At 46.4% G+C, this 144,179-nt stretch overlaps 1 long non-coding RNA gene across 1 annotated transcript; it reads left to right on the top strand.

The window, feature by feature from the left end:
• The first annotated feature begins 31,838 nt into the window (after positions 1-31,838).
• On the top strand, positions 31,839-104,592 carry LOC144172523 (uncharacterized). The gene is made up of 3 exons (XR_013323030.1): positions 31,839-31,965; positions 90,119-90,315; positions 104,516-104,592. It is a non-coding gene; the product is annotated as an uncharacterized LOC144172523 (long non-coding RNA).
• The last annotated feature ends 39,587 nt before the right edge of the window (positions 104,593-144,179 follow it).

The raw sequence follows: 144,179 nt of genomic DNA, 5'->3' as shown, positions 1-144,179 counted from the left end.
GCTAACTGTATTTCCTCAGTTCGGCATGCCTTCACTTTCATTTGCATATCAGAGACTTCTTTCCGATGCCGACCACAGCATTACCGGTTTCCCTTATTAGCTGAATATTGCCATCACCACACTGCCTGGATTTTTCTTTCACAAGATGTCGCTTACACGAGCAGATGTGACCTTGAATTCAATGTGAATCATTGCTAGTCAGTGTGATAGAGGTTAACCACTCATTCCTTAATAATGAAAAGGCCCTAATTCTAGATTGCATTTATCACTCGCTATTGTCTTCCCTTAGTGACTTCTCGCGTCGTCGCCGTGAACTCTTATCTAAGCTAACTTTTGAAAATAAGAACGTAGCAGACGTAGCGGTTGTAGTTGATGCTAATATTACCTTTCTTGTCACGGATAAAACTTCTTATGCAAATACACTGATTTTTTTACTGGAATTGATTTCTAATCGCTTGGTCAAAATAAATACAAGTAAAAATAAAAACAGGTAAAAATAAATACAATTATCCGCACAACCCATGGATGACAAATGGTCTTTTAATAAGTTTGAGGAAGAAAGAAAACATGTATAAAAAAGAAGCGTCGGCCCTTTAGTATGAGTCGGGCTAAACCATACAAGTCATTCTGTCGTCCTATAGATACCTTGCTCAAGCAAACAAAAAAAGGCACTACCAGAATGAATTCCGCAAGAATTATACTAACTCCAAATATCAGGGGCAGCTCCTCAGCTCCTTCATTAACAAGGCATATGATCATGTCTCTCTAACCAAAATGGACTACAATAGATCCACCTTCGAAGAACCCAAAGAAATTTCCAATGCTTTCTCCGAATAATTTTCTTCCGTGTATACTAACCACCACCCACATGCGCAGCCAAACACTTCTCTGGGCCGTAGCGCGCAGTCATTCTTTCCTTTCCCAACCACACCTCATGAAGTCTTTCCCACGATTGCTTATCTTAAAAATACAGGGCCTGAGTTATGACATTTGTGAAAGGCATTTAGAACTGATTTCACATTTAGTTTCCGACAAGCTCTGTCATATTATCACCGTTGTGTTTAAACACTGTTTATTTCCTCCATTCTTAAAAAAAAGCTAAAGTAATTGCAGTTTTTAAAAGCGGCGACAAACAAGCAGGTTAGAAGTGCTATTCCTAAAATGAAAAATACTAGCAGTGGTCTTGATGGTATCAACGCCTTTCACATGAAAGAAGTTGTTGACTATATAGTAAAACCTTTCGCTTATATTGTAAATCTGATTTTCAAAACTGGTGTTTTTCCTGACCAACTAAAGCAAAGTAAAGTGATTCCAATACATAAAAAGGTGACAAGACAGAAATAACAAACTATAGACCAATATCTATACTTCCTTTTTTTAGTAAAGTGGTTGAAAAATTAATCCACCAGCGGCTTTCTAACTATCTCGAGAAATACAGTATTCTGACCCCAAGATAATTCGGTTTTCGCCCTGGATATTCGACCACCCTAGCGCTCATAGCACTTACTGATAAATTCAAACGAGAAATAGACGACGGTAAACTTGTTGGATCAGTTTTCGTTGACCTTACTAAGGCTTTTGATTCCATCGATCATCGCATCCTATTCGGAAAACTCGCTTCATATGGCATAGTAGGACCTCCTTTACAGCTTCTTAGTAATTACCTGTTAAATAGAGTATTAGTAGTTAGTGTTTTTTTTGCGATCTCAGCCAAATAAACAATTAACGTCGGCGTACCGCAAGGGTTAATATTGGGGCCTTTACTATTTCTAATCTTCATAAACGACCTTCCTACCTGTCTTTCCACCTCCACAGAATGTCTAATGTACGCTGATGATACCACTATCTATACTTCGCATAAATCTATACAGACACTAACGACCCGATTAACTCGCGATCTCTCTTGTGTAAACAACTGGTGTCATAAAAACAAATTAGTAATCAATCCGTCGAAAACAAAATATATGGTCTTCAGTTCTCGGAACCAAACAAATAACCTGCAACCGTTACACATTCACATGACCCTATCTATCCTTGCAATGAATGCACATTAGTTGGAGTCCAGCTTGACAACCTCCTAAAATTCAATGTCCATACCACCGCACTAAAAAGAAAGATGGCATGTGGCATAAGAGTACTTGTTAAAGCCCGCTACTACTTTCGCCAGCATACCCTGCTTACACTCTACAATGCTTTCATTCACAGCCATCTCAGATATTGCATCGAAGCTTGGGGCCAGACATACCAAGTTCATTTAGATCCAATAAGACATATCCAGAACCAAGCACTTCGTGTTATCACTCGTAGCCCATATAATGCCCATGTCACACCTCTGTACAAAGAACTTGGAATTTTCCCTCTAGACAGGCTGATAACTTATACGATAAGTATTACGGTATACCGCGTGTTCAATAACCAAAACCTATTGTATATAATAGGTAGACAATATCTGTCTAACCCTTATAACACCCGATTTTTGGAACAAAATAATTTCATACCCCCAAAAATAAGGACCAACTAAGGAAAGTACATTTTCGAATTTGCCGCGATTAAGCAGTGGAACAACTTGGCGTTCCCTATCAAAACTTCCAGATCTCTCAACTTATTTAAGCGCTTGCTGTGTTCTTCACTTCACCCATCATAAAACGTCATGTTCCTCACACCTTACGATATTCTCGACCTTACAAATTTGTGTGTATGTTTATGTGGCCATGTAATTGAAAACGTTTCTATTACCTGACTAAAATACATAATATCCGATTCTATAGATAGTACACTATACATGGGTACATATAGATAAGTACATTTTTTGTATGTGTGCATAACTAATTGTGTGCTTACATGTGTTTTTGGGTTCTCACAAATATTAAGCTGTTAGATTCCATTACATGTTTTTCGCCCACTCTTAGCATTTCTTCACTCCTGTTTGTTTCTAGCATATCACCATTGCCTCAACATCCATGGCTTAGTATTTTTTTTGTCAATTGTATAATCCTTATGAATTTATTTTTGTTCAGAGACTGTACCTATTGTTCATCTTGTTATTAATCATCAGGGGTCCCGACTGCAGTGTTCTTCACTATGGGACCCCTGCCTGTATACTGACGTTATGTTATTTAGTATGTTTGTCTAATAAAATGAAACAGAAACTGAAACCAACTACCGTCCAGTTTCAATTCTTTCCTGCCTCAGCAAACAAAAAAAGTCGGAAAATTTTTAGTTGAACGTCTAAATGGCTATTATCCAAAATAAGTTGCATAAAGACAGCCAATTTGCTTTGTGCCAAGGTAGGTCTACTGATCTAGCTGTTCTGTCTCTAACTGGGTAGATAAAAGAATAAATCGATTCGGGAAATTTAGGGGACCTGTTTTTTTAGATCTCACTAAAACATTTGACACACCTAAATCAACGAGTGATGTTTCATAAACTTTAGTCCTACGGCATAACTGGCCCTGCGCTGACATTCTAAGAAAATACATAGTTGACCGACGTTACACAATATACGCGGCAAATACCTTTTCTGCAATAAAATATGTTAACCAAGGAGTATCGCAGGGCGTGGTATTAGGTCCTTTGCTTTTTATTGTATATATCAATGATCTTCCAGATGCTCTTGTCTCTTACAGCTATATGGTCACTGTGTTTTATACGCCGACGACACAACCATATCTTCATCTGATAAAACCATTGGGGCTCTTATCTCAAAGTTAAATCTTGCATTAGGTATCATCATGAATTGGTGCAGCAGTAACCACTTAGTTATTATTCTCACAAAAGCTAAATGTATGCTCAAAAGTTTCTATCTATTATTCCCATAATGCAACGCGGTATTCATACAATTTCTGCATGTACTGATGTTGTCTCTCTTGGCATACATCTCTACCCAAGCCTTATCTTTCGCAGTCATTTCAACCATATTGGTCAAAGCTCGCCCTTTCGTTTCCCGCGCAGAACTACTGGCGTTGTATTTTGCTTTCATTCAAAATCGTATTATTTACGGTATAGACACATGGGGCAACACGTACACTTGACACCTATAATAATACAGGACATTCAAAAACAGTCAATACACATTGTCACTTCTGGTTCTTCGCAGTTGAATGCCTACTCATTACTCCGCTCTTTTAATATCTTGCCCGTAAATGTTTTGTTCCAGTTAAATCTCGTCACCTTATTCCACAAATTGCTTTATAATCACATCGTATTCGCAATTATTGCATCGGGCGTTTTGCAGAATAACAATACAACCAGATTTGCAGCTAATAAAAATCTTCTGTTACCTCCTACTCATACCAAGTACGGAGAAAAACTTCCGAATTCAGTGCAATTTTCTTCTTAAATGAGTTACCTTCAAGTATAACGTCCTGCACTTCATTTCCATTGTTCAAAAAGTCTCTAAAAATCATTTTCTAGAAAAACTGTACTTCTTATCTGATAACTGTTTTACGAGTTTCTTCTTCGATTCCTTTGTTAAAGTATTGAGTGTTTTTGCAGGATTAGTGATGTCAAAGTTCACTTGCATGACCATATTTTGATATAGTGTTTCAGTTGGTGCGTACAAATTTTAATGTCATTTTGTATCTACGAACAGAGGGTCCCACTACAGTCTTTGGCCCTGTGGCCCTAGCATGTGTACACTAAATTTTGTAACTACGTCTTCTGGGAAGTACTAAAAACTTTAAACTTTAAACTTAAAAAAAATCGTATAGCGTCTAGGTCATCGTTGTGAATTGCTATTCCCGAAAACCCCATCTGGAATTCGCACTCAAGAGTTTTCTTTTCCTTCCGGAATGCATGAATAACGAAACCATATTTTTATAACTATTACTACTTGCTTCCAGATTACCATTTAATGACTTTCATTTTGTTCAGCTCGATGACGCATTAATTAAAAAGGAATAACACGTTGTCGTTTTGCGGTTTCCACGTGTGACAACGTGGTGTGGCATCTCACAGTATAAATTTGGCTCCCGCATAAATTTTTGCAGTTTTCATCAGCAACTCCTGAACGGCAGTACTGAGAGATTTATATGTAATTTATGTTTTGAGCAGAGTTGTTCTTAGTTAGCATGAGTGTCAGCTGGATCAGTCGTTCTACTGCAGCGTTCTTTGTGGTTCGCAAGTGAAATATTTCTGCCAGAGGAAGTTTACCTTACCACGACTATTTTTTTCAAAAACCTTTTTTGTTGAAATAATCTGCAATCATGCTACCTTTACACATCTCGCATGCCTTCAATTCGACTCCAATAGCTTCTGAGCTCCTAAAAAATTTTTGAAGTTTTGTGTTCCCTTTCAATTTAGTTGCCTCAACCTTCTCTATAGTCACCGCTTCCATCATTTTTCGTGTGATCCTATCCTCACTCACTGATCCATGCACTACCCAGGCAGCACAGTACTGTTCGGCCTAAAACAGGCCGGTGTACTTTGGCCGGTGATTTTCTGTCCGGCCGTTTTCCGGCAGCCATGTTCGGCCCAGGTCCAAATGTGGGCCTTTTTGCCGTATATGGCCGTACTCCCATGGCTGTCCACCGGCCAGTGTCCGTCGGCCAGTCGACCGGCTTACGGTCATACGGCCAGGTTCCAGCCGTAGGGCTCCGGCCATTCCAAAGCCACCCGTGTACGGCCGAACTACGGCCGGCGAAGGACAGCCGAGATGCGGTGGTCGGGCTCCAGCCGGACTAAAGCTACCGGAAATACGGCCGTGCTACGGGCATTGGAGTTCAGCCACAGTACGTTAACTGTACTGAGGCCGGTCACTGCATGTCGCGCAAGCAGATGACTCATTCGCGCAGTGCAGAAGCAGCACAAACCCAGCATTTTGGGTCCAATGCAGCCACATCAAAGTGAGCTCGCGCGCAACCACCAGCCGTCAAGCTTTCAGCGCAGCCTTGCTTAATTACCAGCCTCAGTTGGCAGCAAAATTCATTTATTAAACAGTGGTCACAAATTGTCGTTCCTTTATTTCTGTGCCTCTTTCACTGCCGAACACAGAAAATATTCAGTTCTTTGTAGAGCTTGAATAGATGTATTGTCCAGGTCCTGATATCCTCTGTGGGGCAGCTTACCTGTAGTAAACGGGGAAAGACGAGCGGTGGGGGCAGCGGAGGGCTCATACTTTAGTGGGTTGAATTTCAGAGAGGTAAATTGCGCCGCTTTTAGCCAATTTCTTTTAGGGCAATATTCCGGAACACTTTCATGCTATGATTACATAAACTATTTTTATAACAGTTGCTTGACTAATTTTGATGTATATAAAACCGGCGTGCATGCCTTTACGAAGCGTTTTGGTTGCCAACAAAACACTCAGGAGCATTTATTATAACTCCTTCACAAAAATGTATGTCCAGTTTTTGCCCATGTTTCTTGCAAAGACATTTTCTACTCGATCAACTTTTCTGATCTTGCGCAGGGCTGATCCTAAGAAGGAGCGAAAAGGTACTTTCATTTTCAATTTATTTTAATGTTGTTTTCATGAGTATACGTCCACACCACTTGATAGTCCAAAAGAACTTAATTTTCTTCTAATGTTATACTACGTTCAAAAAATTCTAGACGCGTTGCGAATGACGCCCTGCTTCAGGTGGCTGCAGTTGTATCCCTCTGTGTTCACGCTAGGAAAGGCGTAAAATTAGAGTTATATAATTTGTTTCAAACCAATAACATAGCAATGGTAGCATGCATACAGGAAACCTTGCATACTGCAACGAATAGGGCAATAAATATTTTATTGGTCAAGGTTGAATGCGTAGGGTTCTCAACCCGTCGGAGGCAAACTTGCGCCTCTGGAAGTTTATTTATTTTATTTATTTATTTGTTTATTTATTTATTTTTATTAATTTATTTATTCATTGTTTTATTTTATTTATTTGATGCCTGATTGCCTTTGCATGCATTAGAGAAGGGAGATACATAACACTAAGCATTAAATATGAGACAAAATAACAAAATAATTCTACAAAGCGCGCTGAAAATCGTAAATATAAAACGTTAATGCAATCATACGCGGAAGATAATTACACAGCAGTATTGATGTAATATAAAATGGGTCGCGAAAGGCGTCACCTTTAAAGGAAAGTTAATAATTTGCTTTAAGCTAGCGGTCCCACTTTGCGATATGTAGAATGGCGCTTGGACTTACTTCTCCCCTTCTACCCCAGTTTTCGAATGATAGATATTACGAAAAAAGTTCAACCTGTGGTTTCGTCTGTGATCTTTCACGTCCTGCCATTTCAGTTTACTTTTACTTTCTCTCATGCTAAGTTGAGCCTGCCAATTAACTAATACGAACCGCACTGACATATTCTGTATGTTTTCGAGCGTATCAACCAGCTCTTTTGTGTAGGGATCCACGAAAACACATGCGTACTCCAAGATTCAGCGCACATGAGTGAAATACGGTTGTTCTTTTCAGTTAGATGGACGTTCATTGAAATTTCGTCTCAGAAAGCCAAAAACATATGCTGCCGTAACTTTTATGGTGTGAACCTGCCTATTAACCCTCTAACCACTCCCTAAATAAACTCCTAGGTTCCTCGGCCGTTGTCACAGCAGCATAATTTACGGTATACGTATTCAATTGGAATGAAGGTTTTCTTGTAAATGTGCCGTTAACACACTGTTTAACATCCAAAAACATTTCTGAATCAGCAGGATGTTAATAAATTCGAATAAAGCTCCAGGTATACGGAATCACGTTCATTCGCTATAGTCCGGTAAACTACACAGGACTTTGGAACAAAGCTATAGGGCCAGTAAAAATAACAACGCAAAAACCGATTCATTCATTTCATAGAATAAAATGTACTACGCAGAAAGTGATATGGAACACCATCATTTGCTTTTTTGCAGTCCAAGAATATACTGTCAACCACGTTAAGCTTGTCTATTGCAAGAGCCAAATCGTGCGTGAAATAAAATCTGCGTTGAGCAAGAAAATCCTGACAAAATTCGTGTTTGCTGGGATGCTGGCGATTATGTTTAACCAAATGAGTCATATCCCAAGAGTAGCTAAGCTCACCTTCAAACGTCGGAACTACATTAATAGGTAGGCTTCGCCAGTGACAAGGCTCTGTTGTTATCGCAAATTTAAAATAATGTTTTTTTTTTCTAAATAGGCAGTCGTAAAATCCCATGAAGTAACATAGTGCAGGGCATGAAGTTGATTTTACCAATGCACGAGCGACTCTCTTCTACGTTTATCACGAACAACATAGTGCAATATTGCTTGTCGCAGTTTAATTGTAAGCAGAATAACTTGCGCTTTTGCTCGCACTTGCTTTTCTTTGGTGGGGAGTCTTTGACATGGTGGCGGTTTAGCTCCTGCGTGGTTGCCGCTTGCTCGACGCCCTTGAAGGCCAGTTATTTTGGTGAACCATCTCCATCTCGGATCAGACACCTCTGCCGGGTCGATGTCTCCAATGCTCTCCATTTCTTGAGGGGGCGAATACCTCGAGCTGATGCGTCGACGAAGCCGGCGGCAGACGCGTGGAGCGGCGATGACTGGCGAGGCTTAGCTCTCCCGTCGGTGTGGCGCAGTCTTTTTGTGGCAATAAATGACATTTCGATGGACTAAAAGGTTCCCTGCTAATGTACAGTGAGTCCTTGCACCTTGCCCGTTCACCGAGAACACTTATGACTGTTTGACCAACAATGTTCCTTCATTTAAAACGTAGAAACACGGACCGGATGAAAAACGCGTCCCCGACGTTTGGCTCCCTAACGGCTTTTTCTCCCCCCAGGAAAAATCCGGTCGGTCTCCTTCCAAACAGGTCTGTGCATGAATTCTCGGCGCCCAGGCGCGTGCCGTTGTTCGGCTGTATGCCGTTTGCCGAAAAAATGACGTATAACCAGATACCTTACGTAGGCTGGTCTCCTCTTGAACACCGGTTGCCAAATATTCTGTTGCCATTCGCTTGCCGTAATTCGGCCGAGGACAGCTAACCGAATGAAAAACGTATGTTCTGGGGCCGTACGTTACGTCGGCCGGTATCCTTCATAACACTGGTTGCCCGAAGAAAACGAGTATTCTACCGCCGGACGCGCGGTTCACTGTTGAAACAACGAATGCATGGCAGCCGCGCTCCGGCCGGTCTCCTTTCGAACACCAACTGCCGCAAGCATACGCATATTCTGTGGCCGGTCGCTTGCCGTGCTTCGGCCGATTACCGCTTCCCTAAGAAAAAACGGATGCCCTAAGGCCGTACATCCGCCGTTCTCTTTCTCAACATCGGCAGCCGTAAGAGAACTAAATATCTGACAGCCGGTTAGCTGCCGTTGTGCGTCCGGACACGGGCGGACGGAAAAATACCGAAGCGCTGGTTGCCGAATGTGTGCCGTTCAACGCATGATCAGTGGCTGCCAGAACCTGGATGTTTGCCGGACAATCCAGAAAGCGGCCATAGACGGGCCGGTCTTGGGGCACACTTTCTGTGCCGCCTGGGTATCCAGGCAAGCGTGGTGTCGGCTGCGACTAGTCGGTTCTCGGTACCTCGTTTTTGTCCCGTCCCATGACGTAGTCTCAGTAGTAATCTGACTCATTAGGTCCGCTGATCCGAACGAACTTTCTTACACACCCTTGGTCAAATTTAGCCCGAGTACTCGCATGTTGTCTCTCAAGACTATGTGGGGTGCTGCAGATTGTTCCGTGATATGTTACATTACCAGCTTCGACAGCTATAGCTACTAATTTTACAGCTAAGCTATTTAGCTAATCGTTGTTTTATGTCCGTAGTAAAAATACGAGAAGGTGATGAGCGCACGTGAACGCGTTCCACACGGCCCGCTCCCGGCCGTTAGAAAAATAAAAAAAATACTGAGTGCTCGTATCTCCTTGCGTTGCCCGGCCCCGCAAGTGTTTCCGGCGCACGTTTGTTGATCCAAGCTTACCTACCTAGGGATATTGGCGAGGATTGGCAAAAACAAACTCATCTTCTGCCGTAATCGGGGCAACAGTTTCTCCGAACTACGAAGACTCGATTGTTTCCCGTTACTGTGGCAACACTTGCTCGGAAGGAGAAAAAAAAGTCACAACGTACGTCCCGCCAATGTGATATCCGATGATTATCCCCTCAAAAAAATGGAGCAAGCTCACACTTATAGCAACAATAATGGAGTTAAGTTGGTTGCGACAGGGAAGAAGAAAATTTGCTGCATTCGTGGCCATAAACATTAGTGATGGTGCTGTAGCTTCACTACCTTCAAGTGTTACGCGTTAGTGTGAACTTCTTTTATTTTTCACCGACTAGTTACAATATATTTCCTGGCGTCCATGGGTTGCAACTTTCCGTTTTTTCTAAATATTCCAATTTTTAGCTTTTCTTACAGGAGCGTTTCTGCTCTGATGTTTCTGCTATCGTTGTGGTGATGAAGGTTGTTTGACTGCCGCTATTGAACAGTAACCGACAGATGTCTTCTGATGCGTGTTCGTTGTGTCCGTGCCACTGCTGTCGGAAGCAGCGGGCAATTTCTAGCCTTGTTTCTCACTGATTGAATCAGGGACATTGCTGTTTGCTGTACTCCTGCAGGTGGCTGTTCTACGTTCATCTTTAAAATGCTAAGCATGTCTTGCTCGGGGGGATGTCTCGCGTCCGTGCCCCATCCGCAGCACCTCTGATGATGATTGTGGCAGGATGCCCCTAGGGATTGGCCGACCAAAGAATCCATCATGAGATAGCTCCCCGTTCAAGCACCGTCGTCATCTTCCGTAGGGGAACCGCTGAAGAAGAAGGAGAAGAAGGCAAAGCTGCGAAGAGGAGGGCGTGTACGTTGCTCTCAGCCAGTGCACCAACGTCAACAACCTTTACCTCACCAACGCTGACGGACACTACTAATTCTACCGTAGACACGAATGCCCCTAGGAAGTGGCCAACCAAAGAATCCATCACGAGATAGCTTCGCGTTCAACCACCGTCGTCATCTTCCCGTAGGGGAACCACTCAAGAAGAAGACAAAGCTGCGAAGAGTAGGACGTTCGCGGTGCTCTGGCAGCGTCCGCAACGCCTCTGATGATGATTGTGGCAGCATGCCCCTAGTGATTGACCAACCAAAGAATCTGTTTTTATTCGAGGTCAGAAAACTGTTTTTCGACCTCGAGAATGCGTACGGCACTGCTTGGCGTTATCGGATCCTTAGTGACCTCAAGTCATTCGGTGTTTCTCGTAACATGTTCAGCACTCTTGTTAGTTACTTGTCAGAGAGAACGTTTCGAGTAAGACTTGGTTGTGCGCTCTCAAAGGTTCACGGTCAAGAAAATGGCGTGCCGCAAGGTGGCGTGTAGAGCTACACTTTCTTAATAGAAAACATGAAATCTCTTGGAAAGGCACTGCCACCTACGATCTGTTATTCTCTATACTAGGACAACGTGCAGATATCTTTTAAATTATGTAATATGTGAATATGCGAACGTCCAGTCCAGGTTTAACTTGAATAATACCTTTAACATGAATCCTGCAAAAAGCTCCTGCATTGCACGTGTTCTCCAGGAAGCGCGGCGTCCACCCAGACCCAGACATTACTCTTAATGGCGTGCCACTTCCTGTGAGCAAGGAGCACAAGTTTTTAGGTGTTGTGTTTGACCACAAACTCACATTCATTCCACACATCAAAACACTTAAGCATAAATGTCTGAACACACTGAATATCCTTAAGCTTCTCTCCAACAAATCCTACGGGGCTGACAAAGAACTCCTGCTGCGTTTGTATACTGCTTTGGTTGGGTGTCGTTTAGAGTATGGAAGTGTGGTGTATGGGTCGGCGACTAAAACAGCGTTGCGAATAATTGACCCAATGCTACACTTGGGGCTACGTCTTGCGTCGAGTGCTTTTTGCACTAGCCCTGTCGAGAGACTGTATGTCGAGTGTAGCAACTGGTCCCTTCAAAACCAACGGACGTACATGGGCTTGCTTTATGCTTTTAAAATGTCATCGCTGAACAACCATTCTTTTTATCCTGTCTAACAATAGATCCTCATCTGTGCTCTTTGTAAATCGCCCATCCGGTACTCTGCCCTTTTCGCCTAGAGTGAGAGAGCGTGCCTCGGATTTCAACGCTTCGTTTTTACATGTGTACAGGTCATCCTTTTCACACATTTTACCGCCTTGGCAAGTTCGCCCTGTGTCCTGTAATCTTCCTTATATGAAACTTGAAAAAAATCGGGTACCGCGAGCTGCAACACTGCAGCACTTTCTGTCTCTGCAGTTTAAATACCCACGTGCAGAATTTTACGGTCGCGCTTCTAAAATCTCTACTATGGTATCCAGCGCTGCTCATGGTCCGAATTTCAATGCAGCCAGAACCTTGAGCGTGCACACAACAATTTTTTTCAGCAGAAGCGTATGAAATTTTACTGATTGTGCGACACATTCTTGAAAATAAAATTCCCCATTCCATCATCTATACAGATTCGTTGAGTGTTGTTCGCGCACTATCATCACACAAGCCCCACAAAAACCACATAGTTAATCTGGTAGTCAACACTATCAGGTCTGTTTATGCACAAAAGCATGAGCTGTTCCTCTGCTGGGCCCCAGGACACGTTGGGATCACTGGGAACAAGTTGGCAGACGAGAGTGCCGCTGCTTCTGCATTCGGGAGCACTGCAGACATTAAAACGGTACCGTTTACAGACCTCAAGGCATACATAACACAACACCTGCATATAACATGGCACACACACTGGAATGAGCACACAGACAACAAACTACAGGTAATAAAAGCACACATGGGACGGTACTCAGCTGATTTACACAACAGGTACACGGAAGTCGCCTTTGCTAGGCTACGGAGAGGGCACACCTATGCAACGCACTTGTATGTGCTCACGGGATCTTCAAGACCCCACTGCAGCAGAGGCGGAGAGGCCCTATCCGTAGTTCCCATACTCATTCAATGCAAAGCGCTCGACACCACATGACGCAAACATTTTCCTGAACTGTACAGACAACACATTCCGCTACAGCTATCACACTTCATGGCCGACAACCCAATGTTTTCTAAAAGGCGTTTTTTTTTAGTTTTCATTAGACGTCAAATTTTTCACAGCTTCTTTCATATTGCCGCAAACCATGCATTGGGTATATTTATGTTTTGCGTTTACCGCACGGCAACGCTGGTCCGTGTTATCTGTGTGCAACGGGAAGCGCGTGTTCCATTCGTTCTTTCTATGCCACATGTGTTATCTCTTTTGATAGGGAGAGCGTTCGGAACTAACGTGAACAGCCTACAATATTCTTCTTTTTTCTGGATGTAAATCGGCGGTTCGAGAAACAGTCACGCCTAAAGATAAAAAGCCTGCAGAACAGACGCCACGGGAATCCATTCCACCCTCCGACGCTCGCCGACGCACGTCGAATTGTTGACTGCTGCTTCGCCGCCTGTGTACTTTTTGAGTTGTTAGGGGAGCACATGTTCATTCCATTACACGTGCTTTTCCTTCAAGATGACTGCCTCATGTTTGGCTTCGTGACATATGGGGGAGGTTCTGGGTACATGCACCCTAAGTCCTCGTCAAGCCGACACGCGAACCCAGCTCGTGTCAGCCGCCGACAGCAAGGTCTTCACCCAGGGTTTGGACTGCTTCCGGATAACGTGAAGGACGAAGACGACGTGAATACCACAATGATCGACCCAGGCACCATGACCAGCGCTTCTAATCCTGCCCTCGTCCTGCAACGGCCCCGGAAACCACCATCGTTCCGCGGATCCCCCGAAAAGACCCTGAGGACTGGTTGGAGAAAGTGGAGTGCATCCGCATCTTTAACAGGTGGGATGACAAAGAAAAATTCCGCCATGCTTTCTTCCATTTAGAAGATACGGCCCGAACGTGGTTTGAGAACCATGAAAGCTCCCTAACCGACTGGACTCTCTTTAGGCGCGAGTTCTTCAAAACATTTGCTACCATCGTGCGGAAAGAACGAGCGGCCCTTTTGTTGGAAACGCGCGCGTAAACCCCGAACGAAGGGGTCGTGATCTTTGTTGTGGAGATGGAGCAGCTATTTCGACGCGCGGACCCCGAAATCAGAGAAGAAAAGAAGCTACGCTTCTTATTGCGCGGTGTGAAGGAGAAGTGTTTTTTAGACGTGTCGGCAACCCACCCAAAACTGTCGCCAAATTCATGACCTAAGCCACTGCAATTGAGAAGGCCCTCGAAATGTGTGCTTAGCAGTATGACCGCAACTTTGTTGGCACGGCCAAAGCGAACAACATCGACAACATGAGTATTCTGGCTGATAGCCTACACTAGACTATCCGCGCAGTTGTGAGAGAGGAGCTGCGGAAACTTCCCCAGACACTGCCGCAGCCCGCATTGCTACCCTTACTGACGTGATTAGGAAGAAGTGCAACACGCGTTGGGAACTTCTACGGCGCCCGAAGCACCACGCGTGCCACAAGCTATGACATAATCCTGGCTGGTTCGTCGACTCCAACCTGCTCCAACACGTCGTCAAGAGGCCCTGCAGTACCGCCGCCCACTGTCGCCCGCCCGACCCCCCGGAGTTCGAAACGAGACACCGAGAAAGACGGAAGTATGGCGAACTCCAGGTAATCGTTCTTTGTGCTATCATTGCGGAGAGGCCGACCACATCTACCATCGCTGCCCATACAGGAGACTCGAACTGCGTGGTTTCTCCGTCGACGCACCTCACCCTCTCATTGGCCAACGACCACGTAAGATCGACGACTACCTATCCTAAACCAGCCGTGGCCCAGCCCGTCTCAACCGTCCGCCATCTCCCTACGCATACGAGTAGCCGAACCGCCTTAGCAATGCTGACTTCGCCCGTGGAAGGTCCCCAAGCCCACAAGGGGAAACTAAAGGCAGCAAATTCTCGAGGTGAAGGTGCACAATGGCGGAAAAAAGAAAACCCTGCAACGACGCAAAAGCGGGCCGGAGACCGTGATTCACGACATGCCCTCATCCCGACGCCCCGACGGAACCCTGACGAGACTCCCGAACACGAGACTCCCACACGGCGCGACGCGTACCCAACATGACAGAGACGGCCGCAGAGAAGATGACGAGGTGGACGACGCACAGTGCCCGACCGTCAACACGCACAAGCAGTGATGCGACGCTCCGACGCACCCGGAACTCGACGAAGGTGCCGTCTGACCTCCACTTGTCCATCGACGGCTTTGACGTAGTCACCCTCATCGACACGGGAGCCGAATACTCGGTAATGAGCGAGTCATTCGCGTTAAAGCTCAAGAAAGTTACGACAAGATGGGACGGTCCGCATATACGCTCAGAAGGATGACATCACGTACCCCAAGTGGAACGTGCACATCACGCGTCACCATCGACGGAACCACGTACCCTGCTGAGTTCGTCATTTTGTCTAACTGCTGCCATGACGCAATTCTCGGAATGGATTTTTTGACGGACAACGGCACTATAGTTCATCTAACTTTTTACTCCGATCAATCCACGACGCCGCAACCAAACCCCGACCACCGTGCTCCAGTAAGGATCGCCGATGATCATGTCACCCTGCCACCCCGCGCAAGCTTGATGATCAGCGTCTACTGTGAGGATTCTGCTCCTGATATCGACGCTATCGTAGAGTTACCAAAGGTTGCTTCTCAACCGCGGTATCTTCGTCGCAAGAGGCATTGCACGTTTTATGCAATGCCAGTTCCACGTTTTGGCCACCAATTTTACTGAGGAGTACCAGCATCTAAACAACGGCGCTGCAATTGCATTCCTTGAAGAAACGCCATAAGAAAGTCAAGTGATCGCGGTCGCCAACTTTGAACACGCACGCGCAGATGCTTCCAAGCTGCCGCATCCTTTCGACGTGAACCTGGCGCTGCCGCAAGAAAATCGGGAGAGCCTACTGGAATTCTGTGTCGCTACAGCGAGTTTTTTTTGTCAAACTCAAAATTACGTCAGACCCCCCTAGCGATGCACCAAATTATAACCGAAGATGGAGCCCGACCTAATCTACCGTCATCGTACCGCGTCTCTTCCCACATGCGGCAAGCCATTAGGACTCAACTAGGTCGACGACATGCCCAGAGACGACATTATAGAGCCATCGAAAAGCCCGTCGGCTGCGCCGGTCGTACTCGTAAAGTAAAAAGACGGCCCATTAATGTCCTTCGTTGACTACTGGTGATTCAACAAAATCACCAAAAAGGACGTCTACCCCCTGCCACGATGCCCCTCGGATGTGGCCTTTGTATTTGGGGCAGTAGGGGCGTTGCCCGAACGCGCGCCTAAGGGAGCATGCGTACTCTTTTAAAACCGGCACAGGAAGCAACGTGGCAACGCACTGCAAGGCCTGCAAGGCCTGTAAGTGCTCCCCTCCTTTGGAAGACACTAAGGTACTCAAGAGGTTTCCCGACACCCGCGCACGCAAATTCTACGAGGCGTGGCAGATCGCCCAGCGTGGCGAACAGTACGTGAGCACCCCTTCCGCAGCTCTGTATCAGCATGCACTTGTCTACTCTAACATGTAATTTCGAGTTTTCTTGGCATAGCAGATGCGCCTGTAGTTTGTTTGTGTTTCTCTTTCTGTTTCTTTTTTTCTTTTTCCCGCGTGTTTGTGACGTCATTGTATTCTTCCTTTCTATTTCCGAAAGCAATAAAATATCGCTCAGTTGATGGTCAGTGCTAGTGTCTGTGTCTTCTCTCGCTCTCCTCGTTTAAAGCGCTGTTTCCCAGTTTAAGACCGTTTAAGGTTGTGACAGACCACCATGCGCTGTGTTGGCTCTCAAATTTGAAAGACCACTCTGGCCGCCTTGGGTGATGGGCTTGCACCTGCAGGAATTTGACGTTACAGTCGTCTACAAATCCGGCAGGAAACACTCCGACGCCGACTGCCTGTCCCGCGCCCCCGTCGACCCACCTCTACCAGAATCCCATGAGGACAGCGCGTTCTTCGGAGTCGTTACGGAGAGCGACCTTGCCGCCCAGCAGCGTGCCGACCCCGACTTCCACGTCATAATCGACTACCTCGAAGGACGGAACGTCTACGCGCCTAGGGCGTTCAAACGAAACTTCCCAGCATTCAGCCTCAAAAACTTCGTAATCGTGAAGGACAATTTCAGCCCCGGAACGATAACGAATTACCTCCTTGTCATCCCGGCAGAGCTTCATGACAAATTCTGGAAACGTGTCATGACCACCGGTCTTGCGGAAATCTCTGTACAGCTCGCACAATTGGAAAAATCAAGGAGAGGTACTACTCGCCCCGCCTTAAATCCGACGTCGCCCACTACATCCGGAACTGCCGTGACTTCCAGCGATGAAAAACGCCGCGACGAGACCCGGCGGACTTCTGCAGCCAATCACCGTCCCATAGAGGCCTTTCCAGCAGATTGGAAAGAACTTTTTGGGCCCCTTCCTTACGCCAAGATCCGAGAACAAGTGCATTGTCGTAGCGACAGACTGCATGACGCGCTGCGCAGAGACCGCTGCTCTTCCGGGGGAAACTGCCCAAGATGTTGCAAAGATCTTCATAAGTCAAGTTGTGTTGCGGCATGGAGCGCCTGATGTTCTAATTACGGACCGCGGCACGGCCTTTACTGTCGTGCTGATGGAAGAAAACTTATCCTACAGCAACAAGGATCACCGAAGAACGACGGCCTACCACCCGTAAACGAACGGACTAACGGAACGTGCGAAGAAGAGGATTGCGGATATGCTGTCCATGTACGTCGATGTTGAACATAAGACCTGGGACGAAGTGCTCCCGTATGTCACGTTTGCCTACAACACGGCTATCCAAGAAACTGCGCAAATGACACCGTTCGAGATTGTCTACGGAAGGCGGCCGACTACGATGCTTGACGCCATGCTTCCGCACGTAAAAGAAGACGAGCTCAACGCCGACGTCAAAGGATACCTTCAGCGTGCGGAGGAGGCTCGCCAGCTCCCTCGAGTTCGTACAACGTAGTAGTAACTGGTACATGGCGGCCGCTACAACCTCCGACGCCGAGACGCCGAGTGCCACCCAGGGGATCGCATGTGGGGTTTGACTCCCATCCGACGACGCAGACTGAGTGAGGAGCTTCTACGACGATATTTCGGACGCTACCAGATTCTACGCCGTGTTGGCCAACTTACCTACGAAGTGATCCCCGATGGTGATTCCGGCACATCACGACGACGCATGCGACCCGAAGTCGTCCACGTGGTTCGCTTAAAACCTTTCTACGCACGATGACGGACTTTTATTTTTCTTTGTTCGGACACTCGCTCGTGTTAGCATCGGGTCGATACCCTCTTAGAGGGGGGTAATGCCGCGAACCATGGATTGGGTTTATTTATGTTTTGGTTTTACCGCCGGGATGCGCTGGTCTGTATTATCTGTGTGCCAAGAGAAGCGCGTGTTCTATTCTTTCTTTCTATACGGCTGGTGTTATCTCTTCTGATATGGAGAGTGTTCCGAACTTACGTGAACAGCCCAGAATAATCTTCTTTCTTCTGGATGTAAATCGATGGTTCCAGGAACAGTCGGGCCTAAAGATAAAAAAATTCCCCGCATTTCCCCGAGGGGAAGAATGTGAAAGTCGAATGCACGAGTTGAATTTGCGCGGTTCGGTAATGTTCGCGAAAGAGAGATCACACACACACACACAACTACAAAGAAAGAAAGATGCATTTATTCACAGACACCTATTTGTGTTGTCGTTGTACTTGATTGCTAGAGCGGATCTCAGCTTTGAAATTTCGTGTCAGTACTCCTTTAAGCGGGTGCATTAGCCCTTCTCACGCCCGATTCCTGGCCAATCCCCCACGGGGGTATGTGCCATGTCAGCAGGAACAACAACAAGAATGAGCCATGGGGACGCGGCCAGGCAGCGCGCGAGGAGCGTGCGCACCCGCAGCTGTTGCTATGCGGACAACGGCGGCGGACGATTCAGGCTCGCTTAAGAAGTGCATTCGCACTTAAAAGCCTGCAGAGCAGAGGCCGTGGCATTCTATTCCACTATCCGACGCTCGCCAACGCACGTCAAATTGTTGACTGCTGCTTAGCCGCCTGTATACTTTTTAAGTTGTTAGGGGAGCACAAGTTCGCTCCAGTAAACGTGCTTTTCCTTCAAGACAACTGCCTCATCTTGGGCTTCGTGACAATATCATGCATAATCACCCTGACCCTATACAACAGCCATCTTCATGCATTCCCTTCACTTATGCATTTACTCGGCAATTGAGTATTGATTTGCACATCCGTCCTCATCAAAAAACGGTATTTCTTGCGCTCTTTGCCCTTGTCGGCCTTGCGCCGTTAAACGAAAACCATCATCATCAACATAACGTACCCTCATCTTATTTAGAAACGTTAGCTTTACAACAGCTGTCCGACTTTCATTCCCTTCCTAAAGGCAGACATGGAATATATTTTTAACGATTACGTACTATGCCGTAATGCGCCACGGCTGTGTACGATAAACGGAAACCTGCAAACCCCTGTGTTTGGCAGCCCGGACTGTCATACACCTCGGCAATAAAGATAGACCTTAATTGCTTTATTCACGTCACTGTGCTGACATATTTGGATCTTTACAAATCCTTCAAACCGCATTCAATCTGTAGCTGAGTGCTAGCTTACTTGGTTCCATTTGATACTTGTGGCAAGGCAGAGATTGATTCCATTCTCCGAATGCAAGTGCTGCTTGAATGCAAAGCTGTATAGTGTTATTCGCAAATAACATATCAGAAATGACACCTTTACTGGGGCCTACTTTTTAAGTCTTCAGAATTTTGGTTGAGTTCTTCATTTGTGAGAAATATTTTTTTCCTAGTAGCCATATGCTGCTGCGAAAAACACTTTGAAGATAAAGCAACGCTTTGAAGTTTTCACACTCACTAAACTGTTTACACGTGTCGTAAACGAACGCGAAGAGCCAAGTAGCTATAAAAAACTCCTAATTGGACCAAATGAATCTCACGAATTGTGGCAGCGGGGAATAACCACAACATCTGCCCTTTGCAGTTAATGACAAGTCATTTGTGGCAAACACATTTTAGAAACTGAATTCGCGAAATAGGTGCATTAGGAGCCCCCCTAAAAACTCTATGCGTAACCGGCCTGACGGCAATTTCAAATCTAACTGCTTACTACTATTAGTAAACTGTTTCAGGTGCCTAACCCCTGTGCTACACGGCTCTTTCAAAGGCCTTCCGAAGCCCGTTGAATCAATTGTCTATCGAGTGTCCCAATGTAAATGCACAGGGCGCATTTTCATGCGAGTGTTCAATTGTCAATTTAAAGTCGCCTTGTAGCACAGGCATAAGTCATGTATTAGAAGTGTATTAGGCTGAAACATCAAAATAGAGATTAATGACGCAACGCTTTCTGAGAATCTGTATCGTTTTTTTATTCGTAATTTGTGAGCTTCTGCTTTCGAAAGACGTGGCTCCTCCTTGAAGATAAATTTGCCTAAAATCAAGGGACTATTTTGAGGCTTCTTTGTATGAGACTTTTTTGAACCATGTCACCAATTTACAACTGCTACGCCTTCAACTATAAGGAGCAACCGCTTGAAAGTATAGCTTCTTTGTACGGGAAACAAATGCCTGTGTTTACAGCGCGTAACTTTATTTCTTCCTGGTTATAGTAGATATGATACTATGACCACTGACAGAGTCGCTAACGCCAGCAACGCCAATAAGAAATACGTTCGTCACCACATCTGCAAAAGTGTATTAGCAACGTTTTTTGCCAACACATTTACATGGCTTCGAAATCTTTTAAATGTCACATTTGAGTGACTGGCTCCTTGTAACTTCGGAGAACCTTCTGCATCTTGGCCTTTGTTGTACACGTCAACGCATAAGGCAAAATATTCTCGCTCTCCAGTGTTCCTGACTTCAGCATTATTGCGTTTCCTCCTTATTACTGGGTAAGCTCATACATTTAGTACAATACTGTTATCTGCATAATTAATCATCATACTCAGAGTACATAGGCAGTGTTTGGTGTTTAGGGGCCTAAAGTGAGGAGGTACCTACAGAAGAACAGCAAAAATGCTAAAATATAATCAACTTGCCTTTAGGTATGCCGACAAATCGAAGTGGTGTATGCGTAGGCAGATTCACAAAAACAACATACTTTGGTAAGAGCGTACGTGCTAAACTGTCTACTCCAGTTTGCAAAATGAGGCATTTGGAAATGAACAATTGCTGCGGTTATGAAGGAGCCAAGTAGAACGGCGGAGAAAATATTATTTTTTAAGGAAGTGACCGCTTCTTTGATCGAGGATGAAAGCTTACAACCGGCTTTCAAGTTAGAGATTCCTCAACACTCAAAACATTACGGTTACGCTACAATAATCGCGGTTAATGAATAGATACTCTTTCTACTAGAATGAGCTGCCAACAGATTCCCGCGCAATGGCTTCAATTCAGGACCCCTGGAATCCTTTTGATATACAGTAGGGCTGCCCCCCAGCAAGCAGACGTTAGCCCTGTTCGTCCCTCTGGCTGCCCTAAAAAGGGGCCCTCTTTTGTAATCGTTTCTGCAGCCACAAAGCTTGTGTCATTTTTTCTCGTCACCACCTACCTCATACCACCACTGCGACTTGCTAACATTGTGTTTTTCGTTTTACAAATTATACGTTGTATCGGGAATTCTGGTCTTAGTTATATAACACCGGAAGAGTAGAGCATCTGGTAAACATTTTCCACCTTGCCTACTGTACCATAAAATTCAGATACAGAAGCATAAAAATTAAAGATATTGTAGTCGACGAGAAACCATTAACTAACCTTTTAGGGCCTTCGGATGAGCTAAAGAGGTTTGTGCATTTCGGGAGTCTAGAATCGGACACTCAAACCACTTCTGACATCACTTGATGATGTGCAGCCAACTAAGGACCTATCTGTATAGTTATGTGGTCGGTCAACTCCGGTTAGACCGGTCAGTATAAAAAGGAGCACGCGTCCATAAACACCAGTCTTGCCGTGTCACCCGCCCGTGGTCTGTCGTCAATCAAAACATGGTGTCGGAATTGGCTTGCCGCAGATAAGCTGCGCATGTACAGTGCGCTCGTCGTCGTGTGCTCGCCATTTCAAAGAAGTCAAATCTGGGAGAGCCGGTGACCGGAGAATTTCCGGAGTTGTTCGAAAGTCTCGGCTCCGTGAAGCGTCGTTACAGGATGACCATGAAAGACGGAGCCAAGCCGGTAGCAGTGCCAGCACGACGTGTGCCAAACGCGAGACAGGCCCCTTTGCGCGAGGAACTGGAGCGTGTGGAGGACGAGGGCATCAGCGTGAACGTGGAGGAACAAGCAGAGTGGGTGAGTCCACTGGTCATTGTTGAATAGAAGTAGGGAGAAGTGAAAATTTACATGGATCTGCGGCAGATAAACGAAAGCATCAAACGAGAGCGATACTAGCTTCCCAGAAGGGATGACATCGAGGCAGAGCTAGCTGGGGCCAGGTGGTTCGGCAAGCTTAACGCAAATCGGGGGTCTTATCAAACAAGTACTGTCGAACGACGCATCACCAAGAATTTGCACGTTCAGTACCCCGTACGGACAACATGGATTCCTGAGACTACCGTCTGGCCTGGGTTCTCCTTCCGAAATATTTCAGAGAAAAATAAGGATATCAGTAGACAGGACACCTGCCGTGCGTGTATACATAGATAATGTGCTGTTGTGGGGAAGGACAAAAGCAGAGCCTGACGAGCGCTTAAGGGCAGCACAGACTTCAGCTGGTTTCACGCTTAACGCGGAAAAATCTGTTTGGCTCGCAAGGAATCAAACATCTACGAGACATAATCTTCCGTAAAGGAATCAACCTGGATGAAGAACTTGTGCACTGTATAGCCAGCGCGCCAACCTCAGCATCCAAGCAGGAAGTGACGAGAATGCTGTGAGCAGTAAATTATTTTGGGAAGTACATTTCGTTCTTCTCTGAAAAAATTACGCCCACCTCCCCTCGCGGGAACCCTCTGTAGATGCGACGCATCGTGGGTTTCCCTCGGCGTTTCCGTTGGGTTGATTCTCCCATCGCGTGAAACATGCCATGAACGCGTATGATGCATTTCCGTCTACTACGGGGTTCCCGCATCCCGTGCACGTCGCTTTGCAACCTTATTGTCGGTGGTGCTAGCAGTTCTGATATTGGGCTGGCCGGTGCTCGTTGCGGTTGCGCCGACCATCGCGATAGCAGGCTTGTTAGCCTCTATTCAAAGCAGCGTTGGACATCGGAGCACCGGCGCTGGAACGACGGAGCGGAGCGGCACAGGTACCGCGTTGTATACCGCCACATAACGGTCAGGGGAATGAGAGAGAGCAGCGCATGCGCATGCGTTAACCAAGCGCTAGCGCGCGCCGACGCACAGATGGCATTGCAAGAAGCGAGCGCTAACCCGCAGATAACGCTGCGGTGAGAGCGGCGGACAGCGCATCCACAGCTGGCGCGGAAGACGACGACGACGCCGGATGGGTGGAGGGATGCATGCATGCATGGACAAGGCGAGTGAATGAGAGGCAGTCGCATCTAAAAAAACTGCGGCACTGCGCAGTTTATTGCGGGAAAGTGCGTGTTTTGAGTGGAGCAACATTCACGAGAAAGAATTGGAAGGTATTCGCACTTGGCTAAAATCAGCACCATCCTGGCAGTCTTTCACCCGAAAAACGAAATCAAGATTAGCACTCATGCTTCCTGGGGCCGAATTCTCTAAAAAACGGGCGTCGCTTTGAAACGACGGGGTAGCGCCATGCAAATGCATGTGTTCTGGGGTTGGGGCCGTCGCTTTGGGGCTACCGGCAAGGGTAATGACCGCCGAAAAGCGCTGTGGCAAGGGCGCGAAGCGACAAGTAAAGCGACGGGGGGGCAGTTGGTGTCACTTCGAGCCCTTGCCACAGCGCTTTTCTGCGGTGATTACCCTTGCCGGTAGCCCCGAAGCGACGGCCCCAACCCCAGAACACATGCATTTGCATGGCGCTACCCCGTCGTTTCAAAGCGACGCCTCGTCGTTTTAGAGAATTCGGCCCCTGGAATACACTCCGGGCCGCGCTGATGCAGCTTCACGATAAGGGCTGGTGGCCAGTAGCCTATGGGTAGCGTGCAGTTATCTAAACCGAAAGCAGATAAGCGCGGATAGAAAAAGAGGCGCATGGAATCACGTTCGGTTGCGAAATGTTGGGCGAGTTTATTATTGGTACCGAGACTGCAGTAGAAACTGATCATGAGCTTCTGTTGGCGACAGCTAAAAAAATCGGTAAAATTCCCCCTCGCCTGCAACAATTTTAAAGCAAAGCTTTCTACCTCTACCCCCCAAGGGTTCTTTCGCGACCGTTGGTGTCACCAGAAAACTCCAGCGAACAAATAAAAGAAATTACTGGCACCGCCGGGAATCGAACGTGGAACTGATAGCCTAACAAAGCGAGAGCCCGTTGTCTTACCGATTTAGCTACGAGCCCACGTGAACTCGGGAAGACAAATGGTGTACTGACCAAGCACATCTATGGGTTTACCCCCTGCCTTCTCGCTGAATGCCACGTGAAAGCGTCACACGACCACTCACGCCCGTCTAGCGGCCCTGTGCGCACCTTGCTCATGTGCTAAGAGTTACAAAAATTAAAGGAAGCTCACACCAATCCATGGAATCTCACTTTTAGTACGCCAATGTGCTAAAGCCTGTGGCATCCAGTGTTCACGTAAAAAATCACAGCTCCTTGTCGTCCGCCCTCACGCCAAATCAAGGAATACATTCAAATACTCCTTGACGACCAGGCCATCACTCCAAACCCCAGCATCAAGATCCTGGGCCTACATTTCCAGGCCAACACCAAGAGTGACGTCTCCTTGCAGCGCCCCAAAAACAGCATTAATGTAATCATACACATGATCAGGCGAGTTGCCACCAAGAAGCGAGGCCTAAAAGAATCCGGTACCTTTCGATTAAATGAAGCTTTTGTCCTCTCGAGAGTTACTTACGACAAACCCCTATCTTCTTCTCGACGAGGAAGACATAGAGAGGCTTTATATAATGATTAGAAAGGCGGTTGAGCAAGCCATTGGTCTTCTCATGAGTGCGTCCACACTGAGGCTGCTTAGCACGGGCTCCACAACATGGTGGAAGAGCTGATAGAAGGCCATCTTTCTAACCAGAAGGTCCGACTCAGAACTGCGGTGGGTAACCGCATGCTTCACCAGATTGGCTGGGCAGCCCAGAATGTCACTCCGCTTGACGTACTCCGAGACTCTTGGCGACTAAAACTAAACATGCTCCCTTTGCTTAGAAATATGAACCCCTCACATGACGAGGGTCAACGAAAAGCACGGACTCAAGCGCTAAACACCACCCTCGGTGGGGCTCATGCAGTTATCTACACAGACTTCTCCAAACATCGAGGGCAGCAACACGCCATCATCGTGGCTACCTCCAGAACCAACCTCCTTGCGTGTACCTCGCTTAGGACCCAACAAATGACGGCAGCAGAAGAGGCAGCCATCACCTTGGCTCTCACTCAACCAGGGGTTCGGAGGGTAGTCACCGATTCCCAGCAAGCCTACTGGAATTACCAGCCGGGTTGGGTGTCCTGACCTGCACTGGGCGTGCTAAAAAACCACTCCCCAAACGGTTCCATTCAGCTCATCTGGACACCGTCTCACGCTTCAATGGAGGGCAACAAATACGCCCACCCAACAAGCCTGCGCTTTTACCTCCCGTGCTATGGAGCTGCACGAGGACAGTCACCCGCTTGTCACGTCCAGGGAGATAATCCAGCATTATCGCCTTCTGAGACAGACCGTACCTTCGCCTTACCCTGACCTTTCCAGAGAACAACAAACTACCCTACGGCTCATACAATCCGGGCTCCTTCCCACAGCCTACGCGTCTTCACGTAATGCATCCGAATCGCTACGACGCTGAATGTAAATTTTTCTCAGAAGTAGGAATACTCCGCCCCGTAATCGGGGTGTGCGACTTTAGCCCTGGGCACCCTCCTCTCTTTCCGTCAACTACCCAACAAGAGCAATGGGAGATGCTGCTGTCCAAGCCCTCTCTACCTACCCAGCTTCAGCGGGTGGACAGAACACAGGCCGCGCGGACTGCATATGGGCCCCACAGAAGAAGGAATCACTCCCCAGGGCTGCACTCTGGGCCGTTCAGAAATCTGAACAGAAGTATTTCTTCCTCCTCCTTCTCAGCCGCAAGTCTCGTCGCCTCCGTCCGCGGCGCAGAGACGGAGAAGTCAGATCGTCTAATACCGGGTTGGAGCTTACTTTGATTTTATAAAAAAAAGTTTCCACTCTTGTGCTACACCAATAAAACTCAACCAAACACTGTTCATGCATCATGCATTGATTTAACCTTACCAAGAATATCTCTTTGAAGTAATAAATGGTGTGGTTAAGTGCATTTCACTTCTCTCTGGTTTTACTATTTGTAGAGCGATGCGAGTGATTTTAAGTGACGTCGCATGAGTAATCGTTATGGGTGCCGTTTACAGCTTTGCTTTCCAACCACATTCACGGGGTGGATTGGCGCGATTTTTTTTTCTTACGTCTGACGCGTTTCGATGTTACCTTGCAGTTCGTTCCTGGAAAGAAACTGCTACTAGCCGATGCGCATTCCCGGATTCCATCTGGAGATAATACTCGGCCAATTAAGAATGAGGACGTTAGCGTACGTGCTGCTCAAGTCCTGGCACGCCTCGTAAGATAAACATGAAACGAAAGCTGCAGACCGTGACGCAACAAGACGACGAGCAACGGAAACCTATAACATGCCTTCAACAGGCGATATAACGCGTCCACTCGCCGCCGTGAAATCCGACTTGTCATGTGTTATGGACTACTAATAAACGGGTGAAAGATGGTTATTCCAAGGCAACGCAGCAAGGAAATATTTTAACGGTTGCATGAGGGACGTCTCGGGCTTCACAAAGTGAAACCGAGAGCACGGGTGCAAATGGGCTGGCCTGGCATGCAAAAAGAGGTTAAAGATTTAAGTGGGAAGTGCAGCACGTGTTGCCAGTTCGCTTATCGGCAACCTGCTGAGCCTGCCATCACCAGCCCTCCTCCAGACTTTCCTTGGGAAAGAGTTGGAATAGATCTCTGTGAATACTCGGGCGTGTCATACCTGGTAGCGTATAATGCATATTCAAACAATCCAGAAGTAGAGCTCCTATCGCAGACGTCAAGTGAAAGCGTCATTTAAACTTGAAATGATGTTTGCATAGCATGGCATTCCGCTGGAGGTACACACCGATGGGGGTCCGCAATTCACCTCCACTGCGTTTCGTAACTTTAGGCGGCTATGTGACTGACGGCTCACATGTGATTTTCAATCCCAGGTTCCGAAGAGCGAATTGTCTGGAAGAAAAAGGAATACTGATCATCCAACGTCTCCTCAAGAAAACTAAGCACACCAGGGAGCCCTTCTGGGTGGCTCTGATGAATTAACGTCTGTCTCCTCTGGAGGATGGCCAGGGCCCGGCTGAGCTGCTAATGGGGAGGTGGCTACGAGGACGCCTACTGGCACTCGCTGTTCAACCTTCCACAGAAGTAAAGAAACATGTACGTAAGCACAAGGACTATGCCTCACTTCAAGGTTTGGCCAATGAAGACACCGTGCGAATTCTAGACGACTTCGGGTGGACGACCAGAGCCACTGTTTAGGACCATGTCGGGCCCCGTTCTATGTTACTCAGAACACAAATGGACGCAGCCTAAGAAGAAACAGGCAGCGCATCATCAAAACAAAGGAAACCTTCAGGCTGCGAGACATGGACGAGGAGTATGAAGCCAATGCGCGGGAGGTTTCTTCGGCAAGACATCCACCGTCAGCACAAGAGTGTCGTCCGCCAATCACCGTTTACCAGCCAGATTCAGCCATAGCAAGTGGGGCAGACCATCCAGAGGCGAAGCCCATGACGACAATGTTCCGGCGTCAGCTACTGTTCAGCGGCCGAGTGTGATGCCATTCCAAACACCCGAGCCAGATGCCGACCACGCAAACGGCCAAGCAGCTGGGACGAGTAACTACACGGGAGAGTGGGTTCGGAAATCTAATCATATTAATCGCCAGCAAACGAAGCTTTCGCACACAGAAGACGCAACAAATTGTGTAGTTTAGTTTCTCCTTTTTATTGTTTGCATTTTTTGTTGCAATTTCTGCGTTGTGTACTACAGCCTTTTACCTTAAGAGAGATGATGTATCGTTATGTGGTCTGGAAACGCCGGCCAAGCCGGTTGGTATAAAGAGGAGCACGCGCCAATAAACAGCATTATTGCCGTGTCACCCACCCGTGGTCTATTGTCAATCGAAACACCGATCACGCGGTTGCAGAAGTATGACTTGGTGATTAGTTTTAGATGCGAAGCATCTTATGGTCAGGGCTATGTCCCTCTCTTGTCGTTGTCGTTGTTGCGCCGTGCACACCCCCTTGCGCATGCTAGGCTTGCTGAACCCTCGGTGGTGGCTTACCCTTCTATGGCTCCTGGAGCGACAGTGCGGCCGGTGTCTTCCTGGGCGTGCACAAGACGAGCACGCTTCCCCTTTATAGGCTCTTGGAGCGACCGTGTTCCCGGTGTCTTCCTGAGCCGGCACGAGACGAGCACGCTTCATGTGCCTTCGACGTTTCGTCGTCGTCGGCGGCGGCGTACGTCGCCGAGTCTTGGCGGTCTGTGATTACAAGCAGCCCAAAACCATCCGGAGAACGTGCATAGACCTCATCTTCAGCAACTTTAGGGTTCATCCACTACAACAGCTCTTGACTTTACATTTAACAGACCATAAGGCGATCATAATCAAAGCGGAACGCCAACCACAGCTCGACGACCCCTACGTTGAACATAATGTTGATAATGCCAAAATAATGACAAACTCATACCACGTACAACGTCTCTCTCTCTCTTTATTGCCTCTCCACTCTAACGCCCCCAACCCCCTCCACTAACATTAAACCATCTTCCCGTAGGGGAACCCTGAGTAGTAGGCGAAACAGCCATGGGGTCAATGCAATTTCCCATTTCGTAGTTCCGGTAAGTGAAAAGTGTGGCAGGTACCAGGGAAACCAAACAGTAAATATAACGGTAGCTACGTACCTCAACCTCACAGAAACGACGAACTCAAAACTAATCGAAACTTGAATCGACCCCATGCCTGCTTCGAATACTACCCAGGGTTCCCCTACAAGGAGATGGTGTAATTGTTTGGCTGACGGTTAGCTAGGGCTTTGTTCACTAAGTTTTGAAAAACTAAAGCCGGTTCCTTCATGCATATGCCATATTTTAACGGTTCCGCTGAGGGCATAATAACAATTATAATCTTAACGGAGACCCATTTTTTCTCGTCACCCTATTTTTGGACGTGTCATTCCACTGCAATCCTTAGGATGAAAAAGCTCGCAATGTATTACCGATTTCCATGCCTCACGTGAAGATTCCCGCGAGGCAGTGTCTCCAACATCAAGGAGTCCTGCCTGACCCAACAAAAACTCTAGCCATCGCTTGCTTGACGATGGTAAAGGATAAGAAAGGAATGCGAACGCTACTCGCACTGTCCGCGTACTAACAGTCGTGCGTAGAAAATTTCGAAAAAGTCGCTCAATTCCCACTCGCCTGATTACAGTGAGTTGTAGGTTATCTGCGAATGAAGAGCAGTAGAGTAATTTTTTTAGCTTCAAATTCGCCTACAGCGCCCGCCTGCGGTTTTGCATTTACACGAGTACGCCAAGATGTAAATAGAGACAGACGCCGGTGACGTAGGCTTGGGTGGTATTGCCCTCAAAAACGGAACGGCTACGAAAACGTAATCGGTTATGGTAGCCGCAGTATTTTAAAATATATCCCCAGGCAGTCAAAATTAATCCGGAGTCCTCTACTACGGCGCGCCTCATCGCCTGCATTGCGTCGGCGCGTTAAACTCTACAATCAATTCAATCAAACCAATTTTGCAAGATAATGTGAACTATTCAGCATCTCAAAAAGATTGTCTCGCCAAGTTATGGGTCATTTCTATGTTTCGCCCGCATGTGTACGGCACGCCGTTCAAAGGAAACACCATGCGCCATCTTGGCTCAAACATTTAAAGGACGCAACCTTCCGCCTTTGGTGACGGAGCCTGCACCCTCAAGAATTCGACGTTTTTATCGTTTATAAATACAGCAGGAAACATTCATTCGCCAGCTGCTTGTCACGTGCCGCTGTCTACCCGCCGCCACAGGACTCCGACGAATACGCAACGTTCCTCAGCATTGTTCTGAGAGTGACCTATAGCCACACAGCAGCAAGGAGACCCTGAGTTGGGCGTCATGATCGATGACATAGAATGACGCCGCGTCGCCGGGACAAGGGGTTTTAAGCGCAACTTAGTTGCAATCATCCTGAAAAATTTGGTGCTAGTGAAGAACTTCGACTTCACAACGAGAACGAAGTGTCTTCTCGGCATCCACGCCGACATCTGCGAATAAATCTTGGAAGCGTGCCCCGATGAATCAACATAAGTGCACCTCCGTTTGGCGCGCACGTTCGCCATACTATGGGCGCCGTCCAACATCCTAACATCTATTACATTGGAGCTGCCTTGATGGCCAGCGAGGGAAACGCTGCCGACGAGGCGTGTCAAACTTTTTCAGCCAACCACCATACCATCGCGGCCGTTCCAACAGATCGCTATAGAAATTACAGGCCCGGTCCCTGTTCCACAAACCGCCAAAACGTAAATTGCCATAGCCATAGACTATACGACGCGCTCTCCGCTGGGGCCACCTTGTATTCGAGATGACGCAAGTGGCGACATTGCGGAGCCAGACCCCCACTATTAAGCTGTAACCAACTGCGACAGTGAATTTTGCGGCGACGTGGAGAAGGTTCACAATGGCGGTCGTAGGAGCCCTGGTCATGCGGCAGGCAATGGACTCCCCGACTGCCTTCCAGGCAGGAAGGCAGTCCGTTCCAAGCGTAACGGAAATTCGAAGGTACTCACCAGATTATGTCACGTTTTTATCCTGCACAATAGAAACTAAATGAAGTAACTGACACCTTGTGCCACAAAATAATGTAGTGCATTGCAGTGTATTGCAGAGTTTTTTTGTGGCGAAGTTTTGCGGAATAAAAAACAAGTGCCCCTCGTTTGCAGGTTTGCAGACGTTAAGATTATTGTAAGCGTAAATATCCGGACAACAGGGCCGACAACCATTTAACAGGGCCGACAACCGGTTAACCGATGCTTGCGAAACATGCGCCACTGGGCGAACCGCGCACTTGAGCCTCTCCCTTCATTTATTTTACCCCAGTACTCCTACACGCGATGCTAGGCTTGCGGATCCCCAAGGTACTTGCCGCTGTCTGCTCTTCGTAACGAGGAGTACACAGATGTTTTCGACTTTACAAACGTGTTGTTGTATCTGCAACTCGGCCCGTTCCTTGTTTCCGGGACGACTTCTCGGTGTCGTTTGGAGACACAAATAGTTTAACTTGAAGAAAAGTGTATTCACGGTAGTACATCACACTTTACGTTTATGCAGTAATAAAAGGTGCAAAACAACAAACTCGCGTTCAATATATCCGAACAAAGAGACTTCGGGAACATTTGCAGTTAGTGCATCTCGAAGTAACAAGTGAAGATTACCCCTATACTGACTCGGAAAAGCGTGCCGTTTTTAAATATAGTGTGGGTCTCGCTTTCGTTAGCTTTTTACAATAAGGTATAGCACCTTGGCATCAATTAAAAGTGAAAGTGTATTTCGAGCATGGGCAAGGCTGTTTACGGTGGACTGGCTGAAAAGGCGTGCCGGTTTGTATTGTTTGGTCTTTATTTAAGATGTCAGTATAAGTAATTTGTCTCGAAATCCCAGCGCAGTTTTTTACACGAATATACACCGAAACTTTTTGCACGTGTATGCCTTTTTATAACACAGGCGACGTAACCACGAAAGCGATGCCTAAAAAGTCATTTCCAGCGAAACTGCTTCTGTGTGCGGCCATAGTGGATATATTTACCCTGTGCAAAAATGAACAAAACTTCACAAGCTCCATTGACGGATTCAGTGTAAGTTCATTTTCATTTAGAAACCCCTGTCTTATGTGCATAATTTTCGCCACAATTTAATCAGTATATAGGCATCTTCTGTTTAAAGTCACTTATAATACCTCTCCCTTTGCTTTCCCCCCAGCTTCTTTATATTAGTGGATTAACAGGGGAAATTCTACATTTACACATTTTATACGATATTCCGAAGAGCACATGCAACAAAACAGAACCAATACTTTTCTCACAGCCCAAAACGCCGAATTTTAACAATGTTTATGCTTAACCGATATAAGCACGTTAGTTCCTGCAATTTGAGCAAACCTATATTGCGTGTATGCCTCTAAACCGTTGGCGAACAAGTCATTAGGACGCTTACTGCGGGTAGCGTTGCATCTTCAGCAATTTAGTTCGAACAATTAAGGGTCCTTGTGCATCAAAAAGAAGCGCTTCACTTCTTCAGTACACCGGACGAGATTAAGTTTATCTGCAAATGATTTTTGTTTAAAATATCGCAATGAGCAACACATTTAGGCTTCCCGGTGAAAAAGAACTTGTTTTAAAAAATAATTATGTGGCTGAGTTAGTCGCTGGCCAGTATAGGACCAAAACAGCTTCCATAACACCTTGTAGACATTGACCCACCAGGTGACTTGTTATTCCAGTTTCTTGAACTCGTATATAAGGACCCAACTATGTTTCGTAAAGTGCTCTTGATTGCCTGTTTTCTCCTATTTGTATGTAGCAGTTGTAACGTTTTGTCTCTATGTTTTGAATCGAAGTGTCAATAATTAAACCAGTTAACCTTTGAACATCTGAAACCTTCGAGTGCTTCATCGCCGGACTCATCCTTCAATAGTAGCGGTGCTGAACAAAAGTGGTTGTTACAAATCAATCAATCAATCAATTAATCAATCAATCAATCAATCAATCAATCAATCAATCAATCAATCAATCAATCGATCGATCAATCAATCAATCAATCACCGTCGTTCATAAAAAAAGCCGCCTTAGATTCTGTTCAGATGACGGAAGCAAGGAACAACGATTTATAGACTCCGGGAACGTATTCCAATCTACGATGGCATGACGGAAGTAACTGAACTTAAAGCAGTCGTTACGTAGGGCTAGGGGTGCTATGTACAGGTCCGCGCAGAAGTAAACGGAGCACGGGCATAGAGAAAGGAATACTAGTAAGATAGGACACTCGCTTAGAGTCCCACGGCCAAATTGACTGTAGTGTTGCGTATCGCGCCGAGCGGACAGACAAACTTCTAACAGTTAACTTTCAGTTTCGGTTGCGCGGACACCAATTTTAGCAGGTAGTTTGAATGGCTGAAAAGCGCTGCTTACGGCGACGGGCATCCGTATGGTATTCATGCACTTTCATTCATTAATTATTGTTTATTTGAATATATCATTCTCAGGCTTGCTGCCCGCATACGTTTAACAGAACAAAAAATTTGAAACGTGAAATTGCAATGTAGAGTACCATTTACAGATGGCTAGGAATTCTGTCGTGTATTCACATATTCTCAAGCCACATACAAGACCTCATAAATGAAAAAAATGTTGCATGGCACTAAACAGACCAATAAGTTCAAATTCTCATCATTCTTTACAACACCCGTAAATAACAAACGGTGGGTAATACAGCATAACAAAGACAATACACCGTAGTGAGAGGAAAACAAGTTTCCAGGAATATAAAAAAATGCATAAGTAAAGGTACCACAACGACACAAAGAATTTATTTTGCATGGTAATTGAAAACGCAGAAAACGCTGAAGAATCAGATATCCACACTTTTACTTGTATCTACTACAGCCTCAGAATATGTGCGCTGTTCAGTCACGCAAAAATATCAACAATAAAAATATCTAGACACTGGGATACTTGACAGCTTTACGATAACAATCTCCGGAGATAATTTTTTTAGTCTGGCAATTTCTCCAGTTTCAATGTGAAAGAAGAGAAACACTTGCGCCCTGTTTAACGAAAAGATTTTGATGGCATTGCTTATTTGCTGAAGTTCAATGAGGTCTATTGCCTCTGGGCAATTTCAAAGCAATAGCAGCTAGTAATTGAACAGAAATGACATTTGTGTAAACATGCACACATAAAAACGTTAAGAGGAAAAAAAACCAACTTCCCATTCGTTCCTTGCAAGGGCGTATTTTCCCAAGAAGCCGGGTTACTTTCCGAAAACGTCGCCTTCCTAGTAGAGGCAGAGGGCCAGGCGGGGACATTTTAGGTACGTGCACGTAGTCACACCATGGGTTCCTGGCTCGATTAAGGCCCACAAATTCACGTCTTCTGCTGCCAATACGAACAGTCTAAAAGAAGAAACAGGGAAGCAGTATATGCTTCTTGTGTATGAGACAATGGTGACACATAACAGAGCCCCATAAGGTAACGCGACAGCATTTGTGGGACCGCGTGTCACATTTTTGCCATTTCGAACACGTAGTAGAGCACAATTTCAACAGTGCCGCGCACAAATGCACAACTGAACTTGACGTTACTATGCTTTGCATCTCCAAACAGGCACCAGGCAGTAAGGAATGCTACTAGAGTACACTTTACATCAGGCATGTTTTGCAATCCACTATGTACCTATGACAGAGTTTAAAAATGTATTTGCCGCCTATATGCTCACAGATTACACCGTATATGTGCATTCAGCCTGGCATTATACATTTTATCTGCCTGATTGCAACAAGAAGAATTACAGTGATATTTGATTTACGAGGCACATTATGGAAGCACTGCGTATACTGGCAAGCTGTGCTTCACATGAAAACAGTTTCCGGAAAGGGACCACCACACTACACAGTCAGCGTACACTGCACTTACAAGGGGGGCATCTATTTACTGTGATTCGAGTACACAATTAGCCAGAAAAGAACACCTTACTAAAGTTTTCCATGTTCAAGGGCTACACTAAGTATCGACGAACTTCTAAGGCGCAGTAAGACAGCCATCATTTGGAGAGCAAAAAATATATGGGCAAAGAAACAGAGTAGGCGACACAGGCGCTGGAAACTATTCACCAACAAGTACATGAAGAAGTTATTCTCAGCTAAGACAGGCGTTTTCGCTGAGGACGTTATGAGCGCATTTGACAAGGTAGGTCCAAACATGGTTCTCTTCATCTAGGTCACTCCAACAACACACAGCACGTACGGTGACAAACAAAACCATTTAGCATGACCTATTACCCTGGCAGTCTTCATATTGTAAAACGATTTTCGGTGATTTACTGTTTCACAATAATTAGTGCAAGCTGCAGCAATAGTTTTCGAGTGGAGTCTGGAGACTGGATGCTGTTGTGGGTGGTTTTGATGAGATGAGGCACGCCAGAGTTAAGAAACAGTTTGTTCCTTGTGTCAACAATAGGCTTTTCAATTGTCCCGCCTTATTGATTGCCGAGACTTGCTTTCGATTTCCGGGTGCTAATGGCAAGATTCAGAAGTCGGAATATAGTTGAGGTACCGATCAGAATCATCAATAAGGCAGCAAGACGCATTGCAGGCAGTCATTAATAAAACTGAATAACTCTGGAAGAAGAGTTGGCACGGCCATTTTTGTAAGTCGTGTGAGGGCAGGACCATGAAGTCCTGTTCCATGGAGCGCTTACATCATGGGCACGGTTACACCGCAACGGACATGTCATTGACGAACCACATCGTATTTTTCCTTCAGGTCTTCGGTTTTTGCCGGTTTGGCCAAGGTGGTTGCGACTGCGCATGGATCCTTCACGAGGCAGCATCGTCAAGCGTTGCTCACACCGAGCAATGTGACGCGTCGGAAGCCTATCTGCGCTACGGCCCCACCCCCTTCAAGCTGGACGAACCATGCTACATGTTCCTCGGGTTTACCTCGACAACCGGAGCGTCATCGGCATCTGATGGCTATATAGCAAGCATCCCTCCGGTCGCGGGCAATGAGCACGGTGACCCCGCAACGGACATGTCATTGACGAACCACTTCGTATTTTTCGCTCAGGTCCTCGGTTTTTGCCGGTTTGGCCAAGGTGGTTGCGACTGCGCATGGATCCTTCACGAGGCAGCATCGTCAGGCGTTGCTCACACCGAGCAATGTGACGCGTCGGAAGCCTATCTGCGCTACGGCCCCACCCCCTTCAAGCTGGACGAACCATGCTACATGTTCCTCGGGTTTACCTCGACAACCGGAGCGTCATCGGCATCTAATGGCTATATAGCAAGCATCCCTCCGGGCGCGGGCAATGGGCATGGTGGCACCGCAACGGACATGTCATTGACGAACCACTTCGTATTTTTGTTTCAGGTGAGAAAACGCTTCGGTAAATGTTACAAAAGCAATGACGTGTTTCTGTTGGTCTGCCGTGCCCACGGCAGATGTGTGCGCTTGTTGGTGATTGCATTGTTTCAATGAAATGGCTATTGTTGTTAGCTGGTGATATTGAAAGCAACCCCGGTCCCACTCTGCAGCAGCTTGCCACGGAAATTCCAAAAATGGCCGCGGACGTAACTAGTTCAATAAAATTGACAGTTGGGCTAGTTGGTTTTGATTCATCGTAAGTAGCGCTAGAGACGGGACTCAGAAGAGGAGACACACACGACGGCACTAACTCGCAACTGACTTTATTAGGCGAAAACACAAATATATACCCAAAAAGAAAGAACACGTGCCCAGGTCAAACCCGAAAATGCAGTTTGATAAACACAAAGGTCATAGGATTACGATTCGAAAAAAACACACAAGATTACACGGCACATAGTCAACAACCAACCAGCGAAACATCTAAGTTAATGCATTTGACATTAACTTAGATGTTTCGCTGGTTGGTTGTTGACTATGTGCCGTGTAATCTTGTGTGTTTTTTTTCGAATCGTAATCCTATGACCTTTGTGTTTATCAAACTGCATTTTCGGGTTTGACCTGGGCACGTGTTCTTTCTTTTTTGGGTATATATTTGTGTTTTCGCCTAATAAAGTCAGTTGTGAGTTAGCGCCGTCGTGTGTGTCTCCTCTTCTGTGTCCCGTCTCTAGCGCTACTTACGATGGATGGACGTAACTAGTATCAAGGAAAACAACAAAACAGCGCATGATTCACTCGCCGCGATTCACAAGAAGTTGGATGTGCGGACACACCTAGAAAGTAGAATAACTGATGTTGAAGAGAGAGTGGATGGAATCGAAGATACCCTGTCAAGGTTCGGAATACAGATAGATGACATGGAAAATCATAGTCGGCGCTCCAATCTTATCTTCTACGGCATTCCAGAAACAGAAAATGAAACAACTGAAGACCTTGAGTAAGAGGTGGTAAACAAGCTAATCCAGGATAAACTTAGGGTAACCATCTCTGGGATCGAAAGAATACACCGTCTAGGAGCGAAAAGGGGGGAAAAAGTGCGCCCTGTTTTCTTTAAGCTACTCGATTTCAGGGACAGAATAAAAATACTTAAGAACTGCCCAAACTCAAAGGTACCAAGATATCTGTCGGCGAAGATTTTTCTGTCAGAGTACGTAACATCAGAAAGCAGCTTTGGGAGAGTTGCAAAATTAACCGGGATAACCGTGAGAAAGTCTAGGTGGTATATGACAAGATCAAGTTAAATGATACACTCTACATGTGGGACGAAGAAAGGGGCGTCAAAGTAAAAGTGCCAAAAAACCGCTCAAGCCAAATAAAAGAGTAAATCAACGTGAATTACCAAAACGCATCTCTGTGATTAATGTAAACGCGAGAAGTGTGGTGAACAAGACAGTTGAACTGGAAGCGTTTTTACTGAAACATTCCCCCGACATTGTTACCATTAGTGAAACGTGGCTTTCTTGTGATGTCTGCAGCAGCCATACCTTTCCGCCGGGCTATGTTGTTCTCCGAAAGGACACGTGCACCCGTGGGGGTGGCGTTGCAATCCTAGTCAGGGATAATGTACCCGCTACACCAATGCCTGACGTTGACGGTATAGAAGCCCTGTGGTGTAAAGTTACGATAGGCAAGTTTTCGACTTACGCGGGAACAATGTATCGTCCGCCGGGAGCAGGCTCTGATGCGATACATGTCCCGAATGAATATATGCAACGGTACCTTCATGACTAAAAAAAATTATTCTGACCGGTGACTATAACCTTCCTGGCCTTGAGTGGGAATACCTTCAAAGTACAACCGCCGCAAAGGCCAGCGCTGAAGCACTGCTTGATTTAACCTATAACTTCGGACTAAAGCAGATAATTTTGCAACCCACACGTGTCACTGCTTCTTCGCAGAATATTCTGGATCTAACATTTGTGAGTGATACCATTTTAACAGATGGGCTTTCTTTGGACGTTACCGAGGCCATATCTGATCTCAAGGCAACAAAATGTTGGTTATCGTTTCCGAGTGTGCGTAACGGGAGAGTGAAAAACGTACATATGACTGGGATAACGCTGATGACGTCCGTGTGCTTGACTACATGGAAATTTCATACCCAGCTTTCGAACTTCCTTCAAACGACCCAATGGTATCAGTTTACTGCTTGTGGATACGTTTTAAGACAAATGTGAAAGACTGTTTATCTAAATACATTCCAACTAAAATGAAAACAGCGAAAAAAACTAACCCTTGGATAACCACAGAGATTATACATCTCAAGCGCAAGCTATCAAGACTTCGAAAGCTCAAAAACAAATATTGCTCACAAAGGTATACCAACGACATTGGCGTAAAATCTCGAACTCTTAAAACTTTATTTCGAAATGCTAGAGATAAGTACATGAATGTTACGTTAGGCAACTTTATAAAAGCTTCCCCGGATAAGTTCTGGCGATACTTAAATTCGGGAAAACGCAAACATAGTAACTTGCCGCCTGCAGACGCATTGCTTAAAGCTGAGCAGTTTATTAATTATTTCCAGTCTCTATTTACTGTCGATAACGGCATTACGCCCCCCTCTAACCCCCCAAGTTCCGATAAGAGCACGCTTGAAGAACTACATTTAAGTGAAGGCGGAATTCTGACCTTGTTACTCGCCCTAGATATTAAAAATCATGTGGTCCTGACAACATACCGAATCCTTTCCTTAGAAGATACGCGGAGTGGTTGAGCAAATACCTGCTGCTTATTTATAAAAAATCCTTGTATACATGTGACGTACCCAGAGATATGAAAATCGCTTAGGTAGTTCCGATCCATAAGTCAGGAAATGAGACCTATCTTTCAAATTTTCGGCCTATTTCACTCACTTGCACTGCCTGTAAAATAATGGAACATATAGTACTGAAACACATATTAACCTTTGTTGAGGCAAATAACGTGATCAATAAAAATCTACACGGATTTCAAAAAGGGCGCTCAGCTACTTCTCAATTGCTAGAAACTTATCACGACCTTGCACGAACAGTAGACAAGCGTGGGCAGGCGGATATCGTATTTCTTGACCTATCAAAGGCTTTCGATCGCGTTTCACATCCAAAATTGCTATTTAAACTACTTAACTTTATCGGATCTGGAAAAATTACAGATTGGTTATCCGCTTATTTGTCCCATCTTTTGCAGTACGTAGAACTTGAAGGACAATGCTCAGGTACAGTGCAAGTTACGTCGGGTGTCCCACAGGGAACAGTATTAAGCCCGATCTTGTTTCTTTTGTTTATAAATGATATCTCAAATAGATAGATGCAACAGTACGGTTGTTCGCAGATGATTGCATTATCTACAGAGAAATAAACACTCAGAACGATTAAATATTGCTAAGGAACGCCCTAAAAAACATTTCTAAATGGTGCCACGACTGGCGAATTTTACGTAACTTCGACAAGTCTGTATGTATGACTGTTACTAGAAAAAAAGTGCCATTCATGTACCAGTATATGATTGATGGACACATTCTTAAAATAGTGGATGAATACAAATATTTGGGAGGTATTATCTCAGCTGACCTGAAGTTTAATAAACACGTATCGTATATTACTGCTAAGGCCCTTTCTGCGCTCTACTCTCAAACGCTCCCTGAAATCACCTTCATCTGAGACCAAACTAATTGTCTACATTTCCTTATTACGCTCTATACTAGAATACGGGATAATAAGCTCGTTCCCACACACTAAAACGTGCGTAGAAAAATTAGAAAGTGTTCAGAGAAAAGCCGCCAGGTTTATTTTCAACAAGTACCGACGCCACGACTCTCCCACAGAGCTTCTCGCCCGTGCTGGCCTCCCAACTATCGGCAGTCGTGCTAGAATCCTGCGCCTAAAATTTCTATTTGTTTTTAAATGATGGACTGAGGATTGAAAATAAAATCGCGCCAATCCACCCGGTGAATGTGGTTCGAAAGCAAAGCAGTAAACGGCACCCAAAACGATTTCCCATGCGACGTCACTTAAATTCACTCACATCGCTCTACAAACAGTAAAACCAGAGAAAAGTGAATTGCACTTAAGCACACCATTGATTACTTCAAAAAGATATTCTTGGTAAGGTTAAATCAATGCATGATGCATGAACGGTGTTTGGTTGAGTTGTATTGGTGTAGCACAAGAGTGGAAACTTTTTTTATAAAATTAAAGCCCCAACCCGGTGTTAGGCGATCTGACTTCTCTGTCTCTGCGACGCGGAACGAGGCGACGAGATTTGCGGCAGAGAAGGAGCAGAAGGAGGAAGAAATGCTTCTCTTATTTTTTCTGAACGGCCCAGAGTGCAGCCCTGGGGAGTGATTCCTTCTGTGGGGCCCATATGCAGACCGCGCGGCCTTTGTTCTGTCCACCCGCAGAAGCTGGGTAGGTTGAGAGGGCCTGGACAGCAGCATCTCCCATTGCTCTTGGTGGGTAGTTGACGGAAAGAGAGGAGCGTGCTCAGGGCTAAAGTCGCACACGCCGATTACGGGGTGGAGTGTTCCTTCTTCTGAGCAAAATTTACATTCAGCGTCGTAGCGATTCGGATGCATTAAGTGAAGACACGTAGGCTGTGGGAAGGAGCCCGGATTGTATGAGCCGTAGGGTAGTTTGTTGTTCTCTGGAAACGTCAGGGTAAGGCGAAGGTACGGTCTGTCTCAGAAGGCGATAATGCTGGATTATCTCCCTGAACGTGACAAGCGGGTGACTGTCCTCGTGCAGCTCCATAACACGGGAGGTAAAAGCGCAGGCTTGTTGGGTGGGCGTATTTGTTGCCCTACATTGAAGCGTGAGGGGGGGTCCAGATGAGCTGAATGGAAACGTTCGGGGAGGTGTTTTCTAGCACGCGCAGTGCAGGTGAAGACACCCAACCCGACTGTTATTTCCAGTAGGCTTACTGGGAATCGGTGACTACCCTCCGAACTCCAGGTTGAGTGATAGCAAGGGTGACGGGTGCCTCTTCTGCTGCCGTCATTTCTTGGGTCCTAAGCGAGGTAGACGCAAGGAGGTTGGTTCTGGAGGTAGCCACGATGAATTGCTGCCCTTGATATCTGGAGGCGTCATTGTAGATAACTGCATGATCCCCACCGAGGGTGGTGTTTAGCGCTTGAGCCCGTGCTTTTCGGTGACTCTCGTCATGTGAGGGGTTCATATTTCTAAGTGAAGGGAGCATCTTTAGTTTTAGTCGCCAAGAGTCTGGGAGTACGTCAAGCGGTGTGACATTCTGGGCTGCCCAGCCAATCTGGTGAAGCATGCGGTTATCCCCCGCAGTTCTGAGTCGGACCTTCTGGTTAGAAAGATGGCCTTCTATCAGCTCTTTCACCATGTTGTGGAGCCCCGTGATAAGCAGCCTCTGTGTGGACGCACTCATGAGAATACCAATGGCCTGCTCGAGCGCCTTCCTAATCATTGTATAAAGCATCTCTATGTCTTTCTTGTTGAGAAGAAGACAGGGGGTTGACGTAAGTGACTCTCGAGAGGACAAAAGCTTGAGTTAATCGAAAGGTGCCGGATTATTTTAGGCCTCGCTTCTTGGTGGCGACTCGCCTTATCATGTGTATGGTTTGATTAATGCTGTTTTTGAGGTGCTGCAAGGAGACGTCACTCTTGGTGTTAGCCTGGAGATGTAGGCACAGGATATTGACGCTGGTGCTTGGAGTGATGGCCTGGCCATCAAGGAGTATTTTAAATGTATTCCTTGATTTGGCGCGAGGGCGGACGACAAGGAGCTGTGACTTTTTACGTGAACACTGGAGGCCACAGGCTCTAGCACATTTAGTACAGGCTTTACCAGATGCTATGCACTGGTGTGAGCTTGCTTTAATTTTTGTAACTCTTAGCATATGAGCAAGGTGCGCACAGGGCCGCTGGATGGGCGTGAGTGGTCGCGTGACACTTTCACGTGGCATCCAGCGAGAACGCAGGGGGGTAAACCCGTAGATGTGCTTGGTGAGTACCCCACCTGTTTTCCCGTCTTCGCTTGGGCTCGTAGCTAAATTGGTAAGGCAACGGGCCCTCGCTTTGTTAGTCTATTAGTTCCAGGTTCGATTCGCGGTGGTGCCAGTAAATTATTTTAGTTGTTCGCTGAAGTTTTCGGGTGACACCAACGGTCGCGAAAGAACCCTTGGGGGGTAGAGGTAAAAAGCTTTGCTTTAAAACTCATTTCTTAACACCGTCTAATACCAGAAGCTCTAGAGCGAAACACAGCCGACATTTAACCGAATATAGATTCCACACAGACACTCAGTTTTTTCCCCCAAGCAATCAGAAATTGGAACGCGTTACCAGATAACGTGGTTGCATGCAGAACCCTTGATGCTTTTATGTCGGCAGTATCAAGCCTGGACCATGTCTGAGCAGTGCCCGTATAACTTATCTATTGTGGTTTTCAGACTCATTTTTGTGCGCATGTGCATGTTCTTTTGTTTCACAAAAATGGTATATTGTGGAATCTTGAATAGTGTACTGCCGCAGCTTTCCTACATGGTTCTTATTTTTCATGTTTTACGTTTCCCTTCTACAAATAGATGATTGTAAACGCGAAGTGTGCTTTGAATTTCTTTTTGGTATGTGCTTTGTCATTGCTCTGTTTTAAACGCGAAGTGTGCTACGAAAGTTTAATTGACGTGTGCTATGTCATTGTTGTGAATGTATCACCCAATTCCGGCAAAAGCCTCCACTAAGAGGCTAGCAGTATGTTCTAAATAAATAAATAAAATAAGTATGAAAAGGGAGCTGGCCGGTTGGCTCTGTCTTGATGGCACCTGTAGACCTGCACAGGTGATAGGGGATATAGTACAAAAACTGTTTGCAATGACAGATGACCGGCGAACACTGTAAATTTCGCGGCAACTAGTACTCAAGTATTGCCTCCAGCGCATGTCACCTATTTACAATATAACTTCTATTATTCAATTCAGCAATCCAGCGGTCGCGCTTATAGCAACACTGAAATATGGGTCTTAGTAATTTAGCAACACCGGTTAGGCACATTCTAACATTCTAATGCAATTCAGCTATTGTTTGTTTAACAAACATGATAATGCTGCTCACATAGCCTGAATACCTTTGTCTTTTTTCTAAAATCAGGGAGAACAGCGAGAGTGAAATGAACGTAATAGAAAGGCCAAACACATCTGTTACGCCACGGGCCCGTGAAAGAAACGCATCCCGAGAACGGGCACCTGGGGATGGTATATTTGGCCGCTGTGTGAACACCATGGCAAGCAGCAGTGAGCGTCTTACTGATTACCCCCCGAGGCCATGGACTGAAAAAACATGACAAGAACACACACAGCTCCGACTGAGTAGGTGCAACCTCCGCAATACCTGTTTAGTGGATCTAGCCAAAATATGACTAGAGAAAAAAGAGCAAACGCTTGAAAAAACGGCAAATGGGGAACAGTGCTATGCAATGCCTGCGTTATCGGACTTGATATACGATGAAAAACGAAGACCTATTTGAAGGTTTCAATTCACTGCGTACTTACCCCGCCTCGAGAAAAAGGTGTCATCCGCCAACTAAAGACGCGTTTTTAGGGAACCTGACGCGCCAAAGCGAAGCGACCATTGCGCGTCTTCGGCGTCGGCGAGTGGGTTCGCTTGGTACGCAGGCAGCTTGGTATGCACGCACGTGGAAAACTTTACGATGAGTGTACGAGTGCTCGCTATGCCGAGATAAGCCAAATAATGCAGACAGGGCTACTTCGTTGCGTACGTTCACCCGGACGGCTTTCCAGTGCATCGCCGCCATAATAAATACTGGCAGTAACAGTTGGCCAAGCTAGCAATGGCTAGCTAGTATATTACAACACAGCGTGCGGCTCACGCAATTCAGTGCAGCAACAGCGCAGAACTCCTGCTTCGCCTACGGACCGCTGCCGTCCGGCCATTTCCGCAACTTACCGCCGTCATTTGCGGCACGTAAACGCTACATGCGACGACGGGCGCGTACCCCTGACATCACTCCGCGCTTGAAGAAACGACACAACCTGCCTATAAATATCATTACGTCCGGCTAAAAAATTGTGTCTTGCGCGTTTCCGCGGCGTTTCCTAAGCTCTTATCCTAAAGACGCAGAACTAGGTATTCCTGACTTCACTGAGGCTACGCAATTATCACAGCGTTCGCAGTACAAGGAAACGTAAATATGATGCGCCACACCAGCACCAACAAAAATGTCTCACCGTTCGTTCAGGATGCAATACCGATATCGCAAAGAAAGCATTAGGCGTTTTTTTCTCCCCAACAGAGGTTAGCCCGAGGCTGCAGAAACGCACGTTCGAACGCTGCGGAAAAAGCCAAATGGCTGCTTGCGCTTGCGGCTTGACCAGGCTTGCCTTCATATTTCCCCGAACCATGCGCTGGGTTTGCTTATGTATTGTTTTTACTGCCCAGACGCGCCCCGCTGTGTTACCCGTGTCCCAAGCGAAGCGCGGGTTCCATTATTTATTTATTTATTTATTTATTTATTTATTTATTTATTTATTTATTTATTTATTTATTTATTTATTTATTTATTTATTTATTTGAAATGCTCACCAACAGTGCAATGGCCTTCTCGGGTGATGCATAGAATACAGACATATAAGGCATACAAAACCCAGAATATGAAAAGGGAAGTAACCGTACAATTATATGGGTATATATACACAAAGAAGGAGAGTTATCAAAGAGACAGCGACATTTTCTGAGCAACAAGAGCACGGAGATTGTGTTTACACTAAACGACAAATACAAGCATAATCGTGATGATTCTCTTCGCTCCGACACACAAGAACAGAGGGAGATGTGGATGTGCGACCGCGCTCTAGAACATGTGCATTCAAGATGGAAAATTTTTCAAAGAGTGTTTAAAAAGAACCACGTCGTTGCAAAAAATTCAATGGCAGATAAAAAAAGGCAGTTAAAGGCATGTTGGCATCGGTTAGCTGGTACCAAGCTCAGAATTTTGTCAACGTTAAACCAGCCATGCGGTCGCAGTGGCCTGCTAGGCACTCGCAGGAGAAAAGAGCTCACAAGGCAAGGGCAGTCAAACTTAGAATGAATGCACTTGAAAAGAAAAATCCGGTCACGCCTGGAACGCCTGATACATAGCTCATCAAGGTTCAGGAGCTTGAGAACCTCAACGTGCTGATAGTTGCTCACTGGTGAGTATCGATAAATACGGTTCTGGTGAAGCGCTTCTGAATCATTTCTAGTCGGAGAGACGACGAAGGACCTAAACAATTCCAGATTGCGCTTGCAAAGTCTAGCTTCGGCAAAATTAGGGCGCGGTAAAGTGATGCGAAGCATGATGGGTTCGTGAATTCACTGGTGGCTCGGGAAATCATGCCAAGTGTTCGGAGACAGGAGTTCATCAGATGGTTCACATGCGAGTTGAGTAGTTTTGCGTCCATCAATACACCCAAATCGCGCGCTACAGTGGCGCGTTTTATGGCAAAACCGAGGAAAGAGTATGGGAAAGTGAGCGGGGCAGTTTTACGAGTGTAAGATATCACAATAGTTTTGGAAAGATTAAGCTTTAAGTAGTTGCTATCGCACCATGCCGAAACTGCATTGATGTCATGTTGCAGCAGGACGCGATCATCCGGTGAGGAAACCGCTCGATACAGCTTCATATCATCGGCATACTGAGAGAGTGAACAGTGTCTAATGACAGCGTGGATGTCATTAACAAAAATGTTAAAGAGGAGAGGGCCCAGTGTAGACCCTTGAGGTACCCCTGATATCATGGCGTAAGGCAGGGAGGTGACGCCTTCACAACAGACGCAATTGGACCTGCCTTTTAAGTAACTGCCGAACAACTGACAGAACTCACTGGATAAGCCGTATGCGACAATTTGCGAAGCAGTAGCTCGTGATTAACAGCATCGAAGGCCTTGCTGCAGTCGAAATATACGGTATCTATCTGTTGACGAGAGAGCACGGGGGGGCCGATGTTGTTTAGGAAACATGCGAGATTTGATTCTACTGACCTACCGGGTATAAAGCCGTGTTGGTTGGGATGAATTAATAAACGCATTACTGCTAGAAGGTAACCATGCCTGACTTTTTCGAATACCTTAGAAACGCCCCACTGGTTACCTCATTCTGATAGCCGAGCGTTTCGCTCTACGCCACTTGCCTAGAATAATCTTTGATCTAAAATGTACTGGATGTAAATCGACGTTTCCAGAAACACTCGCGCCGAAAGATAAAAGCATGCAGAGCAGACGCCGCAGGATTCGTATCGCCGACGCTCGCTTACGCAGGTCACTTTATTAACTGCTGCTTCACCGCCAATGTACTTTTGGAGTTGTTAGGGGACTTGTTTCTCCTTCTTGTTTCTCCCTGTTTCTCCTTCACTTGTTTTCTTATTTCTTCTTCAAGACACCTTCGTCGTCTTTGGCTACGTGAGATCTCATAAAGGTGAGGGGTAGGCACCTTTATTGCTCCCAACGACCTCTCGAAGCCGCAAAGCTAGTCCAGGTAGAGCGAGCCGCCGACTGCAAGGTCTCCCACCGGAGTTTGGTCTCCTTCCAGACGGACTCAAAAGAACGACCACTGCAACCACCGCCACGGTGCAAGAAGCAACGTCACCAATCGTCCTGCAGCAGCCCCGGGAACAGCGAGCATTCCGAGGAGCCCCCGCAGAAGACCCAAAAGAATGGTTGGAGAAACTGGAGCGCCACCGGATCTTCAACAGGTGGGACGACGAAGAAACGTTCCGGTATGTTTTCTGTTACTTGGAAGATTCAGCTTGAACTTGGTTCGAGAACCTTTAGAGCTCTTTAAATAACCGAACTCACTCCTACAGCGAGTTTCTGAAAACCGTCGCCACCGTCGTGCGGAAAGAACGAGCCTCACGTTTGCTGGAAACGCGCACTCATAATCCCAACGAAGGGGTCATAATCTTTGTTGAGGAAATGAAGAGATGAAGATAGAAATGACTGAAGAAAAGAAATTGAGCTTTTTGATGCAAGATATAAACAAGAGCTTTTTGCCGGCCTTGCCACCGAATGCGCGTCTGAAGCCGCAGCGATGGAGAAGACGCTTGAAATTCGAACGAGGTAGTACGATAGCCCTGTCAGCGCGCTCTTCTCAGAGACCATCGGTGCCGGAACTGTACTCTCCGATACATTGCGCGAGACCATCCGAGCAGTGGTGAGAGAGGAGCTCCGGACAATTTTGCCAAGGACGCCGAAACCCCAAGTCGCTGCCCTGACGGACGCCATCCGAAAAAAGGTTCAGCAGGCGCTCGAAACTTCTACGCCATCTGAAGCACTCCGTCAGCCAGAAGCTATGAGCTACTCCACAGCTATTCTTCGACGCCACCCTGCCCCGACCCGCCGCCAAGAGGTCCCGCCGTACCGCCATCCAATGTCACCCGTCCGATCACCTGTAGTAGAAAACGAGACCCAGAGGAAGACCTACGTGTGGCGAACGCCCAAAATTCTCGCGCTGCGCTACCACTGCGGAGAGGCCGACCCCATCTACCGTCGCTGTCCCTACAAGAGGCTCGATTTGGGAGGGTTCTCCGTCGACGCATTACGCCCCCAACCCGGCTAGCGCCCTACTGAGATCAAAGAATAACTCTCCAACACCAACCGAGGACCAGCCCTCTTCAACCGTACACTGTCGCCCTACCCGTACCAGTCGCCGAACCGCCGTAGCACTGCTGACTTCTCACGTGGACAGTCCCCCAGTCCACGCGGGGGAAACTAAAAGCAGCAACTTCTTGAGGTAAAGTTGCACAACGGCGGAAAAACGAAAACCCCCTAACGACGCAAGGATTCGCCGAAGATCGTGACTCACGACAAGCCCACATCCCGACGACCCGACGTACACCTGATGAAACTCCCGAACACGACCACATCCAGACGACCCGACGTGTCCCCGACACGACCGAGACTGCCACTGAGCCGAATACCACAGCGACAATGCACAGTGTCCGACCGTCAACACGCACAAGCCGAGACGCGACGCCCCGACGCACCCGGAACTCGAGGAAGGCGGCGTCCGATGTCAAAGTGTCCATCGACGGCTTTGATGTAGTCGCCCTCGTAGACACGGGAGACGACTAGTCAGTGATGAGCGGCTCATTCGCTTCTAAGCTGAAGAAAGTTGCGACCAGATTTAACGGTCCGCACATACGCAAAGCAGGAGGCCATCTCGTAACGCGAAGTGGAACGTGCACATCACGCGCCACCATAGACGGCACGACGTACGCTGCTGCTTTCGTCATTTTGCCTCACTGCTGCCGCGTCGTAATTCTTGGAATTGACTTCTTGACTCACAACGGTACCATAATTGATCTACAGACCAAGTCGATAACTTTTTCCTGCGATCACTCCATGACACCAGAACCGAAACCTGAACACCGTGCTGCTGAGGGATCGCCGATGATCATATCACCCTGCCACCCCGCGCAAGCTTGATGATCACCGTATACTGTGAAAATGCTGCTCCTGACGTAGACGCTGTCATAGATAGTCACCAAAGGTGGCTTCTTAACCGCGGTGTCTCCGCCCCAAGAGGCATTGTGCGCTTTAAGCAATGCAAATCCAAAGTTTTGGCCACCAATTTCACCGAGGAGTACCAAAATCTAAACGAGGGCGCTGCAATTGCATTCCTCGAAGAAACGCAACAAGCAAGTGACGTGATCGCAGTCGCCGACTTTGAACGCGCACCCGAAGGTACCTTCAAGTTTCCGCATTCCTTCGACGTCAATCCGGCTCTGCGCAAGAAAACCGGGACAGATTACTGGATTTGCTTCGTCGCTACAGCGAGAGGTTTTCGTCAAACTCAAAGTTACGACAGACACCCCTAGCGAAGCACTGCACTATAACCGGAGATGGAGCCCAACCTACCCGACGGTCACCGTACTGCGACTGTTCACACGAGCGGGAATCCATCCGGACTCAAGTGGACGCCATGCTGAGCGACGACATTTACAGCCATCGACAAGCCCCTGGGCTACGCCAGTCGTGCTCGTGAAGAAAAAGGACGGCACATTACGGTTCTGCGTTGACTACCGGCGACTGAACAAAATCGCCATAAAGGACGTGTGCCCCCTGCCACGAATCGACGACGCCCTCGAGCACCTCTGCCCTGCGAGGTACTTCTCATCAATGGATCTGAAGACCGGCTACTGGCAAATTGAAGCGGACGACAGAGACCGAGAGAAGACTGCATTTATAACCCCGGACGGTGATGACCTTTGGGCTGTGCACGGCGCCAGCAACGTTTCAAAGAGTCATGGACACTGTGCTAGCTGGCCTAAAGTGGCACACTTGACTCGTATACCTCGACGACGTTGTGCTATTCGCCCGGACATTCGACAAACATCTTGCAAGGTTGGATTCTGCACTCGAGGCCATTCGTATGTCGGGTTTAGCTCTGAAACCTGAAAAGTGCCGTTTCGCGTACGAGGAACGCAGGCTACTGAGCCACGTCGTCAGCTTAGCGGGAGTACTACTTGACCCGGCAAAAACTTCAGCCATTGCGAACTTCTCAAGGCCGAAAGGCAATAAGGGCATGCGACGATTTCTCGAAGTGTGCCTATACTACCGGCGTTTCGTCGCAAACTTCGCACGCATTGCAGAGCCACTCACGCGCTTGACGAAAGATAGCATTCCTTTTAGCTGGAAAAACGACCAAGAAAAAGCATTCTGCGAGCAGCGAAAACGCCTGCAAAGCCCGTCCGCGCTCGCTCATATCGACGAAAACACCGAAACGGAAATGCACACGCACGCCAGTGATGTAGGCTTGGGTGTGTCCTCGTCCAATAGCAAAGTGGTTGCGAAAAGGTAACCGCCTATGCCAGCCGTGGTCTTTCCAAGGAGGAGAAAAACAGCTCTGCCTCCTTAAGTGCTTCATGCTGTTCAAATCTCGTTGAAGGCTGTCTTTAAAAGTCATCCATGTGTTACCAACGTGTCGAAGGAAAACGTTCTCTTGTATTCCCAGCTCTTTTTGATGTTTCTTGAGATTCGAGGATGAAACGGCATGCTTGAAGTAGTAATATACATCTAACACAAAGAGCTCAACATCACTGCCGAAAGAGTTAAGGCCTGTGCCGAAGGCATTGTGCACTTTATGCAAGTTGCACTCACCGATATCCCAAAGATTCTGACAGACTCCTTCCTTCAGCTTTGTTTTGACACTCTTCATTGTGTTAGGGCCGTCACTAAAAAAACAAAGAAATTGTTTGTTGGCAGGTCAGCAATAGTTTTTCAATAGTCAAGCAAAATGTTGGCTGTGGCACAACCCAAGTTAAAAGACTGCAAGTGTTCAATGACAACTTTCTGTTGGGCTTTCGAAAAGTACTGCAAGAGGATATCCAGTTGCTGAACTCGCTGCTCCGGTTTTGGGGTTTCATCTATCTGTATGGTGTAATACACGGCTGGCCAGGAAACCTCATCTATGACCTTAATCTTGAAGTGGGGTCCCAGGCCATCTGAGACAATATACGAGGCCTTGGTTCTTCAACATGAAAAGCTTTCTGCAATCTTCGAGTCGGGGAACATCAACAAGAAGGTCCCAGAACCGGTGTCTGCATAGGCAAAAGGTATTGCCTTCACGGCCAGCGACATGGTGAACAGTGCATCTGCCTTGGTGATGTTGTCGCTCAGAGATGTGGCTGCTGCATCCCTACCAAAGCTGAGCGTTAGCTGAACTGATGTTGGCTTTACCAGCTTGCCTTCACCGTCAAAGTGCTTTTTCGCCGCCTTCAAGTGCATTTTTGCCTAGGCATGTCTCTTCACAGCAGATGTGCCATGTTGTGCGCATGAAATTACTAAGTTGCAGAGAATACATCTGGCTTCTGAAGCTTTTTGGCAAGCCTGACACCACACTTTGATTTGATGGCTGTTGCTGTCGACCTCATCAAGGACAGATGTGTTGAAACTAGTGGGTCGAGCAGGAAAAAAACAGGCACATTAAGAAAAGCCAGCACAATAGTTAAAATCAATAAGGTGGTGTAAAATGTGCATACAAACAGTATTTTTTCGCATATATTAAGCGCGAATTATTGATAAACCAAATACGCGAATTTTGTCACTAATTGACAAAATTTGCGTCACAACATTCGCAAATTTTGTCAATAGACATATTTCGCCTGAGCGAATTTTTGCCTCAATGAAATGTTTTGCCCGTCCCGTCAATTTCGTTGTAGCGGGATTCGACTTACACAAACAGTTCCTCCAACAATACACATGTCAACCGCACGTGAATTGAGTAGCTGCGAGTCACAGGGAGCGCACAGGGCAACCGTTCCCCCAATGCGAGTAACGCGATACTCAGCCGCACGTGTACCGAGTAGTACCTGGGACAAATGCGACAAATGGCGCCGAAGAGCAACACCTACAAGCATACAAGCGCCGCCATTCTCGCGGTGTTTTGGTACACCCGCGGGGGAGCTGTAACAACTGACAAAAAAATGCAGGCAGTCCTTTTGGAGCACACTGGCGCAATATTTTGTGTTTCTGTCAGTTTGGAGCAGAGATTTTGCCTTGGCACAAATTGGCGAATTTGGCGGAAGAATGGAAGCCCGGCATAAGAGGTCGTGAAGTTCTTTATAAACCAAGTTTTTCGGCGACATCGAGCCCCTGAAGTCGTAATCACGGACCGCGAAACGGCCTTCACTGCGGAGCTTATGCAAGGAATCTTACGCTACAGCAACACAGATCACCGAAGAACGACGGCGTACCCTCCGCCGCCCCCCCCCCCTCTAAACTAACATACTTACGGAACGTCTGAACAAGACGATCGCGGATATGCTGTCTATGCACGTCGGCGTTGAACATGAGACTCGGGACGACGTCCTCCAGTACGTCACGTTTGCGTACAACACAGCGACCCAGGAAACTACGCAGACGGCACCGTTCGAGCTAGTCTACGAAAGACGGCCGACTAGGATGCTCGCCGCCATGCTTCCGCAAGTAGAAGACGACGACCTCAACGCCGATGTTCAAGGATACCTTCAACGTGCAGAGGAGGCCCGCCAGGTCAATGAAGTTTGTATAACGGACCAGCAGCTGGTGGATACCGGCGGCTACAACATCCAACACCGAGACGCCGAGTACCACCCTGGCGATTGTCTGTGGGTTTGGACACCCATCCGACGACGACGTAGTCTCGGTGAGAAGCTATTGCGACGGTATATCGAACCCTACTGGATTCTACAACGTGTTGGCCAAATTAAATACGAAGTTATCCCCCATGGTGATTGCGGCACATCACGACGACGTACGCGATCCCAAGTCGTCCACGTGGTTCGCCTCAAACCTTAATGGGCAAGATGACGAAATTTTTTTGTTGTGGTTGTTTGTTCGGGCTGTAGTTTTGTTTTAGAATCTGTTCGATGCACTTTTAGAGCGGGATTAATGCCGCGAACTATGCGTTGGGTTTGTTTAAGCTTTGTTTTTACTGCCCTGCCGCGCAAGGCTGTGTTACCTGTGTCCCAAGCGAAGCGCGGGTGCCACTCTTTATTGTTATGCCGAACTGGTTATCTCATTCTGATAGGAGACCATTTCGCTCTAACGTCACTTGCCTAGAATAATCTTCTTTGACCTACAATGTTCTGGATGTGCAGGGCCGTCCACTCTTGGTGCAAACACGGCCCAGCGTGGCCCCGCTCCGCGGAGCGCCAGCGCACAAGTTGCGGCCGCGCATCGAAGCTAAGCGGCGCAGGCGCATAGGGGATTGGAGGCGGGTCGTCGTGCCGTCTTCTAGTGTGGTAGCGTTGCTTTGCTGTGATCCACGCCTAACTCTCGGCATGCTTGTAGCGTCTTAGCACGCCGCAACCACATTGCGGGAAGGCGCACTTCCTCACAGCGTCGCGTTGTGTAGTTTCGGCGCACGACAACTGAGCGCTTCCTCTTTTCAGTTCCACGGCACCACTTAAATGCATGTTTTGGTGAAGGAAGTAGCGTCTTGGAGGTGGGCGACCAGGGCGGTCGCCCAAGGCTCCGGCGAAAAGGGGGCGCCGATCTGCACTGAACGCCCGCTCTCCCCCCTGTTCTTTCCACGCGGCTCTGTTTTCCGTTCATCAAAAGAGAGACTTCGGCGGTGCACCTTGAAGTGAGGGAGAAAACGCATATGTACAAATAGTACCAAATTTTAAAGCCTATTGCGAGAAACATGGACCCACAATTTCCCACCCAAAACAAGGGTGCAAAGGTGTAATTGGCCTTCCGAATAGCCGCCTAATGAGACTTTGGGAGACAGTATTAACAAAACTGAATCAAGTGCAACTGTTTGCCCCGACACTTATGCTGAAAGACACTGCTGAAACAAGAACAAAACTTTCGCTTAAAAGGCGCCGAATCGCGACGTTATCGGCCCGGAACGTAAGCAGAAAAGCAGCTCCCTTATCTTACGCACATTTATAAGCAGTGCTGTTTGTTAAAGGAAAGAAAGACAGAAGTTCTTAAATTACTGATGTGTGTTGAAAGTTTCCAAGAGAAACGAAAAAAGAGTTAAGTATAAGCACAAGTCCCTTTAAGTACAAGAAAAAGCCTCATTCTTGTATTAGGCCAACCAACCTGATCTATCCTGACAAACCTCGCGAAGTCTACAACATTACTTGAGGAGGCTGTGCTCATATTGACAGCAATCATTCCGCCTGGCCGCTAGACGTTTGTCCTCGTGTGTGAGGAATAGTGGTGCGGAAACCCCAGAACGCTACCGAGACACTTTTATACAGCACCGAATATATTCATGTATATAAAAATAATAAATCTGCATTTTCAATGCAAAAGCCAAAAAAGCAAAAGCCACTCCACTGTCAATAAGTTTAACGCTGAAGCTTTGTCCTTCTGTCAATGTAACCTGAGGTGTCTACCTCAAACTAGCGCTCCTATTGTTTGAGTTACTTAGTACTAAGACCACCACTTCCATATTTCGACAATGTTTCGTTGTCTGTCTGGTCATCTGCGCCGCACCCTACCCAATGAGGAGACACATGTTCGTGGTACTGCAGAAAATCCATAATTTTAGGTCGCATTCTACGAAAAAAGGCCGCTTTGTAGGGCTATCTTATTTCTGATTCTGCTATTTGAAAGTAGCTATGGCACAACTCGCTCCTATTTTATGCTCGCCGTATCCGTTCTTCTAACACCGGTGGGTTGCTAAAGCTAAGATCAGACAGTCAACAGAAGGTTGAAAATCAGACAGACCAACTCAGACAATCACTCAGTCAATATCGGGGCCTCGCTAGTGCGCTCAAGCTACTTGATGAGTAAGCGCACTTGACTAGCATTTTGGTTAATGTGACTAACCTTTTTTTGGGAAGCCACTTTTTGTTTGTGCATTTTCAGCAGCACGGTCGGCTTGAAATGTACATAGTCTGTGACCTGGTCCGACCTTTAGGCGGCGTCATGCGTAACTACCTAACTCTGGCTGGGGCATTGATTTGCGGCTCCCGTTGCAGGCTTCAGCCACCGAAACACACAGCTCGCGGGAATGAACTTTCAAATACCCTCTTGTTTTACGATTAGACATCCTCCCAAGAAAACAAAATGAATCAGAAAAAAAAGAAGCAATCGCAAAAGGTTAATAATAATAAAAATCTTTCACCCTTTCCCAAAGCATTTTGAGAGTAGTACTTTTTTGCGAAGTAGGTAAATGCATTTACGAAGAATCTAAATGTATACCGATACGTTATTTATGAGATTTATACTATTTTACTCGTTCTTCAAGATCGCTACATGTATTCTATTATCAAAAACCCTCCCTTTTTCGTGATTTTCAACTGACCGTTTGAAAACAACAGAAGCCACGTTTCACGCATGTAGAGTCTCCTAAGCGGGTAAATGTCATAAAATTTGTTTCGGCATACTTCTGACAACACAAGACTTACAGATATTTTCTGTAATCATACTTCCTTCGCAGATGGCCCTGCTTCACTCCAGAATACAAAATGCTGTACAGGCCAGCTTACAGAAACCAAACATATACCGATACCTTGAAAGTCGGCTTCACTGCTAAACACATTTTTTCTGGTCCAGTTGACTGTTTTTTTTTTAGTTTTTTTATGCGAGCTATTTGTTAGCCAACCAGTCTATGGAGAAATGCATTAGATTTTTGACAGGACTCCATCGCTCCCACTGTACAGCGAAGTTTTCGCTTTTAAAAAAGTTGAGTGTCCTTCTGGTCTGCGAAGAATGATGCCCAGCGAAGCTGTGGTGCCGAGCCTCAACGTGAGCGACAATATGGTATCACCTTGGCGCCCTCCAAGGCGTGCACAGAACATTACATGTTTGTTCGCAATTTGCCATTGAGCACACTTCCTAGTTAACAACGTAAATGAAACTTGGATGGACCATAGTTTTGTTCAAGCGGACAAGCATGAGCTGTCCGCTTCCCACCCGTAAAAGCCGATGTATTGACAGCAGACGAGAATTCCCTAGTATTTACATCTTTACTGTGAAGTACGTAATGTTGAAACCCAAATGAAATTTTCTGTAATGTTAGGGCCGTCTTAGCGGCAATATTGTCCTATAACTGAGTTTGGTATCGTTTTAATAAAACAGGAGTTATAGCAATTTCTGTAATCATGCTCTCTCCGTAGACGGACGTGCTTTAATGTACAACGCACAATGTGGAATAGCTAGGTTACAATAAAGGCCGATTAAAGTTGCCTTCACCCCTAAGCACAAATTTATTGGTGAGACGACATCCCTTCAGAGGCAACTTAAGCCCTGTTATATTAAAACATGAAGGCTCTCGGGCGTTTTTTTTTTATTTCTATGATCGTTTCCATACGCTGAACATGTGGCGCACAGTTTTACAATTCGAGGATTTCAGTCGGCCCTGTAAAATGGCGCTACGCTCGCTTAGAATTCTTGTCTACATGTCGCTCTATAATCGGAGACGGCCAACTGGATGCTATACATAGGCAACTTCACTGGAAAAATGAGTTTGATGGGCGGGGAGGGAAGAGGAGAGGCGCCTTGGCAGCAGTTCGCAGAGGGCGCCGAATGAGGTAAGGCCGACCCTGTGCCCATACACCCATGTGCTGCGCAATTCCAGTGCACATTAAATAAATTCTGTTGGCTGAAATTAGACGGATACCTCCTCTACAGCATCTCTCATTAAACAAAACCAAGCCAGTCGTAAAATCTTTTCAATAACATATGCAACTGGGACCGCAGAACTGAAAAGAAAAAGGGCCCATCTCCCCGCGAGGGGGACTCGAGTAAATGTGTCGCATAGGGGGTGTGTGTATTGCGTTAACGTTTAGTGTTTGGAGAGTTGGTGGTAGTGAATGCGTTGTATCAGCAGCTTCTTGACGTAGTTTGAATGAGTCAAGGATATAAGGCGCGTTCGTAGCCTTCCATTCTGTGTCGGCTTTGAGGCGCAGTGGGTAGAGCACCATGTACCTTGCGTTCCCACCGCAGGGTCTATGGATCGAAACCAGGCGCCGGTAAGTATTATTTTTTATATACTGTAGGGGGAAGGGTGCGGACCTGTTGTTGAGAGCGAGGAGGGTAGCGTGATGCGGGAGAGGAGGAGTGGGGCAGAGGGCGCACCTAGAACGGCTGTTGCGGACGCCGAGGCACGCCGACAACGCCGGGTGACATCGTGAGCTAAAGAAATGCTCTGCATTTAAAAAGCGCTCATTACTCGTATGCAGAAACTACACAACCTGCCGCTATAACGAAAGTGAGCTTTCCCGCAACGCGGTCGCGGCGGGCTAAGACGCTACAAGCATGCCGAGAGTTAGGCGTGCTTCACAGGAAAGCAAGCAGGGCGCAATTCTGCACTTGCACCCGACACGAAATCCCGCCTCGAAGCCCCTATGCGCCGGCGCCGCTTAGCTTCATGCGTCGCCGCGGCTTGTGCGGTGGCGCTCCGCGGAACGCGGCCACGCTGAGCCGTGTTCGTAGAAAGAGTGGACGACCCTGTACACCGACGTTTCCAGAAACACTCGCGCCGAAAGATAAAAGCCTGCAGAGCGGACGCCGCGGCATTCGAATAGGCGACGCTCGCTTACGCACGTCACTTTGTTGACTGCTGCTTCGGCACCTGTGTACTTTTTGAGTTGTTCGGCGAGCACAAGTTCGCTTCAATAAACTTGTTTCTTCTTTAAAACACCTGCGTCGTTTTTGGATACGTGACAATTACGTGCACAAAGAAGCCACGAAAATTTATATTCGCAGCCATCCGACTTGTTACATCAATAAAAGTGTGTAGTCTAAGGTGTAACAAAATCTTAAAAGTATTGATTGATTGTGGGGTTTAACGCGCCGACGCAACGCAGGCGATGAGGCGCGCCGTAGTGGAGGGCTTCGGATTAATTTTGTCCACCTGGTCATCTTCATAGTGCGCCGAAATCTCGTACACACGGGCGGTTTTGCTTTTCGCCTCCATCAGAAAAGCGGCCGCCGCGGCCGGGAATCGAACCCGCGACCTCGTGCTCAACAGATCAACGCCTTAGCCACTGTGCCACCGCGGCGGGTCGATCTTAAAAGTATAATATTGTGTGTGAATGTAATATTATATATATATATATATATATATTACCAGCTGCGCCAACTGCCGGACGGCCCAAGAGCGCGGTTACTCGGCCGCGATAAGCCCGAGTGTCCTTTCTTTAATTTCTATTTCTCTTTGGTACGGGACCGGTGGCCGCACTAGGGTGCCTCAATTTGCGCGTCTGCCGTACAGGGTGGAGACACCTATGCATTCACGCCCCCAATTTGGGGTCCCTCACTCGTCGCCGCAGAAAGTCATTGGATCAAAACCATGCTGTAATTATCGGCGCAACGCGGCTTGCTAACGAAGTTGTAATCGTCTTATCTGTTTCGCGTTGCGGGGTCTTGTGGGAAACAAAAAGAACACCGCGTTGAGCACCTTGACTAAAGAGAGGCGCCACGGGACTGTTCAAAGGGTGTCCCTACCCTGTACGGTGGCGCAACTCTTGCTCTACGCGATATACAGGAACTCCAGTTCGGCCTAGAGTTCCTGTATATCGCGTAGCGCGAGAGTTGCGTGTCTGATTGCCACATGCCGCTGGTTCCAGTTCGACAGAAAGCCCGCTTTCAGTGTTGCGCACTGGCAGGTCTACTAAACTGGCCATCGGCGGTTGTGGAAGCGGCGGCCGCGGCGGCCGCTCATCTGATAAGCGGTCCAATATCGGGCGCCAGTTTTTGCCCGGCCGCTCCTCGCCACTCCTCCTCGCCGCTGCCGCTGGTGCGTCGCCCCGACGGCAGCTTTTCACGCGAGAAGGGTGGCTTTCCCGCACGACCTGAAACTCAAGATGGTGGATGGACGCGCAACTGTGCTCCCCTAGGGGAGCTATATACAGGAACTCTAGGCCGAACTGCATCGCCGCGCCGCGTATGGGCGCCGACGGGAACCAAGGAGCCGAGCCCATGGCCTCCGCGATTTGCTGCCGGCGGCGCGCCGTTGCTCCGGCCGTCCCATTCGGCGCGGAAGCAAGGGGAGCGATGTAATTTTGCTAACTCCGACACACGCCGCGAGGCGGCGCCGTTAGCCTAAGGTTGAAGCGAGACTCATCTGGCTGACGCTGCCTGCGCTTTGAGTTGTAAATCAGCCTTCGTTGTCGCGTCTTCGTGCTATAAAACTCTCAATATGTGGTCTATGTATTTTGACTCGATCCTACAAGTACAAAGTTGTTTAACGTACGTTGTTTAACACCCACGATTGCCTTTGCACGCAACTTTAGTGGTCGTTTGCTTGAAAAGCGAATGCCGAGAAGGGTTCTGTCATCTCGGGCAGAGTGAATGCCAGCGTGCTGAATTCTTTTTTCGCTGTTACAGCATTTTCGCGCGATATCGCTGCGCGAAAATATAATTTTTTTGTCTTTCAAATTGTTCCGAACGCTCTGGGTATCCGTTGTGTGTGTGTGTGTGTGTGTGTGTGTGTGTGTGTGTTCACGTGTGTGTGCGTGTGCGCGTGCGTGTGCGTGTGCGTGTGCGTGCGCGTGCGTGCGTGCGTGCGCGAAAACAGCGTAATACCGATAAGCTCAATTGTTTATAGGCAGGCGACTAGATAGTCAAATAATCTGTTAGGCTTCCACGGGTACGAATCAATCATATTTTTGCGTTTTATTTAATATGCTTAGGGGTTTCAAGTACCTACTGCAATCACGCTACCAAATTATTTGCCGTGAGCGAAAAAGTCATGATATTCCGCGATGCCTTTCATATTGTTATCGACTCTACATATGTATTTTTACGAAAGACTGTTTCTGAATTTCTAGATTTGCTAATTTGTTGTCATGACATATTAAGGGCATCATTTTTTTCGGTGAGCAAGTTAAGCTGATCACTAATATATGTATGCACAACATCAGCTGTAAGTAAGTTGTTCGGTATATTAGTGAATAAACACATCAAGTGGAGAACTATACCAATCGTAACTCGGGTAAAGATTTTTATTGCATTACTTAGACCACGTCCATTTATGGTAGACTGGAAGCCTCTCTGTATGTTTGTATATGCAAGCATGCATGCCAATAAACGGCACCAGCACGTTTACCCTGCCTATAGCAGAAAAAATACCGACAGCCATTTGGACAGTATACACTTGAGATGCTGAAGTATACGACGTCTCTGTTAATAGTATCGCGGTAAAAGTTGCGCCAAACGTTTCAAGTAGTGTTGCCATGTCATCTACTACTTTATCTGTAAAAGACCGCACGTTTAAAGGAGAAAAAAGGCAACGACATAGGGGGTATTTTCGTGTTTACTAATGGTTGGATTTCGGTTGGTTGAATTCCCATAATTTGGTTCTTGCTTAAAACGCACGGAATATGCATTCCGTGCGTTCCAAACAACATGTACGAGATTTTCAGAAATAAAACCGGAAAACGTGTTGTATTTTGGAACCATGCGTGACTACAAAAAAGAATACTGCTGTGCAATGATTTCACTTATGCATCACCCCGGGCATAGTCTACGTCAAAAATTCAAAGCATCGGTAACTACCCTAATGGCACCAGTAACTACTTCTACCTTTCACCTGCATTGGTGTGCAGTAACTTTTTTATTAAACGTCGCACACAGGATGCGAAGGCCGAGTTTTCGTCCTCTGCACCCACTCGCGCCCGGGAAAACGACCTTAGGCTACGCGCGCCGCGGTGCGGCGGAAAACGGCGAAACGGCCTCTTCGGAATTACGCTCTCTCCGGGCGATTGGAACGGCCCGAGCAACGGCGCGCCGCCGGTAGCCGATCGCGGAGTCCACGCCGAGCCTCAGACAGCGTTGAAACTGCCCTCCCCGGCCGATCTGATATGTTTAATCGCTGCTTTGCTTCCGTGTCATACTTTTTGCGACGGATTTCAGAGGGCAGCGCTGGGCTATAGAAGGGCACTCGTGGCACTCCGGCTAGCAGGAATCAGCGGGAGATCGAATCGGCCGCTGTTGCGCTAGCGGAAGCAATGCATGGTCGGAAAAGTGCCTTGTTGCGCGCTATAAAGGAGGGCATAAAATTGTAGGCATCTGCGGTGTGCCACAGCATGTATTTGCGATCTAATTGATTGGTAGTTTACAACAAAATTACCCTGGACAATATAAATACCACATTCAGAGAAACGTTTGCTTCTCGAAAGAAAAATCCCGCTTCCAAAATTGTTCTTGTTATTGTGGGTTTCTCCCACGTTATTGTGGCCACTTAGTTCAGGTCTGTCCTGAAGAAAAAGGAAAATGCAAAATGCCCTTGCAGTTGAAATTTTTAGTTCTAAAGAATGCTATAAAGAAAATGAATACAATCGTCTCCTTCTATTACAGCGCCCCTTATTGGGCGCCTATTTCATTGTCACACTGCAACGGACGTTGTCAATTTACCAAGCACCTTTTCTCAATTAAAAAAATACAGCTTTGAATTATGCCCTTTGTCGCTGTTATGTCGGTGATAAGGGAAAGGAAATATTATTTAGCTGATGCTTCTACACCCGCAGCTTAAAAAATTTGGTGCCCTTCCAACCTGTGACGAAGAATGAGCAGCGGAGCTGGGATGCGTAACGTTACAGTGATTTTAGCGGCTGATTGTCTCGCCGTTTATTTCCAGATAGTCCCGGTAAAGCGCCAGCTAGAGCCGTGTTCTGTAACCTAACTCACCCCGTGGATGGCCATGCAGCCAAACTACATCTCTGGTAGGACAGCAGAGAGTAATTCTTCATCGTTTACAACTTCGCTGTTAATTGAAAACCAAAAACTTCAGAGCCATTTTCTGTAATTTTGCTCCCCCGACACGACCAACAAAGCAGTACGAGAATACCCCAGCCGTGCGGGGCTCCATCCAGCTCCCCAACATGGTTCTCGGTCTGCCCGCCATCGACTGCTATCATACAAAGGTATCTCAGATCATCGAAATCTCTCCCGTCGCCGCTATCACCCTTGACGACACTTCGCTCACCAACGCTCAGGAGCGCCTACGGCGACCCCTCCAGAGCAATTCCTGCGTCAGTCGTTCTCTCCCACACAAGACCAGTTCCCTTATTAAGCGGCTCCTTTATGACTCCCTTGAGACTCTTACTCACACCATATAAACTCTCCTCTCAAGTCCCAACGTATCTGCTCCCCTTAATCTGAAGCATGAAGCACTGGGGGACGCGATGGTAAACTCGCAAGCCGAAGTCGCAGTTACTTATGGTTGATCGAGCCTCCCCCATCGTGGCCAGCCTTCATCCGGGGACAACAACGCCTAACCAAGCCAAATTGCTCGCATAATAATGTGATTCCTCTCTCTCCCTCAGTAGATTCCAGTGCACCACAGGGCATCAGCCAGTGTGGGAAAGCCAGCCTAGAAAGACCAAGATTACACAAATCTTTTGGAAGTCGGCTTCCCCTCCAAGCAGAACGCCATTGTTCGATTTCTTTAGGAGAGATATAACCCGTCTTTTATAAATTATCAAGTGCGTAGAACCAGTTTTATGTTTTTTAGAAATATTTCCCTCTCTGGGATCCGGTTTTTTAGGGCGGAAAATCCTGCCATTGAAACAGCGCGACACGATACCACATGCGACAATCACAAGGCCCACTGCTAGAACAACTCTGCTGTTAAAAACATCTGGTCTTACTGTGTAGCATCGCGAAAGCTTTTTCAATTTGGCTTATATTTCTGAGGGTTTGTGAACAGAAATGAACGACGTCCCAAATCTTGACCGTTCTGGATACGTTTCGTTTGGATTCCTACATAAGGCTACATGATAAAGCTTGCTATTGTGTACTGTTAAGGTTTACTTTCCCTTGATTATTTTTAGTTTTGGCAGTTCATATATATATATATATATATATATATATATACAGGCGAGCCCGCTTATAACGAACACAACGGGAAACCGAAATCACATCGTTATATCCGCTTTTCGCTATATCCGGACACAGAAAATCCATGCATACCATTGGTACCGGGAAACGATTTTTTCGTTATAGCCGCTAAATCGTTAAAACGGGGTTCGCTATAAGTGGGCTATACTATATATATATAAATATATATATATATATATATATATATATATATATATATATATATATATATATATATATATATATATATATATATTGTGATGTAATACAGGCTCTTCTAATGATCCCCAGCGTTACGGACGGGAGAATAACGAGACAGGGCACCGGAACATGGAGAAGAACTGAAGATGGCACGCTTTATAGGGTTGGGTTATGGCAGAACACGCGGAGTGGAAAGGCGACGGAAAAAGAAAACTAACTAGGGCTGCTAACTTAAAAAAATCACGAGTCCGTTTTAACGGAAGTCAAGTTGGCCAACTGCAACAGTCTCACGTGTTGGATGAGCTGTTCGGTAGGGTGCAGATTGGCTGGAGCGTCTTCGGCGCGCCGGCCGAACTTCCTGGAACGTGGGCAGGTCGTGGGGCGTTGGTCCGTGCTGTCGTTCCATGGCCGTTGCCTTCTAGGCCGTCGCAGAACCACGGTCGCGCACCCGGTACTGGAACAGCGGCGTCCGGTCCGCAGGTTGCCCTCTTGCTCACGATCACCGCCGAGCAATCCAGAACACACCGTCCCCTTCGCCGGAATCCTCTCGCACACCTCCTCTTCCTCTTCGTGGCACATAGCCCCACCACTGGGATTGGCCGTCTTCTTGCACAAAATGTTCTTTAAAGACGCAAAGTTACGGCTACTTCCTCAAATATATATATATATATATATATATATATATATATATATAGTCAGGAATCAAAAACTCACACATAGCGCGAACAAATAAGGTTCGTAGAGACAGAGACACACAAGAACGACATTAAACATAAAAATAAAAGTTTACTGACGTTTCACGAAGAGGACTCCTTTTATTGAGAGTAGAAAGGGAAACCTCTTCCGAAAACGTCAGTAAACATTTATTTTTATGTTTAATGTCCTTCTCGTGTGTATCTGTCTCTACTAAGCTTATATATATATATATATATATATATATATATATATATATATATATTTGTTTTAAGATTTTTATCTATATATTTGAGCATTGTCACGAGTGCATGACGTCACAACAGTATTCATGAACACTGTTGAAATCTACTACAAAGAGAGGCCAGGATTTGTGTAGGCGCCGTTGCTGGCCACCTACCGCCTTCATTGCGTATCACTGTTGGTTTATTGGTTTATTGTTCAAACGCAAACGCAATACAGGAGGAGGTCCCGAAGTTCCAAAGAACTGTCCGGAGGACCTCCCATGAAAAGATACTAAACATTGTTACAATTATACATTGTAACAATTATACAACTTTATACATTGTACAAGCGACAATTATACATTGCTGAATAAAGTAACCTGATTTGTACGACAAAACACTTCATAGACAAGTTGGTTTGGACGCTGTACAAGAATAATATATGTCATAAAGTTTTGAACAATGCAGTAATCAGCATACCGAGAGCATAATTGAAAAGTTAACTGTCAACTCAAAGCTGAGACAAAAAAACTGCGTACAAACAAGCATAACCAAGCAATGACGAATCACTCAGAAACTTAGAAAACATGATATTTGGGCAATCCTGTGAAGTTATCCATCCGTCTGTAATAAGAGTGTAACTAAATATTGCTTCACCCTTCTACTAAACTGTGTTGACATGCGAGAGGATTTTATATGGTTTTGGAGGCGGTTCCATATTTAAATGCCCATGAAGTAAGCCGTAAATTGACCATAGTTTGTTTTGGCTTTGGGTAGTAAAACATTGTTATTTTCGGAAAACCGCGTGTTATTGTAATTAAGCAGAGCAGTGGCTGTTAGGCTGTCAATAAATATTTCCTGGGCACGAGCACGGTAAATCACTGTGGTTACCTTTGCTGGAAGTATTTATCACAGGCAAAATATTTAAGCTGTGAAATATCGGTTTCGCGTGAGCCATGAAAGAACTAAACGTAATGAGCCGCAACGCTTGGGTTTGTAAATGTTGCACATGCGCAAGATGAGTGGCGTAGGTGTTACCCCATGTAGACACGCAGTATTGCAAATGGCTATGATTGAAAGCGTGATAAAGAGAGATCATAATGTAACGCGGAAAATAGTGACGTGATTTGATAAGTACCCTTAGACCAAATCCGATTTTTTTAGATAGAAGTTTAGTGTGCAGATTGAATTTTAGGTGTTGGTCCAGCAGCAAGACTAGGAACATTACATCTGATGAGGGATGAATGACATGGTTTTGTAACCGTAGCGGCGATGTTAGTTCAATTGTGCGCAACTGCGAGTGAAAGATTACAAAATGGGTCTTTGTAGGATTTATGCAAAGTTTGTTTTTTGCGCACCAGTGGGATAGGTTTCTTAGATCATAATTTAATTGATCAACTATTACGTTTGCCGATTTATTGTAAACATAAATGGTTGTATTGTCAACTATAGCAAGCAATTACTAAAACGTAGACATTCTGGCAGGCCGTTTATATATATTAAAAATAATATTGGGCCCAGAATAGAACCCTGAGGGACACCTTTATTAATACTGAGTGGTTGTGAAAGAGAATCATTAATTTTGACGACTTGAGATCGGTTAGTTAAATAGCTGCGCAGTAATGATAAGGCGGACCACGGATTCCAATAATTTCAAGTTTTTGGCAAAGTTTATTATGACAATGTTTTGCAATGGTTTGCGCCTGCATGCGTCCCTTTTATCGCTATGTCATCGTTTCTGTAAGTGGTGCTTCAGCGGCTCAGCAACAGGTTTTATAAACGATTGACAGCCAAATCATTCAAATTTAACTGGTCTTCAGCGCGCCGCTTTGAAGCCGGTTTTTGGGTGATAGTTTTATGTACTTTGGCTGCAACTATGAAAAAAACCAGTTGCGCAGCTCGTTTATGCACGTGCTGCGCTGCTTTACCTCGTTGTTCCTCTCATAATATGTTGAAAGCAGACAATGCACAAGCATTCTATGCTCCCTTGGACATATGTGCTCCCTTTGAATTCGTGCGCATTGGATTGACAGCGTACTGCCATTTCGTCACCCCGGAAAGTGCTAGCTTCTTGCGCAGCCGATAGTTGAGGTACCTCTTCCGGAGCCTACGCAATGCGACCTTCGTCATGCAGCCAACAGATTTGCATCGAGGACCAAATTTCTGTCCACTAAATTTACACAAACCAATTTATAGACCACTCAAGGTATTCCTTACCTCCATGTGGCAACGGAATAGATTTATTTGGTTTTAGACCGAAGCTGGGTGTGTCTCGGTTTCTACGCGGCTGTCTCGGGCGTCTCTGTGTGGCTCAGTTACTACGCGGTGAAATCGGCGTATGACGGAACTTTTCACTGAGGGAGTTTACTTACTGAAAACGGCTGTCAGCCTCGTTTTATCAAAACTATAAAAACACAAAATTTATGACTATCAGCTGCTGAGACGATTCCATCTTACATCGAGTATTTGTCCCAGATACTCAGCAACGGTCGATATTCCGTGAATGTTTGGGGTACCATAACGAGCGACTTCCTTGCCCTCTTTGTTAGGAGTCCACTCGTTGTACACTCGGCCGAATCCGGCCAAGTCAACAACAGCGAGCTGATCCCTAATGCCCTCGACAAGCCGCTTTAAAGAGGGATGCTATATCTTACAAGCTTGAAGCCCCTTCCGCACTTTCAAAGCTGTCCAGCGGCTACTGGAATGGCGCGGTATACTCGAGTAGCCTCCGAATGGGGCCGGCGTCAACCCCATATAGAACATTTTTAGGGACAATGAAATACAACTTCGCTCATCTCTACCTTACCGCAGCAACCACCATCTGTTTGAGGCTGGCTGTAAAGGTAGAATTAAAAGCAAAAAAATGGGGTTGATCCCTCGTTCATACCAGTCAACCAAACACGAATCTGAAAGGAGCCTTCGCAGGAGAAGTTGAATGTTTAAAGAACTTCCTTGATGTGCGAAGGGTTCGTGAGCCTGACCGCGCTAGATGAAGTGACGCCGACAGGCAAGAAACAAAAAACAGTGGAGGGTGCCTCAATTCCCGCGCGGCCCCCGTACACAAAGGCGCCGGCATCGAGGCGCCAACTGTCGGCACTCATTCGCGTCATGATGCGCTACTTCGCTTCGCCTCTCCTGGACGGCAGGACCATCTGAATGAGTCATAGAAAACTACATAAGGCGTGTTCGTAAAGCTGCTCACGTGTCCGTTCGTAGCACAGTGGGAAATACGCAACGTACCTTCCGTTGTGGCGAGAGAGTCGTGGGCTCGAAACCGGCCGCCACCGTGTCAATGGCACTTTTTCTGGCGACGCCACTACTGTGACGGATATGATTTCACTGACATCTTTGTGTACCCGGGCATAAAACACTTCTGTGTTATGAACCCTACTCACTACACCAGGGAAAGCTAAGAAACTACGGCTCACTGCCCCGACAAATTCACGACGCCATTAGGACAGAATTCACGCCGCCTTCACCAGCTATTGAACACAATTTTTGTACCGTGTAGATTATTTTTGTGTGAATTGTTCATGTAAAAAATTCTCAAGTCATTCCATTTCAAAACGTAAATTATTTATATGCATTGAAGACGTAAATAAATCCGATAGTTAAGATCCATACGTTGCCCACTTCTGTTCGCGCACCTTCCAGAAAACGAACCTAACTGCAGGTACTGTCGCATGTAAGAGGCTTTGACAAGGTGTTTTAAACATTGGAGCTGGTGTAGGGCTGGGCTTTACAAGGGTTGGGTGGGGAATTGCGTCACGCTCCTTCCACAGCACGTTTTTTTTTTTTTTGGCACAAAAAAACCTGTTCATTGTATGGATAAATGGATAATGCTCACAAAAGCACTAAGACAGATACCTGGACCTTTCTATTTCAATACGGCTTTCATTGACCCTGCGCCAATACATCCGAGCAATGCATTTGTCATAAAGGTTAGGTCAACTAACAAAAAATCGCTGTAAGCTTGAGTTTTCTAATCTGGCTTTCTCTCATGGTTTCTTGCGCAGTGAAGCATGGCCATTTACGGAGTGAGTATGATTGCAGAAAAATGCTCCACGTTTGGTGTTATTGAGTTTACAGGAAAGTTGTGAAGGATACAGAATTACTCTCTGCTGCCTATCCACAAAGGGAGTTTGGTTACGTGGCCATCCACAAAGAGAGATCGGGGACAGAACACCGCTGTATCTGTTGCTTTAGAAGAACTATATGAAATAAACTGCATGACAATTAGCATCTAAGACGACTGTAACGCAGTGTTGTACACGTTCCTCGAAAAAAGGAACGAAAGCTCGTGTCTCCTTCCTTGCAAATTTTGAAACGAGTTCCCGTTACAAGTTCCTTTATTGCTAAAGGAACACGTTTTTGTTCCACTTCGAAAATTGGAACGTGTCGTTACATAACGTTACAATTAGGTTTTTAAATTAAAATATAGTGTCGAATAATCCTGGGTCGAAATTAAGTGAGACGTTTAAAACTCACACCGAACTACGTATATTATATATTATATTAACGCCACCGGCAGCAGATTATCTGAAGATAAAGATAATCAAAAGAAACGCTCCCAGGCGAATTTTTTCAGGGAGCACCGGACAAACTCCGGACGGCTCGAGGACATTTTGATGCAGTATATTTCGGTGCGGAAATTTCGGTGTACGGAAATGTCGGTGTACGGATATATCGGTGTACGGGCGTTTCGGTGCACGCACATTTCGGTGTACGGACATTTCGGTGTACGGACATTTCGGCGACCAAATGATCCGGTGCTTGCCTATTTGCGACAGCCGTTATAGTTTTATTTCCCCTTAACGTGGGTTATGGACAACAATCTGGAGTAGTGAATTTATTTTCTTGATTTATGCCATGTTCGATCTTTCCCAGGTATTTTTAGAAATTCTACATTTATATATTTTTGTTTAATACCTCTTCCTGGGGACACCTGTTATGCAGCCGATTGAATTATTTAGCGGACGTTTTTTTTTTCATTTATGACAGGTTGCTAATTTATATTCGCTCTTTTTTAGCTAAGACAATTACCCGTCTTTACGATGGTCTACCGCCTCTCATGTATTTTTTTTGCACACCCTCAAATTACATAAATTACATGCACGTTCTCAATATCCAAAAAGTAACAAACATTAGCTAGCCCCCCAGAATGAAGAAAACCTTATGAAGAGTATTACTTAGGCTGGGCTTCCTTGCTAAAATGAATTCGCGAACACTGGTCTAGGATATTCTCGGGGAGGAAAAATGGGGATTTTGGAAAACAGCCGCAGATTCTAATGTCCTAAACGCTGTTTAAGCGCGTACCGGTTGTGAATACAAATTCCTCCCATTGTGTTCGGGACAACCAACCTTCGTTTAATGTTTACAAGCCTACATTTACCACATTTTAATTCTTTGCTCTAGAGCCCCCCCACCACCCACCTCCTGCCTGTACGCTCGAATCTCGACCAGATTTTTTTTTCAGCCATATTATTTTCGGTTTGCCCTGAAAATCCTACTGGCCTGGTGGAGATCACGGTCTCTGAAGCGTCACCACAGTGATTTGTTATTTTTTATTCAGAACATACTGCTAGCCTCTTATTGGAGGCTTTTGCAGGAATTGGGTGATGCATTCAGAACAATGACATAGCACCCTTCGCGTTTAAAACAGACAAAAAGCTTTACATTCACCATTGGCGCATGAAACCTCTATAATGTGAACACAAAAAGCCACCCAAAAAGCCGCTGAGAACACAATGGCCACTATCGTTTGCTGGCTACGCCCTTCCGGGCGTCGCGGTCATATCGACGGCGCCACCACTCCAGGAATCGCTCTTTTTGCGCCTTCAGTCGCCCCATTGGGAGTTAACTAATCATGTCGCGCATATCGTGGACACCCCAGGTATACATCGCTTCCTCCCATTATAAGGAGCAAAAAAATGAAGAGGCTAGTGTGACGAGAGCGGCAACAGTCGTCTTCAAGTTTTCGAAGTCCAGTCGACGCAATGGTAAAGCACAAGTGACACCCCTCTCTCTCTACTTAGGGGGATGATTGCCGGCGGGGCTCAGCTTTCCCCTCCCCTAAGTAACGCCACGTTGGTTTGTTAGTTGTAAGTAGAATTGACACTGAATGCAATGAAGGGGAGATTGATTGATTGAATAATTAAAACGAAATGCACACGCACCTAATCGACCTCGTTTTTTTTTTGCGGAAGTTTTGCTGGGGGGGGGGGAGGAATAGACTAAAAGAAGCAGCGTCTTGCGCCGTTGGGTGAAGTGAAAGGAAAGCGATTTGGTAAAACTTAAAGTATTAGGGTTGTTCACCAGAATGTTAAAATAACAGAAACTCCCACCTCCACTCGCGTAGATGCGACCCTGTGTAGATGCGACGCATAGGCGGAGCGGCGAAGGGACCGCGTTTTATAGCGTGCATAACGTTGAGGGGACTGCGTAAGCCGGTCCCGGTCGATGACGACGTTGGCGTACTTGTAAAGCGGCGTGGACACTAGGTGTTTGAGCCAAGCGTGGATGTTGCTTCGCCGGAGAACGGCACACCGGTTATATGCGCAGCGCGCCCGAAGGAGAGGAAACCGCGGGAGAGAGAGTACGGCACATGCGCCGGCCCCAGCGCGTCTGCCGCGGCTATGACGCAACGTGCCGCGCCTATGACGCAACAAAATCCAACACAAGCCACTTTAATCCAATCCGATCCAAATCCAATCCAATCCAATCCAATCCAATCCAATTGAATGCCCCTCGCGAGAGAGTGTTCGCTATCGGAGAGGAGAGGGGGTGAGCGGCGGAGAGCGCAGCTGGCGCGGCAAGAATGGGGCAGGGGGGACAACGCCGACGACGACGCCGGAGGGACAAGGCGAGTGAATGAGATGCTCTGCATCTAAAAAATGGTTGAACGGATCCAAATTAACAACGTTAATTTTTACCATCTGCTACAGAAGTTGGGTTTCACGTGCAATGCTCCGCCAGGGTTTAGCGTTCGTTTCCACAAACGGCGGCGCAAGCACAAGTCTCAAACGTAAAATTATTTCACGTCACGAAATTACAATATTAAAGCTAAAATGTTCAAAGAATGCCTGGGACATCCCTTCACCCAAAATGTCTGGGCCAAGACATCATGCACCAAAATGTCCCTGCACAAAAATGTCCACACCGAAACGTCCTGGACCGATATGTCCGACACCGAAATGTCCGGATTGCGTTTAGCAGTCCGTCCGTTTCGTTGGCTACGTTGTTACCGGGTTTACCGGGACTGGTCTGCTCCTGAGCGCGCGGAAGTGCGAGTAGGAAGGGTGCGGATGCACGGACATGGCGAAGGCAGGCCCGCGGAACTAATCCCCCTACCGCGACGAATGCCCAACTGCCCAGCCGGGTCCCGGTCAGTAACAACGCATACGACAGAATTGACGGACTGCTAAAGATCTCTATTCTTTCCCCGCCAGGGAACAATTCTATCGGGCAGACGGGCATTCTGGCCTCCCCAGACACACGATGAAGGGTGAAAAGCATTCTCGCGGCTACGCTATTCACCCGTCGAACGCCGCGTAAGCAAGCGGCATGCAAGCAAGCACAAGCTGCGGCCTGCTGCGTGATTATTCTTCTGCCTTTGACCTTCGAGGAAGCACGTCCGGCTGAAGGGCGGGCAAACTGACCATCTTATAGGAAAAGAAACGCAGTAGTGCTTTGTGGATTTTTGTACTCGAGCATTCGCATCAAAAACACTCAAATCTCAGCGATTTAACGGCAGGAACGGAATTCCTGTCTTTCTTTCAAAAACATAACGAGTTACCGTTACAGTTCCGCCGACCCTTAATGGAACGGTGGCGTTCCTCCGTTCCTCCAAAAAGGAACTACTTCCAGGAACGCCGTTACTTGTAACGCCGTTCCGTACAACACTGCTGTAACGTTACTCACCACCGCTCCGTTGGTCATTCTTCCTCACACATTGGAAGGGCACTTAATTATTTTAACTGCGCCTGTTGAAGCTTCAGCTAATTGATAATTTGTTACCTGACCACCGACATAACCGCGACAAATGGTATAATTCAAAGCGGTATTTTTTCTTCACTGATAGAAGGCGCTCATTCAAATTAGCACCGCCCGTTGTAGTGTGACAATTAAAATATGCGCCCTATCAGAGCCGCTGCAATAAAAGACAACGATTGTACCTATTTTCTTTACAGCGTTCTTTACCCACAAAATTAACCGTATGGGCATTTTGAATTTTCCTGCCTTCAGAACAGACCTGAACTGAGTGGGAGCAATGGCTTTGGGGAAACCTAAATATTTAGCCCCATCTTCGAGAAGGGAACGCTGAGTAGATGCTGAGCGTCTCGTGGTTCCGTTGTGTGTGGGGTGGTTCTGACGCTTGCTTGCGCCAACCCACTAACTGACGCGGCTGTTGGTTCCATCACACTTCATCGGAAGAACGGAGTGAAGTGGAGTCAAACGCAGCAAGCGCTGAACTGAACGCGCCCAGAGCGCTACCCAATTCACATTCAACGTTGAAGGAGAGAAGACGAGAGGAGGAGAGATGCGCAAGCGCTGAGCATTCGCGCTGACGAAGCTGAGGGTCTGCTGCTCGCTTCAAGCGTTTGCGCTCAGCGTCGCGTGCCCTTCGCTGCGCAGCTTTGTCTTCAGTGGACGTAGTGTTGCTGTTAGTTTGTGGGGTGGTGCTGACGCTTGCATGCACCAACCCACTAACTGACGGGACTGTTGCTTCCATCACACTTCATCGGAAGAATGAAGTGAAGTGGAGTCAACCGCAGCAAGCGCTGAACTGAACGCGCCCAGCGCGCTACCCGATTTACATTCAAGGTTGAAGCAGAGGAGGCGAGAGGAGGAGAGATGCGCAAGCGCCGCGCATGTGCCGCGAAAGCAGAAGCGAGAACGCGGGAGAAGCGAAAGCGAAGTGCACGCAGCTGGTTCGAGAGAAGTGGCGGGAGTATCTTGCAGCTGTGGGAGAGAGGGAAGGAGGAGAGTTGCGCATGCGCAGTGTGAGTGCGGACGCCGACGCGGGACATGCCCAGACTATAAGATGCTCCGCATCTAAAAAACAACGTTGGAAGTGGGCATTTGTTTTTCCGAATAACGAAATTCCTGTGAATGTGCTTTCTATACAGTCTAGGGCAATTTTGCTGTCGGCGTACAATAAATTGCATCGCAAAGACATGGTATGGCAGACCGCAGATGCCTACAATTTTAGGCCGTGTTTACAGTGCGCAACAGGGCACGCTTCCGAGCATGCATAGCTTAGCCAAGCTCAACAACGGCTAATTCGGTCCCCACTGATGCCTGCGAGCGGCAGTGCAACCAGCGTCCCTCGATTGCCCAGCGCTTCGTTTTGAAAACCGTAACGCCAAGTATGACACGGCAGAAGAGCTGCGATTAAATGTATCACATGGGCGGCGAGTGCCGTGCGAACACACTGTGAGACCGGCATTCCTTGTGAAGTGCAAAGCACTTTAGGCGCTCACCTTGTCGTCCTAGCTCGCTCGCTCGACCCAAGTATATAGAGCGCCAAGGCGGCGTCCCGGGGTAACGCTGTTGTTCGCGGCATACCCCAGAGGCTTTGAAAGCAAGCGGTTTCTATAGTAATAAGTGTTCGAAACTCGTGAAACGCCGGCGCTTGTTATACATCATCTTCCCGTTGTTTAGCGAAAGAAAACTATAGGTACATTTGAGGGAAAATGTACGTAATTAACCGGCAGCGCCCTCGTTCTTTCAGATAATGACGCCCGTTGCGTTGGTTTTTACGATAGCAAACGCAAAATGTTGCAGTGAAACGTCGGCACGAGCTTGGAGAAAAGCACAAGGAGAACAGAACTCCGGCTGGTGCAGTTTCAGACAGGGAGCGCGCGAGCCCTTCTAAGGCGCGAAATTTGAATTGCATCGGGTGGTAGCAGTAAGAGGATAACGGTGGTGCGGCCCATTATGGCGAATCACTGTTCGGCACTTCCGACAGCTTTTTCGGTGAGTGAACGGCTTTGATTTTTTCCTTAGGCACCCTCACGCGGCGGAGCGATGCAGTTCAGCCACCGCTCCCGTGCTCCGTTTCCTTCTGCGCGTACTTGCATATGTTATAGCGATGTCTTGAGTGTTCTTGTAGGTTGGCCTGGAAAAAATCTTAATAGTGTAGTTTAAATTGATTATGAAACACTGGAAAAGGAATTGCAGATGCTCAATCCTCGATCTAATTTCCACAACTATAGAGGCCTGCAGCTCTAGAAAGCTCAGTGCATGAATAATGCCGGGTATATCTATTTTAAGAAATCTTGTATTAAGTCGGTGTGTTTTCGCTATTTTAGGGCAGTTGGGCGGTCTGTAATGGTCCCATACAATTTTAAAATAGTCGATAATAAGCCTGACGAGGGTTTTCTAAGCTCGGCACTTGATATCAGGTGGGGTGCTATTAAGACTACGCCTACGGCTATACAATTCCTTGCTAGCCCTGAGCACAAATAATCAACAGAGTGTTCCATCGGTGGTCGGTCGTACAGCATATCCTAGGATATTTTTAGTTCTGTACACGCTTCATCCTAGCATTGTAAATGTGGTAGTTATATTGGAGAGATGCTGTCTTCCTAGTTGTACACATAACGACTATTTTTTCTGAGTTCAAAGTAATTTGCCATTCTTTGCCCCAATCCTTTATTTTTTGAACGTTGTTGTTTAGCTTGACTTGCGTTCAGTCTCGATTCTGGTAGAAACAACACACTCGTCGTCAAACAGCCTTATCGAGACCGTGAAACGATTTTGGGGGTCATTTATAAACGATAAAAAAATCGCGCCAATCCACCCCATGAATGTGGTTGGAAAGCAAAGCTGTAAACGCCACCCATAACGATTACTCATGCGACGTCACTTAAAATCACTCACATCGCTTTACAAATAGTGAAACAAGAGAGAAGTGAAATGCACTTAACCACACCATTTATTTTTTTAAAGAGATATTCTTCGTAAGGTTAAATCAATGCATGATGCATGAACGGTGTTTGGTTGAGTTGTATTGGTGTAGCAAGAGTGGAAACTTTTTTTTATAAAATCAAAGTAAGCTCCAACCCGGTGTTAGACGATCTGACTTCTCCGCCTCTGCGCCGCGGACGGAGGCGATGAGACTTGCGGTTGAGAAGGAGGAGGAAGAAATACTTCTGTTCAGATTTCTGAACGGCCCAGAGTGCATCCTTGGGGAGTGATTCCTTCCTCTGTGGGGCCCATATGCAGTCCGCGCGGCCTGTGTTCTGTCCACCCGCTGAAGCTGGGTAGGTAGAGAGGGCCTGGACAGCAGCATCTCCCATTGCTCTTGTTGGGTAGTTGACGGAAAGAGAGGAGGGTGCTCAGGGTTAAAGTCGCACACCCCGATTACGGGGCGGAGTATTCCTACTTCTGAGAAAAATTCACATTCAGCCTCGTAGCGATTCGGATGCATTACGGGAAGACGCGTAGGCTGTGGGAAGGAGCCTGGATTGTATGAGCCGTAGGGTAGTTTTTTGTTCTCTGGAAAGGTCACGGTAAGGCGAAGGTACGGTCTGTCTCAGAAGGCGATAATGCTGGATCATCTCCCTGGACGTGACAAGCGGATGATTGTCCTCGTGCAGCTCCATAGCACGGGAGGTAAAAGCGCAGGCTTGTTGGGTGGGCGTATTTGTTGCCCTACATTGAAGCGTGAGGCGGTGTCCAGATGAGCTGAATGGAACCGTTTGGGGAGTGGTTTTTTAGCACGCACAGTGCAGGTCAGGACACCCAACCCGACTGGTAATTCCAGTAGGCTTGCAGGGAATCGGTGACTACCCTCCAAAACCCTGGTTGAGTGACAGCCAAGGTGATGGCTGCCTCTTCTGCTGCGGTCATTTGTTGGGTCCTAAGCGAGGTCCACGCAAGGAGGTTGGTTCTGGAGGTAGCCACGATGATGGCGTGTTGCTGCCCTCGATGTTAGGAGAAAGTCTGTGTAGATAACTGCATGAGCCCCACCGATGGTGGTGTTTAGCGCTTGAGCCCGTGCTTTTCGTTGAGCCTCGTCATGTGAGGGGTTCATATTTCTAAGCAAAGGGAGCATCTTTAGTTTTAGTCGCCAAGAGTCTGGGAGTACGTCAAGCGGAGTGAAGTTCTGGGCTGCCCAGCCAATCTGGTGAAGCATGCGGTTACCCACCGCAGTTCTGAGTCGGACCTTCTGGTTAGAAAGATTGCCTTCTATCAGCTCTTCCACCGTGTTGTGAAGCCCGTGCTAAGCAGCCTCAGTGTGGACGCACTCATGAGAAGATCAATGGCCTGCTCAACCGCGTTTCTAATCATTATATAAAGCATCTCTATGTCGTCCTCGTCGACAAGAAGATAGGGTTTCTCGTAAGTACCTCTCGAGAGGACAAAAGCTTCAATTATTCGAAAGGTACCGGATTCTTTTAGGCCTCGCTTCTTGGTGGCAACTCGCCTGATCATGTGTATGACTAGATTAATGCTGTTTTTGAGGCGCTGCAAGGAGACGTCACTCTTGGTGTTGGCGTGTAAATGTAGGCCCAGGATCTTGATACTGAGGTTTGGAGTGACGGCCTGGTCATCAAGGAGTATTTGAATGTATTCCTTGATTTGGCGTGAGGGCGGACGACAAGGAGCTGTGATTTTTTACGTGAACACTGTAGGCCACAGGCTTTAGCACATTGGCGTACTAAAAGTGAGATTCCATGGATTGGTGTGAGCTTCCTTTAATTTTTGTAACTCTTAGCACATGAGCAAGGTGCGCACAGGGCCGCCAGATGGGCGTGAGTGGTCGTGTGACGCTTTCACGTGGCATTCAGCAAGAAGGCAGGGGGTAAACCCGTAAATCTGCTTGGTGAGTACACCATTTGTCTTTCCGTGTCCGCGTGGGCTCGTAGCTGAATGGGTAAGACATCGGGCTCTCGCTTTGTTAGTCTATTAGTTCCAGGTTCGATTCCCGGCGGTGCCAGTATATTCTTTTATTTGTTCGCTGGAGTTTTCTCTTGACACCAACGGTCGCGAAAGAACCCTTGGGGGGTAGAGGTAGAAAGCTTTGCTTTAAAATAGAAAAGCACTCAGTACACTCCTCTGGGGAACCCCGGAATTAACGGCAACAGATGTAAACTTGCCCGCACGGGCGCCTTGTCTATTCAAGGTGACGGTAGTGGCGACACCACGGACCCCGAGCCCGTGTGGGTTGCACCCACCCACACCCTTGGCTGTGCGTGGCTTTGCCGTGTCCGCGAAAAAGGGCATCCTGGTGGTTGAGCCAAAGCCAGGGTTGTTTTGGACCTTTATGGCCCCCTGGCAGACGCAACACACCACTTCGGCCCCCGCTTCCCGTAGATGGTGCCCCCAGTCTGACCCGACCTGGGGGGAATCAGCCAGTCGCCTTTTCCTGTCCTCTTCTTCATTCTTGGCTTTCCTATTGTCCTTCCTAACCCTGTCCTGTAATCTTCTCTTTTCTTTATTTCTCCGTTTTCTCCAGGCGGCGAGGGTTAACCCTGTGCGAAGGCTTCAACCTAGATCCCGAGCATAGGGTTATAGTGGCAACGTACAGTTAGCGTGGGCTGCAAAGCCACGTTCCCTTGTTGGGCTCCGTGGTGGGTGACTGGCCTTGCCACCGAATTCATTCCATATTTTATGGCTTCCTTCTCCATTCCACCCAAACGAACTGATCGGCCTCTGAAACGAGGCCGCACCGAAGAACTTTTGAAACCAATTTCTAACCTCGTCTTCAACCACCCTGACAACTTCCCACGCTTCCTAATGATGCAGTCAGTTGATAAAGCAACTCCGTTTACCAGTAAATCTGTGTTTTGGTTGCAAAGTTCATTGAAGGTGTGATAGGAAAAAACTATGAAGCGAAAAAGCTCACTTCCGGAGACCTCCTGATCGAATTCAAGAGTAGAGAGCAGTCCAACACCCTTTTGAAGCAAACCAAGCTAGCCTACCTTCAGATCACAGTAACTCCCCACCGTACCCTCAACAGCTGCCAAGGTGTCATCTCCGAATCAGAACTGATCAACGAAAGAGACTCTGACCTGCTTGAAGGTTTGCGCGAGCAGGGGGTAACCGCTGTTCGACGCATCACCATTTGACGGGACGGAAACGAAATTAAGACGAAGCACATAATACTGATTTTTGATCGATGCACTTTGCCAGGGTATGTAAACGCAGGGTTTCTGCACTGTAAGACCAGAGTATGCATACCAAACCCGCGACGTTGTTTCATCTGCCAGAGATATGGGCACGGCAGCAATTCATGCCGAGGAAAACAAACGTGTGCAAAGTGCTCTGAGCAAGACCATTCTGCTGACGACTGCAAAAGCATCCAACTCAAGTGCAGCAACTGTGGAGGACCCCACGGGGCATACTCTCGCTCTTGCCAGGAGTTTAAGAAAGAAAAAGAAATCATCAACCTAAAAGTGACACAAAATCTCTCATTTCCAGAAGCCCGTAAAAGGTATGCGCTACTTCCTTCAGGGAGCTACGCCAGCGTGGCCCGCCGGGGGGTGGGGCGGCATCTGGTTTCTGCGGCCACTCAGGTCAGTGAAACTGACTTGGGGGCGCACGTACCCCCCGTGGTGCTGGCCTTGGCAGGCCAAACAACTCAGGCATCGCCAGCGGTGCTCGCAGGCCTTGCACCTGACCAGAATTGCAGTGGGAGTGGCGTTGCTGTCGCTACTCCACAGACTCCGGCCGCCGAAACTCCGGTGGCGATGGATGTGGGTACAGAAGGCCCCTCTTCTCCAGCCATGTCCAGCAAATCGACAAAGGTAGTGGCTGAATCTTCGGCCATTCCTTCAAACACGTGGCGGAGCGGGCGCTGTAAATCCTCCATCCCGCCAACGCCCCGAAACTCAGATGAGGACATAGATGTCGGGCCATCTTGGCCTGCATCGCAGTCGTCAAAAGAACAGCGCGGCTGTCTTGGCCGCGGGAAAAAACCACAAGCCCCCCGAGTCACTCGTCCTGATTCGGGTTCAGGGACATAGGAATCTCCGTCCGAGCAAAACATACGCTCAATATCTTTGTTCTATTTTTTTTATGTCAGTTCATAGCATTATCTAATGGAACTGCAGGGGACTAATTAGAAACCTCGATGACATCTACAAAATCCTTCATAAGTACCATCCAAACATCCTATGCTTACAAGAGACACACTTAAAATCTACAGAAACTAACTTTCTCAAACGATACTCGGTATTCAGGAGAGACAGGAACAGCTGCACTCACTCCTGTGCTGGTGTACCGATTGTCTTGCAAAAGTCTGTCCCCTGCCAACCTCTTCGGTTGTTCACTGCCCTCGAAGCTGTGGCAGCCCGAGCTATCCTCTTTAATAGGTTAATAACAGCTTGCTCTCTGTACATTTCCCCGGATTACCGTCTATCGAGCTCAGAATTCGAGTCCCTGATAGATGAGCTCCCGGAACCCTTCTTATTAGTGGGCGACCTCAATGCTCACAGTGAACTCTGGGGGTCTCAACGGACAGATGCCCGAGGCCGCTTGCTAGAAAAGTTTTTATTTTCTTCCGGAGCTTGTCTACTCAATCACAAACAGCCGACATACTACAACACTACACACAACACATACTCACACATAGACTTGGCAATCGACTCTTCTGTCCTCTTTCCGTCTGTTGAATGGGGAGTGGACGATAATCCTTATGGTAGCGACCACTTCCCAGTCATCCTGAAAGGCATAGACAAAAGCCCTAACAGTTCCATCTGTCATAAAAAGTTTAAGGAATCTGGTGCAGATTGGCTGAAATATAAACAGTTATCTTAGCTTTCATACACATCTTTAAGCCATTTGGGCATTGATGAAGCCTGTGAACTGATTACGGCCCATATATTTCATGCCGCCGAGTGCTCAATTCCGCAAACATCTGCTTCCACACCTAACACTAGGAGGCCGTGGTGGAATGAGGAGTGTCGGCATGCACGGCAGGCTCAAAATAAGGCATGGGGCATCCTTCGCAGGTATCCCACTTCCCAAAACCTCATTTCCTTCAAACGTGCGAAGGCACAAGGAAGGCGCATTCGCCAGCAAGCCAAAAAGGAGAGCTGGCACTCTTTTGTGACTTCTATAAATTTGTACACAGATACAGGCAAAGTATGGAATAGAATTAAAAAGCCTAATGGACGGAAAACACACAGCCTACCCTTAGTTAGCAGTGCGGGTGGCACCCTGGAGGGCCAGGCAAACGCACTAGCAAAACACTTTCAATATATTTCAAGTTCTACTCACTACACGAATACTTTCTTGCGGTGTAAATCATCCATGGAGAAAAAACCTATTAGGGATAACAAAACATCTGACGAACCATACAACTCTGCAATTTCTGTAACAGAGCTTTTGGTTGCCCAAGGAACATGTAAGGCTTTAGCGCCGGGAGCAGACAGGATATCATATACAATGATTCAACCTCTGCACACAGAAACTCTCCAAACACTCCTGCACCTATTCAATAAAAGTTGGGCAGCAGGATACTTTCGAAGAGCTTGGAGAGAAGCTATTGTAGTTGCTATATTAAAAGAAGGGAAAGATGCCTCATTACCTACCAGTTACCGACCAATAGCTCTGGCAAGTTGCCTGGGAAAGCGTTTTGAAAAAATGGTAAATAAAAGGCTAATGCACTTTCTTGAATATAACGGCATCCTGGACAGTTGTCAGGCAGGTTATCGTTCAGGTCGAAGCACAACTGACCAGCTAGTAGCCTTTGAGAGTTATGTCAAAGATGCTTTCATCCACAAACAGCACTGTCTTTATGTTTTCTTTGACTTGGAAAAAGCATATGACACAACTTGGCGCCGCGGCATACTGCTTGATCTCAAGGCATTCGGTGCGTCTGGGCACATGTTAAACACTATTGAAAGTTATTTGTCACAGCGAACCTTTAGAGTAAGAGTAGGGACAGTGGTATCTGGAACGTACACACAAGAAAATGGTGTTCCTCAAGGTGGCGTGTTAAGCTGTTCTCTGTTTATAGCTAAAATGAATTCGCTTGGGAAGTCATTGCCACCCCCAATCTCCTACTCAATGTACGTTGACGACGTCCATATTAGCTTTAAATCATGCAACCTGTCCCTATGCGAACGGCAGATACAGTTAGGCGTAAACAGGCTTGCGAAATGGACAGAAGAAAATGGTTTTAAACTGAATCCTCATAAAAGTACGCGTGTTTTATTCACAAGACAGCGTGGAATTCATCCAGAACCTGAGATCACACTGAACGGAGAACGAATTCTTCTCAAGAAAGAACAAAAGTTTTTAGGTGTTATACTTGACCAAAAGTTTACATTCATACCGCACATAAAGACGCTCAAACAAAAATGCTTAAACACTATGAACATTTTAAAAGTATTGTCGCATCAGTCTTATGGTGCTGATAAAGACTGCCTTCTACGCCTATTTGTGAGTTTAGTTAGGTCACGTATGGACTACGGAAGCATAATTTATGGGTTCGCGTCTGAAACTGCCCTAAAAATGTTAGACCCAGCGCTGCATTTGGGCCTTCGCCTTGCTTCGGGAGCATTCAGAACAAGTCCGATTCAAAGTCTCTATGTCGAATGTGACCGCTGGTGCCTAGAGCACCAGCGTGCTTATACAGCACTGCTCTATGCTATCAGAACAATGTCTATGGAAAATCACCCGTGCAGTTCTATTCTGAACGACGCCTCGTCTGCCCGTTTATATCTAGCACACCCCTCGATACTTGCCCCTATGTCCTTGCGTGTCAAAGGCATTGCAGAGGAAATGGGTGTATCTGTTGATGAGGGCATGAAGGCCTCCATCGCCGATGTAGTCCCGCCTTGGGAAATGTCAGCGATTTATGGCGAGACATCATTTAAACTCATTGATAAGCGCCGTGCACCTCGAGAATTGATCTTACAGCATTTTTTTACATTTACAATAACATATCCATACACGTCCTTTTACACGGATGCCTCGAAGTCTGCTTCCGCTGTGTCGTGTGCTGCACATGGCCCGGATTTCGCCAGCACAAGGACCTTGAACAGAAATACCACTATCTTTACAGCAGAGTCTTATGGTATTTTAATCACAATGGAGCACATTACACAGAACAAAATACAAGAATCAATTATCTACACAGACTCCCTAAGTGTGCTTACAGCACTAGATTCCTTTCAACCTGTAAAAAATGTCCTCAATCACCTTTTTAAAGCTGTTGTGACTGCTTATAAATTAAAAGTAAAAATACTTGTTTGCTGGATCCCTGGACACAGTGGCATTCTGGGCAATGAAATTGCCGACCAGAACACCAGTTTGGCGGCCCTCCGTAGTGGTGTTGATGTAGCGCAGGTCGCTTACCTTGATTTGAAGACAGTGATCCGAAGGGGAATCCGTAAATGCTGGCAGAACACATGGGACGCATACACAGACAACAAACTCCACTCAGTAAAACCACACCTAGGAAGGTGTGCAACAGAAAAACTGAACAGATTCATTGAAGTATCGATTTGCAGACTACGCATAGGTCACACTTACGCCACCCACGTATATCTCTTGAATGACGCACTCCCACTAGTTTGAGACAAGTGTGGGGACCGGCTCTCCGTCCTCCATGCGTTAATTGAGTGCACATCCTGCAATGAGGCTAGAAAACGGCATTTCCCAAAAATATATACCTTCAACATTCCACTAAACCCTGCACTGTTTTTAGGAGATGAACCTATGTTCACAATCAAATCTCTTTTAAGTTATCTTGCAGAAATCAAATTTTTAAAGCTCATCTCATACAGTGCGTGACCTCCGAGCCTACGAGCATTGAGCAAGGCCCTGATGTTTCCTACGAGGGGTCCGCTCATGTACCATGCTCTTCGGCTCAAGATACAGTCATGTTCTATCCATAGTCCCCTTCATCTGCCATCATGAATATCTCCATGTTTTAGTTTTCGGGCCGTCTACACCCATATATACAATATTTTAAGATATATCCTACTCATTTCATACATATTTTAAGCACAAACCTCACTATGAAAAACGACGCGACATAGTTTTGGCGTTCTTTGGTCTTAGTTACCCTTGCGCCAATAAATGCAAACATACTACTACTGATCTAAACTTTTGTTTTATATTCGAACAAACTGCTGACGAGAGGTGAGATAGGACGCAAGCCTTGTTGTCATGAGAATATTTTGAAACGTTTTGTTTATTTTAAACTGTAGATTTGAGTGCAACGCTTATCAAATGCTCTTGCGAAATCCGTATATATAACATCAGTTTGTCCTGCCGAATTTATAGTTTTGGATAAAGTAGGAACCAATTCGACTAAGTGTGTTGTTGCAGATTAGGGTCTGCGGAATCTATGCTGCTTCGAAAATAATAAATTGTGCGCATCACCTTGGGCTATGAGATGTTTGTAACGTGCTCGAGTATCTTTGAACATGTGCTGATACACCAAATAGGCCGGTAGTCGCACAGGTCCAAAAGAGCGCCTTTGTGAACAGTGGTAATTTTTATACCGCTTCAATGCCGATGGAGGGGAACCACTGCGGAGAGACGACTGAAATATTTTTAATGAAACTATCTGTAAGAAAACAATCTGTACAGAAATTATTCTGGTATACCATCGGGACCAGCCTTTTTTTGTAATTATGCTAGGTAGAAGACTTCGGACACCTTCTTTACAAATTACCACATCCTGAATCAGCCACTGCATTGATGACCTAGAAAAGTGCGGCGAAATACCACTGCCATTAGAAAACATAGACGCAAAAATGTATTGAAATCATCAACACGTTAATGAGTAATTTCAGACGTCTCCGGGTAGCTTGCCGGGTGAGTTATATACTGCCAGATCTTTAAAGAAGCTGCCTTCAAGCTTTTCGGCGATGTCACACTGAAAATTCTATCCATGAATTTGCTTGATAATACGTTCACTTATTGTCTCATCGAAGTAATGGAAGCGGTTCTTTTAGCGGTACGATTTTTCACAAGATTCTTTTTTTCTTTTTAGTTTCCTTTTTGCGGAAATCATTTTCCGCTAATCCAGAGATTGGTTTTAAAAATGCGTTTTGTAAACCATGGTACGTAGGCTTCTTTACACTTCACCACAACATTCAAAAAGAAAGGTCATAAGCTATCCGCGCAACCCATACATACCCACACATAAAGACCCAACTATAACCAGGTGGCAATATCCGCGTTACCACTTCGCCTCGCTTGTATTTATTTATTCACCTGCTGTTCCTCGCCGTTGGCTAAAAGAGCCGGGAGAAAGTCTGGACGTCTAAGAAAATATGTTTCTTGCATTCCTACCAGATCAGGATAATTATTGGCCTTATCACTTTATTACCTTCTCTAAACAACACAAACCAGATCTGTTAGTTGAACTTTATTTCCATAAACGTACACCATTATGGCGGAAAATAGGGTAAAAAGTTACACTCAGCAACTTGACGGAGCCCTACATCCTTCAGGGTCAGAAACAACAGAAACAACCACAGAGACAACAGCGGCGGGAAAAACAAACAAAAAAGTGATACATAGACACCGCTTGTGGGTGACAAAAAAAACTAGCACGGAAAATACAATATGTTCAAAACTACAATAGATAGCGCATCAATAAGTGGACATAAAGACATCAAGGCAATAGTGATAAAAAAATATATGCAACAAACCGTAGAAAAACAGCAAGGAACTATTCCCAAACATCATAGTCTTTCCGAACAAACAAGTTAAACAGCATAGATTTTGTACATGTGTTAATATCAAAGCCAATAAATGCAAGTCCATTCAACAACTTCGGAAGGGTATACCCAATCATCTGCAAAGTGTAGTTTGTGCGTGGGCGAGGAAGTTTCCAACGTTTAGACAGTCTAGTCAGATAGGGCGTATGAATAATTTGAAGAATAGCTATCAACGAAATGTTCTTAAAATTGTTGTTGCGCTCTAGAGTATATGTGTGGGCTAAGCGGTACTTAAGCAGGTCCTGAATCTAAGGTAGCCAAAGTTTACTAAACAAAGGGGCAGTAGGAGCATCGTAACGTGCATCACATAGAAGCCGAATTTTTTCTTCTGTAGCAAAAATAACCTATTTATATTATTTGCAATAGTTGTGCTCCACACGAGACAACAATAGTTAAAATTACTTAAAAATAGTGAATTGTACAACAGTAACTAGACTTTATAGGGAAGATCACGTACAGAATATACCATTCCAACTATGCGCGAAAGTTGCCCTGCGAGAAAATTAATGTGTGTATTCCAAGACATTTCTCGGTCGAAAAAAACACCTAGCGTTTTTGAAGACATCACCAGTTCCATTTTGGAGTGGTTTAACATAATATCAGCCGGTAAAAGGATATTTCTGTTTTTTGGTTGAAAAAAGCATCGGTCTCGTTTTATCTACGTTAATTCTTAAGCCGTTGTCCGCTGACCACCTGTGTATTTTTTCAAGCAACTCATTAGCGGTTTGTACCAACTGCATGACATCACAAGATGAAACAAGGAGAGTTACATCGTCAGCGTAAATTATTTGTTTTGTAGTAGTGTCAACGTTCACGATGTCATATAATGTATATGTTGAAGAGAAGGGGCCCTAAAATAGTGCCTTGTGGTACGCCTAAGTGAAATTGTCTGATTTTAGAGCGGAGATTATTTACCTGGACAAATTGGCTTTTGTGACCAAAGTATGACGTTATAAGTTCTAGAGCTATGCCGCGTATACCATAGTAACGCGGTTTTTCGAGCAGTAGTTTATGATTTATACTATCGAATGCTTTGCTGTAGTCAATTAAAACCCCTAATGTAAGTTGTCGTTTTTCAATGTTTTTCAGAATAAATTCTTTTTGCTCAAGTAATGCTAGATGTGTCGACCTTCGTTTTCAGAAGGCATACTGACAATTCGATAACATTGAGTTCTTTTCCATAAAGTTGGATAGGCGATTGAAGATCATTTTTTCCAAAGCTTTAGAAAAAATAGCAAGTATTGAAATCGGCCTGTAGTTAGATACCGGTGCTGTATTTCCTTTTTTGAACCAATCAAGTATATTCGCCTGTGGTCCATGCTATATGAAGATTTATATATGGCTGCGACGGTAACACGTTCACCGTCACTTCACAAATGCGAAAAAGAGGCGATTAGACTAGGGCGAAGATTGATGCAGTTGGAGACATAGGGCAAAATTGCGACACCAGATTTCACGTCGCAGTCTCGATATCAACATTCAATTGCGTATACCCATTAGGTGTGATATCCAAGTGAAAATGAAAGCAGGCGTCAAAGGTTGCGGTAGTTCCTCCTGGTTTTGCCCTATAAGAAGTGAAAGTGGCTCCTCAGACATTTCTTTATCGTAGAGCAAGTGAAGTGACTAATAACTAGAAAAAATGCCGACCTGGCTTTTTGGTACACTCCAGAGGTCGTTGAATGACGACAGTGTTCTGCTGTTCGAAGTTCTCCCCTCGCGCTGGTATCCTCACCTTTCGTCTTCCTCAAATGTATGCCAAGAACGTTTGCTCAACGGATTCCATTTGTCCGCTTCTGCAGCTAACACTCCAGCATTAGGGTCCTTTTAGAGCAGCTCGAGAACACATCCTTCAAGATACTTGCTTGTACCTTCACTGTTTTATACACCCGTACCTGCCATGTTTATTGTTACGTACGTAAAATGATTATTGATTGTAGGGTTTAACGCGCCGCCGCAACGCAGGCGATGAGGCACGCCGTAGTGGAGGGCTCCGGATTACTTTTGACCACCTGGGGATCTTTAACGAGCGCCGAAGTCTCGTACACACGGGCATTATTGCTTTTCGCCTCCATCCGAAAAGCGACAGCCCTGGCCGGGAATCGAACCCGCGACCTCGTCCTCAGCAGCGCAACACCTTAGCAACTGAGCCACCCCGGCGGGAACGTACGTAAAATGAAGTAAATATCATTTAGTTAAGATGCAGCTGCTACTGAAGGCTCAGTACAATGATTCTAAATCAAGGTTTCGCTAAAAAAACATATTCATAACTTATTCCACCGGCTTTAGTACTTTGGAAAGCCCTGCCTTTTTTAGAAGCACTAGTTTAACTATAGCCATGACGGCCTTCACCTTTGGTTAGCCCAAATACTTGTTTTTATTGTGGGAAGATATTCTTACCCCAGTGCTAAAGTTCGCGCAATGACGTCTGACGCCATAGGGTGAGGTTTTTTTTTTTTTCCTGCAGGATATTTTTAGTGTACTCATGATCCCGGTGAATCACGAAAGAGTTGTCTAAAACGTATTGACTTCTGGTACGAATTCAATGCTTTGAGATTACTCAGGCCCTATGAATTTGAGCAAAGCTAATCGATGTTTATCTTGGCGTAAATCCTAGCGCCAATCACGACAGAACACAACGTAGTAGAATTACTACTCAAGGACCCTTCTAAAGGGTGGTCGCAAAGTATTCCGAAAGGCGAGCAGTATAAACCATGATGTAGATTGGCTTAGTCTGCAATATATCGAGGTAAATCATGCATTCGATTTGTTTATTTATGTTTTCGTTTTTACCTCCAGGCTTCTCCGCGCTGTGTTTTCTGTGTCACGAGTGTAGCGCATGTGCCATTACTTCGTTCTCATTGCACCAGAATTGTCTCATCTAATAGGGACAATGTTTCGCCCTGACGCCACTAGCCTAGAACAATATTTTTTATCTACAGTGCTGTCGATTTAACTCAATAGTTCGGGAAACACCCGCGCCGAAGGAGAAATAACCGCAGAGGTGTGGCCGCGGCACTTTTCATTCGCCGACGCTCACCTCTGCGCGTGACTTCATTGACTGCTGCTTCGCCGCCAGTGTATTTTTAGGGTTAGGGGAGCACAAGTCCTCCTCCAAGAAAGTAGTTTTTCCTTTAAGCCAACACCGGCGTCATTGGCTGCGTGACAATATATTTTTACGAGTTTATATTCATGTGTTTATATTAATGTTTCGCCACGCGCAGGTTTCACTGAAAGGTGTACTTATACAATAATATTGGAACCCCAATTATAGTGACGGCATAGATGAACTAAGGGATGAATTAAGTCCAATTGCACATTAGCGAGCGGACAGGAAGATTTCATATTTATTCTACGAATGTACACTCACCATCGTATGCTTATAAATAACCATACAGCTTGCAATAAACCAGTTGCTAGTTCGCGCACGATCGTTTTGTTTGTCTTTTCACTGTCCGCATCCCTTGTCCAAACATGCAGCGCACGTTAATATTGATTTCATATTATTGAAAATTCTCTAATTATGCCAACGTAAGGCCGGGAGGGATTCTCTGCCTATACCCTCTTTTTCAAACCTCACCTGGGTACTACCAAGTTTCACAAAGTAACAAACTTTTTGGGCAATTTCTCTGGCCGTTCGTTCGAAAATATTGTGGGTGTGTATCAGACCAAGTATAAGGGTTAATATCTGGCTATAAATTATCATCTGTGCAAGGGTATCAAACCAAATAACTACATTCGATATGAAGGGCGTTTCGCTAGTTATGTGTCCATTAAGAATTCTGAGTACCCCCTTGAAAAGCCGGGTTTGGGTTGGGGCTTATTTGGCATAATTGTTGTCCAGCAAACGCTTTGTTCGCTATTTTCTGATAAAACCGTTCCAAGGACTTATTGGTGACATGTTTTAAAATGATTTGAGTGAAGTGAAGACTTAACCTCCTCAGTCCCGGGGTACCCAAATGGGTACCACAACCATAAAGGCAATAGCTTTCCCCCATTCGAAACTAGCGTGTCAAAAGTTGTCTCCCCGCCAAAAGCAGGCCTCGATTTCCCTAAGCCCCCCTAGGTGGCGCGATGTGTCCAGGAATCTCTGAAGAGCGAGGCGGCGAAAATGGCTATCAGCGGCGCGAGCGCTCGAATGCGTCCACCGGGGAAGAAGACCCAGAGTACCCAAATGGGTACCATCAAATTTTATAACTTTCGTTTGCTTTTCTGCTATTGTAATTTTTTTGCACTTATTTCTATGGACAATGAACCAAATAAAAGTGTGTTGTAGAATTTTTGTAGCATTTTCCAAGCATTGTAGAATTTCGAAAATGTTGGCTCTTGCATTCCACATGCACTGAAACCCAGAGTACCCAAACGGGTACCATCAAATTCTATTACTTTCGTTTGCTTTTTTGCTACTGTAATTTTTTTGCGTTTATTTCTATGGATATTGAATGGAATAAAAGTGTGTTACGAAAGATTTTTCTATTTCCGCATTCTTGGGTCTGAAGAGATTAAATATTTAATTCATTTCTGCGGTTTAAACGTCACCAAACACGGTGTTTAACGGGGCCATGAACATAAAATCCGACTTTGTTTTATTCCAAAGGTTTGATGTTTTGTAGTGCTCCCAGCGATTGTCCGCAGCAAACCATGCTTTATTACCGGATAAATTCTAGAAGTTAAGACAACCTTTTGTGGCTCCTGCGATGGTTTATCCATGGCAGCTTTATATGCGAACATTAGTACGCCGACTAGTGCAGCAGCAAATTCTGAAACGCCTTGTTTACACCCAGCCTCTGATGACGCTACGATACCACTCAGGACCGCTGGCCCCGCTGGCTTTGTTTTTCACCGGATTTTTACCTGGCTAATTAATGTTGTGGTATATAGCACTCGTTTTGTAAAGCGCAGGGTAGGGCCGACAAACGGAGTCACATAAGACAATGTCACTTATTCCAGTTAGCTAGAACAAGCTCAACGCGCTGAACGGCTGTGCAGCTATAACAAGCACAGTGCGTGCACTAGGACCTGGTGCTTCTACAGTTATTCGTGCGTGCGTAACCCCATTGTTTACCCCACAATCCACAATCCTCACTTGTATAAAAAGAATATGCATTACAGTTAAGCACAAGTACCTTGTTCTGCAATCTTATAAAGACTGCCCAACAAGTGTTTTCTTTTCCCGGCCTCAGCCAATCGCACAGATGCCCATATTACATCGTAGGTTCTAGTGCCGGAACTGAGCTAATGGGTCGCTTGGCCATTCTCATTTTTCTTAATTAGATATCCTATTTACTGAGCTTGCTTTTCTGACCAGGTTATTTTCTCACCAGGTAATCATTCAAACCAGCCAAACTGGCTTTTTTTCTTCGTTGCGCGTTTATTCGAGCGGTAAGGCATAGTTTTTATAATAAATGTTTGGATATGTACCAGCGTGTAGCTCAGACACTCCTTAGTGAACCGGTTGCTCCCTGTTTTGGAGCACTAGGGATTCTTCTAAATTTACAGTATTTGTGTCAATACAATTTAAGAGTCGAATGTTTTCTGCAGAATTACCATTGAAAGGCAGTATGGCCAGAAGTTGGTTTGTTTATTGCTACATACATATCCCGGTATTTTTTCTCCACTTTTTGGTCGTGTTCGCCTCTGTTTTCCGCGTTGCATAAGCATAAGCAATCGCGCACTTTTCTAGTTACCCCACCGTTTTACTCCCTTCTTTGTCTTTTTGCTCTGGTGACCTATTGCAGTTCTTCAACCGAAAGGACTTAACATTTTACATGATGAAAAGAACCTACGACCCTCCTGGCGGAATTAATCAAACACTGTGTCCTTTTGTATACGACTTGTACTTTTCTCCGGTGGACCATAGGCTGTCTAAATATATTTATTATGTGAATATGAGTGAGCCTGAACGGAGGACAGACGGACAGTGTGAGGCATCATGGTAAGTGTAAGGATGAAAAGAGAACCCACGTTTAATGGGGCTCAGTAGACAAATATACAAGTTTGTTTCATTCGAAAGATTAGGTGTTTTAGAAAGCCCTCATAGCTCAAAAACATTCAAAACTCAGAAGTCATTCAGACTCAGTTCTCATCATGAACACAGAACTAACCCGGACTCAAAACTCAAATTGATCTCACAACTCAGACGGGCTTAGTTGAACCCAGAATTCGTGTAAATTAAGAGTGCGGAAAATTTACGCGGTTCACGAAGCGTACGTGCGCAAAGTCTTGCGCTCAAATTCTCGCGTTTGGTAATTCCGACGTGATCTGGTCACCATATACCGCTTTCAACTATACCGGCTTGCTTTATGGTGTCGGAACTGCAGTGCGTCGTAAATAATTTCCGCTGTCCACTTAATACAGTTCTAGTTTAATACAGTTCTAGCACCGCTTCCAAGAAAATTTAGGTATGCATTGGATGGCAAACCCTTGGTATAGGCTGTGTGTATACGACAGACGATTCAGGCTAAAGCGTGAACTGGGACCCCGGAAAGAAACAAAGGACATTGAGCAAGATGTCGCGCGCTCAGATCATTTGCATCAAAGCCATGATGGCTAGTGTCTCGGCAACTCATGCTTGGTGTACCCAAAAAACGCCATGTTCCCTTGAGTCTGTGGGGGTCGCTGCGTTCATGGGAGATGATTTGTTTTTGTTTTCTTGCTTCGCTGATTATACGATCATGACGTGGGATAGGTTTCGCTGCTGGCGCCGGTCAACGGCGCCACATGTGAAAAAATCGCAAAAATGGATTGCAAATGTCATGCCATACCCATGTACAACATGCATGTTATCTTGTTTAAATATGCAACCCCTTGCAACCTGTCATAATCTTTGTCGACGCACATTTAGCTTAATTACATCGCATCATGAGAGTCACGGCCAGTCCAAGATCGCGTTAAAATTTAAAATGATGCCTCCAGGTTTATTAACAAATCAACCCCAAGGTCCGAATGGGTGGATCCACGCCGAAAAAATAAAAAAAAATGAATCTTGTGGATAATCATGACGCCGTCATTGGTTTAAAATTGGGTTAAAATTTAAACTGGTGCGCCGTTAGGGAATCAATCAATATCATGATCATCCATATCATTCTGTCTACGCCCACTGCAGGAAAAAGGCCTCTCCCATAGATCTCCAATTATCGCTGCCCTGTTCTAACTGCGACCAATTCTTACCGGCTATCTTCTTGATCTAATCTGCCAATCTATCTTTCTGCCCCCCCTGCCACACTTGCCTTCTCTAGGGATCCATGTGTTACCCTTAATTACCAACGGTTATCTTGCCTTCGCATTACATGCCCTGCCCACACTCATTTCTTCTTATTATTTTCTGGGGACATATCCGTAACACGCCCTTGTTCGTCGACCCACTCCGCTCTGTACTTCTCCCTTAAGGTTACACCTATCATCTTCCGTTCTATTGCTCGATGTGTCATCCTCAATTTAAGTTAAACCGTTTTAGTTAGCGTTAAAGTTTATGTGGTTTCGCAGGAAAGGTTTCGAGGCGAAAATGTAACCCACGCCATGATTGAATCGTAAGAAAATTTTGTCGAGTAACGTCATAAGTCCATGGGGGCTGTTGTATTATTGGTTTCCTTCTAGGGAGTCAGTGGCAGCTAAACCAAGCACATGCTACGTAATAACGAGGAATTCAGCTTTGAATGTCGGAATTATTGAAAAACCATCATCTGGTTCTCTAGAAGGATGAATGTAGTTTACTGCTTTAGACGAGCCCATCTTTAAAACTTGGCTTGGTGGAAACCCTGCGGCTCGCAATCTCCCGAAAAAAGCAAGCGTAGGGAACAAAAACTACGCTGGCGAACAGCCACCGCGACAAGATAGAGATGGAAATCGCGGGAACAATACGCTCACACCCAAACACCGCTCACTTTACCGCGCTTGTATACCTTGTATACTTTGTTATCTGTTTTGTCAAGTATATATTGGTGTCACCTAATGCCATATATTACCGTTTTTGAACGAAATTCCTACTTGGCAAATACGCATCGTTCTGCGTCTTTGTAGTCTGTGTCAATTCCCTTCCTCCGCAATTTCACGCCGTGAGCAACGACACAGTTGAGAAATTCACGTGCTGATGTGTTTCCCACTGCCCTAAATACCGGTTTCGCTAGAAAATATCTAGCTGTAACATGGAGGACGGCTGCATTACTCACAGAGCATCGCATCGCGGGTGCACATTGTGTCAGTGATTTTCTGTTGGAGACCTAAGGTTGATCTTGCGTGTGTTAGTACTGTCCGCCGTTACTACGTACAATATTTAAATGGCTCAACCCATCGACTATTAGGAAGGTGTTGCATAAAATCTAAACGTTTAAAGAAAAGTAAGCGCGAAGCTCTGCACACGGCAGGCGATGTTGTGTTCTTTCTCCGTTTTCGCCTTAGGTATCTATCGAGAGCGGAATTTCAGTAAGGATAGATATATTTCAGAATCACACTGTCGCTTTAAACTTACTTTTTTATTGAAATTTTGTTTTACTATTTTACTTTTTGTTCATATGGCGATTTCACTCGAATGAGAGAAATCAAACTGCCGTATCCTAACCTGGTACTCATAAGGATATCCAATTGATTATGAATGTTTATGAGAAAGCGTTCATTAACAAATGCCACACAGCACGAACCATGCATTATTCTGTATATCCAAAAAAATTCCTAATTGGCACTGCTATCAAGTGTATTCGTTGGATTAGTGTAAAGGTTAAATATTTGTGACAGGAGACAAAGTAAGCAAAAATTATTAACACAGAATAAAGCCCTAAGTAGTATCCTAAAAGAGCCCCAAAGTATCCCAATCTGCTGCTCATAGACAATTCTCGCAGGAATAAACTTCTGAAGAAGAAGAGCGGCGTATGACTGCAGTTTTATTAGTCGGCCATTGTTCAAAATTTTATGCATTTTCTGTTCCATTAGGGTGATGCGTTCATTCATACTAAAGTTAGCACAATGACATGTAGACAGTATGGAAAAAAATTAAAGGAACGATTTTTTTGCATGCATTTAATTACAACATAGTTATGGTTTTACTAGTAAGGTGTAAAGGGAAAGGTAAAGAATGCTCGGTAAATGCCTCCTGAAGAATTCTCGGTAGTGCCCACGGCCATGCAGCATGTTACGGTATACCTGCTGTGGGCTAACATTGTGTGTCATCCGAATGTTTTCAGACGAATATTGAGCACTTGAGAAACCCGATTTTGGGCTTGTTTAAGTAGCTTATTAGGCAGCATGGCACCGTCTGCATATAATGGCGTATGCCACTCAATGGCAACATGCGCCGGAGGAAGTGGTAGTGTGTGTGGTTTGTGCAAGGTACAGCAATATTCTTTGGTGCGTAGCTTGTATGGCACGCCGAGGAAATGCGCCGCTTATGCTGAAGCTACGTCTGCTCAAGGCAATGAAGGGTGCGTTCGGTTGACAAAGATATGGCTTTTACAATTCTAATCTCACATGGTTGTTTCATCTAACTCTGATCAATACTTGCTGCGTTGGCACTCCGCTCCGATAAAGTTGGGCGCGCATAGAAATAGCAAGAAGGGGGCTTGCAAACGGCTTACAAATGTGACCATCATGTTACTGCGTTTGAGTAGAGTGTATTCGTCCCCTTGAGATACGTTGGTAGAAGCTCTTGTTTTACCGGTTCGTAATGGCATACAATGAATATGAAAAGACGTAAAGGTAGCAGATATATATGGTTAAAATTACTTTCAATACTCTGTGAGCATTGCCGGCGCCAAAACCCAATATGACTAACCATGACTCTCTCAAGGTTATAACCAGAAAGCCTTAATTATATGTTCCAAGTGATTCCCCTAATTGAAACTTTCAACTTGATACCGCACATTGTTTAGCAGTGTCACCTTGAATTTAACCTTAATCTATGATTCACCATGACTACACCATGATTATAACCACAAAGCATTTTGGATATGTCACACGTGATTCTTCTCATCGAGACCTTAAATTGGGCACGACGTACGCCCAAGCGGCCTCATTTCGCATTTTAGCCGAATTTATGACTTGACATGAACGCGTCTCCCATTAACACAGGAAGCCTTTTTTTAATTTGCCCTACGTCATCGACACCTCTAATTTGACAGTCAGATGCCCTAACGGCATCAATTTGAATTTTAACCTAATTTATGACTCTCCATATTCATCTCAAGGCTATAACCAGGAAGCATTTTTTTATTTGTCCTACTTCGTTCCCCTCGTCGGGACCACTAATTTGATACTTAATACATCCTAATTTAATCAGTCCGAAGGCTAACCCAATCAATGACTATCCTTAGATATAGTGTTAATATATCTATATCTATATCTATCAGATATAGATAGATAGATAGTGTGGTGTAAACACTATCCTGTAATAATTTCTATCGCCTCAGCCTATCCTGCGGGGCCTAGTCCCACAAGCCGTCTAATAAGCTTTGACAGGCCCGCTTATTTTTTATGCTTTCTCTGTGTTGGCAATATAGGTTATTATTATTATTATTACCGACTGCTTGCGAGCAGTGGGCACAGGCCTGAATCAGAAGACCCTGGGCCTGTTACGAACACACTTTTTACGATACAGGCATGAGTGAGGCAAACGCCAAATATGGGAGAAACGTGCATGGCATTTGATCGTCTGCGGTGACGCAAAGCGTTCACCCACTGCGTATGCCTCGGCTAGTGATTGCGACGATTCCAAGCCGTCCTGGTAAGCCTATCCTTGGCATTTTACAGCCGACAACATGGCAGAATCGCGGTATGGCAAATATTGAGATATCCAGAATGCTTATCCAACGATAAAGCAGGATGTGAAGCATGTTGGTTTACAGAACCCAAACCGATACCTTTTCGAATGCTAATCTTGGGCACCGTCCAATCACGTAGCACCTCCTCCCGACGTCACAGCCTTTCGTTGGTGCGGCCACCGCAGACCGCGCATGGTAGTTTTAAATAAGCGACCCCAAACCATCCACCGCCGGCGGCGGCGGAGGCGGCGTCCGCAGTGCTCCTCTATATTTAAAAAAGAAACAGCATCCGGCGCCAGGTTTCGATCCGAGGACTTTGCGGCCGCAGCGCGACGCTCTAGCGACTAAGCCACGGACGCCACGCTGATATCAGTGTGAGCAACGCGCCTTATATCTTTAACGCATTCAAACTACGTCGTCAGCGGCGTGCGTTGGCGACTCAGCGGCGTTATAGCGGCTTGATAACTGCGTGGTGTACACGTGATACTACAAACCCGATGGAAGAGATGGAAGAGAAGGCGGCGAGGCGGTGGGCTGCAGGGGCCGAGCGCAAGCGCCGCAAGCGGGCCGACAACCGTGCATTCGCACTTTCACATTCTCCCCCTCGGGGAAATGCGGGGGAATTTTTTCTTATTTCGGGCTTTGTAAAATAATACCGCCTTATCTACTGCATAAACGACGAAAAGTGTGGTAATTTGAGGCAGTGTACGCAGTGCAAGCAGAAACGGATTCTTGACAAATTCATTTCACTGTCCCTTTACGGACATATTAGTAGAATGAACAAGAAATGGGTGTGGTCAGGCCATGTAGGGCGAAGGCTAGACTAGATAGCGGTTGGTCATTAAGGCTAACAGAGGGGATCCATAGAGAAGGCAAGCGCACCAGGAGGCGGGAGAAAGTTAGCTGGGCAGATGAGATCAAGCAGTTCGCGGGGAAACATTCGCCGTCGTTAGCACACCACCGGTATTATTGGAGATGTATGGGAGATGCCTTCGCCCTGCAGTGGCGTAAGCAGGGTGTGCTGCTGGAATTCCTGTATATAGCTCCCCTAGGGGAGCACAGTTGCGCGTCCATCCACCATCTTGAGTTCCAGGTCTTGCGGGAAAGCCGCCCGTCTCACAGGTAGGAGCTGCCCGTGTCACAGATAAGGAGTTTCAGCGGTATGGCGGCGAGGCAGACGAAGGGGCTGCACGTGTCGTTTATGCGTAGTGGTGTCCGGGCTAGAACGCGTAGCAGCGGATAACTCGGGGTTAGCTAAGCGGGTTGCAAAATTGGAGGCAGCGCTAAGTAACGAATGCGATGAATGGAGGGCCGTTGAGGGAAAGTTAGAAGCAGCTGAGAGGAAGCTAGAAATGAGCGTAATTTCGCCAACAAATCACGAACACCTCGGACCATGCAGCGAAGCGGAGGCATGCACTGAGGTGACACCGGGGGTGGAAGCAACGAACGGCAACAGCTACTCCCACTTGTTGCAAGATAGGCCAGCAAAACCAGTCGATAAGCTGAGTACCAGTAAAGAGCGGAACGTGGCTGATGATAGCGTGGGAATCATTGCGGGTGACTCTAACATGAAGAGGAGCAGCCCTGCCATAGTGGAAAGGGTAAAGGGGGATAAGCGTGTGAAGTTGGGGTGTTTCCCAGGTCAAATGATGCAGGTGGTGATGACTGCAGCGAAGGGGCAGCTGGCCTTGTCTAGTAAAGCTAGAAACCTTGTGGTGATTGCCGCGGGGCTTAACAATATTCTAAAGGGAGAGGAGGGAAAGCTTGGCCAGGAGATAGCGAAAAGTGTAAAGGACCGGTGGGCGACGGCCCCAAATGTGCTCATTGCACTCTTCACCGTGCCGGAGGTGATGAAGCAGGGCGTACACACCGAATGGGCAGTACTGGCAGCTAACAGCGAGATCATGGGGTTCGGCAAGGAACCGGGGCTTGAAGTGATAGACGTAAACAGGGTAGTGGGCAGCATCGGACATAGGCGAGCTTTTCAGTGGGACGGGATTGACTTTAGCCCGAGGCTAGGAAACAGGGTGGTGTGGCGCTTAGGTGGGAGAGCGGTAGCTTTTGTAGGGGGCCCCGCGCAGCCGACACATGCACACTTAAGGCTGGGAGGCCGCCAGGCCTACAACTAAACGGAGAACCTACAGATGTAACTGAGAGCGTTGATAGAACGATTTAAGTGGAAACAATGGAGCAAACAATTTTGTAAAAGACAAAAATAGACCCCGTAAGCGGAAAGGGAAAAACAAATGCAATAAATATTCATTCAGCTACATAAATATCCAGGCAGGCAAAAAGCCTGATAAGTAGGTAGAAATCCAAACGCCACTTGAACGGGAAGGAATAGAATTTTACGCTTTAGCCGAGACTCACCTCCGAGACCTAGAAGCCCCACCGGTCATAGACAATTATGTCTTGGAAAGTTGCAACAGGACCACCGGAATCAAGGAAGGGGGAGGTGTTGGCATACTCATTAAACAAGGGACCGAATGGCAGATAGTGCATGAAAGCTGTAAAGAGCATCTGTGGGTTAGAGGCACCATAGAGGGGAAAAATACATGGTTAGAGTGGTGTATCTTTGGATCGGAAGTAGTGCTAGGGAGGAAAATTAGGAAATGGTAGGCTGTTTGAGAAGAGATATAAACAAGTTCAAATATTCGGACGAAATAGTCATAGTTGGAGATATGAATTCCCATATAGAAGGTTTGGATAGATATACAGACCACAATGGTTCTCTAGTGATAGATTTATGTCAGGAAAACCATCTTGTAATAGTAAACAGGGAAAGCAAGTGCGAAGGTCAAATAACGTGGCAAAGCGGCAACAGAGAGCCCAGCATAGTCTACAGTTTTGTATGCGAAACAGTACACGGAAGGCTGCGGGAACTGAGGATAGATGAAAATGGAACAGACAGCTTAGGAAGCGACCACAAGCGGCTTAGCTTGCACTTTGGAGGCGCAACCCGGAGAAATGTAGAAATAGGTACGATAGGAGGAACTAATTTTGAATAATGAGAAGTTAAAAATCATCGCTCATAGATTGGAAGATGAAATCAATAAATACCCAGACAATAATTGCGATTACGATGAAATGATTGCGTTCATAAAGGTTAAGATGAATGAAGCAAAGGAACGAAACCGATGGAAAGGGAAGAGAAATCTGAGAAGCTGATGGAATAAGAAAATAAAAGAGGCTATTGACCAGCGAAGAAAGACGTCGAAAGAACATAGAGAAGCAAAACGAACTGGTATGGAACCGGAGGTAGCGAAGGAGAAATGGGATATCTACCGTGGGAAAAAACTTGAAGTGCCCAAAATGGTGCAATCAAAGATCAAGTAAAAAGCGAACAATGGATGGCAGAAATACGGAAGGACAAAAGCGCTTCCAAGAAGTATTAGAAGCATGTTAAATCACTAATCTTAAGAAACGATAACCATCAAACATTTCTGATTCATGAGGAGGGGAAACAGTTAGAAGAAGAGCGCGCTATTGCGCATATTCATCGAGTGATTTGTGAGAAGTTAAGGGCAATAGTGGTTGGGAAACCTGCCCCGATAACATCAGTGCCACAGAAGACTACGGAAAGGGAAATAAGTTTGAGCAACCTTGATTGGAAAAAAGCAGAACAAAAGGTTTCCCCCCCGAACAGCAGTGGGCCCGGACGGAATACCAAATCAACTGATAAACCTGCTTTTACCTAAAAGTAAGGAATCGTTTATGAAGGCCATAGATAGGGTGATAGAAACCAAACAAATACCAGAGGACTGGCTAGAAAGTAGGATAAATTTAATATATAAAGGCAGAGGAGACAAATCCACTATTGATTCATACAGACCACTCACAGTAACGTCAGTGGTGTATAGATTCGTAATGCAGGCGATAAAGTCGGAAATTCAAGCACAAGCATGGATGGAAGAAACTGAAATACTTGGGGAACTTCAGAATTGATTTAGACATGACAGGCGAATGGATGACACTTTGTTCATGATAACGCAATGCGTTGAATTTGCGAAAGTACAGAATAGACCACTATGAATTACGTTTTTGGACATTAAAGGGGCATATGACAACGTAAACAGGGAACGGCTCTGGTGAATGCTGAAACTCCAGGGATTAGATGACGAGTTAGTACAGTTCCTTATAGCAATTTATAAAGACAATAGAGTGCAGCTCACTTGGGAAGGACAGCAATGCGCCCAGCAGGTCAACATTCATCGGGGACTGAAACAGGGATGCCCTTTGAGCCCAATACTGTTCATGCTTTAGATGGCAGGGTTAGAAAAAAAATTGGAAGAAAGTCAAGAAGTGTTTAGCCTAACCCATATGCTGCAAGGCGAAGTGGTACAACAGCATATTCCGAGAATGATATGCGCAGACGACATTGTTCTTTTAGCTAATAACCAAACCGATATGCAGCGGCTAATAAATATTAGCGACAAGGAAGCCACCAACCTCGGATTAAATTTCAGTGCAAAAAATCAGGAATAATGGTTTTGAATGACGCTACCACTGACGTAGTGTCTATCGAGCAAGGCGAATTACTTAGAGTGAAGGAATATAAATATTTGGGAGTGTGTATAATCGAAGGGGATAATTACTTAAGAAATCAAGCGGAGCAACTTAAGGTTAAAGGAAAGCGAAACGCAGCTATAATGAAGCATATAGCTCTGTGTGAGTATAACAAATATGAAGTAGTAAAAGGAATGTCGAAATGAGTAATGGTTCCGGGTCTCACGTTTGCGAATGCTGTACTCTGCTTAAAATGAGACGTTCTATCAGGCCTTGAAGTAAACCAGAGAACGGTAGGACGTTTGGCCTTAGGCACGCATGGAAAAACAACTAACGAAGCGGTTCAGGGAGATATGGGCTTGGCGTCGTTTGAAGCTAGAGGAGCTCAGAGTAAAATGTGCTTTGAGATGAGGTTTAGGGCAATGGATCAATGAAGGTGGGCATCTAAGGTTTTTAGGTACCTATACTTGAAAAGCGTGGACACGCAGTGGTTCAGAAAGGCTAGAAGGCTAACGATGAAATACGGAAAAAACAGTGGAGAATCGAAAACAGCCAAGGAAACCAAAAAAGAGGCAAGGCAGATTGAAACGAATAAATGGAGGGGAAAAATGGAAGCTAAAACGTCATTAGAGGTGTACAGGCCTGAGAAATTGAACATCAGAAAGGAAAATTTCTACGATAATTCCCAGGGTAGTGCCTTCTTTTTGAGGCTAGAGCAGGTTGCCTGCGAACCAAGAGTTTTCTGAGGAAGTATTCACAAAATGATGGAGTATGCGTGGTCTGCGGAAAGGAAACAGAAACTATGCGGCACATAGTGTGAGAATGAAGTCGATGGTTTGACGGAAACCCGTCTGGTCGGGAAACATGTCGGAGTAAAAACGGAGACACCGACCAAAAGAAACTTAAAAACTTTAAAACAACAACAAGACGTTTCGGCTTCGTTACTGAAGCCTCGTTCACAATCGAGGCTTCAGTAACGAAGATTGTGAACGAGGCTTCATTAACGAAGGCAAAACGTCTTGTTGTTGTTTTAAAGTTTTTAAGTTTCTTTTGGTCGGTGTCTCCTTTTTTACTCCAATAGTGTGAGAATGTGAGGGTATCCATCCAAATCTACATGAAGTGAATTTTGGGCTTCCAGAAGCCCTAGGATTTAATGGTATCACCGAAAAAGTTAACTTAAAGTCTGTCGAGGGGACGAAAAGAAGATTAGAATGCTGGTGGACGAAAAGACGAAAAGCAGAGAGGGGAATATTGCCTAGGACAGTTACCACCTGTAACATGTAAAAAAAGTATTTTGTACCTGATAAGCTTTTTGTGCCTGCCCTAAGCAGCTCTAGTATTAAACCAGGAGCGTAAAACATGGGTATATTAGTCTTTTTTGGTGAGATGACATGTAATCACCCCGCTTCAAAGGGAAACCAATAGCAATCATCATCATCAGGAGCTGCCGCTGGGCCGCCGCGCCAGCGGCAGCGGGGAGGAGGACTGGCGAGGAGCTGCGCGTACAAAAACTGGCGCGCGATATTCGGCTGCATATTATTTCCCCCCATGGTCGGCTGCTTATCAGCTGAGCGGCCGCCGCTGCTGCCGCTTCAGCAACCGCCGATTTGAGCAGAACTGACTGAATTACGGGTCTTGTGCGCAGCAGTGAAACCGGGCTTTCCTATCTAAATGGAAACCGCGGCGTGTAGCCGTGAGACTCGCAACTTTTGCGCCACGCGATATACAGGAAATCTAGGTGCTGATTCTGCGGCTGATGATGATGAGGTTGCAGCGCCTATAACGTCAGCCTTAATTTTCGCCGGATCGTTAACAACACTACCCAGGATGCGGCAAAACGGCATTTTGGGACACACGTCTGCTGCCGAAATTCGGGTACATGCGTCACCTTTCATTCGCATTCGAAACGAGATCAGTCGCGTACTGCGGCCGAGAAATGTGGACAATTTCAGCCTACTAGAGCTAACTATCTAAAACGCGCAAAGTACAAAACGGCGGCGCCCATTATCGTTGCAGAGTAAGCAAATGTCACGTAATGCGAACTGACTAGTGATCGTGGCTGGGCCACGTAAAAATAGGAGAAACATGAGCCGATGCTCATCACCCTCATCTAGTTACAGTATGCGAGCGCGAGCAACAGACCAGCCGGGACGGCGGGAAACATCTCGTACACTCATTTATTACAATTTTTAGTAGTTTACAATAGCTTTGTTGCGCATCCACTTCTGCATGGCGGGATGGCAACCGATTGTATTTACTTTACAGGTAATTATATAAAACAAGCGAAAGGAAATAGTGCACAGTCGTCCCGGCACGCGCAGCATTCTACCACGCTGCACGGGCCCTCAATGCAGTGATGGTACAAGGATCGTTTAGTGGACTCGCTTTGATTTTCAAATGATAGCGGAAGTTGAAGGCTGCAGGTAATAAAGATTATTGAAATATGGAGGAAGCGCTCGGCAATAACTTTACCATCGGTGCAGTTGAGAGTGAAGGACTCAGGCACTGCACCTGCCCTTCTTCGACGCTTCAACCTCATTTATACTTTAAATTATATGTTGATTTTCCAAATGAAGTGAGAACATATTTCACCATGATTGGAAGCTGGAGCCTATGTCGTAAGAATATCAAAGGCACGGCACCAATGAGCGTTGGTAAGGAATACAAAAGCATGGGAACACGGAGGCATTGCAACATAAATGACCTTCTACTCTTTGGCAGCGCCAAGGCAGCAAAGGAAGCCTGGGGGTTACATACGTGCCTCTTGGTGGGATTTTTTTAATTTCATACGTCAACCATGTGGTCAGGCGAGTATTGAGTGCTCCATTGTGCAAACCCGACATTGTTTTTATTGACCGATGCAGAGAATGGACAGCTCTACAAACATAGAAACGAAGTCTTTTCATACTGCATTGAATCAGAGTGGCAGGGAAGGATTCGATTACGTCGGAAAGAGGCTTACTCTACAACCGGAAAGCAACAGCTAGGTTAGCGGGCTCCCCGTGACCGGCGAATGTTATAGAAGGTGAGTGGATGAGAAGCATTTATGCTGCGGAAACACGTAATTTAAAGTAATCTGTTCGTGTGCTGTAGGTCTGCCTGCTAATAGTATTGGCACCAAAAACGAAGATTGAAGGCCAAGGAAGAAGTCCAAGCACAAAGCTTCAGTAAAGGACACTGTAGAAATTATTTTTCAATAGTGGAAGAAATGTAACTGAAAGTCGTTAACAGGCATCATCAGGATTTTGGCTTGAAACCACGTTGAAGGCTAACATAACATTACAACGTTTTCCCTCGACCACCACAGCCATTTCTGCTGGAAGTAATGCATGGTAAAATTTGGAAGGGCACATCTATATTTCAAAGTTTAAAGGAATGCACAAAGCTTCAAGCCAATACCATTGGTCCACCGCGATAATTAAGCTACCTCCGGATACGACATTAGTGGTTATGTAAAACTGTGCCATTTTTGTGTGAGTGAGAAAAAACTGATGTAATTTTCTTGACGCGCGTGCACAGACGTATAAATATCCCTAAAGACGTATAAGTATCCCCAACGAGGTAATAGCGTTGAATGTCTCATTGAAAACGGAAAGTAAAGCAATCGATTTCGGGAACACCACATATGGTGCCAAAATTGCCACCGATGTAAAAAAAACCAAAAGCCACAATCCAAAATTTGTTCTCAGGCTGCCAGAACAGCAGCCAACTACGCTCACCACTGTGCTAACTCGGCATCCTGCCAGAATGAAGTGACCATAAGCCTGCTTCATCTCCCGTGTCAATTGTAGGTGCGTGCACGTGTGCCCACCTGGAGCCCGCGGGTAACCGTGCCTGTGGGTAAGGACCTTAATTATGGCTACCAATCACCTGTTTGATGTTATTGTGCTTCCAAAGACAAAGAAACGAAAGCGGAAAAAACAGGCAGAAATACGATGTAGCAGGAAAGGTGTCTTGATAATCGCTGGGCTTTCAGCTTAAATCTACGTTAGCAGTTTGAATGCCTGCGGGACATGCTGCCTTTTCAACCATAGACAACGACCCGTTTGAGTCTTTGGTTGCGAATAAATAGCCAGCATACACTATACCATTTGACATAATAGTTCATATAAAGAAGACGAAAGGGCCTTTGTCTAGTCATGTAGTTGACAATTAAAGTAGCAGAGTGGGTACCAAGAGATAGGTCTAGAAGAAGGGGAAGGCCAAGACACAATCGAGGGATGAAATACGCAAATCTGGTGATCAACAGTGGCCTCGAGCGGCGCAGGACAGTAGCTGTTGGAAGTGAGTGCGAGAGGCCTTCGCTCAGCAGTGGGCCTGAGTAGGCTGTTGATGTTGTGGTTGATGATAATGATGATGAATAATATTCGTAAATAATCATGATTACCCACTATGTTGCTGTATGACGGACTGTGATGGGTGTAGGTGGTGGTAGGAATTTCTTATGTCTTCCGTAGCTCTGTCTGCGTCGCGACGTCCAGTCGCTTTTTACCTCTTTTTTATTGTACTTAGAAGGGGCTCGCTTTTAAAACGTGCATCTTTGTTGTGTAGATGTGCGGCTGAATAGGTGTATTTGAATTGGTATGTTGTTGGACTGAGATACACTTTATTTATTTATTTATTTATTTATTTATTTATTTATTTATTGAATACAGATACCTACAGCGCCCCATGGGCATTTTCGTTCGCCGGGTTAATTTGTAATAGCAATAATAAAAAAATATCTTGCCAAAGCGAATTTAGAAAGTGAGAATACAGGTTTGTCTTTTAACAGTTCAGAAAATAGCTACTTGTCGTAAATACTTGTACACAGAACCTAGAGTTGGCCCAAAATTTTGATTTCTGTTATTTGTGTTCTTTCATTTCTTTTTATTTATAAAGGCCACGACTGATTACCAAATTACAGTTCTACAGCGAGGACAATGACACTTACAATTGGATGAATTCAACATGCCTTCGTAAGTATTAAGGAGGAAATTAGGGACCCTAACAGAAAAGTACCACGCGCGGGTATTCAGTTCACACACGAACACCTATTCACGTGTGTATGTGTGTGTGTGTGCATGCGCGTGTATGCGTGTGTGTGCGCCTGTGTGCTTGTATGTGCGTGTGTGTGTGTGCTTGTGCATGTGCGTGTGTGTGCGTGTGTGTGTGCTCGTGTGTGCGTGCTTGCGTGCGTGCGGGTGTGCGGGTGTGTTTGTGTGTGTGCGTGTGTGTTCGTGTGTGTGTGTGTGTGTCCAGGAAGTCAACCGACCGAAATAATTATTTGCAGTTTAAAAGCAAACATGTTAAACACTGTAATGAAGGCGTACGTATACCTTAGAGTCGCTCTGTGCTTTAGAGGGATATGCTGTGACACAGATAATTTTGCATCTAACGGTCAGCAACTCTCTAATGACCTAATAAGACAACAATACCCACCATCTGTCATCAATGATATCATTAGGAAGTCTGAAAAACTGGACAGCATCCACCTGATAAATAACTCAAAAGCCGAATCCTTCACTATGACCTCCAACCGTATTCTAACCTATTTTTCTTCGTCCTTCAGCGTAAACTCTGCACTCAGAAAGCACCACAACATTTTACTTCACAGCGAATGGTTGCGAAGAGATTTCACTGAGCCTCCCCGCGTCGTGTACAGGCCTTCGAAGAACATCAGAGATTTGTACGTGTTCTACGGTCAATATCCCCAGTTTCACAGGCAGCGGATCCTGCAATAGGCGTAAGTGCCAAATATTCGCCTTGATGACTATGGCCTCTATCGCCAGCAGCACCACGTCTTCATTTTCCATAGCACCATATACCACGCCGAGTACGTTGGTCACACGGAGAATCCGCCTAGAACGAGAACTAACAACCACAGAGTACACATAAATTTCCTACCACACTTTCCCCGATCTGAACAAGTCAAGAATGTAGGTCACCATTCCCACGCATTCGCTGGGACGGTGGTGCAGTCCAATATTTCAAAAACTTTATGACCATGAAGCCCGTGAATAGTAACTTATATACACGTTTAACACTGGTTTGTACGGTATAAATGAAAACGAAGACCATTTGTCTTAATTGCCCAGTAATGCATCGGAGGAGGCTGATGCAATGAGCAAATGAAAAGTTTGTTCTAAAAGAAGAGCGTTTTCTTCTTTTTTATTGGCGTGCAGTGTACTGCGTATATAGTGTACTTTGTACTGTGTTAGTACGCCTCTTGTGTAGTTTCCCTACCGTGTAAGTACGAAAGTGCATAGAGCTCACCAATGTACCCCCTCCCCTTTCTTCCTAGTTTTTTAACCTGTTTAGATCTTTTCTGAATAAACAAGTGTTACAGGGTGGCGGAAGCCGCTTGTTCTTTTCCCTTTCCTATTTTTTGTGGTCATGCTTGTTTATAGTTTTTTGTGTGCCTTAATGGGTGCATGCAAACGCATGTTATCTTCCACAAATGCTCTTCGAGAGCGTCATTTGGCACTTTGGTATGTGTAATTTAGTCTTTTTTTTTTAATTCGCATTTTTGGCATGCGATCATATAAAGAAAAGATAAGGCATTAGGTAGAATAAACAGAACGGGTACAAAAGCACAGGTAGTCAGGAAATTTATGACCCTGTACAAGTTTAACGGTAGGCATGGAGTCCGGTCTCGTGTAAAAAGTTCAGCAGCGACCTTCAGTAGCAATCTTCGTGCAGCCACCGGTTGAAGTCCCCCCGGTTTATCCCACCGAAGACCAACCACTCTTAGCGCACTGTCCCGAGCTGTTCTGGTTGCTGTGCACGTCCATAAGAGATGATTGACATCAGCTTCAGCCGCCGAAGCCGGACACTTGGGACATGTTCCTGGGTCTTCTGGTGCGGGTCTCCACGTCTAGGCGAATGAAGGTGTGAGAGTCACCCCAGCCCGAAGCCTCCCCCGAGAAACTTCTTCCACCCGGGAAAGATTAGGGGGGAGGGAGCAGACACACGGGGGAATTAGGGCACGTGTGTCCCTTCTCAGAAGAGATTTCATGGCCAAAAGGCGGGAGCGTGGATCACCAGGAAGAGGGCTAGGGGCGGATTCAGATTCAGGTGTGGCTGGAGAGTGCGAAAGAATGTCCGCTAATTGGTTGAAAAAATTGCTACCGTGCCCCTGTACCCAATGTACGCGTACCATTAGCTGTGCTGTCATGTGGAGGCTGTGAATGTGCTGGCAAATCAGGGGAGTCTTTTTCACTTGATTTAGGTGCTTCACAGCACTGAGCGAGTCTCGGTATTTATGCGCCTCTTTGACGTTAGGGAGGGCACTTGCAGCTTTGATTGCGTCATATACAGCCTGGAGTTCCAGTAGGAGCGGGTCTGGCGGGTCGGTGGAAAAACAACGCGAGCCTTTCAGTGCTGAGTGTGTGGAATTGACGAAAGCGGTCCGTCCCCCTTGCGGGAGAAGGGCTGCGCCTGTCTACAATGCACAGTAACCTTCAGGAACTGTGGTATCTGAGGTTGGCGCTGGCTGTTCACGGCGACAAAGCTTCGTTGTCTTGTTGGTTGTTATTGCTGTATAGCGACATGGTGGAAGGTCGTCTATGGTTGAAGTCATGGGAGGCTCCTTACAGAAATACAAATGGTGCACTCCAACCATAGTTATGTAAAAACACTTGAGCTTTCTTGATTCTTCACGCTGATATACAAGCTCCGTGATAGTATTGAGCTGAGCTTGCTCCTGTAAGATAGGAATCGGAGTTAAACGAGGAAGTGCCGTGATGGTTCGCATGGTCTCTCTGTTGATAGCCTCAAGCCTCACCCATTGTTGTGCTGACAGTCTGTGAAACTGCGCCTGGTAGAGTAAGCGCGGCTGTAGAACAGCGTGTACAAGTCTCCGAACTACCTCCGTGCGGGCTCCTCCACTCCGCGTGGCAATCCTGCGGATCAAGTGCAAAGTCGTCGAGGAGTCTTTCCGTGCCTTGTGGAGCCAATAGATACCTGAACCCGACAGGTGGATCAGAAGTCCGAGCACCCGCAACTCTTCCATGGTTGGTATTGCGGCTGAACCAATCTTAAGTTAACAGTTAGCCTTGGAGGGTAACTTCCTCCCGGCCTTATTAGCCACTTGTACATAGCCAGACCTCTCAGCGGAAATTTCCAGCCAGGCTGATTGCGGAAAGGCATAGAAAACATTCAGGGCTTGCTGCAGATGAGGACACTGCAAGCCGAGGTCTCGGTTTGTTGGCCACAGTGTGACATCGTCAGCTTAGATGAGAAATTTCACACAAGGGATGTCTTGTAGCCTCCATGCCAATGGCACAAACGCGATGTTAAACAGTAGAGGGGCTAGCACGGAGCCTTGCGGTACCCCACGGTTCCATTCGAACAGGCCAACAGGCTTTCCGTCCACTCGTTCTGAAAACGTCCTTGAGCACAAGAAGGAGTGTACCACTTTAGTGACATGAAATGGAGCCCCCCAAAACTCCATGTTTCTAAGTATTGTTCTGTGTTCCACGTTGTCATAAGCCTTGGAAATGTCGGTAGTCACCACAGTTCGCACAAGGTGGCTGTGGGGTGAGACATGCAAAATATCGTCAGCCAGAACAGACATGACGTCCTCAGTACCCAGGTGCTGTCTGAATCCGATCTGAGCGGGGCGATATTTTATATTGTGCTCCAGCCACCAGGATAACACAGTGGCCACTATTCGTTCAAATATCTTGCGTATTGTAGGTGTCAAGGAAATCGGGCGAAGTGCACTAATACCAGTGGGAGGTTTTCCCGGCTTGGGGATTGGTACTACCACTGAGTGTTTCCACTCGGGTGGAATGACACCTTTAGAACCATACATCATTATTTGAGTAGAGTAGTGCTTCCAAGGCCTCCCCCTCCAAGTTCTTGAACAGCTCATGTGGGATTTCATCATACCCTGGGGAAGAGTGCGCCTTGGATTCTTCAATGGCCGCAATGAGCTCGGCCATCGTCAATGGGTCCGTTATTCCTGAGACGTCCGATACGTCAACACAGGGAAGGGCAGCCGGAGGTTGTCGGTAGTTCGGAAAGAAACTGACGGCCGCTCTGTCCGCAAACTCCTCTGGGCTTGTGTTGAGATCCAGGCGAATGCTAGCTGATGGATCCATCACGCTGCCACCCCGCTCCATGGCGTGGAAGGTTCGCCATAAGGCCTTGTTTCCAGTACCAGAGCCAAGACCAGCCCACCAGTCATTCCACCGGCGTCGTGACAACCGCTTCTCGTAGCGTCGAGCTTGTGCTGCGATACGGGTTCCGGTGACACGAGCGTAGAGTTGCGTCGGGAGGCGATTAGCATGGAGCTCTGCTCGGCGGCGCTCCGCCCAGAGTTTAGGAAGGTGCCTATCGGGCGTCGGCCTATCCTCATTCACTGTTGTATTTATAGTGCAGTCTGTGAGGATGGACTGCAGCGTAGAAATGAGGTTCTCCGCAGTAAGCGAAAAAGCTCATTCATCAGAGCGGACTTTGTCCCAGTGAACAATTCTGACCTGGCGACAAAGCTTTTGGAACTTTTTCGTGTGCAGGCCAACCAAAATTGGCTAATGGTCACTTGCCCAAGCATCTGGCTCTGGATTCTAGGAAGAGTTCCCGGGGGCCAAGCCACCATGTAAGGTCCGGTGCATGAGACCGAGTTGAATGGATGGCAGGTGCGGTAGAGTTAGGCAAGGAAAAGTTCATGTCCCTGAAGGTGTCATGAACCTGTACACCTGCGTTAGAACGGTGGTTTGGGCTAGTTGGTGGTGCATATTGAAATTCGAAACAGCGCAAAAAAAAACGGGACAAGGAAACGACGACACAAGGCGCTTTGTGTCGTCGTTTCCTTGTCCCGTCTTTTTGCGCTGTTTCGAATTTCAGCCTGTACTCCTCTTTTAGTGTCGTGCTCGTATCCAGACAAAGTGTGTGGGGCGTTAAAGTCCCCTCCTACGAGTATGGGAGTGCCTGGGTACGTTGCCCTAAGGTGGTGGAGCCAACCTAGGTTAACGCGTGCTCTGCCTGGCCTTCCATAAAAGAACACCAGAAGGAGGGGTGTTTTGGCTGGCGTGCTAAAACTGCAACCACCTCCTGATGTTGGTTACACCATTTCTGAAGGTATATTGGTGTTTGAGGAACACTTCTAATGATGTATACGGTCGCTTTTCCTGGTGCATCACCACTGCGGTTATCCAGGATGGTAGGAGTATGATAACCGATAAAGTGGGGGAGAGGGCATAGTTTGTTTGACTCCTGTGAAAGGAGTGCCCACACTTGGAGTTTACCATAGTGAATTTTGTTTTCAGCTCTCCTAATGTGTTCGAAAGACCTCTACAGTTCCAGTGTAGGATGACCGGTTGACGGCTGGACGGACACTTAGCCATTGCATAAGCAAGTTTGTATTAGTTGGGTTAGCTTGGATTGGGTTTCAAGTAAAATGGTACAGATAGCTGGATTACAGGGGGTTGTCTTTTGAGCGTTGAGCCGCATCCGTAAAGGCACATTTTGCGTTCCTTGCAGTGAACGTGCTTCAGCACGTTCTTTACGGAGAGATGCTATGCGTGTCTTCCTTTGCCGCAGTGCCTCAGGCTGTTTTGATAGGTAGGCTATTTGCCTATCCTGGTATTTGTCAACCGAAACAGCTTTATTCAACTCCCAGGAGTCTTTTGGCGTTTGCTTTCGAGGTCTATGATTTTTAGAATCGGACCGCTTGAGAACATTTCAATACAAACCACCTGTTCCATCGGGTTCCCCAGGCTCTTCTACTGCAGAGCACTCAATGGGTTCCAGGACCTGGAATCGATTGTACATTGTAGCCCTTGCTGAACTGGTTTCCCGACGGCGAGCGCGGGCTGTGGCGCGCTGTTTAGTGGGGCACTTCGCCGATGTTATTTTATGGTTATCCGTCTTGCAAAGCCCGCAACAATAGCGTGGCTTGGCGTCGACGTTTATTATCTCTGTGTCCACAGTTGTCATCGGACAGCAGGTTTTCTGGGGACCTTGTTTAAAACAACGGTAGCAGTACATGGCTCGTGGCCGGTAAGGTTTTGGGTGCAGTACACAGCCATTGTAATAAAACCTTTCCGGTATGGTAGAAGAACCTCGTACGGTGACTATGTAAGCCCTGCTCTTACCCATACGTCGGACAGCCAGCACCTCATGTGCGGGAGACCTCTTCCTCTGTCATTTAGTTGTGCATCCATTTATTTGTCTCCATTTCAGTGATCTGGCTTAAATTGCCTTTGCATTGCATTGCCCTTAATTGTAATTGCATTATCCTTCTGCGTCCGTCTCGTGGACGGCTGTTGTTTTTTACGCACGAAAATGTCTCCGCAATTTCACTTCATTTGAAACCACGTGTAGTTAGAGCCCCTTCGAACCTCTTGATTGCCCGAATTTCCCTCCTGCGTTTCTCGCTCCCCTCCCCCTCCACTCAACCTCCCTTTTCTATCTCTCTATTTTTTCGTTTCGTTTTTAACTCTTGCACTTGGCGTCCATGATGTACTCTAGGCCGCCTTCCAACCACTTTTCTTTATTTCGCATACCCGCTCAATTACCTCTCGTTTTTTTTGTATGTTGCCTATTTTTGAAACTCTGGTACCTCGCCATCTACGTGTGGCAGCAATCTTTTGGGAAACAAGTGGCAGCATGTGACTGTGCCAGGCGTACACCAGCCGGAGAAGGCCATTGCAGGCGCACGTGCAAGGAACGAGCCCCTGCTCAGGCACTTACGTTCTGTCTTTCACGTGGTGTCTCCAATGACACTCAACACTTTCCTGTTACCTTGAAGGCTTGCCTGTCGGCCATATGACCCCTCTCCCCTCTGTTTCCTGGCACCACTGCAACCTCCCGCTCTGGGTTTTCCCCACCTTGGAGTTCTGGTGCGTTTTTGATCCTCTCTCTCGCGTAGAGCATACTTTTTGTTGGGTACATTTTCTCAGCCTGCCCACAACAGAAATGTAACTAAACCCAACTTATCTGGAGTACCTTATCTAGGGATCGAGTCCGTTATCCCTAGAGAAGGCAAGCATTGCAGGTGCGGCAGGAAGTTACATGGGCAGATGAGATCAAGAAGTTTGCGGGGATACATTGGTCGCGCTTAGCACAGCACCGGGATAATTGGAGAATTATGGTAGAGGCCTTTGCCCTGTAGTGGGCGTAGACAGGCTAATGATGATGATGATGATGATCATCTGCACTACCTGTATCTTTTGAAAAGACGGATCTCCGGATGAAACTTTGCAATAAATATTATGTTTGTCACTGTGGCTAGTCAATGGTATAGCTAACCATGTAGGCAGAAACGTTTTCTATATATATATATATTTATATTCATAGGGTAAGTAGACACAGAGACACACGAGAAACACATTAGAAAAACAAATAGAAGTTTACTGACGTTTCAGCAAGAGGACTTCCTTTCTTCAGAGCACAGATTAAGTAGCTTTCAGGGTCATATATATACAGAAAATGTAGCAAGGGCGAGGACAGGGCAAGGGAAGGGACAGTTTGTATAATGGGATCATGGTTGGTGGGCAGAAAAAGAAGAAGAGAAGTGAAACCTGCAATTATGCCGTGCAATGAATAGAAAAAAAAACAGAACGAAAAAAAGAAAAATTTCAATTTAACAAGGTAATTCCTCCTTCCCCCAGGTGGTAACAGGGGTGAAATAGGGGTGAAAACAAGACATGCCCATGCACGCATTTGACATGGCAAAAAATCACACTCACGCGGAACGAACATGAGAAAAACTACAACACAAAGAGAAACAGAACGGGGACAAAATTTTTAAATATATTTACCCTTTCCCCTTCGGCAATAGGGGCGAAGAGAGGAGTGAAAACAAGATATGCCCTTGCACGCATTTGGCATGGGCGTAAAAAAGATAGCAAACAAATCACAGTCACCGGGTTCGAAAATGAGAAGGCAGTACGAAGAAGAGATGAACAAGGTAATTGGTATGTTCAGTGTCGCGTGGCAACTGGGAGCAAGAGAGGGGTCCAAAAAAGATATGCCCAAGCTCGCAAAATGCGAACATATATATTGTCATGATGTGGAAACGAAGGCGGCGACAACGGACCAAACACGCTCTGCTTGTATGTTTCAAAACCCGAGCCACCATCATCATCATCGTCTTGCGGGGTCAGCTTACGGGTCAGCCGATCTGATGGGCCGGCCAATCGCAAGGCGGCAGCGAGAGCGGCCGAAGGTGGAGGCAATTTCGTGGTGCAGAACAGAGAGAGGAGGCTGAAGAGAGCCCGGAATGCTGGCGGCCGGGTGCCCTGACCCGGACCACGTCCAAGAGGTCCTTCACAACGGAACACCTGACGCCCTCTCCTGCAAGCAACCATTGTCGTCGGACATCTGCAGAAGCCAGTGACGTTCTAAGAGAGCTGCGTTGGTGATTCAGCGACGGGAAGTCGGAGCGCGTTGCCCAACCATCAGCAACGGTTTGTCACGCCATGACTGTGCTCCCAGGAAGTGAGGTGCGGCGGACCATTTACGGTGACAAAGACGTACTTTCTCTCCATTTGCTTGAACTTTTTGGCATTTTTCATAACGCGTTATCTCATTCCCCTTCTGTTCTTTTGTTCTCCAGTGTTCTTTAGTTTGTGTACTATATTGTGTCTAGATTGATGTGGGTTTCGGGTGTCATAAACAAGTCTTTCTTCTTTTGTTCTCCAGTGTTCCTTAGTTCACTTACTAAATTGTGTGTAGATTGATGTGGGTTTCGGGTGTCATATAAAAGTCTCGTTCACAAAGTTTCTTCTTCTATTTAATATTGCCCCCCGAACCTGACAATAATTGGCGTCCGTGAGAGGAGGAGACTAGTTCGTTGTGAATACCCCTTGAAACCCGACATGAACGCGGCAGCGCTTTCTGAATAGGGGAAGCGCTTAGGGCTGAGTGATGACGAGCTTAGACATTGGGTACTTGTGAAGCAAGCCCTCTGGCGCGAGGAAGCAGCTCTAGAGCTTGAGGCGACTAAAGAGCTAGCCTATATAAAAAAGGAGATTGCCGCAAAACAGAAAGAGCGTGACGAGCATGTGAGAGCGCGCATGGAAACCGAAAAAGAAACTTTTCAGCTGCGGCTACGGCTCGCAGAACTTGAAGCGACGCGAAATGCCGCACATCAATCTAAGGATGGTGGGAAAAGCTTTAATCGTATACAAGCTTTCTCACTACCCTGCCCTAGTGCAGATAACTTTCGCCCCCTCTTGAAGTGGCGCCAGATATCAATGAACAGAGGGAACTTGATGTAACTGTGGAACATCACGCTGCCCTTCCATCAAGTGATAAAATAATATCACTTAGTCCGCCCATGGCGGCTGTGCACGTGACTCTTTCTGGGTTTGCTGAGGACAATGTTGCCCACAAAGCGTGTTTTCAGGGCAGCCCGAAACCGCAGCTATGTATCAAACGTTGTCTGTACCAGAGACAGCAACTTTCCACCATCCCATATTTCAATTCAAAGTTTCCATGTGTTGAGCAGAAAGCCGGGGCCGCGTAAGCTCAAAAGGAGATGCGTCGCCTGGCCTAAGTGGCGAGACAAGGGAACCAAGAGAAAAACCAGTCGGGCAGGAAAAACAACCAAGACAAAACTGAGTGGTTCACGCAAATAAGCGGCCAGAGGGAATAAGAGCTCGTTTTCACCGCGTTCACATATTTCCCTTGAATGCATATATAAGTTGTCAGCTGGTAATAGTGACTGAGTGAGTAAAAACAACGTTATTAAATGCCGGCAACAGACGTAGTGTTGCCACTACGCCCTGACGGAGCCACTCGTCGGTTCTTTGGCCACTCTACTAGACGGGCACCGTCGCTACCCACTGCGGTGGTGGTCGCCCTCTTCCCCGGAGGGAGGATGACGCCCCGCAGCTTTCACTCCGGTGCTGCCGTTCGAGAGCCGACTGCATCTGCTGGACCACTGAAAGTTGGTCCACCTTGCTGTAACTTCGCGTGACGCCTTGATACCATGACGGGTGGTCGGTCTTGGTTGAAGCCTCTACTGGTCTAACCTCACAGTCCCACAATAAATGGGCAGCAGTTGCTGTGGCGTTGTTACACAACCCACACGTGTCGTCTGGGTACAGTTCTGGTGATATGTGCCGCATTATGACCGGGGTCCGTAATGACTTGGTCTGCAGTTGTCTGAATATTGATGCTTGCTTCCTTGTTCGCTCGGGGTGTGGCCGTGCCATCACCCTTCTATTGTTTCTGTAATACTTGGTTACCCCTTGAAAGGTGTCGAACCTATCTTTGGTCTCCATCCACCACTCTACAGACGAGTCCATTACTGTCGCACGGCCTGCTAGTTCTCGCCCTAGAATAGTAGCGTCTAGTTGTGGTTGGCCATTCTGTGTAACACATCCTTCCCTGCATGGGCGGGGAACCACTTCACTGTTATCCTCCGTTTGTTAGGTTTCGCCACGGTGCGCCCCCGCACTTCTCCACTGCACCCATTGAGTCACACAGCACTGTTGTTGTTTCCGGGTCGGCGATGTCTATGGTGATGGCCTGCTCCTCGGCATTCTGTGCTTCGCGTTTTCCGATGCTCACTGCCGTTATTGTTTCCCCTGTCTTTGCATCAATGACCACAGCCGTGAAGCATCTACGGTCACTGTAATCGGCTGCATCCACAAATCTGATACCGGTCACGTTAGAATGTTGTTCAAACATGACTTTTTCCCTAGCCACTCTTCTTTTTCTGTTGTGAGTAGGGTCTATGTGGCAGGGGAAGGGTGGACCCTGGTTGCATTCCTGATATCAGCCGGAATATCTTCTTGGTTGTTGAGGTGCCGAGTGTTTGATACCGTTTGCCGTCCTAGTTTGACAAGGATGGATCTGCCAGTCTTGCATCCCTCGAGGCGCTCGAGTTGTGCTAGTCTGTGGGCTTCACTGACTTCTTCTAGCGTGTTGTGGATACTGAGCTCTAGGAGCTTCTCCGTGTTTGCCAGATCGAGGACACCGATAACTGCTTTGTACGCCTTTCGTATGGCAGCATTTAGACGGTTACGTTCATGTAGTAGCCATTCGTGGAAAGCCGTGGCGTAAGCAATGTGGCTGATTGCGAAGGATTAGATCAGCCGTAGCAGGCTGTCCTCTTGCATACCATTTGCATCTTCTATTTGCCACTCGCTTAATGAGCTCCGTAGCGTCCGCGACTTCACCACTGAGACTGGTGACAGTCTCCTTGTTTCTGCGGTTCCTCTCAATCAGTCATCTCAGCACTCTGACCTTTGTGACCTCAGGGATTCTTTGCCCGTTCTTAGTTCGTAGCTTGACGTTGCTGTCTTGCTTGAGCTGTGTTGTCGGGGGAATATCAGTAGTTATAATTTACTAGGGTAGCAGACGAGGCCTGTGCCTTGCGGTTGATCTTCTATGGATTCTACAGCTTGTTGCAGGGAGGATTCGATGTGCACCTCGCATCCACCTGGCACCCATAGTGTAATATCATCCGCGTTTATCGTAGGTCTCACTTCTGGTACTGTTTCCAGTCGTCTTGCGACGCCAATCATTACAAGGTTGAAAAGTAACGGTGAAATTACCGTCATTTGGGGAGTTCCTACACTTCCTAGCTTCCTTTCTTCGAGGCTGCGGTCACCTGCATGTATGTCGGCGGTGCGCTCCGAGAGGAAGTCGCGTAAATAGTTGTACGTCTGTGTTCCCATCCGCAGGGCGCATATCTAGGAAAGGATTGAAGAGTGCTTCACTTTGTCGAAGGCACTGTGCAAATCAAGTCAATATATGGTCTTGTTGTCCTTGGTCTCGTGTCAATGACTTCCGCCTTGATTTGTATCATAGTGACTTGAGTGCTCAATTTGCTTCTGAAACCGAGCTTAGAGTCCAGAAATAGGTTGTTCTCCTCTAGGTGCGTTTTCCTTCGATTCATGAGGACGTGTGCCAGCACCTTCCTCACGCACGATGTCAGGAAGCTTGGGGATAAGTTCTCGATGCCCAGTGGCTTGCCTGGCTTTGGGGTTCGAATGGTCTTTGCTGTTTTTTATTGTTTTGGTAGTTTGCCTTCTTTCCAGCACCTGTTGAACAGGGCCGTAAGGCTGGCTATCGCTTTTTCGCAGGGGTGTTTGAGCACCTTGTTTGTTACTCGATCCAGGCCGGCTGCGGAGCGGCAGTTCAATTCCTGAACCGCCGTGCGAACCTCCCAGACTTCAATGTCCCTGTCTAGCTTGTCATTCGCCACTTCCCAGTAGTCGGGGTAGCTTTCCTCGGGGTTTTGTTACCAGTCTGCTTCTACATCTCTTCCTGCCCTAGCTCTCTCATTGCCTTGTTCAACACTTAGCTTAAGATGTCATGTTGCGAGACTTGGTTCTGGTCTCGTCCAGCAGGTGATGCAGTAACGCCCACGTCTTACCCACGTGTAGTTGACCATCTGCTGCATTGCAGATCTCTGTCCACTGTTGTCGGCAGACCGCAGTGCAGTGTTTTTGGATTGCACGGTTGAACGGTTGAACGTTGTGTCGTTAAGTTGCTGTTTCCACCTCTTGTGGATGGATAGCTTCGCTTCCATCATGTGTGCTAGGCGGTTGTCGATTTTCTCAATCTCCGGTACCGTCTCGATTTCCTTAGTTGCGGCCTTGGCGCTTTCCAATATTTTACTTGTCCACGCGTCTATGTCCTGGATTTCTTCTTCTTCCCCGGTAATAGTGTGCGATAGAGATTTCAATCCTTCAGGTTGTGTATTCGCTTCAACAGCGGCTTCTCTTCGACGGGGACCTTTATTTCTAGGATGTAATGGTCGCTGCCCAGATCGGGGCCTGTGTTGGACCATGTTGGAGGTCTGCTATTGCTTGTAGCCGTGATGAAAGTAAAGTCTGGCGTTGTGTCTCTATCTCTTACGGAGCCGGTTCGCGTTGGTAATGCGGTGGCCTTGGTGGCCTCCAGAAGGTATCTTCCCTTGATCAGACTCTCGTCGTATCCCCACTCGTGATGAGCATTGACGTTACCGGAAACAATGAGGTTGGCCTTGTGTCCTGCCGTTTTGCTGACCTTACTCATGAGAGCTTTGAATGAGAGTCTGTGAGTCTGTGGTTGCTGTGGTTCTCTGGCTGCTATGAGAGTCTGTGGTTGCTCTGGCTGCTGTATACGTTGATGATGTATATACTCTGTTTCCTCTTCTTCCCGACGACCACCTCTGGGATGATATGCTCGGCCGATGATTTCTTCAGGCCCTCCCTTTCTCCATAGAATATTCCTTTCCTTATCATGGTACCTATTCCCCTGCCTGAGCCGTTGATTGCTCGACTCGGAGAACCGGTGTGCACCCTGTATCCCGGTAACCGTACGTCCTCCTTTAGAGTCTTCTGTAGTTCTAGTATGTTTGGCTTTCTGGTTGACTGCATGATTTGTACCTGGAGTATTGCCTTCTTGCTATGAAAACCGTTGCCGTTCCACTGCTAGCTTAGCAGGGTCTTGGGGCTGTTACACAACTAGAACTTAGGCTGACATACCTCGTCTTGTCCCTCCTTTGGATTCTTCATCCCGCAGTCGGAACACACCCGCACGTTCGGTGTTGGGCAGACATCTCTCCGGTGCCCGACTTCACCTGTTGCTATGACCTACCGCATTGCCCTCCTTGCTTTCCGAGGTTTTCTTGAGTGGCAACCCTTATTCTGTCTTCATTCACCGAGCCCCTCATTTCCCATTTCTGATTCGCTACATGCATAGCGAGGGCCACTGTTCTGGCAGCCTTCGTGCCAAAGGTACCTTAATAGTGTTCAATGCTGGTCGACCACTCTTGACATATCGTACACACTCGTGTCACGGCCCGGAGGTTAAAAAGAAGGTTTCTTCACCCCGAGTAGTCCGAATGGCGCTGGCTACCACCCCCAAGTTCAGGAAACAAAAAATACCTTAACATAAATACCCGAAAAAGTGGTGGGGAAACAGCCCCACCGGTTGCGTAGTGGTCATCACACCAAACCGGTATTCTTGAGGTCGAGGGTTCGGATCCTACCCGGTGGGCATTTTTTCACCACTTTCTTTCTCACCAAAAAACTTTATCTGTTTCTATGACCTACCGCATTTCCCCCTTTGCTTTTCGAGGTTTTCTGGAGTGTGAACCCTCACTCTGCGTTAACTCACCGAGCACCTCATTTACAATTTCCGATTCACTTTATATATCTATATCTACATCTATATCTATATATATATATATATATATATATATATATATATATATATATATACATATATATATATATATAGGGAGTAGTAGAACTTCGAACAAGGTAAAAGCACGATTGTGGCCTACGTTTCAGCAAAGAGAACTTGCTTTCCTCAGGGCAATCTCTCGCCTGGCAGGCAGGGTTTATATAGGGGTAGGACCCCAGGTGAAAGGAGAGGGTAAGATGGAAGGCAAATTGAGCAAGCTGATTGGTTTCGGAGTCTGTCGGGGGAGAGATTGAGGGGGCAAGAAGGTTGTCTAGTTTAAGCCGCGAAGTAGGTCACACGGAAGTCAGCTGGTGGTTGATATTCGTGGAATTTTTGGACAGAAAGTATGAGAGGGTGCTTATTGACCCGCCGCGGGGTATAGGAAAAGGATCTCAGAACCGCCTGAAGCAGACCAGGCGGTGAGGGTGGGGTCCTTATCAGAAACTATCTGCAAGCCTCAGGTCAAAAGAAAAGATAGAGACGGGGGAAAACTAACTAGGTCAAGAAAAAAAAGGAAAAAAAAAACAGGGAGGGAACCCACATAAACCCACACACAAAAGAAAAAGCAATGGCCCCGCAACTGAAATGGCACGTATCACCCACGGCAACATTCCTGGTACAGGCCTGTCCTGAAACTCAAAAACGAAAAGATAAAGTTAGAGTGACGTACGGGGCACAAGACCACGCGGAGTAAAAAAAAAAAGAGAAATTAAATAAATAAAATTGAATTCCAAAAGCAAAGGTTGGAGGCATGAGGGCGGGTATTAAGCTAGACACTAAGGAATGAAAAAAAAAGAAAAAAAAATTAGGTGACCAGGTACAGAGCAGAGTGAACGGTCATAGTCTTTGGATGAGGTATATGCACGAAAATGCCTAATGCTGTATTCCCGGTGAATATCGCAAGGATTCCAAGTTGCCCTTCGACGGATTAATTCCAGCAGGTTCCATGGAGTTGAATTTGTGAATTAAGTAGGATTCTCGGTATTTCCTGTCCCTAGGGGACTTAAAATTTGACTGAAGTATATATAACTGAAGGTCATCAAAATTGTGGCCTGGTTGGTTGAAATGCTGCGCTACAGCTATGGAGGATTTGCTAAGGGTATCTGCCCGGTGACCATTAAGTCGTAGGCTCATAGGTTGGCTCGGTTCGCCTATATACTGTTTGTGGCACATTGAGCATTCCAACATATACACAATGTTGGATGAAGTGCACGTAAAACTTGAATTAATCTTGTGGACATAATTACTGGGTGTGCTTTTTACAACGCAGTCTGTTTGCAGGTGCCTACAAGTCTTGCATCTGGGGCGGGAGCAGCTGGCTATGACTGGTTGCTCTGAAGGCCCGGTTTTAGCATGCACTAAAATATCTTTTAGATTCCTGTTTCTCCGGTAGGTAACCCTTGGTGCTTCCGGGAAAGTCTTTTTAAGTCGGTCGTTACTGGCTAAAATGGGGTAGTACTTCCGCAGTATATTGTTTACGTTTGGGAGGGCGTTTGAAAATTTAGTTATTAGGGCAGGTGGCCTGGCGCTTTCGTTTTGCCGCTGTTTCTTGAGAACGTCATCCCTTTTGAGATTAGACACACGTTGGTACGCCTGATCGAGCGAGCTTTCGGGGTGGTTCCTGTTCATAAGGGTGGCCTTTAGTTCGTCTAGGTGCTCTACGTAGTCACTGTCATCACTGCATACTCTTCTAAGCCTGGTGGCTTGTCCTACAAAGATCCCTTGTTTGCAGTGTCTGGGGTGATGGCTTTTATAATCTAGGAACTGCTGCCTGTCTGTTGGCTTTCTAAAAAGCGTGGTTTTAAGTTTACCGTTGTCTAGAATGACGGTAGTATCTAGGAAGTTCACTTCTTTTTTAGAATACTGCCAGGAGAATTTAATAGTCGGATGCGAAGAATTGAGATGGGATATAAACGTTTCTAGAGTCGCGCGACCGTGTTCCCAAATCATAAAGATGTCGTCTATGTAGCGGAGGTAAACCTGAGGTTTATGCGGAAAAGAGCTTAATAGGGTAGCTTCAAGTTGCCCCATGAAAATGTTGGCATAGGTCGGTGCGAATGGAGTACCCATGCTAGTTCCAAAAACTTGCAAAAAGTAAGAAGAGTCAAATTCAAAATAATTGAGAGTTAGAACTAGTTTTCACAAAGTTATGTACACTTCTGGTGCATGTTGGTGCGGGTTAACTGATAGAGATTTTGAAATCGCTTCAATTCCTTCGGCGAACGGAATGTTTGTATACAATGCAGCAACGTCAAGAGTAACAAGGAGGGTTCCACTGGGTAGGCGCCCGCCCATATTTATCTCTTCTATTATGCGGAGGAAGTGGGGGGTGTCCTGAACGAATAAAGGAAGAAGAGCCGGAATGTCGGATAGGTGATGATTCAGAAACAGAGATAGTGCTTCGGTTGGGGTATTGTTATTCGAAACTATGGGTCTGCCAGGAATGTCGGCAGTGAACAATAAGTCTACGGGGACTTTATGGACTTTTGGGAGGAGGTAAAAACGTCCTGCATGCTTAGTATTCGGTTTCATGAAATTTAAGTCAGTAGTCGTTATTAATTCTCTAGATCGTAGATCTGTGAGGGTCTGAAGGATTTTTAGGCTGTATTCCTGGCTCGGATCGTTATTTAAGGGCTTGTAGTGGCAAGGGTTATTGAGCTGCCTATAAGCTTCATCTTTGTATTTTCCCATAGGTAAAACAACTACACTACCACCTTTGTCAGCTGGCTTTATGACTATGTCGGTTCTGGCTGATAGGCAATTCAGGGTAACTTCTTCCGACGGAGTTAGGTTCTTGCGCTTGTTTGATCGCTTAGTTGTTGCCAAAATTTCTCTTGATACTGATTTTAAGTACAGATCCAATTCTGGAGATTGATCTAAATCTGGAGTCCAAGTGCTAGGAGGGTGGAGGGTGCGTTCGTTAATGTCAGGTTGGTCCTGCTTCTCCGAAAAAAACTCGCCTAGTCTCATCTCCGAAAAAAACTCGCAAAGGCCTCCGCCTAAAAGTTAGATGTGCCCTTGGTGAGCTCCCTCCTGAACTAGCTGCCAGGTGGCAAGATATTCTGAATAATGCTTCTCTTTCCCTCCTAGAAATTCTTAGAGAACACTGTACTAGCCAACTCAGCCTCTTCAACGACCAGATTGAAGCTCTTCCACTAACCGAGCAGGAGAAACTAGATCTCAATATTTTCATAAATCGTAACGAAAATGATCTTAGCAATAAGCAAGCGGTTAAGTTTCAGCGTGACCAACTTCCCTCGCAAAATGCAGCATGTACTGTAAGAGATCAGCCTCTCAATAGCCGCGACTATGAAGTACTAGGTCATGTAATGTCCCCCCTCGATACAGAGATCGCTTTAATAGAACCTCCTCCCCCAGCCAATAATCATATAGAAAAAACGAGCTCTCTCGCTACCTGCGCCAGCAACGTTATTGACATTTCCAAAACACTAAAACACTAACGGCCGACGAAAAAGGTATCCTAGAACGAGGTCTAACTTTTTGTCCCACAAATAACAGTGTGAATGAATACGAGTTACACAAAGATCTCACTGAAGTTTCTCGGAGAATGAGACTAAGCGAGTTTTTTTCGGAGAAGCAGGACCAACCTGACATTAACGAACGCACCCTCCACCCTCCTAGCACTTGGACTCCAGATTTAGATCAATCTCCAGAATTGGATCTGTACTTAAAATCAGTATCAAGAGAAATTTTGGCAACAACTAAGCGATCAAACAAGCGCAAGAACCTAACTCCGTCGGAAGAAGTTACCCTGAATTGCCTATCAGCCAGAACCGACATAGTCATAAAGCCAGCCGACAAAGGTGGTAGTGTAGTTGTTTTACCTATGGGAAAATACAAAGATGAAGCTGATAGGCAGCTCAATAACCCTTGCCACTACAAGCCCTTAAATAACGATCCGAGCCAGGAATACAGCTTAAAAATCCTTCAGACCCTCACAGATCTACGATCTAGAGAATTAATAACGACTACTGACTTAAATTTCATGAAACCGACTACTAATCATGCAGGACGTTTTTACCTCCTCCCAAAAGTCCATAAAGTCCCCGTAGACTTATTGTTCACTGCCGACATTCCTGGCAGACCCATAGTTTCGAATAACAATACCCCAACCGAAGCACTATCTCTGTTTCTGAATCATCACCTATCCGACATTCCGGCTCTTCTTCCTTCATTCGTTCAGGACACCCCCCACTTCCTCCGCATAATAGAAGAGATAAATATGGGCGGGCGCCTACCCAGTGGAACCCTCCTTGTTACTCTTGACGTTGCTGCATTGTATACAAACATTCCGTTCGCCGAAGGAATTGAAGCGATTTCAAAATCTCTATCAGTTAACCCGCACCAACAGGCACCAGAAGTGTACATAACTTTGTTAAAACTAGTTCTAACTCTCAATTATTTTGAATTTGACTCTTCTTACTTTTTGCAAGTTTTTGGAACTAGCATGGGTATTCCATTCGCACCGACCTATGCCAACATTTTCATGGGGCAACTTGAAGCTACCCTATTAAGCTCTTTCCCGCATAAACCCCAGGTTTACCTCCGCTACATAGACGACATCTTTATGATTTGGGAACACGGTCGCGCGACTCTAGAAACGTTTATATCCTATCTCAATTCTTCGCATCCGACTATTAAATTCTCCTGGCAGTATTCTGAAAAAGAAGTGAACTTCCTAGATACTACCGTCATTCTAGACAACGGTAAACTTAAAACCACGCTTTTTAGAAAGCCCACAGACAGGCAGCAGTACCTAGATTATAAAAGCCATCACCCCAGACACTGCAAACAAGGGATCTTTGTAGGACAAGCCACCAGGCTTAGAAGAGTATGCAGTGATGACAGTGACTACGTAGAGCACCTAGACGAACTAAAGGCCACCCTTATGAACAGGAACCACCCCGAAAGCTCGCTCGATCAGTCGTACCAACGTGTGTCTAATCTCAAAAGGGATGACGTTCTCAAGAAACAGCGGCAAAACGAAAGCGCCAGGCCACCTGCCCTAATAACTAAATTTTCAAACGCCCTCCCAAACGTAAACAATATACTGCGGAAGTACTACCCCATTTTAGCCAGTATTGACCGACTTAAAAAGACTTTCCCGGAAGCACCAAGGGTTACCTACCGGAGAAACAGGAATCTAAAAGATATTTTAGTGCATGCTAAAACAGGGCCTTCAGAGCAACCAGTCATAGCCAGCTGCTCCCGCCCCAGATGCAAGACTTGTAGGCACCTGCAAACAGACTGCGTTGTAAAAAGCACAGCCAGTAATTATGTCCACAAGATTAATTCAAGTTTTACGTGCACTTCATCCAACATTGTATATATATTGGAATGCTCAATGTGCTACAAACAGTATATAGGCGAAACGAGCCAACTTATGAGCCTACGACTTAATGGTCACCGGGCAGATACCCTTAGCAAATCCTCCATAGCTGTAGCGCAGCATTTCAACCAACCAGGCCACAATTTTGATGACCTTAAGTTATATATACTTCAGTCAAATTTCAAGTCCCCTAGGGACAGGAAATACCGAGAAGCCTACTTAATTCACAAATTCAACTCCATGGAACCTGCTGGAATTAATGCGTCTAAGGGCGACTTGGAATCCTTGCGATATTCACCGGGAATACAGCATTAGGCATTTTCGTGCATATACCTCATCCAAAGACTATGACCGTTCACTCTGCTCTGTACCTGGTCACCTAACTTCTTTTTCTTTTTTTTCATTCCTTAGTGTCTAGCTTAATACCCGCCCTCATGCCCCCAACCTTTGCTTTCGGAATTCAATTTTATTTATTTAATTTCTCTTTTTTTTACTCCGCGTGGTCTTGTGCCCCGCACGTCACTCTAACTTTATCTTTTCGTTTTTGAGTTTCAGGACGGGCCTGTACCAGGAATGTTGCCGTGCGTGACACGTGCCATTTCAGTTGCGGGGCCATTGCTTTTTCTTTTGTGTGTGGGTTTATGTGGTTTCCCTCCCTGTTTTTTTTTCCTTTTTTTTTTTCTTGACCTAGTTAGTTTTTCCCCGTCTCTATCTTTTCTTTTGACCTGAGGCTTGCAGATACTTTCTGATAAGGACCCCACCCTCACCGCCTGGTCTGCTTCAGGCGGTTCTGAGATCCTTTTCCTATACCCCGCGGCGGGTCAAGAAGCACCCTCTCATCCTTTCTGTCCAAAAAGTCCACGAATATCAACCACCAGCTGACTTCCGTGTGACCTACTTCGCGGCTTAAACTAGACAACCTTCTTGGCCCCTCAATCTCTCCCCCGACAGACTCCGAAACCAATCAGCTTGCTCAATTTGCCTTCCATCTTTCCCTCTCCTTTCACCTGGGGTCCTACCCCTATATAAACCCTGCCTGCCAGGCGAGAGATTGCAATGAGGAAAGCAAGTTCTCTTTGCTGAAACGTAGGCCACAATCGTGCTTTTACCTTGTTCGAAGTTTTTCTTCTCTTGTATATATATATATATATATATATATATATATATATATATATATATATATATATATATATATATATATATATATATATATATATATATATATATATATAGGCCAGAAATAAGGGTTGGCAGTCAAGAAAACCTCGGAAAGCAAAGGGGAGGCTGTGGTAGGTCATAGAAAGAGATGAATAATTTGAAGAGATGAAGAGACGATTCCCACCCGGCGGGCATTTTTTCACCACTTTCTTTTTGACTAAAAAAATTCTTCATCTCTTTCTATGACCCACCACAGCCTCCCCTTTGCTTTCCGAGGTTTTCTTGACTGCCAACCCTTATTTACTGTCTTATTTCACGGAGCCCCTCATTTCCCATATACATATATATATATATATATATATATATATATATATATATTTGTATATTTATAGTGAAAGAAGTCGACTGACAGGTTTCCCGTTTTTTGTTGCCAAAAGTTTCGGAGTTAGAAACTCCTTCTTCAGGACGTGTCAGTCGACTTCTTTCACTATTTTTATATTGGCCCATCGAACCTCATGATCTCTATATATATATATTGTGATGCGGGTTTATTGCCTTGAAAGCGGATAGTAGGAGGGGCACTCAGAAGTGTCAAGCGGATAAGTGTTCCAGCCGGCAGTATATCTCGAGTACTTCACGAGCTTCACGCCCATGATGATGCTGCTGCGGTGGCTCACCGTGCTGCCTCGTCGTCATCTGCACAATTCAAGTGGTCAATCTCCTTGAGTGGCGTACGCCAATCACAATGACATTGCTGACGGTTGTTGTGGCCGCGTAGCTTATCAGTTGCTCGGTGTGCTCGCATGGTGGCTGCGCGCCACTTGCTCGTCTTTCGCACTACAATTACCCCCCACCGGGAAGGGAGCCACCCTGGCGACCTAAGGGCACGTCACGCCGGAAGGTTCGTAGTACGGCTTGAGGCGATGCACGTGTACCGTTTCGCGGCCGCGGCAGCGTAGATCAGACGATGGTGTGAGCGGCTCCACAACGTAATTAACGGCGGAGGTTCGTTCGAGTACGCGCTACGCCCCATGGAACTTGGAAAGGAGGTTGCTAGAAAGTCCAGGGGTAGTGGCTGGTACCCAAAGCCATACGAGAGAGCCGGGAGAAAAAACCACTTGTGGGTTGTCACCGTTACGCTGATGTTTTTGGTGAAATTGGTCCTCGGAAGTAAAATTGCGAGCAACTGACGGCACTCCTCAGCGTGGCTGCAGAGTTGAGAAATAGGCGTGTATTCGGATGCGTCGGGTCGGTAGGATAGAATGGTGTCGAGAGGGCAGGATGCTTCACGGCCATAGAGGAGGAAGTACGGCGAGAACCCTGTAGTAGTCTGCGTCGCAGTGTTGTACGCGTAAGTCACAAAGGGGAGAATCGCGTCCCAATCGGAGTGGTCCGAAGATACGCACTTGGCGAGCATGTCGCCGAGGGTGTGGTTCAATCTCTCCGTCAATCCATTAGTCTGGGGACGGTAGGCTGTAGTGCTGCGGTGGGTGACGTTGCATTCTTTCAGGAGAGCCTCGACCACTTCTGACAAAAAGACACAGCCCCGGTCACTTAGAAGTTCTCGTGGTGCTCCATGACGCAGGATGAAATGGTGCAAAATGAAGGTAGCAACTTCGCGCGCTGTGGCACCCGGTAGGGCAGCGGTCTCAGCGTATCGCGTAAGGTGATCCACGGCGACGATAACCCACCGGTTGCCGGCCGCAGTCAGGGGCAGAGGGCCGTATAAGTCTATCCCGACTCGGTCGAAAGGGCGCGCGGGGCAGGGCAAAGGCTGTAACGGGGCGGTTTGTGACTGCGGCGGAGACTTGCGACGTTGGCATTCTCGGCATGATTTGATGAACTTCGTTACAAAGGAATACATTCCTCGGCAAAAGTAGCGTAGCCGCAACCGCTGGTACGTCTTAAAGACTCCTGCATGGGCGAATTGCGCATTCGTGTGGAAGGTAGCACAGATTGTAGAGCGTAGGTGGCGAGGGATCACCAACAACCACTTACGGCCTTCGGGGAGGTAATTCCTGCGATACAGAAGCCCATCACGAATGGAAAAATGCACGGCCTGACGTCGCAGTGCCGGCGAGGCACTACGTTCCGTAGGGTTCGAAATCAGATCAAAAATCGAAGATATCCAAAGGTCCTTGTGTTGCTGCCCTGCCAAGTCCTCAAGTGGCTCAGATGCCTGTATGCAATCAATGGCCGTAATTTCGGACGAATCAGTGGATAAAGCTGAGCGAGATAAAGCATCTGCGTCGCTGTGCTTGCGTCCAGACCGATATATCACTCGGATGTCATATTCCTGAAGGCGAAGGGACCAGCGTGCTAGGCGACCGGAGGGATCCTTCAGCTACGATAGCCAACAAAGGGCATGGTGATGTGTGACTACATCAAAAGTTCGAACGTAGAGGTAAGGCCAGAACTTTGAAATAGCCCACACGATGGCCAAACACTCTTTTTCTGTAACAGAGTAATTACATTCTGCCTTTGTAAGAGTGCGGCTCGCGTATGCGACGACGTACTCGTCGAATCCCGCCTTCCTTTAGGCAAGCACAGCTCCCAGACCTAAGCCGCTGGCGTCGGTATGGATCTCGGTGGGCTCGGAGGGATCAAAATGACGCAAAATTGGAGGTGACGTAAGTAAGCGGCGTAGGGTTACAAAGGCTTCATAGCGAGCAGGTGACCAGGTAGACAGGTCATGACTTCCGCTCAGTAACTTTGTTAGAGGCGCAATGACGGACGCAAAGTTGGGCACGAAGCGTCGGAAGTAGGAGCAGAGTCCGACAAAACTGCGCAGGGCTTTCACGGTAGTGGGTTTCGGGAAGGCGGCAACAGCTCGAAGTTTAGCAGGGTCGGAAAGAATGCCGTCCTTTGAAACAACATGCCCTAAAATTCTCAGTTTGCGGGCAGCAAAATGACACTTTTTAACATTCAGCTGTAGCCCAGCGTCGGTAAGGCACTGCAGAACTTCTTCCAGGCGAGTGAGGTGGGTGTCAAAATCGGGCTCAAATACCACGATGTCATCCAAGTAGCATAAGCAAGTTTTCCACTTGAGGCCACGCAGAATGTCGTCCATCGTGCGCTCAAAATTGGCAGGCGCATTACATAACCCTAACGGCATCACGTTGAATTCGTATAACCCGTCGGGGGTCACGAACGCGGTCTTGGGGGGGTCGTCATCTGCCATCGGCACCTGCCAGTAACCGGAGCGGATGTCTAAGGAAGAGAACTCGGCGCCTTGCAGATAATCTAATGCGTCGTCGATGCGTGGCAACGGGTAAACGTCTTTCCGGGTGATCTTGTTCAGTCGTCGATAATCGACACAAAAACGAACAGACCCATCTTTCTTGCCAACAAGAACGACCGGTGAAGCCCACGGGCTGTTAGAAGGCCTAATGACACCACGCTGAAGTATTTCATCAACGTGCGTTTCGATCACGGATCGCTCTTTGGCTGAAACGCGGTATGGTCACTGCCTCAAAGGTGGGTGAGAGCCGGTGTCATTGCGATGTGTGACGGTCTGCGTGCGGCCCAAGGAAGTTTGCTGGCAGTCGAAGGTAGATCGGAAACGGTGAAGAAGGGTAAGCAGGTGGTTGCGCTGGACAGGGTCGAGGTTGTCGTCTACGGAGGGAACGAAGGCGGCCGAATCAGATGCACTGGGAAGAGGCGGGCTTAGCGAGCTGAGCGACAGAACGTGGGATGCATCCGGGAAGTCGTTTATGAGGGGAGCGTCAATAGCTTCGACGCGTCCAAGGGACTCGCCACGATGCACGGTTAAGGGTGAAGAGGAGGTATTGCACATGGAGATCATGCTAGCGCCATTTTCGATTTCAAGAATGGCGTAGGGGCGAGGGGCGCCCTGGCGACGCATAAACAGATTAGAGGGGCTAAACACAACAGTTGCGTCAGACACCATATCACAGATTACCAGCACGATAACTGCAGAGGCTGGAGGGACTGTGGAGTCTTCTGCGGCGCACAGCTTGAATGTAGTGGTTATCTTGTGCACTTCAGTACCACACAGCGGAAATAAGGAGATCTCGGCGCGGGCACAGTCAATAACAGCGTGGTGACGCGACAGGAAGTCCCACCCTAAGATAATGTCGTGGGAGCACGAGGAAAGAACGACGAACTCGATTACATACATCGAGTTCGTGTATGTAATGCGGCTCAGCGGCGGCATTGCTGGACGAACGTGGAGGAGTATACACGCTAGCAGCAAAGACTGGTCTTCGGTAAGCGTCTCCGGACGGCGTGACTCGACGGCGGCACTAGCGCGCTACGTGACCAGGAACTCCACAGAAATAACAAATCGGCCGGTTATCGGGCGTGCGCCATGGGTTTCTGTGAAGCGATGCCGAGGAAGCTGGAGGAAGGTAAGGCGGCGGCTGCGGGCGGCGTAAAGGCACGTAAGCGGTGGGCGGAGCCTGCCGTGCCGCCACTTCAGCGTATGGAGGCGCCGCTACAGGCAACGTCTGGGGGACAGCTGGCGTTGTCGGTAAGACTTCAGCGACTTCTTCCCTAATATTTCGACGGAGTGGCGACGACAAGCAAGGATCTGGTACCGGCGACGATGGCAGAGATGTACAAGGCAGGAGAGAGATCTGCCGAGCCACCTCTTCACGAACAAGCTCCTTGATGCGGTTCAGTAGCGACGGGTTTTCGTCGGGTGCCAGCCCACAGAGCGGCTCCTCACGCTCCACAGGGCGGCGACGAGTGAGGCGACGCTGCCTGCGCAACTCGTCATAACTCTGCAACAAGCTGATGACGTCTCGGACGCTCTGAGCGTTTTTCGCCAGAAGCATCTCAAACGCGTCCTCATCTATTCCCTTGAGTATGTGTTTGATGGTGTCTTGCTCAGGCATGGAAGGATCCACGCGCCTGCAAAGGTCGACCACATCCTCGATGTAGCTGTTAAAGTTCTCGCCGGCCTTTTGAGCTCGCTCTCTCAAACACTGCTCCGCGCGAAGCTTGCGAACCGCAGGCTGGTCAAATACTGCCGAAAAGTTCGTTTTGAATGCAGTCCACGTTGCACGATCCTCTGGGTGGTTGAGATACCATTTTTGGGCAAGTCCCCTCAAGGAGAAACCAACGTTATTTACCTTCATGGCATCGTCCCACTTATTGTGTGCGCTTACCCTCTCATAAGCCGAAAGCCAATCTTCGACGTCCTGGTCGTCTGCGCCAGTGAACATCGCCGGCTCACGCTCACGGATCACCCCGGAGCAGATGACCGCCGGTGGCGAAGGCGATGTCGTGTTTCGGGCGTCACTAGTCATGGTGGACCCAACGGTAGAAAGCAGGGTGCGACTCCGGAGCTCCAGGCTGGCGGGTACACGGGGTGAAGCTACCGAGCAGGGCGAGGATTGAATCCGCACACTCCAGCAAAATGTAATGCGGGTTTATTGCCTTGAAAGCGGAGAGTAGGAGAGGCACTCAGAAGTGGTAAGCGGATAAGTGTTCCAGCCGGCAGTATATCTCGAGCACTTCACGAGCTTCACGCCGATGACGATGCCGCTGCGGTGGCTCACCGTGCTGCCTCGTCGTCATCTGCACAATTCAAGTGTTCAATCTCCTTGAGTGGCGTACGCCAATCACAATGGCATTGCTGACGGTTGTTGTGGCCGCGTAGCTTATCAGTTGCTCGGTAGTGCTCGCATGGTGGCTGCGCGCCACTTGCTCGTCTTTCGCACTACAATATATATATACGTATATATATATATATATATATATATATATATATATATATATATATACGTATCAAGGTTATCGTCGCCATTGCCAGTGCTATTCGGCTGTTTCCGAAATATTTAGTAGTGCCAAATGACAAGTGCTTGTCATGTTTATTTGATACAGTTATAAATATGCGAAAATATGGGTTGAGAAAAAATACGCCTTTTTGTCCCGGGAGCGGGAGTCGAACCCACATCTTCGCATAACGCGTGCGGTGCACTGACCAATTATGCTATCTACCAGCGGCTATTCGGTCGAATTTAACGTGGGGGTTTATATTTACAAGTGGTCTGAGGACGGTCAACTAGCGCCGCCCCTCTACCACCGCGGGAGACGTAGAACGTCTTTTTTCCCAGCGGCCGCCATGTAACACGTGGTCGGAGGTCGGGGTTAGCAATTGACATATTCGAACTGCTGGAACCAGAGCCCTCGTAATGCATGTAGCAGAACAGAAGGATACGGGACGAGGGACTCGGTAAGGACATATATCAAGGTTGCAGTGACCATTGCAAGTGCTACTCGGCTGTTTCCGAAATATTTAATAGCGCCGAATGACGTGTGTTTGTCATGTTTCTTTGATACAGTGATAAATAAGCGAAAATATAGGTCGAGAAAAAATCCGCCGTAGTTGAACCCATATCTCCGCATAACACGTGTGGTGCACTGACCAAATATGCTATCCCGCAGCGGCTGGACTCTCGACTTTAACCAGGGGCTTTATATTTACAAGTGCTCTGAGGGCTGTCTAGTAGCGCCGCCCCTCGACCACCGCGGGAAACATAGAACGTCTTTTTTCCCGGCTGCCGCCACGTAAGACGTGGTCGGAGGTCGGGGTTAGCAATTGGCATATTCGAACTGCTGGAAGCACAGTCCTTGTAATGCATGTAGCAGAACACAAGGATACGGGGCGAGGGACTCGGTAAGGACGTTGCAGTCACCATCGCCAGTGCTGTTCGGCTGTTTCCGAAATATTTAATAGTGCCGAATGACGTGTGTATGTTATGTTTCTTCATACAGTGATAAATAAGCGAAAATATAAGTCGAGACAAAATCCAGAAACGTTCCCACGTTGTTTGATATAGTTGAGAATTCACCTTAATCGAGTTCCTCTTAATGGGAGTTGACTGTATGTGAAAAAAGTAAAAACGTCGATGACTTACCATTGGGGCGCACAACAGAACCTTAACGGGGGAAGGGGGAGTACACAGCGTTGACAAAGACCAATGGAGAACGATTTTTTACGATTTTTTGAGCAACCTCATTAGACGCTGATAAATGTGTACACATCGTAGTTTTGTGACGAAAGGTGAATATTTTTCATCTAACGCTTGGAAAAGTACCAAGACGTGCAGTTGGCTTGAGATCGGGGGTGCATGATGGTGTGCAAATAATAAGCTAAAAAACAATATTTTTTTCCGAACACATGTCGGGATTGGCGTATAAAATTATAAAAGCTTTTGGAATGAAGGAACATTGACAGCTAAATAATCCTAAATGTTTTGATATTTAAAGGGACACTGAAGTGATATGTAAACATTGCGGGATTACAAGCGCAAATTGTAGTCCGGAGTCCCCAGGCCATGTTTCGACCACTCTGGGCGCGTATACGCGATTTTATTTAGTAGAAAAATTCATTCGAAAATACTGTCCTCCTCTCTTTACGTTCGCCCATTTTCTGTGGCGTTTTCGTGTGACGTCGGGAGGAGCCGAGCTCGCAATTGGCTGCGTTACTGCACGGCTCCCGGGCATTCAGACAGAGTCAGTCGGCCCAGCGTTTCGTCCGCCGGCCGCCGACGGGTCGTCGCAATTCGTTCGCTCAGTTGAAACGAAGCCAGGACACGTCTGTGAATGGAAGAATGTGCCTTTATTTACTTGATTAGTTTGTACACTGTATCTAGCTCCAAGTCAAGGTCACTTCACACAAGCGCTGCACAAGCGCACATGCGAAGCTTCGCTGACTGGTACGCCAGTAGGAAAATGTAAGGCCTCTTGAAGGCGGGAGAAGAATCAGCGAAGTCAATATAGGTACTAAGGAAATAAAATCAACTGATATTTTTGCCGTACAGCGTAAAACAAAGGCGCGGGAAGCACTTTTTTTGCTCTGGGCGAACAAGCACAGCTGCCAGCAGCCCGACTAAGCATCTTCAAACACTTTTCCGTTTAAGAAATGTAATTGCTAGACGTGAGATATTGTGGAAACTTGGGAGATGCTTACTGCACGATTGCAAAACAACAAATAGTCACCTAAGCTGCTTGGAATGCTAAAACTAAATAAAAGTGTAAACTTGTTATACATTATATACCTTATATTTCCAAAGTCGGCAGCGCTTGCTTGTGGCCGAGTGGTTTGGAGCGCTAGGTAGATCAGCGCAAGTGTTTTGCAAGTCAAAAGGTGGAATCCCCGCGGGTGCGTGCTTTTTTTAATTACGTTAACTTTTTCGTTTTTCGCCGATGTTTTCTATACTGAGTTCACCTTTTTTTGGGCCGCAACGTTCATTGCTCCACGAACTAGTTCACAGAACGCGCGTAGGCTGGCACTGGCGCGGTAGCGAGTTCTCGTTGGCGTGCTGTTACCATAAGCACCGACTGCTTGCGGGCAGTGGGTACAGGCCAGAATCAACAGACCCTTGGCCTGATGCGAACATGCTTTTTACTATACAGGGATGAGTGAAGCAAGCTCCAGATATAGAGGAAAAGCGCATGGCATTTGAGCGTCTGCGGGGACGCGGAGGGCGTTCACGCACTGCGTAGGCCTCGGCTAGTGAATGCTACGATTCCAAGCCGTCCTGGGAGGCTTATCTTATGCATTTTACAGCCCACAACATTGCAGAAGCGCGGTACGATGATTACTGAGATATTGAGAATGCCCATACAATAACGCTATTAGTTGTGTTTTACAGAACCGAAACCGAAACCCAAACTTGTTTGATTGCTAACCTTGGGCATCGTCCAATCACGGTGCCCCTCCTCCCAACGTCACAGCTTTAGTTGGTGCGGCCGCCGCAAACCGCGCATGGTAGTTTTTCTCCTTTCGCGCTTTGTAAAATAATTACCGATTTGTCAACCGGATAAACGATGAAAAGTGTGCTAATTTGAGCCAGTCTACGCAATGCAAGCAGAAACGGGAGCTTGACAAATTCACTTCGGTGTACCTTTAAGGTGGGAGGCTCGAAAACTGACTCAGTGAGTAAACGGTGAATACTGGACGCTGGATTTGTGAATAGGGACCTCTTTTGCGGCCACCCAATCCCCTTGAAATGCACCAGGATTTAGTGATTGCTGCAGGGATGTGGTTTCGGTTCCTCGCCGCGGCGGCCGCTTTTCTTATGGAAGAAAAATGCAGAAACACAGGTGGGATGAAGATTTCGGTGGGCGTTAAAAAGCCTGACGTGGAAATAGTATTTGGGAGCCCTCCACTACTACGCACCAATAGTCTTCGTAGCGTCGGTGCGTTAAACCTTATAATTATTCTATGAATGTGGTGACTGATAAATCAAAATCGCATTGAAAATAGAAGCCGCTTTGGGTTTCCTTTAAGAAGCGCTACATTAAAACAGTCGATACAGCAAGAAGACAATTTCAAGGAATCTATACATTTAACTCTGTCGGCAGCATTATTAGAAAACGTAACATAACCTGGAAGCTAGAAGACGAAATAAATGTTGAGCTGCAGTGAGTCAGAAAATGAAGATAGTTGCAATGACGCTATCAAGGATAGTGGGGCAATTGTTGCGTGAAGTTGCTATTCCATAATCTTTAGTCAGGAAAACGTCATTTGGTCGTCATTATTAACAATAATACAAAAATTCGTCGGGTTGGTAATGAGCCTTAAGCAAACAGTCACTAAAACTAACTTTTTGTTCAAAAAAAATGCTCGATTATGTAGGTATCAACGCCACCTAAATAGGCATTGCAAAGGTCCTCATTTGAATATTGTTTCGATTAACGGAATAATTTGTTTTTTGGAAAACATCTAAAGGTATTCAGCATGCCATGGTGGTCTTAGATCAGCTGAGCGTGTCTTAGATGGAACGCACATAGTAAGTTCCTTGATTTTAATACAGACACCTTTCCCAGCTTTAAAAGCGGAGCTGTTGAATCTTGAGCTCTGTCCGAGCGGATCGTACCAGAAAACTACCATCATCGGCAAAGTGGAGAGGGAGTAATGGCTAGGCCAGGAAGTGTGACGGAAGTTGCGTGGGGAAAGGAGCACTCGAGCAGGTGTTGGTAGTGCGCGCCTCATAAAGAATGGGTTATAGATGTCTCCGAAACTGAGCCTGGGCACCGTGTGCCGTGAATCCGGCAAGCTAACCACTGGGTCATCCCAAAGGACCCAAGGATACGGGTTTAGCAGAGGAATGAAACAACAACATGCCCAGCCATTTGAAACAAAAGTTCGGTTTGCGTGCAATGGGCAATAACTACAAGGAAAAATGGCCACATATGAATTTACACAATTATTATAAATAAACAGGTAATTTTTGAGATTACAAAATAAATAACCTAACCCATTGCCCTTTCAGAATACAAAAGCGATTCAATCCAGCCTTCAGGCTGCCTCATTACTAGATGCAATGGCAAATGCACGCATGCGTTTGGCGGGTTGAAAAAAAATTTAATAACCAGAAAACCTAACTCCCGAAATTAAGCACAACCGCAAACAAATTGAAAACCGCCGCCGCGTGAAACAAAATAGAAAAACCAGGAACAAACGTTTCCAGTTGTGGGAGTCGAACCTGACACTCTCGAGTATTAGCGGGCTTTCATTCGATTGCGCTATCATTTTTTTTTCTTTACTGCATGGAAAACCTCCCTTAACACAGCCTACGAAAGTTAGGAGTCATCCAAGAAGATGCACATCACTGCAGCTAAAATAAGCCGTCCGTTAAAACTCTGGCAAGCAGACGCACGCGTCCAACAGATGCAGCCATTCTGGTGGGTCACTTTGCGCCGCATAAATGCTCCGCACCAACGCAGTTTGCTCCCGAAAAATGGACTTCGTCGGGCGAGGGGGTTCCGCGTGCCTGTCCGTCATGCGGCACTTCCACAAGCTATACAATCCGATCACAACAAACATATCATAGGGCACTCCAGTAACATCTCTAAAAGGCAAGAACCGAATCGTATAAGGGGTAATGTCCATGTCCTTTTTAAGAGTTCGTTGCAACACATCCCAGAAAAACACCGCATCCCCGCACAAAACAAAACAATGATCAATGGTTTCAGGTTGATTGCATAAACTGCAATTGTCAGACCAAGGAATAGACATTCCTTTCTCGCGCAACCATGTTTTCACTGGGAGTGTTGATGTATGCAGCTTAAAGAAAAACGTTTTTGCATTTGGAGGAAGACACATACGTGTGACCCGCTTCAAAACACTGTCCTTATGGTGGCCAATGTAAGGCTGGCGATAAACCGGCACTGGGAACAGACTCTCTAATAAAGTGTTCGTCAAAGCCTTCCTGGAAAGGGTAAACAGATATTGCAGGGAAAACCTCGCAGTAAGGAAATTGAAGGTGTCAACCACCTCCTTTAAAAACCCCCATGGCGGTTTCGTACTGACTTCACCAGTGGAGACAAGCAAAAACGGTAAATGAAAACTTTTGCGCTGTTGAATAACGTTGAGCAGAAGTGGATGATGCGTCACCTTATAGAAGAAAAACCGAGATACAAGCTGGTGTACAAACAAATGTATCAGCCCAGCACCCCCAGACACTAATGGAAGAAACAAATTGTCCCTACGCATAGGTTCCCATTGGGACCCCCACACAAATGTTGCAAAAACTCTATGTAGAGCTTGCACTTTAGAACGCGCACAGTGGAATACTTGCAGCACATAAACAAGCTTTGCGACAAGGAAGACATTACAAACGTGCACACGCGCAAACACAGAAAGTTCTCGCCCCATCCATGCCTGAGAGGCTCGCTTGACTTTTTGGAGTGCCAATGACCAATGAGGCCCGGTGTTTCGTATTTGGTGCAAAGGTACACCTAGGTATTGAAGGGCGTCCTTATCCCAAGTAATGCCACCAAATAAGGACGGTTTCGCACCCCATTCACCAAACCAAAATCCCTTTGTTTTTTCCATATTCACAGCTGCTCCAGACGCGCCACAAAACTGCCTGGTGAGATTAAGGGCTTCTTGAACGCTTTTTTTATCAGCACAAAAATAGGCAATGTCATCCGCGGAAGCAAGGACCTTAACCTCACAGGATAGCGATGAAAAGCCCCGTACTCTTTCACTCTGCTGAATACTAAGGCACAGAGGTTCGAGGTATAAGGCAAACAACAAGGGTGAAAGGGGGCAGCCCTGTCTAACAGAAGACTTAATCGAAACTGGCTTAGACAGAACGCGGTTCACGACCAGTTGTGTGGTGCACTGTTTGTAACAAAGCTGAATGCCTTTTAACAACACATCCCCTAAATTTACTGCTGCCAATAGTGCGAATAGAAAATCATGAGAAACGCGATCAAATGCCTTTGAAAGGTCAATTTGGATAAGGGCCACCTGCTCTGACGAATCAGACACACACTCCAATATTGAACGGGCAACATGTATGTTTGTTTGAATGCTCCTACCTCTAATACCGCAAGTTTGATGAGGTCCTACTAAACTAGTGATGACAAGTTGAAGGCGCCTAGATAAAATTTTTGCGAAAATTTTATAATCTACTTTGCAGAGAGATATTGGCCGATAGCCGTCAACCGATTTCAGCTTTTGTTCATCTTGCGTTTTCAGAATTAAAACTGTGTGTCCTAAATAAAAGGTTGGCGGCAAAACATCATGGTCGTATGCTGCTGTGAATATGTCTAACAGAACGGGAGCAAGGATATCAGAGAACGTTTGATAAAACTCTCCGCTCAAACCATCGGGCCCCGGGGTCTTGTTTGTCTTGAGGTCAGATATGGCAGCCTTAACTTCTTCGAGTGTAATAGGCCCATAAACCAGAGCGCACTCATCGTCTGTCAGCTTTGGGAGTAAATCAATGAGGGAACTAAATTCTTGCCCCCGAGCTAATAGACTTGACCCCGCAAATAGCGTGTTGTAGTGGTCGTGGAAAGCACTAGCAATTTCAGCTGCTTCAGTGTACTTAATACCGTTATGTTGAATTTCGATTCGCATCCTGCCGCACAGCCTTTCCCTCGGGTTTATTATACGGGCTTTGGCTTTGAACTTTGGCATAGTCTTTGTCTTTTGTCAAAGTAATCTTTGTCCTCGGAATTTGGCAGTATGAATTTCAGAATTTTGAGGTGCAGATTTTGAATTGATTTACCTCATGCAGCAAGAAGAAAGCTTTGCTTTTTAACACATTTTTAAAGAAAGGGGCCGACCTAAGGAGAGCCAAGTTAAACTAAACAAGACTTCCAGCTGAGCTGTTTCCTCAGTTTTCGCATATTAGTTGCGATGGTGGCCGAATTTTTTTTAGGAAACGTTTCTCAAAATCAGGTAGCACCTCATCTAAAAAGTGAAAAGACCACTTGATATTTCTATGGCCCAAGAAAACGTGCATCAGTGAATCGCCCTTTAGCTATAGAAAACCTGATAAACTGCTTATAAGGTGAGTATTGTTTGCTAGAACAAGGCCCAGGGTGTTGGCAGGAGTGGTTGGTTTTCTTGTGGGGTTAGCTATCATTTGCACCAAGTTAAACAGTGGCTGACTTTATAAAGTGCCCGAGATGCGGAGGAATATGAGGAACAACGAGGGGGCTTGGACGTCCAATAGACTGACGGGTGGGTAACGTTTTTCAAGGGTAAAGTTGCCTAACAATGTTACAAACCTTCAAAAAAGCTGCAGTCATTTGGGCCTCACAAAAGACAGAATATACGTTCAGGAATTATGCGACATTCATCAGAAGGTTGGACCTCCGAATGTACGTAAGAACCTGTAGTACATAAAAACAGGAGCGCAAGGCATAGTTGTGCTGGTTCCATCACCATATAGCTTTGTGCGATTTTCTGCTGTATTGAAATTTACATTTTATGAAATGCTGAAACAGAATGCGCCGTTACTCCGTTATATTTTTAATCTCCCGAAAAGTGACCCCGGAGTTGCAAGCGATCACTTTTGATGAATTGATTGATTGATTGATTGATTGATTGATTGATTGATTGATTGATTGATTGATTGATTGATTGATTGATTGATTGATTGATTGATTGGTGGGTCTAACGCACTGACGCTACACAGGCGATCGATGAGGCGCGCCGTTGTGGAGGGCTCGGGATTAATTTTAGCCACCTTGCATCTTTACGAGTGCCTAAATCTCGAACACACGGGCTCTTTCGCTTTTTCAATCGTTTAGCGCAGTGGCCGCCGCGGCCGGGAATCGAACGCGCTACCTTGGGCGCAGCAGCAAACCGCCTGAGCCACTGAGCCACCGCGGCGGGGGATAATCATGGCTACTTCCCCTCATGTCTAAATAGCCACGTTGAAAGGTAGAGTTTAGTGGTGCCATAAGTAGGATAACGTTTGTACTATTGTCAAATATGATATATTTTATAGCCACAGAAAACGTAATTGCTGGTTTCGCAATATTTTTAGAAGAATACCTTCATTACAGATAAACGTAAAGCCACCCAGCCTTGAAATTTTATTTAAGGGTTAGATTGTTCAATCAATTTACGAAAACCCATAATTGGATACGACTATTTCGAATACGAGAGTCTGAGAATCTATTTGTTTATAGAATGTTTGACTTCTCTGTGTGAATCTATAAACTTCGGTTTTGAGTTTGTGAATCTCCATTGTTATATTGTTGCTCTGTGAATTGATTAATAATTTGTGGTACTATTTCTGGAATTTTATTAATAATCAAAGATGGGTTCGTCTCCATTCGCATGAATGAAATTGTACGTATTTGCTATAAGAACCCGACGCAAGCATTTTGCTATGGGTTCAGCCCCAATGGTATGGTACGTTTTTTATGAATAAATATTAGGTTACATTGTGGAAAACAAACAAAAAAAAAACCACCGGCAGGGCAACCTTTCAGTTTAAAAAAGTGGCTTCAAATACTGTAATAACGTTGAATATTGGGAAGGCAGAGTTCATATTAAAATGCGGGCTGCAGTGCAAACATTTTTACTTCGGTCTGTTGCACAATTTATTTGGGCTAGGCTAAAATACCGTATAAAACACGGTTAGGTGTTCGTGGCCTCTCCTCTAGGTCATCAATATGCGAAGGAAGGTCATTGCATTGGTGAAGAACGACGTTGAAGTCTTCATTTCTGGCTTGCAGCGGCTGATGAGGCTGCCAGTAGCACTGTATGTCAACCGAAAAAATCAAGCGACGTACCGACCCCAAAGCCCTTGTTGGCTAACTCTGACTGACTAGCCATCATATCATGAAAGGTTTGAAATAAGTTATTTTTTAACACGTGTCGGCTCACATCGCCCGTATGGCAGCTAGTGTCGACACCACTTTATTATGACGAGAGTTGTCATCGCTGACATAAGCTAGCAGTGCTTTGTCGTGGTATTTTTCCGGTACCGAGTTTGCTCTCAACATCACCTAAACACGCGAGTAAATAACAAAGGTAATACACAAATTCAGAAGCCAAGCCGTACATAACTTGAGGGCTGTTGGGAATTAGCATCCCACCGCTGGCACCACTGTTGGGACTGGCCATCCGAGCGCAGTCAGAGGTGTAGCGACGTTGCCTTGCTCTGTCCGCTATCGACGCGGCGCAGAGCAGAGCGAAAAAGTTCTCGAGCCGTCGAAAACTTAAAGTAACATTTATATACAGTATGTACAGGGTAAGCAAACGTTACATGACTGGCACAAAGGCGACAACACCCTTTTCACTCGGTGCTTCCGAAGAGACTGGTGCCGGAGAGAAGCCGCCGAGGAATGCCGACGATGAGAGCCTCCGGGCTTCTTTTATAGCCCGGGAAGTTCGTTGTGGCCCCAAGAAGTTCGAATAGCCCCAATCAGAGCTCTCGCTGCCCGAAGTTTGAATTCCGACGAATGGTAGCGAAGCGGTGAGTCAGCTGCGCCGCCAATGGGGAAAGGGAGGGCGACGCCCCTGCCGTCTCCGTGACCTCGCCTCCGCGCGTAGCGACATGCCCTTGTTTGGTCGTTCTCAGATGCGGGATGCGGCCGCGCCGCAGCGTTCTGAGATGCGGAATTCGGCCGCGCCGCAGCGACGAAAGGGAGAGGCGTGACTCAGCCCCGCTGTCGGCGCGTCGCCTCGTGCAACGCCTTTGGGCCAGGTGCTCTGGCACAACAGGGCACACGGTCAGCAGAAAGCACCGAGCACTCGTTTTATTAGCGTAGAGGGAGGACGTTTTACTAACCTCTATAAAATAAAAATAACGAGCGTGAGCCACAGTTGCTGTGCTGATTGCTTGCACACTAATCTGGACTATCTGACGTTTGCTGCTTGAGTCGGCAGCGCAGCTTTATTTTGTTGGCTACAAAGGTACCCGAGACAAGATGCGACGCTCTAATATAAAGCGGCCGGTTTTCAACCACCAGAAAAACTTCAAACACTTTGGGCCAAAGAAAACAGAGCATCGATAACCAGCGGTCCCGCGATGTCGATCAGAGATATTGACTACACGATGTACGTCAAAACTTGTATAGCATTCAAAAAGCTAGCGGGATGTATAGTTGTCATGGTGATCCATGATCATATAGGTTTTGGTGAATTTGTGCGGTATTTAAAATGTTCTATATTTTATATTCTACTGGTCCGCGTGAGAGCTTGGCTTTAGACTTCTGTTCGCGGTTTCGCAAAAAAACCACTTTAGTTTTTGTTTTGCACTATCTTATTTTATTTAGCTGCTTGCTGGCGGCAGCTGGATTTACTTTTTCGCTCTTTGTGTGCTATCCTTTTTTTTCATGCTTTTCTCGTGTATGAATACAACGTTTTCTTCTATTGTCCCTAAATATTCGTTATTTACCCTATCATGAGGAAGTGCTGTCCTAAACTGTCAAAGATGCAAATGTCGGAGCCGCAAGGTATTTCATTGTTGGCCTTGGCGTACTCGGCAACAAATGTGTGCTCCTAAATGATTCAATTTGTTTCAATGGGTAATCTTCACCTCACGCATAATTGGAATCGCCGAATTTGTCAATGGAACTTCGAAGGTTTATCCAGTTTGGTTACGAATCCTTGTTATACTTTGAAGACTATATTTAGAACGAAGATTTTTAAATCGTTGTAGTAGAAAGTATGGCCAACTTTTGGGGTGTAGCTAACGGTTCAAAAACTAGGCAGCTTCCAAGTAACTGTGCAGCGGTGTGATGCCGCAATAGAAAAACTTATCAGACCTGATACTGATGCACACAGACGGAGGGCTCACGCAGCCTACGGTTTTTCTAAAATAAACTCACTAGTCTAAAAAGTATGGTCATAAAGTTATTAGGACATCATTATGACATCACTCGTGAGAATATCCTACCTATTTATCTTACTCTTTCGGCGGTAACGAGAAAAACCAAATGGCTGATAAAAATACCATTTCTCCGTCCTCGCGCTCAGAAAGAAATAAGACTCAGTATTTTTTGTCGTCATGAAAACAATGCTTGTGCCAATATTTAGGTCACCTTGCTTATTTAGATAAAATAATTACGTAAAAATCTTTACATTTGAACAAAACGTTGATCTTGAGGTTAAAGAATTGGAGAAGGAGTTACTAAAAAGTTATTTCTTCCCTAATAAAAGCCTAATTAAAGAAAAGAATGAGATATGTTTGCCTGTATACTTCACGAACTTCCTTGTATATTTTATGTCTGATGCCAACTTTCTGTGCATTTACCTAGTACAATGGAGACAAGGATGCGCCCATAATGATGACACACATTCGTATTGTAACAAAAGTGTGGACAAGGTAGGCTGCTAAGTTTAAAAAAACAACTTGCTTGTACTAGATAACGAGGTGTCATAATTTTTCCATTGAATACCTGGGTTTTGAAAAGGGCAAAATACATTGTCGACCAAAATGTTAACGCTTATTGCTCTCCCATTTATATGGCAACGTCTCAACTATTTCCTCAAACAATGCTTTAGTTCCACCCGGAATATTTTATTCGACAAAGTTTTTTATTGTTTAATGGTGTCTTACATTAGATAGATTATTCACTCTGCACACAATGTACACCTTCTTAATATTACAACGTGCCCCATTTTTCTGTTCCCTTTTTCTCTTGTGATAGAGCATCAAGGAATTACTTGAAATTTAGAAATGAAGTGATAAGTGTGACCGTTGAAATGTTCGACATGTTTGCTGCGGTATTCATTGCCGAGACAAGCAGAAACGAGTATATGATGATATTTTACACTTTATCTCTCTTGGTGGTGTAAGTGTAGACCGCTGTCAAAAAATTAAAAAAAAATGATTGTTACAAGAAAGTATCACAAATTATGAAATAATTGACTAATCAAGGAAACTAATAGAAACTAAAGAAGCAATAGAAGAGCAAATTCCTATAGTGTAAAATTGTATAATTAAGTCTATATACCTACCCGCCGCGGTGGCTGAGTGGCGAAGGCCTTGTGCTGCTGAGTACGAGGTCGCTTGTTCGATTCCTGGCCGCGGCGGCCGCTTTTCTGATGGAGGCGAAAAGCAAAAAATGTCCGTGTGTTCAAGATTTCGACGCGCGTAAAGATCTCCAGGCGGTCAAAAATATTCTGGAGCCCTCCTATTACGGCACGCCTAATCGCCTGCATAGCGTCGGCGCGTTATACCCTATAATGATTCAATCAATCAAACCTATCTACCTATTTTTCAAAATAGGGGAGGGATGTTGAATAGGAGGAGCAGTAAACGTTTCTGTGCGAGGTTACAATAGCTTTTTAGATGCGAAGGCATCTCATTCACTCGCCTTGTCCCTGCATCCGGCGTCGTCGTCGGCGTCCACCCCTCCTCCATTCTCCTCGCCGCGCCAGCTGCGCTCTCCGCTGCTCACCACCTCTCCACTCCGATAGCTAACACTCTCTCGCGAGGGGCATTGGACTGGATTCGATTGGATTGGTTTGGCTTGGCTTGGCTTGGCTTGGCTTGGCTTGGCTTGGCTTGGCTTGGATTGTATTGGATTGGATTGGATTGGATTGGATTGGATTAAAGTGGATTGTGTTCGGTTGTGTTGCGTCATAGCCGCGGCAGACGCACTGCCGCCGGGGCGTCCCCTCACCGTTATGCGCGCTATAAAACGCCGTGCCTGCGCCTCTCTGCTCCATCGTTC

The sequence above is a fragment of the Haemaphysalis longicornis genome, unplaced genomic scaffold, assembly GCF_048455015.1.
Source record: "Haemaphysalis longicornis isolate Haplotype H1 unplaced genomic scaffold, Haemaphysalis longicornis Haplotype H1 scaffold_23, whole genome shotgun sequence".
Taxonomy (NCBI): Eukaryota; Metazoa; Arthropoda; class Arachnida; order Ixodida; family Ixodidae; genus Haemaphysalis; species Haemaphysalis longicornis.
Note: the sequence above shows the minus strand (reverse complement) of the source record. Positions and strands in the feature narration are given on the sequence as shown.